Here is a 144,179-nt window from a genome sequence, read left to right as displayed (position 1 = left end):
TCCACTCTGACAGTGCGGAGCCCACCTGGGATTCTCTCTCTCCCCCTCTTTCCCATCCTCCACTTGTTCTTTCTCTCTCTCTCAAAATAAATAAACATTTTTTTTTAAAGTGCCTACAACAACCGTTCCAATGACTTTGGAATAGCGTCAAATAGCTGGAGAAAAGGAGAAAGGAAACCAAGAGATACTGAGCAATTGATATGCTTCAGAACTGGCTTTGAAGCCAAACACCTCAACCCTCACTCATTAGCTGTGGAACTTTGGGCAAGTCCCTCAACCTCTCTGAGCCTCAGGAACAATGTAAGCCCCGACTTCATTGTGTTTTTGTGAACATAAGAAATAACAATGTGTATGAAACACCTAGAATAGTGCCCACCATGGAATGGGCCCCCACAAAGTGGTGGGCATTGTTGCCGTTATTATCGGTGTCGTTCACGTAGCGCGCCGGGGAGAAGGGCCATGTTTTACACGTGAGGAAATCACGGCTCAGAGAGGTTAGATAATTTGCCCAAAGTTGCACAGGCAGTAAATAGTGGAACTTGTACTTGACTCCTGGTTTGTCTGACGTACCCCCTCCCCATCCCGCCCCATGGCAACTGATAAAAAGGAAGACAAAATCCTTGCTTCATCTATGCTTAATCCACGCTTCCTTCATAGATAATACATTTTCCAGGAACCTAACTCATTAGCACATACTTATATAGTTTCTACAGCTCTGAGGCCTCCGCAGGCCTCAGTGAAAACCTGACTTATATTTGGGGATCCTGGGAAATGGGTCCCAGGAAGCCAAAATAAGTAGAGCAATGGAGACTGCATGGTTGCAAATGGATAAAAATAGCATTTGAGACGATGGTTTGGAGAGAGAGGGGTCAGTTATTTGGCAAGTGACTACAGAGCATCTCTGAAGACTGGTAAAGCTTCTGTGCACACGGCCATGTTGCCTCCTTCAGCAAGCTTACTGTCCTTCTGGGACCTCTCTTCCTCCTTCTTTCTTGCTTCCCAGCTCAGAGCCTAGGTTTTGTTGAGGACAGTCTAACTCTAACAATGGATTGTGTTTGGCCTCAAGCAATCCGGACAACCCATTCTCCTTTGCCAGTGATAGGCCATGGATGGGTGTGTGTCCCAGTTTTAGCCAGGAGATGTAAGCAAATGTCTGCAGGAAACTCCTAGGCTCTCTTGCTCTGGCAAGAGGGGGTATGTGAGAAGAACCCTTCTTGGTTCCTGCTTGGTATGCTGGGTATGAAGATGTGATGCCTGGAGCCACAGAAGCTGTCCTGCAGTCATGAGGGGAGACATTGCTGATACATTGAGAATGGCAGATCAGGAAGAAAGAATGAGCCTAAGTTCTCAGTGACATCATTAAACTGCTGTGCCAATCCTGGAACCACTTGTTTCCATATACCTTGCTCTGTCAGTAAACTAAAGGTTTTTGTTGCCTTCCCATTGCTAGTTGGCATTTCTATTACCAGACCAATAAAATGAGACTACCCCGGAATGGGACCAGGCTATGTGTGTTTTAAATATTCCCAAATCACCCTAATAAGGTTAGGGTTCAGAACCACTTTTCTATCCCCTGAAAAGCTTAAGCATCGTGAGACGTGTTCCAGCTATTCCGAAGAGGAAAAGACTTCTTTCTGGGTGGATTAGCAGTGAAAACATTTGGGAGAAGGTAGCATTTGGTCTGACCTGGGTGGGATGGGTAGGATCTGAGCCTATGAGGATAAAAGAAAATGGTACCCGAGGGAGCAAAGCCCTGAGGAGCACAGGCTGCATATGGGGATGCTCAAGTAGCTCATCTTGGCTGCATCACAAGGCATGAAAAGTAGGCGATGAGGCTGGAGAGATGGTTTGGGACTGGACTGGGTATTGGGTGGTGGTTTAATGCCATGCTAAGGACTTGGCGCCCAAGACTGAGCTAGTTGCTAGAGATGATGAAAGAGAAGTTTAAGACCCAGGCTGGTCCCTGAAATGTTTCCAGAGTAGTGGGGATGTCAAGGGTTACTCGTGAAACTCTCGGGAAAACAAATGTGCCATATATAATTAAGCTCTCCAGGTGCCAGCACAGACAGAAATAGCTTTAGGATGTCAGAGTCGGGAGAGAATGGCGTGGGGTAGAACAGGATCGCGAAGCTGTAGGATGCTAGAGGCGGGTGGATACCTATTGGCACAGTGTCTCACTTTCTAAATGATACTGGAATGCTGTCTATGCCACTCCTGGGAAATGAGCCCTTGGACTCTGTCTAACCTCTTCTGGCACAAAGACTTCACTGGTTGGAATCTATTATGAGACAGTTTCAATGATCATCCAGTTTTTTATTACATCATACCAGAATCAATCTTTTTAAAGCTTTAGCCCACTGACCCTCGTTTTACTCTACTAGTCTAGGGTGAGATGAGTTGAATTACTGGTTCTACTACTCTGTAATGTTAATGCATTCAGCCCCTTCCCACAGTCTCGTAGTGAATAAAGTATATTTTCCTGACCCTTGACTTTGAGATGGCTTGATTCGAGCAATTGGGATGTTGGTGGATGTAATGCCAGCAGAGGCTCTTAATGTGTGTGTCCATTTGGGAAAGCACTTTTGTACTCTTCAATCACGATGAGGAAAATATTCCCAGGGGCACCTACTGATTTCCAAAGAAAAAGAAACACATGGGACGAAACTGACCCAAACCATGACCTTGATCCAAGCACAGCAGAGACCTCATCGGATCAGACAAAGTCCAGCTTACCTGTAGAGCTGCAAGAAGTAAACAGATGTGGTTAATAAGCACTCATGTGGCAACGGCTGACTAAGACATACAGCGACAAAGAACAGGTTTGCTCCCTTCACACCAGAATGCTCTTCAAATAGATGGAGGTCACTATTATTCCCCCCCCAAATATTATCATTTTGTTCTCATATATCCCAGTGCCGATAACCATTTCTTGTGTGGCGTGCGTTCCAAACCTTCCTGAATGTAATTGCTCACTCTTTCACCCAGAACTGAGCACACGGTACTCCAGACGTAATGTGCTCCTTGCAGAACCTATTAGGATTATCACTGCCCTTCAACTGAAAATAATACTTTATTACCACACATAAAATTGCTTTAAATAAAAAAAACCTAAAAACTTCTGTTGTTGGATCATATGGAGCTTTGGGTTGATTAACCCTCTGACCTTTTCTGAGTCAATCACTGTCAGTCTGGCTCTCTGAACCTATACTTACACAGTTGACGTTTTTTTTTGGATGTATTTAATATACAGATTCTATTACTCTTAAATTGTATATGGCTGTTCCTGACCTAACAACCTGGCCTGTCAATACAATTTGAATCCTTATTCTGTTATCAAACATATCAACTGTTCCTTTCCTACTTAGGCCATCCATAAATTTGGTAAGTATGCCTGCTATGTCCTCCTCCAAATCATCACAAGAACAAATATTAAACACAACAGTGGTAAAAACAAGAACCTAATGGCATATCTCTAGAGACTTCCAGGATGAACATGAATAGGTTGGTTGAAATTGAGTAACAAATCCCTTTTCAACTATATCGTCATCCTGTCTGTGTTTTGACATGTTGTCCACAAGAATATTATGAGTGACATGGCCTTGCTTATAACAGTATATATCAGTGAAGTAACTTTATCAAAAATGGAAATTGGTTGGAACAGCAGGATCTGCTCTTGGAGAACTGATAAGGGGTCTTAGTAATTATTTCTTTCTTTTCTGTGTGCTTATCAACATTGTTTAATAATTTGTACCATCTAACTGTCAGGAAGCAACATTGGAATAATATCTCCAGTCTGGCGAATGTATCTTTAAAAATTTTTATGAAATTTATCATTGATGAGTAGTGTAATTTGGTACAATGTAATCTATGATGATGTGTCTTATCAGGACACTTCCCCTGGACTTGACCCCGTCTTTCTCACTGTCTTGCAGACCAGAGGCATTGTGCACCACACCAAATCCAACCTGGCCTTGCCAGCAGTTGGATAGCCCCAACCTAGACATGTACTGCTCTTATATGAAGCCAGGCTCCTACAGCTTGTGCTGTGTTACACATGCTGAGCTACCCCTTCGGCAGTAGCTCCAGATTCAGGACTATCAGGCATTTCCTCTCCCCACCCCCCACATTATGCACATCCCATCTCCCGCCCTAGGACCTTCCTATTGTCATTAAAGTGCAAGACCACCATGACCACCATGACCACCATGACCCCCACTAGGCACTTTCTTTCCTCCTTGCAGAGGGATGGTGTGGAGACAAGGCAGCTTCCCATGGCCTCCAAGAAGACATCCAGTAAGACAAAGCAATCATCTTGACAGGAAGTAATGCACTTCCCTGTATGACTTCTCTCCTTTGCTGCCTCCTAAGTTTTTGCCACAACCTTTGCTTTCTAGGTTAGCCAAGGCTCTCAGCCCCCTGCCTGTGTCCCCTTAGCACTAACTTCCTCTATCTGCTGACGACTTCCTACCACCAGCACTTTCTCCTGCATCTCAGCCTACACGTAGGGAAGGCTGGATGCACTGGAGAACCGATGCCCCAGAGGGCAGAGGATAAACCCTTCTGATTCCTCCCTCTTTGGGTGGGACGACTCTGAAACACATTCTACCCTGTGTCTCAGAGGTCCCCCGTGGGACTGAGCCCCAGATGCCTGCAGTGCTAACCACTGACCTGTGTCTTATTGATTCCCTTTCCCTCCTTGTCTCATTTCCTCACTCCTGTTCTGGTGCTTCTTGGAATCACCTCCCAAATAAATGATTTCCACTGAAATCCTTGACTCTGGATCTGCTTCTTGGGAGACCCAACCTGAGGCACTAGGATACCTGAGACCTTCTCCCATGATAAGAACCCCTTCCCTATCAAGGTCTCCCATTCTGATGGAAGAGTGACAAGGGTGTGCACTAGCCAGATAGGTCTTTATTTTTTTCCTATATTCTTGTACGCTATTTCTAAGTAAAATTTAAAGACGTAAATCATCAATGTTAACAGAATAGTGTGTCACCAGAGTGTTGCAGCTTGTTATCTGCATCATTATGTTAGTAGATCTCACTTTTGCATTTCATTTCTGTCAAAATGTTATTTCAATGATTTGAATAGGTAATAAATGGGAACATGGTAAAAAAAATATATGTTCAGAAGGATGGATAGTGAAAGCAAGTCTCTCTCCCCCATCTTAAGTCTACTCATCTGTTACTAGTTTCTTATGCATCTTTCCAGAAACGTTCTATGCATTAACAGTCACACACACTCACGTTCATGCACACATGCTCACGTTCGTGCACACACGCTCACACACAGGTACACATGCCTAACTTCCTATAGGACAGGTGGAATCCTGCACTGTACACTATGGATTCTTCTGAATGTTGCTTTCTCATGTGAGAGTAAATCTTGGTGGTCATCTCGTGTCAGTAAACCCAGACTTGCCCTATTCCTTTAATAGTGGGGCTAGTTTTCCAGTGTATGTATCAGTTTCAATGCCTTTTAAGTAATCTTACTCCTTTAACATCACCTAGACCCTAACATGATCTAAAACCTTGAAATAACTCTTTTATTTGCTCACAATTCTACAATCTAAACTGGGCCCACCTGGGTAATACTTCTGGTCTTGCCTGTGGTTGTCCCTGTGGATGCGTCCAGCTTGGCAGGTGGATTTGGGGCTGGGATGGCTGGGTCCCTTGCTGTCATTCCATGCCATTTCAGGGTCTCTCTCTTTCCTCAAGAGCTCTCATGGCCTCTCTACATGGTCACTCCAGCAGGGGAGGGAGACTGGGCTTTTTATGTGGCTCTTCAGGGCTCTGGAAGCTGTCAGCCTTCTTAATGCTTAGGCCAGAAACTGGCCTGTCTTCACCTCTGCTGCATTCTATTGGTTGGACCACATCATGGACCCAGCCATGATTCAAGGACAAGGGACTTCACAAGGGTGCAGACATAGGGAAATGTGGTTCATTGGGGGGTCACAAATCTGAAACTACAAGGGACTTCAGGGGAAACTAACTAGTTAGGGGATCAGGGATCCCAACAGATGTACATCCCTTTGATGGGATTTGTGACATTTTGTTTGAAAATGTGATTATAATTTTTAACAATGGCAGCACATCCGTAATTCACATCATGGAATTGTAAGAGGATTTAGAGAGATCACCCGAAACTTCTCCTTCATTTGGCCAATGAAAGATCCGAAAATCTGAAAGGTTAACTAACAGTCAAAAGAATGACAGCATTTCCCTGACTCGTGGTCCCTGAGCCAGCCCCAATTCTTTATCCCCCTCCTTATCTTTCATGCCCTCCATGAAGTTCCCCTCTGTAGGCTTCTGCCCATTCAGTCCCTGGTTTAACAAACATGTATTGAGTACCTGCTATGTTCTGGGCACTGTTCCAGAAGGTCATTAGTTCAGAGATGTAGTAATTCTAGCCCAACGTAAGTGGTGTGCTGGAGCTGGCTCGAACCATCACATGAGACCTGCTTGTGCGCATCTTCAACAACTGGTTTGGTGACATCATGTTGGTAGCTTGAAATTGGCCGTGCTGAGAATATCTGTAGCACAAAACTTGAGAAACACTACAATTCAGGACTTTTTTTTCTCCCCAAAGAGTTGCTTGTTAAACATTTACCAGCACACCCTGGATTTAGTCTTAAACCACATTCTCTTTTAGGCTAAGAGGGGTTTCTTTACCACAGTCCATGCTGACCTACAGGTCTCTGTCTTGTCATTCACTGATTCACCCAATCAGTAAATATTAATTGATCAACTACCATGTTATAGGCCCTGCATCAAGAAGGTGACCTCTGCTCTTTACCAGATAATTGTCTGCAGGCAGGAAAGTGGGCCTGGTGTTGCTAGATTTGCTTTAGTAACAGAACTTGGTAATCCAGATTTATACATAGCATTGCCAAAATTTTGAATGTAAGCAACAAATTGCAAAAATTTACAACTTGTGTCTGGGCCAAATTAAGCATGTCTTTAGGTTATATTTGTTAGGAGGGCCACTAGCCTATAACTTCTATTCTTTTATTATTATTATTATTATTATTATTATTAATTATTTTATTTTAGAGTGAGAGAGAGAGCACACGAGTGGGTGAGGGGGCAGAGGGAGAGAGAGAATCTTAAGCAGGCTTCACACTCAGTATGGAGCCCAACGTAGGGCTTGATCCCACGACCCAGAGATCATGATCTGAGTCGAAATCAAGAGTCAGTTGCTCAACCAAATGAACCACCCAAGTGACCCTGCAACCTCTATTCTAATCCTCACAAAAGTGTGTGACATCAAGGCCCTAGGCTCTCCACCCCGCCATGCCCAATGGTCTCGCTGCAGTTAAACCACCTGGAAATCCAGGCATATGGAGGGCACTCCGCCCTCTCCCCTGTGTTTAAAACAAGATCCTTTGCTTACAGGTCTGTGTGGCTGCCAACTAATAACCATTTCTTCAGGTTCACGTTTCACTCTCTACTCAGCTACACTGGCCGCCTTTTAGATGTTTGAAGAGCCCATGCTGCCTTCTACCACAGGGCCTTTGTACCTGCTGTCTCCTCCTCCTGGAACACTGCACTTTCGCTTCAACACAAAGACTATTTTCTCAAGGAATCTCTGTTCTTCTAGACAAGCTCAAGTCCCTATAATTTATCTACCATTATGACCAGAGTTTGATCTTTTGTAGCATTGTGATGGCCACAAGAATGCACTTCTTAGATCTTTTTGTGGAGGGGAGTCTAATTGACTGATAACCCCAGCTGCTCTGCCCTGACCACCACCCCTCTGCTGGGGCCGTACTTCCCAAGGGCTGCCCCTAGCCCATCACTGAGCATGGCAAGAACTCTCAGGCAGGTCTGTTCTTCAGAACATGAGACTCTTCTGATGGGTAACTTTGGCGTGGCCTGGATTCCCTGGGAACCACCCCACAGAGCAAGACCACTGTCTCTCTCCACCCCAGACCTGCTTCACCATCTGAAGACTGGCTCCCCCAGTCTTCTCCAGCCTCGTCCCTATTCTCACTCACAAATAAATCTCCTGCATGTTTAGTCCTGTCCTACTGGCTGCTTCTTGAGGGACCTAAACTAGTGTAAGCATCTATTATGGGGATAAATTTAGATTTGTAAGTGCAATTACTTGATGCTTGCTTACCTCCCAGACTCAACTGTGAAAGCAAGGGTTAGTTCAGAGATATGTTTGTCTTTGGCTGACTGTTAAATCCCAGCCCTTCCCACAGGGCCTGGCACACAGTGGGTATTCAGTAAACACTTGCCAATTTGACAAAATAATGAAACCATTGAAAATACAGTGAGTGTTGAAAAGTAAAGGTCTGGTTAAATGTAACATATGCTTGCCCTAACTATAGGCTGTACTGATTTCAACACAGAAACTGGAATTGGGGAGTGTCCCCTGGAGAATAAGTTAAATAAACATAAGACAAATTCAGCTAGTCCAAGTAGTTCGTGCGGTGATTTCAGAATGTCGAATGGGATGGCATTTCGATGTACTTACTGAAGGAACCTCTGCTTTCTCTCCAAGGCATGATAGTTTGGTAATGGAGAACACACTAGAAGAGTCAATTCAAATACTGTCCAAGATGGACAACCTCAGAAGTGGCACACAATGACAGCAGTGACAAAGGACTTTTCAGAGCTGACTAGCTTGAAATCTACAATGACCTGGCTTAGCATCTTTGGCAAGTCACTTTCTCTCTCCAGATTTTGATGTTCCCATCTGTACCATGAGGGGGTGGCGTTGGGGGCCCTGAAGCATTTCTAGCTTGGGCAAACTCTGGATTCTAAGTGGAGTGGACAGACATCTACCAAAGTGCCCGGTACTTAGGAGGCTTTCAATAAATCTTGCTTGAATGCATTAATGAAAACATGAATGGAGGATACCTCCTCTCTCCCCTGGGTACACAAGGTTTGGAGGCCCCAATCTGTGCTAGCAGGGGAGGCAGGAAGCAGCTGTTTACCTTTGAGGGAGCGGCTGGGTGATGTGCCTGTGCAAACAGCCATTTACCCAGGTGTCAAGAGGAGGGACAGAGAGAGAACACACATTTATTCCTTTCCTCGTGGTAATGATCCAGAAACCCCAACCTGCCTCTCTGCATTTTTCCAGGCAGTGCTGGAGTGGGGGCCTGTTGTTTTCTGACCAGGCTTGGGGCCAAGCAAGACTCCCTCCCTTGTTATTCCCACTTGTACTCCAAGTCACTCCCTTCCCAGTAACTGTCCGGGGTAAATATCAGCACCCAAAGTTATCTTATTATTGGACGTTGTTTTCTGCTTGCTGTCTGTATCCTCTCACTGGAATAGAAACACCTTGAGAGTAGGTCATTTGTCTTGTTCATTGCCTTATCTCCATAGCTGGAGGGGTGTCTTGGACGTGGTGGGCCTGCTCAATAAGTAGATGTTGACTGACTGATGGACAGGTGAGCTGTGCCCCAAGCCTGGTCTTGTGACATCACCAGCCTGGAATTACCACCACTAACGTCACCTCGTTGGGTACGTCAGCATCCTTGAGTCAATCATGGCAGTCATTCTCATAGTGTCTGTCTTACCTCCTACTCGTTCTTACTCAGTGTATTTCTCTAATTGAGGTCTCCTCTGTAATTTAAATAAATGTATCTAAACTCTACATTGTATGTCATGACTATAAATGGAAACCAATATCACTTCCCATAAGGAGAAAGTAATCATAAATATGAGGACAATGGTCATAAACCTTAGTGCCAAGGGGATGGCGAATGGAACACTATTTCAACGTGTTTCATCCTTTGTAAAACTAGGCATTGTATTGTATGCATTTACCAACCTTATTTTGATACAGGGTCCATAGGCTTCATCAAACCTTGTAAGGAGTTTATGTCCTCTTCCTTAAGAGCCATGGAGAAGACATACCAAGGTGCAGTCTGCCAATGGTCCAAGTTTGAGGTCTTTCCTTTTCTAAAAAGGAAAATCCAGTCATGGTAGGATGGTGTGAAAGACATGTTAGCACTGAGCTGAGACCCTCCATGACGTAAGAAGGACTAAAAGAAGACAGAAAGGGAAAGGGCTTTTTAAGTGTAATTTAGTGTCTGGGTGCCACATTAAGTCATCTTAGTTTCCTTGGGTGAAGGTAGGGTCTTCAGAAATATCAATTAAATTGCACAAAATTATTTAGGTTTAAATTTAATCGCACACAAATTATTTAGGGTTAAATTCCAAACCCATTATTTTGGATTAATTTATCAGTTCATATCACTAAATATTTGTTGTATGACTATGACTATTATTGACAAAGCTGTGCAATAAGTTCACGTACTAAAGAGCTTCTGAGTAATTGGCAAAAAATGGCTATGTAATCATGATATCAATATATATATCTATATCTATATAGATATATATATGATAAAATTTAATTTCTCCCATGGTAGGTGAATCCCAAGACGCCATAAGATTGATGAGAATATAACTTAGTCCAGTGTTGGATGGCGGGGCTGAGAAAGGATTCCTAAACTTTGAGCCAAATCCTAAAGGATAGGCCCTCTGTCTATTATTCAAAATTGCCTGGTCATGAGAACTCTCCCTGGGACTTGTTAAAATAAAGATTCCTGGACTCTATTTCAGACCAGCTAGACCAGAATCTCCGGTAGAAGGACCCGGAAATCTTAAAAAAAAAAAAAAAGTACCCCAGGTGATTCTTATCATTAGACAAATTTGGAAGCCAATGTGCTACCTAAGTCAGTGGCTTGCAGAGTTGCCTGTGCATTGGTAGCCTGTCAACATATAGATACTGGGCTTATCTAATCAGATTCTCTGATTACAATGTCATGGCCATTTTAAGATGCTCCTAAGATAACTTTTGTGCTCACCATATCTTGAGAATCACTGAGCCTGGTTGGAGATGGGTGGTGTAGAGGTTAGGGTGTGGATAATGAATATCCCAGGCAGAGGGTAGAGCGTAAATAAATACTACCTGGTGTAGTATTTGGGAATCTACAAGTACCAGAGCACAAAGAGAGATCACAGTAAGAGATGCCGTGGCAAGGAACTCGGAATTTCTCCTATAGGTCAGCGCTTCTCACTGATAGATGTGTGTATGTGGTTGGAGATGCACCCATCAGAATCACCTTTAGAACCCGATAAGATGAAGTGTTAGAAGCAGAAGTCTATGAAGTAAGAAGAGCACTAGGATATTTTGTTCTGGTAACTCCTCTAGCTTTAGAGTGAATTTTAAAAATTATTGAAAAAGGTGCGTGGCTGGCTCAGTTGGTAAAGCATGTGACTCTTGATCTCAGGGTTACATGTTTGAGCCTCATATTGGGTATAGAAACAACTTAAAAATAAAAAATTCTTGAAGTATAGCATGCTTGCAGAAAAATGCAGGAATATAAATTTAAAGCTTGACAAATTAACACAAAGTCAATACCCAACCACCAGCCAGATGACGAGGTAGAATGCTACCATCAACTCAGATGCTCCACTTGTTTTCCCTACCAGTTGTTACCTTGCTTCATCCCCGAAGTTAACCACTGTTCTCGCGTCTAACATCATAGGTTAGTTTTCTTTACTTTTTGAGCTTAATATAAATGGAATCATGCAGTATAAACTTCTTTGGGTCTGGATTTTTCCATTCCACATCATGTTTGTGAAACTTGTCTCTGATGTTACACGTAGAAGTACTTTATATTTTCATTTTTGTATAGTATCTCAATTTACAAATATACAATACTTTGTCTATTCCATTGTTTCCAAATGCTGGCAATTATAAATAATGCTACTATGGACATTCTTGGATATAATCTTTGGTGTACGTATGTGTTCATTTCTGGTGGGAATATATCTCTGAGTGGTATTCCTGGATGATAGGGCATGTGCATATCCAATTCTCTATGCACTGTCAATGAGTTTTAAAGTGTTTTTTACCAGTTGACAATTCTACCAGCAGTGTGAGAGTTGTGCTTGCTCCATATCCTCATCTCACTTGGCATTAACAGTCTTTCTTAGTCTTTCTTTCAGCTATTCTGCTAAAATACAGTGGTAGATACTTGTAGCTTTATTGTGCATTTCCCCAGTGACTAATAAACTTAAACACTTTTCTATGTGTTTATTGGCCATTTGGGTACCCACTTTGTGAAGTTCCTGTTTAAATTGTTAGCCCATTTTCTATTATTTTCCTTATCTATTTGTAGGAATTTATATATATTCTGGATATGACTTTTTTAGCATTTCTAGTTCATTTTTCACTCTGTGATTTGCTTTCCCACTCTCGTAAGGATGTCTTCTAATGAAGATCAATGTCTTCATTTTAATGAAGTCTAAAGTATCAATGTTTTCTTTTATAGTGTTTATTTATGTCATGTTAAGAAAGCCTACCCCCAAGACACAAGACATGTCCTACATTATATTCTGAAAGCTTAAAAAAATTTTTTTAATATTTATTTACGGGGGGGAGGGGAGAGAAAATGAACAGAGGAGGAGCAGAGACAGAGTGAGACACAGAATCCAAAGCAGGCTCCAGGCTCTGAGCTGTCAGCACAGAGCCTGACATGGGGCTGAATTCATGGATCTTGAGATCATGACCTGAGCCGAAGTTGGACGCTTAACCAACTGAGCCACCTAGGAGCCCCAGCGAGTCTATTTTTTAAGGTATTAATCATGGATATTTTAAAACCCAAGTCTAATAAGTTCAGTATCTGGACACCCCTTAAGTGTTCCTCTTTCAATTATTTTTTTAATCATGTAGTTTTGTCTCCTAAGATGGCTGCTAGTTTAGAATTAGATGCCAGATGTCATAAGTTGACCTTTGAACAATGGAGGGGTCGGGGTGCTAACCCCATGCAGTCAAAACTCCATGTATAACTTTGATTCTCCCAAATGTAACTACTAAACAGCCTACTACTGACCAGGGGCATTACCAATAACATAAAGTCAATCAATGCATATTTTTATGTTATATATACTCTATACTGTATTCTTACAATAAAGTAAGCTACAGAAAAGAAAATGTTATTAAGAAAATACATTTACATTGTACTGTATTTATTGAAAAAAAAATCCACAGATAAGTGGATCCATACAGTTCAAACCTTTGTTGTTCAAGGGTCAACTGTGTATATATAAAATTAAGATCACTTGAGACTCTGGGTAACTTTATTCTTTTACAAAGAAGATTTGCTTTTACCTCTAGTAATCAGGGTAGAGACAAATCACCTAATCCTATCAGAGATTGAGTTTATTCAAAACTGGACTTCAAAGAAAATTTTACCTCTTCGGAAAAAACAAAACAAAACAAAACTGGACTTCATTCTTTGTGAGGGTTGGTTTATTCTGATTCACTGCCATTTCTTTACTGGGCTCTAAATTCCCATTTTCCCCCTTAGTCTGGTAAGACTGCCAGAAGCATTGCTCAGCTTCTCTGTCCTCAGCCACTGCTTGTGAACCAGATAATAGTCTTTGGGGGAAATAGGATGAATGTTGAGCTCACTGTTTGGTATTTGCCTTTTCTCAAGAATCTTAGCCCCTTAAGTCCTCGTAGTCTTGGTAGCCCTTTCATGCCTTCAAACCTAATCAAATATTTTGTCTGGCTTTTCTAGTTGTCCTTGGCTGATGAATTGGTATACAGCAAATAGGTCTACCATTACAAGCCCTAAGATATCTTGTTACATAGGAAAATAAATTTAAGAAGAATACATATGTGGAGTGCCTAGGTGGCTCAGTCAGATAAGCATCCAACTCTTGATTTCCGTTCAGGTCATGATCTCACAGTTCATGGGATCAAGCCCTGCATCAGGCTCCATGCTGACAGTGTAGAGTCCACTTGGGATTCTCTCTCTTCTTCTCTCTCTGCCCTTCCTCTGCTCATGCTGTCTCTTTCACTCTCAAAATAAATAAACATTAAAAAAAAGAAGAATATGTAGGTGATCCTATATTCATTAAAATAAAAATATTGATAAGTTGTTAGAACAGAATGCATAGGAATATCATCTGAAAAAGGAGTAGTCACATATTTACATTGGTTACATATTATGCAGTATTTCATTTTCCATACTACACATATTTATGATGATTGGACTTCAGTTTTCAGTGGGATATATTCATATATAAGAGGAAAATAATAAGGTCTTTTCAAAAAATTAAAGAAATAGAAATGGCATAATAGATAAAGTAGCTGGAAAGTGAGCTTGTCTTTATGTTTGTTTCCTAATTTAGGAAAGCTGGGCTTACAGAATATCCACCTATATATAGAGAGAGCATGGTTAGACTTATGCTGTATTTTACCAACTTTCCCCTTGGTAAGCTTCATTATGGAGGGGCTTTTTAGTTAAGGGATTTTCCAGGTTGATGAGTTACCTGTGGGAACCTGACATTACTTACTGGGCCTTGTTATCCATTTGATCTGCAAATAAAAGGGAGACCAAAATTATAGGAGCCCTCCAACTTTAGGAAAACATTTACTTAACCAAACTAACTTTAGCACATAACTAATTAAAAAGGAATTTCTTCTCGGGAAGAGAAGATACACACTTACAGAGTGCTACAATTTATAAAAGGACTCAATTTGAAAACTCCATCCCATTGTTTTGCCAGCGAATACTGGACTCCAAATTTGGGAGTTAATACTAAGCTAAGCTAATTTTCGTCCTATTCATTCTACCCAGTCTTTCATGATCATTTTGAGTCTGAATTTTGTCTCCAACTATATGAAACGACACTTCCATCATTTTATCAGTTGAAAGTTCAGTAGGCAGGCCTCCATGTCCTAATCTAAGTTAGTTATTAAAATGTTGGGGGAAAAAATCGGAATCAAGGGTGGAATAAAGCAAGAGTTTACTTAAGGCTTCTCTGCAGCTTGTCGATAATAAATCAACACCCCTTGGGCATGATTGTCCCATCTACTTCAAATCCACCTGATACAGTATAAAGTTATCCATATTTCCTTCATTCCACTAGGACTGCCAGTTATTTCATTCCTATTCAAATCCTCTCCTTGGTGAACTAACTTAGTCACAGCCCCTAAGAGCCAGCCCTTATGTACCTGGCCACATTAGATTGGACTAAGGGTGAACTAACTGAGCCAAACAAATTTTCTATCTCAAGAGCTTGGTAAAGACTTGATAAGGGAGTAGATCTTAAAAGTTCTCATCATGCGAAAAAACATTACGTGAGGGGATGGATGGCAAGTAAACCTATCGTGGTAACCATTCTGCAATATACACATAGATCAAGTGATTATATTGTACGCTTTACACAACTTATACAATGTTGTATGCCAATTACATCTAAATAAAACTGGGAGAAAATGAAGAGAAATATATGACCTGAAGTCTGAGTCTGCTGGCTGTAGGAGCTAAACAGGAGGGTCATGTGATTTAGGGTCTGGGGCCACCATCACGGGGTTACCATGATGGGCCATGTGTAAGCAGAAGAGTAGGGGCTGATCTGTAGGGAGAAAGAAAGAACCAAAACATACATGCTGAGAGAAACAGAAATTTGAAACCAGAAAGAAGGAAAAAGATGAAGAGAGTAGCTGTCTGTTGGCTTCCCAGTTCCCATGAGGTGTCTAACTTTATAACCTGTACTTTGATTCTGTGAGTTTTTCTGTAGTTTTAAAATTAACTCCTTTTTTGGCTTGAGTGAGTGGTGCAACTTTGTTCCCTCCAAAAGTCATATGCTGAAGCCCTAACCCTCAGTACCTCACAATGTGACTGTGTTTGGAGACAGGGCCTTTTAACAGGCATTGAAGTTAAAATGAGGCATTGGGGGTGGGTCCTAACCCAATCTGACTGATGTCCTTCAGAAAAGACATTAGGCTGGAGAGAGAGACCAAGGATGAATGAGGCCACCGGAGAGTGGTCATCTGCAAGCCAAAGAAGGAGGTCTTGGGGAAACAAAACCTGCCAGCACCCTGATCTGGGGCTTCTACCTTCCAGAACTGTGAGAAAATATATTTCTGGTGTTTAAGCACCCTGCCTGTGATATACTTATTGCATGGAAGTCCTGGTGAACTACTACAGCAAGTTCAAGTGAGTTTCAGGGCTTTTAATTGTATGAACAGAAGACTTAGACTTAATTGGATCCAAGGATAAGAATATGTATTATTTCCCATCACTAGAAACCAGGAGGAAAAGAGCTCCGGGGTTGGTTACTTCAGAGATTCATGACATTGTCAAGGATCTATGTTCTTTGCATGTTTCCGCTTCACCATTCTCATGTCGGTATGTCAGCTCTGACCTGAGGCTGGATCCCCTCATGTTGACAAGATAGATGCAACATTGCCAGACATGATATTGCCTAGAAGAAAAAATTATTGTGTCTTTTTGAATGTTTGTTTTTAACAGCAAGGAAACCTTTCTCAGAAGCCCTGCTACACTCTTGTTTATGTCTCATGGGCCCAAAAAGCATAACAGCCAATGAAAATGGGTCTGTCATGATAGCATCCATCCTGAATGAATATGGCCCCGTGGAGGATGGTGGGACCTACATAAAATGGAGGTAGGGTTGCACAAGGAGAAGGGAGAATGAATTTGGAGTAGGTAGCCAACAGTGTCTTCCAGGTTTCTTTTACCAAGATTTCCTAGACAGCAATTATATGCACAAGATTATCACGGAAAATTTTGACAGATGTGTGGCTGAAAGAGAGATCCTTTTTTTAATGTCGCTCAAATGGCTAAAGGTCTCATGTCACATGGCTTAAATTAGAGCTATAAGGCAGTAAAATCATAGACATCCAGGTCAGATTATGGGGACCTTGAATGTTAGGGGGAGGGAAGAATATGAAATTGAAAAATATATAGTAAAATCTTAATCTAATAGGAGGCAAAGATATTTCAGGAAGATTGATCCACCACTGATTTCGGAAAACAATTCACAGGTAGATTAACTAAACAGCATACAGAGACCAGACTCCATTTTGGATTCATTCGCTTTCCTTCCACCAATGTCTACTGAGCCTATGCCATGTGGCAGGCCCTATACTCAGCCACAGAAATCACGGGATGAGCAAAACAGATATGGTGCCTTTCCGTGTGTGCCATTTCAAGTGAGGGGGAACTGTATTGACCAGGGTGGGCTAGGCTGCAGTAACTAGGCAACGCTGCTATCTCATGGCTCAACACCATGGAGATAGATCTTTGCTCATGTACATTCTGAGGCTTGAATGGCCCTCCTCTGTCTTCTACCTGTGGCATCTGGACTGCCTGGCCACCAAGCACACCACAGCAGGGCAAGAGAGGTGCATGGAGAAGATGTAGGAAGAGTACCAGCTTTTAGTTGTCTCAGCCTTGAAGAGACACACACGTCTGCTGGGGGTCCACTGCCCAGAACTGGCCATGTGACCGCTCACCTACTGGCAGGACAGGTTGGGGAATCCATGGCGGAGGCCGGGGAGCAGCACGTGGACATTTAGTACACAGCAACTGTCTCTGCCACAGGATTTTATAATAAATACCTCAGGTAAAGACTTGTTTCTTCTTCATCCGCTTATGAAGTTGTACTAAACAAGGGGTGGTTATAGAAACATCATTTTAATGACAACTTCTGCTTGAGGAGAAAAAGATTCATATTAACCTCGCTCTCAGACAGTGGGTATTAGGAAGAGACGGGGAGTAACAGGTCAGTAGTAAAGCAAGGTGACACTTTTATTTTTTTGCCCTGCAGTGATGCAGTGGAAAGAAGAGACCTCAATTTGCATCTCCGCTCCTATGTGCCACTTTTGTGTCCTTAAGCAAGTCATTTAACCCCTGTTTGCCCACTTCTTCAACTAAAAAAGAAGGGGAATTACAATCTCCCTCAGAGAGATGTCATGAGGATTAAAATTTAAAAAATATACATATGCAAATGCAAATGTCTACATTGTGCCTCAACGGGCACAGGGTATAAACTCGTAAACTGTGAATGAATCTGCTGTAGATGAGTTAAGGCAAACTTGAGATCAGAGCACGCAGCCATGTTTTTCATGTCATTCTCCCTCAAATCTAACTCGGCTGCCTGGCCCTCAAGACTCCATGGTGCTTCCGGTCTCCTGCCATCTGTTCCCTGGGCAACTTCCCGGCGTCTCATCTCACCAACCCCTTCTCTTCCACACTCACTCGCTGCTCCCGCTGAACAATTTTACTAGTTTTCAGACTTTCACTAAGTCTCTCAAAAACACCCAACACAATGACAACAAAACCTCTTCCCGGGTCACTGACCACCTTATTGGAAAATACAGGCCATTCCCTGCCAGGGGGATCATCCTTTCTGTCCCATTGGCATCAGGCTTGGCCATCTCACTGGCTTTGACCAGTGTCACGGGTGGGAGCGATGCGAGCAGACACTTGGGAACACCATGGCATGCTTTCACGATCTCTTTTGCCTCTGCCACAAGACAGCCTCAGTCCTGAGATGAAAGTGTGGAGCAGGGTGGCAGCTGGCTCTTGGTAGGCAGAAATGTGGGTGACCAACAGCCCTTTGTGCTGGTAGCCTACTAACGTATTAGGGGGTGTTTGCTACAGTAGCATAATCAGTCCAAGAAGCGGCCAATATGACCTCATATCCCCACCACCCATATGACCTCTTCTCTTTCGTTAACTGTGTTGGAAACCTCTCTTCCCCTAGGGTACTTTTCCATCCCCCTTGCCTCCCCTAAATGCTTTTTACTTTGAAATGTCTTCACTAGGAAGCTTCCCCTGATCATCCTGATCGTAAATGATCTCTCCTTTCTCTACGCAACATCCTAACATGTTATCTGGGATACCTGTAAATAAATGTTTGCTGACTCCATCAAGGAAGGAATGCTTCTCCCATGACATGAGGAGAAAATTTCATTATTATAATACTTTCCCCGTGTCTTAAAATCTTCAGGGTAGACATTGGTCACACTTTTTCTTTTTACATTTCTGGAACCCTAGCGCCACATACTTACAAAGGTAGAGGAAGAATCTGTTGAACAATAACTGACAGGAGTTTCAGTTTTGGGTAGGATGGAGGGATCACAGGCTGAAAGCAGCTATAATACTTGGGACTTCAAGCACAACAGTGGAAACTCGTTTGGTGGTGTTTCCAGATTACGAGAGCTTAATCTTTCAGGGCAACAATAGCTGACAAGTGGCTTCGGACTGCAGAATGGGTTTCTTTAGACCAATTAAATGCAAAAACCGCTTTCTCTGGGCCTGAGAATTGGCCATTCCCAGAGATGTTAACCAGAAGGTTGGACCTTTAATGGTCATAATTTTGTTGTTGTGTGGGTATGTGAATGACCAACAAGACTTTGTAGTAATCTCTCCAGATTTCTGGCTGCAGCATCCCCAGTGAAAGGTGGGGAGGGACACATGATGAAAGACCCCAGGGGATCAGAAGGAAAAGAAAAGGTGAGGAGAGTTGGCCAATCCTGGTCAGGGTAGTGTTTGCATGGCAGTCTGCATACCTCGTGACACTGGCTTCATTTTCCAGCGAAAACGGTATCTTTTGAAGAACAGTAGAGAGTCCTTCTTGAGCAACCAGTCACATATTCCTGGGGAAAAAGAAAAGAGTTGAAGACATGGCGGCACTGGACAGGTAGGACAACAAATGAACAACCTGAGGAGAAAAAAACCAGTTACCTGTAGATTTTAATTTAAGGACGAGAAGGATCCAGGACACTCGTGGAATGTGTTGTGGATGAAGGAAGGAGGAATCCCAAAGGAGAAAAAGAAGGCAGTAGGTGGTAGCAGAGGCCAGCCTTAGGACCAGCCACGCAAGTTATGAGGGTGTCCCTTGTTACTAGTGATTCTACCTGAAGATGTTTCAGTCCGCCACCATCATGGTTTTCATGTCCTGCCCGCCCTGGGTTTCTGCACTGTGTGGGCTGAGGTGAGCTGGGGGACCAGAGGGGGAATGAGAGTACGACTTTTCAGTGCACAACTCAGGTCATGATCCCAGGGGCATGGAATTGAGCCGTGCATGGAGCTGAGCATTCGAGCCCTGCATCGGGCTCCTTGCTGAGAGTAGAGCCTGCTTGAGATTCTTTCTCTTTCTCCCTCTGCCCCTCTCCCCCGCTCTCTGTCTCTCTCTTGAATACATAAGTTAATTTTTTAAAAAGGCATTTTTTGGGGGCACCTGGGTGGCTCAGTTGGTTGAACGTCCGACTTCCGCCCAGGTCATGATCTCACATTTCATGAGTTCCAGCCCCGCGTCGGGCTCTGTGCTGACAGCTCGGAGCCTGGAGCCTGCTTTGGATTCTGTGTCTCCCTCTCTCTCTGCCCCTCCCCTACTCTCACTTCGTCTCACTCTCAAAAATAAATAAATGTAAAAAAAAATGTAAAAAAAAAAAAAAGACATTTTTCAATTCCCAAAGCTCTAGTTCAAAATTTTAAATATTTTCCTTTTCTTCAACAAGTTGTTGACATAGGACACACTGAGTAGATAAAACTAAATGATTTTACAGCTGGCTTTAAAAAGACAAACTCTTTTGCTAACTAGCCTTACTTCTTTAAACATGCTTTTAAAAAAAAAAAGTACAAATCCTCTGACCTAACTTGTAAAACATTTAATATTTTGGATATGCGGCTTTAATGACCATCTAAAAGTCAGGCCGGCTGGACAATGGGGAGCTGCTGGAGTATTATTCATCCTTCACAAAGCCACGAGGTGGCTCTTTCTCCTGGGTCAAGAGGTCAAGCTCCACAGCATTAATTTCGCTGAGTTTCTTTGTTATAAAGAACCAACAAGGTCATTTATTTTCATTTTCTTGTTTCTAATTGCGTGCATGTACTCCCAAGGATGAACTCCATAAACAGGTGGTGGGAATGCTGGGGAGAAAGCTCGAAACTGTTCCAGAAAAGAGGGCATGTCCCACTCTGGCGAAACAGTTTGATGAGTTAGAGATTTCGTCACTGCAGGATACGCACCTGTGCTATTACTCGAAAAGCAAACACTCATCTGTTTGGCACGCACAGATCTATGTAAATTAGGGGAGATTATTTTGCTGCTAGTCCTTGGCTGTTTTGTGATCAAATGCAATTGTTTCTCATTTCTTAAGAAACAGAATCTCTATTAGACTCCGTTCTCCCCCCAGTTATTTTGACCATTTCATTCTTTTCTGAGGTTATTAATAATAACATGCCCTATGAATTAGGCCTAGAAACAAGGGGTGCCTATCAAAGAAAGGATGTCATCAGAGGCTCCAACTATGAGCAATACGTATGAGTGATGGTATACAGACCTGTCATGAAAAGGTTTAATTAATATCTGCTTAATAATTTTCTCTCCTTAATGCTTCTTTAGCTGCCCCTTGGTGAAGAATAAAAAATGGACACCCCCACCCCCCACCCATCCCTAAGAGAGTCCTGACCCTCAGCTTTCATTGTTTGGCAGTGGTTTTTGTGGGCAACACTGCAGGGCCCCTCCTGCTGGGAAAACTCTGAGCTTCCTGATTTTTCACTCCTGTAAAAACCTCCTCCCCCATCACTACCTTTGTCTCTTTGGGGGGAAAAAAAAGGGTTTTCACTTGAGCAAAATAAAAACTACCCCGTATTTGTTTCTGGAGTGTAATTATAAACTTCATTGTACATTCTTCCTGGCTTTGATGCTTATCTTGAAGAGTTCAGTGAAAATAAATTGTTTTTATGAAAGCAGAGAAACCATTTGATAAACACGCTGTCTCTGAAAATTGTTCCTGCAAAAGAGGTCATTCTTTCGCTTCAAAAGAAATAGAACATATTTCAGAAAACAGGCAGGACAACAGTTTAGGATTTCTGTGAATACAGGATATTTTTTTTTAAGGCAGGGTGTAAACACACTGAAAATTACACACCTTCTGATTGTGTAGAGTGTATTGGTTTTTAAAATAGCTTTATTGAAGAGCTACTTAGGTCACAAGCAAATACTTGCTGCATTTCATGTTTCTGGGAATGAATTCTCAGCTCAGTACTTTTTTGCTACCAGGGGTTTGGGGGGTGAGCATTCCATAATTACTATGTATCTGTCAAAACCTATGGGTGTATCTATTCTTAGTAAAAGTAATAGTCAACTGAGAAAATGATTGGTTTTTCTAAAGTGGTTCTTATGCCTGGTAGTACAGAGACCAATATGGCCAAACTTGGTTGTAGTAATGTGAGTAGCAACCTCATGCATGCATATATATATATATGCATATATATGTATATATATATATAGAGAGAGAGAGAGAGACAGAGAGAGAGACAGAGAGAGAGAGAGAGAGAGAGAGTTTCTCAATTTGCTCGTTTCTGTATTTTTTGACCTAAGTAAAAATATCAAAATAGTTCTTATTTCCAGACCTGAAAAGTTTGGATTCACTGAAAACTGAAGCTAACAATGACAATGCATGGGGATTCCACCCGCCCCACTATAGTTCCTGTGTGTAACTCTCTCCTGGTAATTAGTTTTAGAGCCTGCCCTGAAGATGTGTATTGAGGGTCCAATGCTTCCTCTATACCATGTGTACATTCACTGTTATGAAAGCCTTGGTAGGTCTTGACTTGATTTTGTCTGCAGGTGATTTAAAATATGAATGTAAGTGTTGATTCTCTGACATGAAACTCCAAATTTCATGGAGATGAGTTATACAGATACTAAGAATCCATGCTGGATAGAAATGCTATGCTTTATGACATGAAGCCAGATTCAGACATAAAACCAAATATAAAATGTTTTACCAATATGATACATTAGCTGTTACTATGGGAATAGGATGAGAAGAAACTCGAGTAGTTCTGGCTTTGTTAATTTCCATTTGGAGCTGCTGTTAATTTGGCTACATTACATATTGCAAACAAGGATCATAATATTTGGATAGGGCTTTTCATGACCAAAACTCAAGAAAATTACACTGTATATAATGTTTAGTGGTATCCTCACCTCATCTGGGCAAGCAATTCACAGAGAGGTTAAATTACTGTTCACAGATTCCGAAAAGCTGGCGTCTCAGTAAGTAAAGATCTTTGGGTATAAAGTTCAGCAGGTTTAATGCAGTCCTCATGGGAACTTTCTTAATGTGGAGACAGATAAAGTAGAGAAATAAAGTTTTTGAGTTCTTTCAAGATGTAAGATAGTTTTCTCATCATGCTTTCTCTGCTTTCATAAAAACAATCTATTTCCACCAAATTCTTCAAGATAAGCTTGTTTATCCTCCTCACCCCGCCCCCATTTTTTAAAAGAGATTCTTGGACGATACCTACTGTTCAATTGGAAACATCAAGCTAATAAGACTGACAGTTTTGACCCAAATCATACAGAAACCCGACAGGGATTTTCTTATGCCTAGAAGTTGAATTTTGGCTGTATAACTGATGCTTGTCCTGCCCTCCTAAATCAGTAACTGTTAGCACTGTTCAGCATAAATTCAAAGCATGTTTAAGATACGTTCTTGGAGAAGTTTCTTCAAACTCAAGGCTAACCTAGTACAAAGGAAACCTTTGTGGCATTTCAGAAACAAATGCTGACAGCCTGAAAAAGGTGACACCCTTAAGAATGACAAATAGCATGGCAGTCACAATGGCATTAACGTTTTTAAAAGCCTCATTCTAACGTTTTTAATGGATGCGTTTCAAATCCACTGGAACCCTTAAAATTAGATGGTATTCTGAATGCAATGGGGAGTTCACTCAGATGGGCTCGAAGTGAAACAACATATAATTCTAGTTGTGTTGCGTGCAAGAGGTCCAAAACAGCAGGGCGCAGAAGACCCCCCTCCCTCCCGCACCCTCAGGTAGTGTGTTCTTATTCACGTGATAGGTCTTGGGTTCCCTCTTCCCGAATCTTCCCTTAACCTGGTTCCCTGGGAATGCTTTTCCACTATTCAAACATCTTTCCCCCCTTTCCCTTTCTCCCTCTCACTTTCCTTGCTTAAATGGATATTAATTTATTGCAAACCACCTAAGCACCAAGCAAGGTCCAAGGGGCTGGGGACACAGCAGTGATCCAGCTCCGGCTCCGCAGAGGCATGTCCTACACCCACCCCTGAGCTTTCTTTTACAAATAACCAAGAAGGCGCAGAGCCTGGCATCCCTCCCACCGTATGTGAATTTATCAGATTGCTTTTCTCCATAGCAGTGGTCGTTGTGACAGGACAGGATCTCCAGGCCAGGTGAGTGGATGGGACAGGGCATGTGTACATGTTTGCATATGGAAATGTGCGTGTGTGTGTGTGGAGTGTGATGGGTCCAAATCATAGCCTCCTTTGATTTCCACGTGCGTCATCCGGGGATCCTGTCTCTCATTCACAAGTGCCTAAAACAGTGCCTGGCACAGAGTAGGCAAGCAAAATATAGCTGCTGAGTGTCTGGAGACTGTGGGCAAAACCTTGAGGTCGGCAGCCGTCCCGAATGACCTGTTTCTGCGCTAGCGATATTTTTCATTCTAAATGCCTCAACATACATATCTTCAGACTCCTCAGTTTCTCCGCCCCCCCCCCCCCCCCACCGGCCACTCTTTAATAGAGATCTACCCTCGGAAATCAGCTACCTAAATCATCATCATAATAAAATAGTGACTGATGAATATTGTTTCCTTCTCCAAGGCATTTGCATCTTAACAGGGAGGGGGATTTTATAAGGAAAGCCAAGGGCCAAGAGGTGGTATTGGATATGACCCAGCATTCCTAACTCCTGGGAGCCTCCTGGGAGAAGGTTCTCGCTTCACTTTGTAGTGTGTACAGCTCAGGGCTCCATGCAATTCATCAGCCCACATGCAATTCCCATTCTGGCAGCTAGTGGGGTTTCCACTGTGAATATTTGTATTCTTGATGCTCAAGGTCTGATTACAACTTCAGGTTTAGTCTCTGTGTAACTTTGATTATACTTTCCTTCATCCTGTGTAATCAAGCTCAGATTGCTCCAGAGGCACAACAGAACGGGCACAAGGTGAGAAATGGGAGCGTGCAAAGAAACACTCGGCTTCCTAGCCTTTGGGGCTCCTGTTAACAACTACCTGGGAGAAAATAATTTTTTTTGGTACCTCAGATCAGCAAGCTGCTCCTCTCCTGCGGCCAGATGCTGCACTATCCGCCATTGTTAAATACTAATAGTGAAACTTAAAAGATGTTCTCTTGCGAGACAACAGGTGGCCACTGCAACCTCCCGCTCTGATTGGTGGAAAGGCCACAGGCGCCCAGTGGCCCAGAGAAAGGGCCTCCACTTCTGCGTTTCAAGAACCTGCTCAATGGGGTGTTGTCCTGATAATATCTCCGCTCGCTGCCAATTTGTGCAACCCGCTGGGCCATTAGGGAGCGCCGCTGGGTTGTCAACGTTAAATGGAGACCCGGGAGAGAGGACCTAAGCTTTTTCGAGGGGGGGGGGGGGAATTGGAGTCAACCCAGGGACAATGTGAGCGGTTGTTCCTCTCCTGAATACACACCGCTCTCACGGGCAGTATCCAAACACACGTTTCAGCTAAGAGCAAATACACAAACTTTCACCTAATTGACGTTTATTTTTCCTGCTTGGTTCCAGAAAGATAATATTGGGTGAAGGTACATATACAGGTGTCACCAGGCCGGAGTGCCTGATTTGGAGAACAGAAGAAATGAAAAGCAACCCATCTGATGTTTGTCTGAAAAAAAGTTCAGGCCCTGGTCCGGCCAAGTGTGCTCAGGGGAGGAAAGTGTTAGCGAGTGTCCGCTAAAATATTTGAAAATTTCTCCCTTCCGGTTGCAGCAGCAACTAGATAACCAAATTGGGGGGGGGGGGTGGTGGCACATCTCACCGCCTCTCCCTAACGTTCTCATCTAGCAATAAAGTCACTTCCCTTCGCCAAGGCTGAGGGCCAAACTCTCAAATTAACCCAAAGCAGTAAAGGGGGGGGGGGGATAGGAAGGAGGGAGGGAGAGGGAGAGAGAGATAGCTTAAAGAAAGAGAAAGAAAGAAAGAGGAGGTGGGTGAGTGCAGTCTGAGGAAGTTAATCACCCAGAACCTTTTAGGAAAATGGGGACATTTTCTCTCCGAGAGCAGTGAATGATCCGCCTAGATCCAGTTACTCAAATGCCTTTCGAATACAAACAAGAGCAAAGGAAATACGAAGAGAACCAACACGAGGCTTAACCCGGGAAGCTTCAAGTCTGCCTACCTGTGAAAGGTCAGGCCCCAACACCCCTTCTGGAAAATACCACAGGTGTACATAGATGGGGTCCCGGCTCCCGGCTCCCAGGAGGCCCTCCTGCAGGTTAGCTGCCAGGATAGGTGCCTCCAAGCAGAGGACATTCGTGCGGGAAGAAGAGTAGGGTAGACGGGACGGAGGACCCGCACCACGAGGGACTAATGGGGGGAGGGGGGCGAGGGAAGGAAGCCCATGGAACGAGAGGTGGCCAGGGAGCGCACGGCTTGGGGATGCCGGTGGCAGGAGCCGGGGGCCAAGGGAAGCGGGGCTCGGAGAGGGGGTTGGGAGGGCCACACCGCGCCCCGCGGGCTGGCGGCGGGCCGGCCGAAGCGGCGGAGTCGAGGAGGGGAGCGAGGAGCGCTCCGAGGCATCGGGGACAAAGAGGACCGGAGAGGGAAGGGGGGCGAGGTGGGGAGAAGAGGGGCCCCGGGGAGGGGGAGGCCGCGGCGCGCGCGACGGGCACCGCCGGAGCTGCGCGAGGCGCGGGGTGAGCCGCGAGGGGCCGCGCGGGGCAGGGGCCGCGGCGGGGCGGGGTCGGCGCGCCCGGGGGCGGTCCGGGCCGAGGAGCGCACCGGCGGGGCGGGCGGCGCGCCAGCTGCCCGCGGTGGGAGGGGCGGAGCGGCGGCGGCGCGGGGAGGGGACCGGCGGCGAAGGCAGGAGGGGGAGAAGGAGGGGAGGGGCCGGGCCCCTTGTCTCCGCGGCTCCTCTCCTCAGTCCGCCCGGGGAGGAGGAGGAGGAGCGGGGCCAGCGCCGCCGCCGCCGCCGTCCCAGCCTCGCCCCGCGCACCTGAACTCGCCGCGCCGCCCGGGCCCCCGCGCCGCGCCCCGGGCGCCCGGCCCGCGCGCAGCGCTGCCTCGGTGCCCCGGCGGGGCGCGTCCCCCGGGCCGCCTCCCGCTCTCCCGCGGCTCGCGTGGCCGCGCCTTTGTGTGCGGCGGCCGCGGCTCCCGGGCTCCTCGGGCTCCGGTCGCGGCGCCCCTCCGGCCCCGAGCCCCGCGCGCCGCCCCCGGGCAACCCCGGCCGGGCGCCCCCGACGGTGGATCTAGCGGCTTCGAGGAGGCGGGCACCGGCCCCGGCGAGCCCTAGCCCCGGCCCCTGGCCCCGGGCCCGGCTCCGGCATGGATGTGAGATTCTACCCCGCGGCGGCCGGGGACCCCGCCGGCCTGGACTTCGCGCAGTGTCTGGGGTACTACGGCTACAGCAAGGTGACCGGGCCGGGGCCGGGGGGCGGCGGGGCGGGGGCCACCTCCCCATCCCGGGCGCGCCCCGCGCTCCAGCTCCCCTCGCGCTGCACTTTTCTCTCCCCTCTCCACTCCTTTCCCTTTGCGCCCTCGTCTCTGTCCAACTCTCTCTCTCTCTCTACTCTTTCTGCCCCCTTCCCACCCTCCTTTTTGTCCCTCTGCCGGCGCTCCACTCTCTCTCCCCCCACCCCCCTCCAACCCCGCCGACTCTCCTTTGCCTTCCCAAAGAAACCAAGAGCGGCCCAAGGACTGAAAGGGGGGGGGGGGACACGCTTGTGATTCTTTGTTGTTATTAGTAAACACGATAGCAGCGCCCCGGAGTTGGGGGGGGACAACGCCGGAGTCAAGTGATCTCGTGGTCCGACGACCTCGCCGCCCTCACCCCCCACCCCCCAAGCCCCTCTTACCTTCCCCGCGCACTAGAGAGCTGGACCCAGGGCAGCTCGGGGAAGGAAAGGAACAAACTTTTGAGCGTGCCCTGGATTGAACGGAGGTGGGGGGGCCGCGAAGTGTTGGGACCCCCGCAGGTGGCCTTTGCTGCCCTCTCGCTGGGGCGCTTTGACCGCGGAACGGAGATGCCGGGCCCCTCCCTGGTTAGCGCAAGTGGCTTCTCATCTTTCATTTTTTTGGGAGGGGTAAGTTTTGCATTTCGGGGAGATCAGGCTTGGAGACCTCCACACCACGCCCTGGGTCACCCTACCTCCCGCCCCCCCCGCCCCACTCCCCGGTCCCCCCCCCCCCCGGTCCCCCGCGCCAACTTTGAGGACGCAGCGTTTCAGGTGGGCGAAGGTGGGTCTCAGAAGGGCAGCTGCGCAGCTCGGACCGGCGAGTCGGTGCGGGAGTCACAGCCCTTGGGCCTGGGTGGCGCGGTCTCCCGTTCTCGGTGTTTCCTGAAGCCCCCAGGGCCAAGCTTTGGAGGAAATATCACCCCGAGGGCGATGTTCGGAGACCGAGCAGTGCTCTGGATGGCCTGTGCCTTTTGAATGTGGTTTTTCTTTCTCCTTCCCCCTGCTCCTCCCTCCTCCCCCCTCCCCCTTTCTTTCAAATCGTAGTTTGTTTATGATTGCTTGGATAACAGAGGAGGAAATAAGGAGCCGCCGAAAGAAAGGTGCTATACAAAACTAATGAATAAATAACAGGAAGAGAAGGAATTGTATCAAGAGTGAGGAACAGTTTGCTGTGCCCCGTGGCTGATGGAGGCTCCTGTTCCTTTCTATTTGTTTATACTCCGTTCCCAACTCCAGTGCTGAAGTTTGTGAAAGACCATTGGGGTCTCTCTGCCTCACCCTTGTGTCCTCCTCGTCCAGCCCCGCGCCTGGCACCGCGGGCCTCCCCACGAGTATAGAACGAAGGGACATTATTCAGTGTGCTTTAACCCTTTGGTGGTGTTGGGGGGGGGGGTCGTTCATGGTCTCCAAATTCCAAGAGTGGTACGTTGAGCATTGAAAGGGAAGCAAGAAAAGGCCTATCGCGGTAGCAGGGTTAAGGTTTTACTTTCTGTCCTCGGTTTTGGACTTACTCAGGTTATTAAATGCTTTAAAAAGTCCCCCTTGTATGCTCAGTGAGGGACTTAGGCAGCCTAATTAAGTATGTCGTGTTTCTGAGAATCCACCTAATTGTTCCGGCGGGGTGTTATTTATCTCCTTACAACTTAGCCTGTGTATGCAAGCCTTGGATAACTGGGCATGCTCTTATTTTTGGAAGCCATTACCTTGCTTAATGTAACTTCTTTCTCTGATTTAAGATCAGCAACACTCGAATGACACCAAAATAGAAACCTTTTGTACTAATCCAGTCACTGCAATGCGTGGCAAATCTCTCTGTTCACTGAGATCCCAAGGGTACTTCAAGGGACCAGAGGAAATTGTGGGTGTTTTGTGTGTGTGTCTTTTTTTTTTTTTTTTTTTTTTTTTTTTTGAGAAAAGCTATTTTGAGTCCATTTAAACTGAGTAGTTACTTCAGGGAGAGCATAGAAAGCTTGAAAATCAACATTATTTATTGAGATGCTTGTTCAACTTCGGGAGGAGGATGCAAGTTGGTTTGCTATCATTTGTTCTTAATGCAGTTTTTTGCCTGAAATAACCTGGTTTCTTAGTAAATCAGCAATCTGGTGGTCATAAGTGCTGTGTGTACCCGATTTGCGAAAGTTAGACACAGCGCTCCATATTGGTAGAAATCAAATTGTACTTATTTTAAGGGATGTTTGCATTTAATTCCTTGCAGATAAAAATACAAGAATCTTTAATTTGAGCCCCAATACTTTATTTTCCTACTCTTAATTTCAGCAGTGAAAAACCCAGTTTTATTCCCTGTAATTTTTCTTTATAGGGAGAATGTAGTAGAAGACGATGTATTAACTTTATGGGTATAAAGCAGCAAGTGCTAATTAAGGGTTTATAGCATTTTGTTTCACAGCTAACTTGTGTGTCTGAGTGGTGCTATTCAATATAGGTCTATATTGAAAATGTAAAAACTAGCATACAAAGACCTACATTTATTTAACTTGGAAATACCTGCATTTATTAATCTCTTAAGACTTAACTTTTGCTGCCGTGTATTATCATTCTGGGTGGGAAATGATGAGTTTGAAAGAAGGCATGTTTCTGCCCTTTCTTGTTTTAACGACCATCTGGGAAACTTTAGAAGAAATACAGAACCCTTTGCTCCAGGCTTAACAAGTGAAAAGTTAGCCCTTATCTTTAAATTTATTTACAAACCGTGAATAATAGGGGTTCATTCATTTCTGTCTTTAACAAACGACCAGAGAGTCCTTTGTATAAATTATATGTGTGTGTATTATCTTTACATTCTGTGAGTATATGGATCCTTTTTAAATGTCAGCGCTCAGAAAGTGTACTGTCTACGGAGAATGGATGAAAGAGTTTTGAGGGTTCAAAAGTCCTTGCAAGTAAGAGAATAACTTCAAATAAAATATAGCCAGGATCATTAAAATCAGTTAATAATTCATGAACCAGCCACTGATGTATAAACTTACAGTCATCTCTGTTTTCTAAGGGCTAATTTCCATTTTAATTTCAAGTGGAAAATCTACTGTTTGAACATTTCTTTTTCTGATGTGGCCAACAAATGAAACTAACACCTACATTTTTTAAAGGGGGAGGGGCCTTATGTTGCTCAAGCGAATTAGCGACCCATTGTCTGTGTATCTAGAATTTTTCTTTTCCTGGGTTCAGTTTGTCTTTTCACCAGCAAGCAGGTAATATGCAGCATATCAGTTGGCATGTCATTAGAAGTCTGCCACCCCGAAATAAACTATTATATTTTAGGTGGGCGTGCACAAGGTGAAATCACACAGTGGGTTAATAACGAACTTGGACCAAACTCAATATTTCATAGCTTTTTCTGCATATTCTTAGGTGTTTTTTTGTTGTTTTTTTGTTTTTTACCAGCCCCCAGTCCTTGCAAAATCTGGCTATTGACTTCTTATCCTATGCAGAATAGTCTTTTGTTGTTTTTACTCCATCAGTCCCAAACCTTGCTTTGTAATTACTATATGTGTTATTGATCATTCTGCTTAATTAAGACATTCTGATGTGAGTGTTTTCACTACACCTCCTTGGATTGGCCTCTACCTTGGCTAGCATGAAGAGTTAGAAGACCTGAAGGGTAGTTTGTCATTTGTCTATCTTCTTCGAGACCATGGTTCAAATTGAGAATACATTGAGAGGAGGATTTGATTGCAGCTCTCCTTAAATTGATACTTTGCACTGGCGTGAGAACTAATGATTTCATTTTAGGGCCTGCTGTATGGGGGTGTTGAATTTTGAGAGCAGGTTGAGAGATTTTTTTCTTTAAACATATTATTTATTGTCAAGTTGGCTAATATATAGTGTATATAGTATGCTCTTGGTTTGGGGGGGTAGACTCCTATGATTCCTCACTTACATACATACAACACCCAGTGCTCATCCCAACAGATGTTCTCCTCAATGCCCATCACCCATTTTCTCCTCTCCCCTTCCTCCAAGTTGAGGGATTTCCATGTGAGGTCTTCAAGCAAGATAATGGGGCGCCTGGGTGGCTCGGTTGGGTGTCTGACTTTGGCTCAGGTCGTGATCTTGCAGTCTGTGGGTTCGAACCCCACATCAGGCTCTGTGCTGACAGCTCAGAGCCTGCAGCCTGCTTCAGATTCTGTGTCTCCTCTCTGCCCCTCCCCCACTCACTCACACACTCGCGCGCGCGCTCTCTCTCACAAATATAATAAAGGTTAAAAAATTTTAAAAAAAGATATTGAAGTCACATTGTGAAAGAGATGTAAAGTTTTTCTAAGAACCTTGGACAAGGGGTCATAAACTCAAAATGCTCCTTGGGACAGCCAGTTTAACCTACAGAAGATAGGGTTTGTGGTCAGGTGGAGAGCACGCCCCATGTAAAGGGGTAGCCTTGTTCAGCATTTGTGGATTGTTGCCATGCCAACATCTGGGCCCAGTGTCTCCACATTTTGCAGTTATTTTTCCAAGAGAATGATAATCTGAGTTTTTATGTAAGATATCTTGAATTCTAAATGGTGGCAGCAAATTCACATATTACTGAAATCCTTATGTGGGACCCTTAAAACATGCCTGTGGCTTGTGTACTGCTTCTTTGCAGTTTTTGTCTTAGATACACTCATATGCAGATGAGGTTCAAAAATCAATTTTTAATAAGTCATTTATGGTTTATGGTCAACTATGCAAACAGGTTGGACAGTTCCACTCTCCTGTTCGATCATGTGGACAATTCAGCCGAGTGAGTACAAGAAGTAGAATCTGGGGCGCCTGGGTGGCTCAGTCGGTTAAGCGTCCGACTTCGGCTCAGGTCACGATCTCGCGGTATGTGAGTTCGAGCCCCGTGTCGGGCTCTGTGCTGACTGCTCAGAGCCTGGAGCCTGTTTCAGATTCTGTGTCTCCCTCTCTCTCTGACCCTCCCCCGTTCATGCTCTGTCTCTCTCTGTCTCAAAAATAAATAAACGTTGAAAAAAAAAATTTAAAAAAAAAAAAAGAAAAAAATAAAAAAAAAAGAAGTAGAATCTAACCACTTTCATGTACTTCTAATTGAATAGTTTGAATTCTATCATTCATTCATTTTAGGTCTCAAGGCAACGGAACAGTTCTAGATCAGGGGCTGGCAGACGGTGGCCCACATGTCACATCTGCCTGTTCTTGTTTGGTTTGTGAGTTAAGAATGGTTTTTATGTTTTTATTATTTTTTTTAATTATTATTATTTTTTTTAATGTTTATTTCTGAGACAGAGACAGAGCATGAGGTGGGGAGGGGCAGAGAGAGAGGGAGACAGAATCTGAAGCAGGCTCCAGGCTCTGAGCTGTCAGCACAGAGCCCGACGTGGGGCTCAAACTCACGGACCGCGAGATCGTGACCTGAGCCGAAGTCGGACGCTCAACCGACTGAGCCACCCAGGCGCCCCAAGAATGGTTTTTATGTTTTTAAATGGCAGAAAAATCCAAAGAAATATTTCATGACTGAAACTTACATGACATTCACATTTGTGTCCATAAATAAAGTTGCAGAACTGGCAGCCCGACTCACTTGTTGACATATTGTCTATGGCTGCTTGAGTGCGTCCGTGTCCAGGTTGAGTAGTTGTAACGTGTAGTATGGTCCCTTTACAGAAACAGTTTGCTGATCCCTGTTCTAGATAATCAGAGCACTTGATGGTACCAGGGTCTTCCTTTGTCCCAAGACTTGGCAGTAGAAGGAAGACGTAGTTAACAAGATGGTATAACTGGAGAGATTACCATTTCAGAGAATGTTTCTCTGAATGTTTCTAAAACAGTGGGAGTTTAGCCTTGGCTATACTCTAGTCCTAGCTGGTGGGAGGAAGCTTGTGAAAGATACTCCAGGTCACCCTTACCTCAGACCAGTTCAAGAAGAATCTTTGGGGATGGGAACCAGGTAGCAGTGTTTTTAAAGCTCCCTAGATGATTCCAGTGTGCAGCCATGGCTGAAAACTTTGTTTTAGGCTAGGGATCCTCCTTTGGAGTAAGTAACCCGGAGGGGCAGTAGTAGAACCGGGTAAAGAAGTTTGTGATTGCTATAAAGTATGTAAGACTTACGACAGATGATTGGTTCTAGGTTGACACTCAGGGCCCTTTCAGAACCCTGGTGGGTCCTAAGCACTGCTGACCTGGCTCCCCTCCACATCATATCAGACGTGAAAATGCTGCACCCACGTCCTGCATTTTATGTTCTATGATGTATTAATATATCATGGCTGAGTTGCTGCTGATTAGTTGACTTATGTTTGCGTTTTGTCAGCATCTGTTAGTTTTAATTTTGTAGTGTGTGTGTGTGTTGTGTGGCCAATTAATTTTTTTCCTCACCTTTTAAACATTTTTGTGTGCCCTTGAGAAGCTTATACTTCTAGGTAACCAGTCGTTGGTGACTAATGGATAAAATAGTCCAGCTGACACTAATTGAAGTCCATAAACTTACCATTTTGACACCCCACACAGTGGAATGTTGATGAAAACCCTGTGCTCCGTAGAGACTGATACACAGTAAGCCAAAGAAAATTAATTTTAGTTGTTTTAGATGAAGTCAAGGGAGGTATGTGGCCACGACATTCAAAGTATGTGTAGCTGTTGTAAGAACTATCTGTTTTGGGTCACAAGCTGTCAGGGGGATGCTGAATCCACTTGTCCACTTGAGGACTTGCTTTACCTCATTTGAGCCAATATTTTAAAAAATTCAGTAGCTGTCTGTATCTAAAAATCTTTGCAATATAAATCTGGATTTTCAGCCCTTCCTCCCTTCCTTCCTTCCTTTCCTTCTTTCTTTTAAGAAACAATAAATTTGGCAATCTTGGACCTGTTCCCTTGCAAGGCAACATGTTCCTCTCCCCGCTCTAACTTCCTCATATTCTGCCCTTGGTATTCCTCTCAAGTCCCAGGAGGCTTTGAGTTTGAAAACTTCAAGAAGAGATGAAGTTAAACAAGCGACCAATGTGATGCTCAAACCCTAGTGAAGTGAGGTTGCTGTCACTGGAAAAATATTCCTTATGGTATGTAGGGTAGTAGGTGAATGGAGACAGGTAATCTGTGATCATATTATTATAAGCAGTGTTTCTCAAGCTTCAGCATGCACAAGAATCAACTTCAAGAGCTTTTTGTAATACAGACTCTTGGGCTTAGCCCTAGAGATTCTGAATTCTGGGGTCTAGGCTAGGGCTCCCACATGATGCTGATGCACTGTGAGTAGCACAGCACAAAGGGCCTTCCAGTGGTAAGGTAAGGAGTTTGTTCTTTTTAAGAGTTTGTTGGTCACAATGCATTGGGCTACAGGTAACAGAACACCCAACAAGCAGTGGCATAAAGCATAAGGATGTTCGTTTACTTACAAAGAAGTCATTAGTTAGGTGGTCTCGGGCTAGTTTGGATGAAGGCAATCATGTCTTTAAGAACCCTCTTTTCTTTTTATTCTGCCATTCCTGAAGTTTTAGCAGTCTCCTCAAGGTCACAAGTTGGCTGCTGTAGCTCCAGACATCACATCTTCACATGATCACATGTAAAATGGGAAGCAAGGTAGTGGTGGGGATGGGAGTGATAGCAAAAGTTCTTCTGTACCTCTCTTAATAAGAAGGGATAAGAACTTTTCCAATAGTTCCATTGCACTCTTGTTTATTGATCAGAAATGGATCGCATGCCCACCCTAAGCCAGTCATTAACAAAAAAGAAGGAGATTACCGTGATCGGCTTAGATCAGTCCCATGTCATCTGGTGGGGGCCAGGCACATTGTCACATGAGCATAGATGATCTTTTATACTCTATTAGCAAGGAAGAAGGCCATTGGAAAGACAGTCGGCTTTACTGCTGAGCATACTGTGAGGACTTTGGAGCGGGCCAGTGGTGTGGTTGGAGTTGTAAGTTGTGAAGAAGTATCTGACCTTTTGACTAGATCACTGTAGGGCCTGACAAGAGGTAGGGGGACCAGGGAGGATGCCACTGCCCAATCGAGATAAAGGTGTGTTAGGATTTGAACTGAGGTGATGTGAACGTGGATGGGAAAGAGAGGAGGGCACTGAACAGAGCATCTCTCACTTAGAAGGGAGGGAGAGGAGGCAGAGGTGACTCAGAGTGTTCGAACTTGGGCCTGGGACAAATGGTAGGTAGGACCTTGAGCAGAGGCAAAGAGGTCAGAGGAGAAGCTGGTTTCGAAGGAAAGGTAGAGCTGATATTGGATATTTTGGCGGAATAGTCCCACAGAGATATCAAGTAGGCACTTGGCACCAATGCCCTGGAATTCAAGAGAGAGCTCAGGAGGGCCAAGGGACCCAACTGGGGGCGGGGGGTCTTCCCGTGTGCAATGGAGCCGTAGAAATGAAACTGCCTGCTCCCAGAGCGGGGAGACAGGACTTGCTAGGACACATCCTTGGTTTGAGGTTTCGTTGGTGTGGTGTTTGCAGACTCACCTCCCCAGGCAGCCAGGCAGTGTTTCAGGAAGTAACGTGTGGAACTCAGAAGACTTGGAAATCCGCTGTACCATGAACGTGGTGTAAAGGAGTACGTGCGCTCATGTCCATGTGCGCGTGCGTGCATCTGTGTGCGCGTGCACGTATGCTCGTGCTTCTGTGCGCAGGCACACATGCATGCATGATGGTTTGTCCTTTCGGTCTTAGGAGTTGTTTGGAAAGAAACATTTTTAAATGGTTGCCTATTAAGGGGCGGGGGGGGAGGATGACATAAAATTTATAGTAACGTAATTTAAAACCGTACGAGCCATATGAATGAAACCGTTTCACGTTTTTTTCTTCATGTAAGAGGTGCAATTTCAGGTTGGATTTTATGACGTGTGAGTGAAGTTGTGAGTATCTTGGAGAATCTGTTTAGATTGTGCTTAATATGGAAGGACAGGATTTTTGCTGAGTATTCTTACAAATAAAATGTATTTGAAGGTGGGTTGAGCTCTTAAAAAAAAAAAAAAAAAACAACCCACAAAACCGTGTTTAAAATGGAAGTAGAGGCTGGTACTCAAGGTCTGCACGAGCTTCTGATCGGTTATATCTTCACTCCTTGTAGCACCTTATTTTCTTTTCTTTGTTTCCTGGGTTTGTATCCTTAATCCCTTCCTCAGGGAGGCCATGTTCTCTTAACTATGTCCTATGCTTGTGTAAAGCACATCGAGCCATTGGAAAATGGCCCTTCTTGTATGACTAACGTTCTGTCTTTAATCGTAATTTGATTTTACTTCGTTTATAAAAGAATAATTTGAATGTCTTGATAATCCAGAAGTTAAACAAACTGGCCGATACCAAGAAGTATTTGGATTTCACTCTAAATACCTATTTGAATGATATGGATTCCTTCTTTTGGAGAAGACACATTTTAACCTGGGCCTTTCTATTCCAAATGTTGGAAGGTGAATGTGGCCTTTTCTACATTAACTGATTTGGTTATACGGAAGAATTATATTAAATGTGATGGAGGTGAGTTTTTTAATATTTCAAATTGATGGGATGTCAGTGACTGTGCCATATTGTGAAAATTTGCAGCAATATTCCATCCAATTTGTAATGAGCAAGGGATTTGACATACTGTAGAATAATAACAAGTTTTACATTTTCTTTTAAAAATCATCTTGGTACCGGAAGTAGAAGTCCCTAATGTTGACCACCTAGAAAACTTTTCTGGAGTGTGTATGATTGGTTGTAAGTTGATTTTCTTAAAAAAGAAAAAAAAAGGTGGGTTAAACTTTACCAGAAATATTGGACACTTAAGCATACTGTGTGGATCTGTCTTGCTTCTCCTTTATGCCTGTGTGTCTTTAATGAGAAACTCAACCCTTATTATTTGGCTTTTATATAAATTCCAGTAAAAAATGTTTAATGGAAAAGCAGTTAAAACTGCTGTATTAGCGAAAATGCTTTTGATTGCAAATGGGCAAAAGTCCTTAAACTGAATCAAGTGGAAAAGGGATAGTGAGTTTTGTCTCCGGCATAGTCGGGCCCGGAGTTTCAAGGGATGTTATCAACACTTCCTTACATTTATTTGCCCTGCTCTCATCAGTGTGGCTTTCCTGTCTGTCTCCACTCAGGTGGTGGGAAGGTGTCCGGCAGGAGCTGCAGGGCACATCCGCGCGGCTCAGCCTCCCCAAGAGGGACAGAGTCTCTTTCCTCCTTGTTCCAGAAACTTCTCTGGGTTGTTGGACAGACGTGGGTCCTCTGTGCAGGCCCAAAGCCACATACCCATCTCAGGAGCAGGGGTGGGTACTGCTGTTGCCATGGAAACCAGGTGGGCTGGTGGGCTGGAGCGGTGCTTCCCCAGAGGGAGAGCACAGTGCCGATCTCACCGGGTGGGGGAAGTGACGGTGGGTAGGAGAAAAAGTCTGCTGAAACGCTAAAGGAAATGAAGCCTGCCAATTTTGTAGATTTCTGAAGACTTGGAGTTGTCCGTGCTTATTATTATTCTTTGTGGAAACCAGAAATAGCCTGTGCTTATTGAGGAGATAGGAGATACAATAGTTATATATGAGAGGTAATAACTATCGTTTATTAAGTACTACTTGTTAGGGGCTGATGTCAGATGTGGTCCACCTTCAAGAAACCTCTACTTTGGTAGGGGAGCAGCTGTGTACACATGAGCATTCGTGAAATGTGTGTGTGTGTGTGTGTGCACGCACGTGTGTGTGTGTATGTGAGAGAGAGAGAGAGAGGGAGGAAGACTATTTGTGTACCTAAGGGAGAAACTCTAGGAGGCAAAAGTGCTCCAGGAGCAGATTGGACGAGAGCAATGGTTTCTGAGGCAGCGTGTGGTCAAGTACAAGAGCTCCCAGAGGCTGTCAGGCTTGGAATGGACAAGTAGGAAAAATGGGATGTTAGACAGGCGAGGGCAGGAGAAGGCGTTCCAGGCAGTGCTTCTGCATGAGCGTGACACCCCAGGAAAGGTTCCCCTGGAGGCCTGTGCAGGATGGTCCCATTGACAATGTAGGGGGACGAGTTCGCATCTGTGTGGGAATTTTCTTCTGGTGGGGGATACGGGTGTGGAGGCCCTAGGGTGTCCAGTGAAAGATCTGAGGTTTTACCCAGCAGATACTAGTAAAGTTTGTGTGCATGGATGTGTGCGTGGGTATATACATTTGCGTGTGCGTTTATGGACGTGTTTCCGTGTGTGTGCGCGTGCACACCAGTTAGCGGATGTGCGTGTGTGTGCGTAGGGGAGACTGAATGGAGGAGAGGAGGGTAATGAGAAGATGTTTTGCAGACTCCACCTGAGAATGTTTGAAGGAGAGATTAAAGGGGCACAGAGAGAGAGAGTGATGTAATGATGGGCGGGATGAGTGGTCAGTTGGCCTTGGAATAAAGGCTGTAGATAGAGGGGGATTAGCCTTGAAAGCTGGGTAACCCTTTCTCTGAGTTAATGGGGCAGAAAGAAAAGATGGCTGAAGATTCAGATACACATTTTAGTGAAATGGTGTGGGAGGGAGGGAGACAGAGACAGAGCAAGAAGGAGGGAAGGAAGCAGGGAGAAAGGGAGATGAGAATGTGGAGGAGGAAGGGGTGGGGAAGTGGACTGATAGGCCCACGATCCATCACTGTTTGTTTCTACCTCGCTTCTTGCCATTACCCCCCTCCTCTTGACTTTGTGTGTCTTACCCACAGGAGTGTGGCCTGACCACTTAAAAATATCTGAATATCTCAAATCTCTACCCGCCCCCCCATTCCTCCAGTCACTGTCTCATTACTTTATTCATAGCCTGTATCCCTGTTGGAAAATTTTTAAAAGTTTATTTATTGATTTTGAGAGAGAGAGCATGAGGGGGGAAGGACAGAGAGAGGAAGAGAGAGAGAGAAACCCAAGCAGGCTCTGTGCCCCCAAGCAGGCTCAGTGGGGAGCCCCATGTGGGTTTCGATTCTGCAAACTGTGAGATCATGACCTGAGTTGAAATCGAGAGTCAGCTGCTTGTTAAGCAGCAACTGAGCCATCCAGGCACCCCCCTATTTGAATTTTTTGTTTATTCATTTATTTATGTATTTTCAGATTACTTCTTTCCACGAGTATCCAAAACTCCGTGAAGGTAGGGACATTTGATGACCACTACGCCTGGCTTCTAGAACAGTGCTTGAGCACATAAGAGAAAATGCAATAAAGAGCAAACTAGAGATGAGTAAGAATATTGTTGAGTAGATCTGGTTCTAGTTTAATCTGAATAAACCCATGTTGGACCTGTTGTGTGCCAGATACTTGGAGGCAATGAGAATGCGACGGTGACGAGTCAGCTGTCCAGTTCTTAAGGAGCTGGCCTGTGGTTGTAATGATGATCCCTGTTAGATGTTTTTAAGTTTAAATTTTATTTTAAGTTTTTGGATTTCATGTATTTCATGCACTGCCGGCAGGGAACGGAGCGATGGGTGGTAGGGATGAGGTAGTGAATCTTGTTCAGGCAGGAATAAGAGAAGAGGGGTGGAGAGAAGGGGAATTTGAAATGACTGTTTTCAATCCAAGTATCCAGGCTGGTCAAGGAAGGTCAAATGGTCAAGGACAGGGAGACTCCGGTGAAAGGCAAAGAAGAGTATGTTACTTAGCGTTGGCCAGCAGGAAAAAATAACTTGAGTAGCAGTGGCGTAAATGAGGTGGATGTTCGTCTCTCTTTTCTCTAATGAACTCTAGAGGTAAGTAGTCTAGAGCTGTTACTGGGGCTTTGCAGACAACTGGGAGCCAAGCTACCTCCAACTTTCTTGTAGCCGTTGGCTCTTCAGGCTAGAACTCCAGTCATCATCCCTGGTCCAACCAGGAGGAAGGTGGTCAAGGGAAAAGGGAGGTTTTCAGGACCTGCCATGTGACACTTGCTTATTTCTCACTGGCCAGGACTGAGACGCATGGCCACATCTATGACTTTAAGGTGTCTAGGAAGTGCAATCTATATTGTGGTTTGCAGTGTGCCCAGCTATGTATTCCATTGCTGTGGAAGAAGGGGATGAGTGGATAGGCAGGAACAATATATGTGTTTTAGCAGGTGCATGGGAGTGAATGATGGGCGAGGTCCAAGAAACCCTCTGGGATATTTTCATGTTTGAGGTTTTTGCATACTGATTACAGCACTCCATTTTGGTAAACCTTATTCAGTATTTTAGTTTTCATTGCTCTTTGGAAGGTCCCTTTTTGGTGATGCACTGTGATCAGATAACTTTTCAATCCTTTCTTCATTTGGGGGGGTTTATTTGGGGCATGCTTAAAAATCCCCGGTGAGGGGCGCCTGGGTGGCGCAGTCGGTTAAGCGTCCGACTTCAGCCAGGTCACGATCTCGCGGTCCGTGAGTTCGAGCCCCGCTTCAGGCTCTGGGCGGATGGCTCGGAGCCTGGAGCCTGTTTCCGATTCTGTGTCTCCCTCTCTCTCTGCCCCTCCCCCGTTCATGCTCTGTCTCTCTCTGTCCCAAAAATAAATAAAAATGTTGAAAAAAAATTAAAAAAAAAATCCCCAGTGATTTATGTTCATCTTTGCAGGCACTGCAAACCTGTATGTCCTGACTTTAATTGATTACCTATATTTCAGGCCCAAATTTCTCTTCTTTTTTGAAATACCTCTTGAATTTTTATACTGCCATTTCTCAAGTCCTGACTGTTGGTAACAAAAGTTTTGAGTACAGGTCAATCTTCAGTCAATGTTTTTAAACTAGATTTTTTTTTTAACTGATATTTTTCTTTCTTGATCAAACCCAGCTTACCTCTGACTCCTCATATCCCTGCATCCACTGGACCTCCTTCCCTACAAACATGAAGGTCTTTATGCTCTTTCCTCCTCATTTCCTCCACTGGCCCATCTTGTTAGCCCTTGACTGTTCTACAGCCTTGGCTACAAGGACATGTCTGCTGTCCTGGGCACCACCAACCCCCTCAGCCCCCTTCCCTTTTGCTGTGTGTGTTGTATCAGACTTCAGGATATGGCATTTCTCAACTTGAGGGTAACTGAACCCTATGAATGCTGTCGGAGAATACTTGGGCCTTTGGTGTGTCATCTTTTTGTTTATCTGTTGATTCTCTTGGACCTTCTTCACAATGGACAGTCCAGGACTTGTCCAGCAGCAGTTCAGCCAACCCTACCCTCATTCTTGGAAGGTAACTCTGATCTTTCAGTTTATGAGGAACGTTGATAATTTGCTGTCCTCCCTTGTCTGGAAACCAGTTCTCTCATTTTTCCAGACCCAGGGGAGAGCAGTTCTTTGGGACAAATCCTTCCAAAGGTGCTTGTCCCTTTCTGACTGCTCTGTATTCTTGGTTTTACAGACAGCTTCCTGATTTGTTCCTTTCTACCTTCCTATGTGCCCACGTATCTTCTGACCCCCACCACGGATTTTCCAGTCTTTAGCTTGTCAAGTGCCACCTCCCTTGTGACAGCTTTTGCTAAGACCTCATTCCATCCACATTAGGATACGGTTCATATTTTTTGTCTAACTCCATTTTTTCCCCTTAGATAAATGTGAAATGAAGACCACCACAAATGAAAAATCCTATCACTTCCCTTACATAGAAGAAAATCCTGAAAATAAACACAAGGGGAGTAAACACTATTACCAAAAGCGCACTGGAGACCTTGCTTACCTAAGGCTTTGCCCTGTGTTTGTTCAAAGGGATATTTGCAAGTGTGAGGAAGGTGTTGAAGACCCCTTAGCACCAAACTGAGACTTTGTCTTTGATTTTATTTGGGGTGGGAGGAGGGCTTGAAAGGGAATTCAAAACAGGAGGACTTTCTCAAGATGTAATGAAAGGCTCTTTGGGTTTGTTGTCTTGGTATCTTCTCCTATGTGGGTGCAAGTCCATTGGGCATCTGGATACAATACAGATCTGCAGGGCTGGGGTGAGCCTGAGAATTGGCATTGCTCACATGTTCCCAGGGCACGCTGCTGGCCGCTGGCTGCTGACCACACTCAGAATTGTAGAGTCTGAGAGAAAGGACTGCCTATGTTCACATGTTTGCCTGACTCTGCGGACCCCTGTTATAACACCTCTCTGAACAGTTCCTCAAACAAGAAATCTTGACCTGGGGTTCCATGTCTTTCCCACCCAGGCTGTCCTCAGCACTCTGCAAGTTACTTCCCTCCTTCGTTATATTACCAAAACTATCTTTCCACTTTTCCCCAGGGAGCTCCGCCTTGCCAGATTGGACTCCATTCATTGTCATGCAAGAATATGAAGTGTCTGCTTAGGCCAGATACTGCCCTAAACCCTGGGGTTACGCTTTGCTGATGACTCCTTGAACTCATCTATTTTTACCCTATCCCTGTTTCTCTAACCTCCAGTGTCCCTGGTTCTCTAATATATCTAATATCATCCCTGCTTCTGATTGCTTTTGCTCTCTCATCTTGTCCACTCTCCCGCCTCTTCCTGGCACTGGGGCTATCCTCCCAAAGCTTGGTTTCTTACTCCTTTGCCTCTGTATTCTTTTCACTTTGTGTGTGGATCTTGTTTTCTGCCTTCAGCTGTTCCCTCTCTGGTACTGTTTGTATCAGTTATCTATTGCTGTGTAACAAACTAAGTTTTGAGGCTTAAAACAAACAGAAACCACATTTCCCTGGTTCTGCAAGTCCACAATGTAGGCTGGGTTCCCTTCTGTGTTTGCAGTCAACTGCAGGTTTGACTTAGCTTCTGGACGTTGGCTAGCTCTATCAGGGACCCCTCATTTCTCCTGCACAGACTCCCTCTTCCACCACGCTGAGGCATATGCAAGAGCTGTCCTGGTGGCAGCATTCCGAGGGGGTACACTAGGGCCCTTGAGCCCAGGTGCAGACCTGTCACACTGTTTCTTCTACCCCATTCTACTGCCCCAAGCAAGTCTCAAGGCCAGCCCAGATTCAAGGGGAAAGGAAAGAATACATTCCATTTCTTCCAGAGAGGAGCTTCAACAATCACACTACAAAGGGGCACAGATACAAGAAGGTGGGAAGAATCGCCTTCCTTTTTGCAGTTTCCCCCAAGGCCCCAAGTCCTCACCCCTACCTTGATCTGCACCTCTCACTTTCTAGATGGTGGGCAGCTCTGTGCAGGAGGTTAACCCCTTCCTGGTCTGCTGTCAGTTCAAGTCCAAAATGAGCCCTATGGCAACCTGCTTTCCTTCGACATCCAAAGCTCATCTTCAGGTTCTTGCCATTTTTCTCAGTGCCCCCGTGATTTCCAGGTACGAAAAATTAATTTCTAGGGGTGCTTGGGTGGCTCTGTTGGTTAAGCATCCGACTTCGGCTCAGGTCGTGATCTCACGATTCGTGAGTTCAAGCCCCGCGTCAGGCTCTGCGCTGACAAAGCTCTGTCCTTGAAAAATGAATAAACATTAAAAAAAATTAATTTCGATTACTTGTCCCCTTTCATTCCCTTAGTGCAGTGAGTCTTTTTATTGGTTTTATTTTGCCTTCTAATGATCTCTTTTGTGTCTGTCTTCCTTCTTCCATGGATCCCGGTTTAAGCTTCTGCTGGAACCACGGGGTCCTCACTGACTCTCTGTACTCTGGATTTCTTGTATCTCCACTTGAATCTATGCCCCAATTCTGCTTTAATCCTTAGGAGGATGTCAGTCTAAGCTATCATTCCCCTTCCAAAAACACCCCCAGTTGCTTGTCTTTGTTCATGGCAGTGCTTTCTCAGACTTTACCACCTTCATTTAGGCCATATCTATTCACCATTGATATTACTCTTTATTTCAATTTTTTTACATTACTCATTTTGAAATTTATACCACTGTTGCCTAAGGCAACCTTGTATGGCTCACAATATATGAAAATTACCCATATAATAAATGCATAACTATTAAGATTTTATAAATTTAGTTATATATGAATTAAATTAGCCCAGCATGCATAATATTGAGAGAATTGGCCTACAGGATAAGTTGCAGTGTCTCCAATTTGACATTGAGGACCCTTCATATCTAATACTAAAGTCACCGCATTAAGGAAAAATGAAATTCTTTAGAAAAAAGCTAGTGAATTTTCTTAAATTTTAGAGTTCTGCTCAAGGTCATTGTAATGGTTATAGATCAGCACCACAAAGTAGGATTGTCTGCCTTAATATTTTCGCATAGTGCTAAACATATTAGTTGTTTTGAAAATATTAATTTGAAGTAGTTATTTTCCCTGCCCCTCAAAGCCCAATTGTTCAAAATAAATGACTTTCTTTGTGGCCTAATAGCCTTGCTCTGTCTTCATTAATTTATCAAATGTCCTCTTCAATCTTGGCTTTGGCTTAACAGGTTTCTAACTACCAGTGGGCTAAAATCGTATACTACATATTCCCTTTTTGTATAGCTTATCTCAACTTTAGATTCCTAGAAAACACTGTAGTTATGATATATACTGCTTTGATAATCTGGATTTCTCTTTGTAATTAGGCACTTGGAAAATACTGGCACTTAAGCAGGTGTATAATGGTGGGTTACAGTTACCATTCCCCTCCCTCCACATTTCTTGTCTACGTGGGAGACACTTGTGGAAGGTTCAAGGCAGAAACCAAGGGAAGTCCGAGTTCAGTTAAAGGAAATTCTGATAGACTAATAAGAAAAGTACAAATAGTGACAACAGAAGACAAGAAGAGTGACAATGGATGAGAACGATCTAGAAGATTCTTACGTAAGGGTGAGAGACAAAACAGTATCAGTATGCTTGATTATGGTTGCTTAACTAAAATTTCCGAATGTGACATAACCCATATAGGTTAGAATTCAGCTCTCTGGGAAATTTTTTTCTGATGATACATATTGCCATCATACTTAATGGCTGGCACAGAATTTTTGTCCTTTGGTTTCTCATAGCAGAAATTATAGTCTTGACGTCTGCTGCTCAGTCCTTATTAAAGGCTTTGTCGTAAGAAATAATATATTTATGGACAATGGCCTGAAGAAGATTCAGTGCTTCCATTCATCCAGACGACCTGATCTGATGGGAAGCTTCTGCCAGACTCAGAGCCGAATGCTCGGGGTGGCGCTCTTGCCTTCACTGGGTCCCTTCGCACTTGCCTTCACTGGGTCTCTCACATCTATGGGATTGGCACATTCACTTTGCATTGAGGGGAATTATGAGTAATAGTTTTGTGTACATCCTTTCTTCGGGTTCTGTTTAGATACAGACTCTTACATAGCACAGTGTCCGTTTGTATGACACTTTACCAGAAAGTCATCTTAGGTTACTATATCAGGAAGAGCTGCAAAAAAAAAAAAAAAAAAAAATCAGTTTTATCTTATAGGTATTACTAATCTTGCCCTTCTCATTTCTTTCTTGGCATTAGGGTCCGTGAAACCAACATGTAACTAACCACAGTAATACGTGCATTCCTGTGCTCTGACCATCTTGGCTTTATAGCTCTCTTAATTTTATTTTTCCTTTGTGTTCTTATAAGTGTTACCCCTCCTTTTAGAATCAAATATACTTTTAAAAAGTCACCCCCGATTCTTTTATGGAGAAAAGCAGGTTGTGAATAAATACTTAAAGTACTTACAAGTGCGATGAATATGTTTGTATAGTGTCAAGGATACTTTGCTTATCTTTCTACAAGAGAAATTTCCACTTAAAAAAATTGAAGTCTACTTGTGCCAATATTATAAAGCTAAAAAACTTAACACTTCCTCTTTTGGTCTTTAAGGATGAATGTAATTCTCAATTTATAGCACTTCCTTGAATTTGTTTCTTATAGGATATTTCCCCTGGCATTATGTTATCTGCTAAAATGATGAAACTAGACAAATTGCTACACCTCCTGAGCCTTTAAATTAATGTGTGAGCTCTCTTATTATTTAAAAAGTATTAATTCCTGGGGCGCCTGGGTGGCTCAGTCGGTTGAGCGTCCGACTTCTGCTCTGGTCGTGATCTTGCGGTTTGTGAGTTCAAGCCCCGCATCGGGCTCTGTGCTGACAGCTCAGAGCTTGGAGCCTGCTTCCGATTCTGTGTCTCCCTCTCTCTCTGCCCTTCCCCTGTTCACGCTCTGTCTCTCAATAATAAATAAACATTAAAACAATTAAAATAAAAAGTACTAATTCCTGAAAGTTCGCATCGCACCATAATCAACATCTGTCTTAAGGTGCAGAGTAAGATGCTGAGACCCAGCTAAGATTACCCTGTCATCGGGGGTCCATTGGAGCAGTCATCAAGTGTTGACTGGTCCACACACGCATCCCATGATCCATGAGTTGACTTCCCAGTGGTCGGAAAGAAGTTTCTGCACTCTCACCCAAGGCATTTGTCCTTTGAGAAAGCACCGCTGACTTGGCCTGGGGAAGCCTGCCTAGTGCTTTGTGAGCCCTGCTCAAATTAAGAGAAGCAGTTAACATCTTGTAAAACCGGCCACCCTCTTAGATTGCTTTCAGGTGACTCATGGCAATGCAAATACGCTTCACCATTGTCCTGGGGTCACTGTTGTGTTTAATCAGCTTCCTGAAAAGTGGAAAATTTTATTTGGTAGCTTTGGAAAGCAGCCTGATTCATTCCTGCTTAGGTTGTTGTTGGTTTTGTTTACCTGAGGTTAGGCCCAAGAGGGCCTTTGGATTTCGATGACTTCACATATCTAGCGGTTGGCAGGCTGGCAGAGGGGGAGCACAGAAGCCTAGTTTGACCCAGTTTCCACCACTTACTTACTGGCTCTGTGATCTCCAGCATGTTCTGAACCTCTCAGTGTCTTCATCTCTTAAATGGGCATTTTACTCTGTTGGGTGTTAGATAAACAGTGGTGAATGAAACAGAGAAAGTCCCACCCCATCACATGTAGATTCTGGGGAGTTACAAACCCAGATAGGGGATATTATCCCTACGTAATAGGGTGTATTATGTAATAGGGATATTACCCCTATGTAATAGGGTGTATTCCCCTATGTGTGTAATAAATACACTTACCATGCGGAGAATCGTAACAGTGTTTACAATATAGAATTGTAAATACCGACTGTAAGTCTCTATATGAAGTGCTTCATTAATGTTAGCCATAGTCACCATTATTATTGTAAGATGCTATTATTCTCCTAAGATCGGGTAAATTTCTTAACATATGGATAGATTGCTGAACATAGACCTTTGGAAGAAGAATCTTGCCTCAGAACTCTTTGGAGGACTTTTCACTTTGAGCATTGATAGGCAGACCCTCTGTTCTTTGCTTAATGTGTAACTTGAGCAAGATTTCTCAGCTTCAGCACTTTGCCGTGGGGGCTTTCCTGGGATTGGGGTATGTTCAGTTGCACCCCTGGCCTCCGCCCACCAGATGCCAATAACACCCACAGCAATAACAACCAAACATGTCTCTAGACACTGCCAGTGGTTTCTGGGGGCCAAAATCGCCCCTGCTTGAGAACTACTGAGCTTGAGGAATATCGGGGAAAACTTTCTGGTTTTGTCATTTAGAGAGTGCTAACTGGGATGAGTTACTCCTTTGTTACAAAGGGCATCTGTCTAAATATAGGTCAGTTATATCTCTAGGGCCCAGTGAAGCTAAAAGGAGCCGCCATCACTGTGTGTTTCTCAGAACAGCTAAGAAGGCCAGCGTCCAGGGAAGGAGGCTCCAGGACCCAGTATGCAAATCGACACCTGTCCTGGCACACCTGCCAACGGGTTTCTTTCGTTTTCCTTCTCTCGCTTTCTGTGTGGGAATCTCTCTGGCTTATTAACAGTGTCTTGAATCTTTAAAGCTGTGTGATATACAGCATTAAGAGGAGAAAGTCTGTGTTTATTAGAGGGAATAATGGACCATAAACTGGGGTATGGGCTCCTTTAGGGCTCACTTGTGTCTCTAGGTGCTTAAGTAAGTCAGCCACAAAACTGTTTGGGATGAATTACAAAAACACCCATGACCAGCTGGTGACTAGTTCTGTGCGATGATTGTCTTAGAATAACAGATAGTACTTGGATGTCAAGAATTTCAGCTTCTCATCCTATTTCTTTTAATTTGGGGGCACACTCCGGTTGATTATTCCATATGGTTGGCCAATCCTGGATTATATGCTACTAAGTTTTTATTTTTTTTTAAGTCTTGAGTCACATGAACCCTAAGCAAGTCTTTTCTTCATTTCTTCCTCAAATATTTATGGAATGGCTACTGTGTGTGGTGTGGCATGCATAGAAGTTTAAGAGAGAGCTTTGCCCTTTAAGCTGGCTGCCAGAGAGGAATGACCATATCTGTTTGCACGGTCTTCAGTGCCTCACACTGTGCCTGGCGTGTAGGAAATTTTCAACATGTAACTAATAGTAAGATTTTTATGCTAATATTCAGTGTCCCTTGCCTGCCTAATGGTTTCCTAGGCTGACCTACTTTACAAATTTTTTGAACCACTGGCAGGATGTCTTAAGGAAACTGTAGCGATATGTTTGAAAAGACAGATCCCAAAGAACATGTATTAGTCGTGGTCCAGCATTTCCCAGGCAGTAAACCGCAAAGCCTACCTGGTTGATCTTTCCCAAAGCAGTTGTCACCATGACCCCTTCCCTTTCTACCATGCCTGGTATTCCTAAAGGAAAGGGGGAGCGCCCGCAGACAACAATGTCCCCTCTCTGGCTGTGATCAGAGTTTTATTGTCAGGAAATCCCCCTTTTCAGGGACTTCATTGTCCGCATCCTCTGGCCAGCCAGCTCCCATCCCCCCATCCCCCGCGGGCCCCCCCCCCCCCCCGACGATTTCAAGGCTTTATGGAAATGAAAAGTTGCTCTTCTTCACAAAAAAGATTGGAGGAGATAAAGTGATTAACACTTATTTTGTTCGGGAATCCATCCGAGGTACCATCCTTGAACACTCATTTGGCTTGTTGGAAGGGTAATCTCTTTCAGAAACATTGGACAGAATTGACCAATTCATTATGTATGTAAGTCTGCTTAAGAATGTTTAATTCAGTGAGCCCTCATCTCCTGGCTTCGTAATCTCCTGCCTTGGCTATTCTGTTCTCTTTGAGTTTCTGCAACTCATTTCTCCCCTGATTATTGAATCTTTCCCTGGACATTCCAGGCTCGGTAGAATCTCAATGAATAGATTTATGGGGGGAAAAATTCCATACTCTTTTAGATGGTTGTCGATGACTGAATTGTTCTGGGGTAATTAAATTTGGGGAACTACAAATGTAGGCAAAAAGTATGAGAGAATGCTTCAGCCAACGGGAATGTTGGAGAATGTTTTAGAGGTAGTGGGAAAATTTTATAAAAAGTAGCTATGTGGGGCCTCATGGACAGTTTCTGTAGAGCCAAGTCTGGATCTAAATGTAAACAAATCAGCATATATTCCTTTATCACAGACCAATATTTTTGCTATTGAAAGGTAGACACAAATATTTCACATAATTTCATGGGTATCTTTCAGTGGGATATATTACAGATTTTTATTTATTTATTTTTTAAGTTTGTTTATTTTGAGAGAGAGGGAGAGCACGAGTGGGGCAGGGGCAGAGAGAGAGAGAGAGGGAGAGAGAGACTTCCAAACAGGCTCCACACTGTCAGTGTGGAGCCGGAGGCAAGGCTCAAACTCACGAACCGTGAGATCATGAGCTGAGTCGAAATCAAGAGTTGGACACTTAATTGACTGAACCACCCAGGCACCCCATATTACACATTTTTAAAGTTTCTCTTCCTTTTGGGTTTACCTGGTAGGTACATATCGCAGTATTACTGCCTTATCCCTAACAGAGAAGAAGAGAATGGGTAAAATATAAAAATAGGGGAAAACGTTGTTAGGATGTGTGTGTGTGTGCATGTGTGTGTGCATGTGTGTGTGCATGTGTGTGCTTGCTCAAGCACCTGCACTCCTGGGATTCACGTGGACTTCCCAGCAGCGGGGAGAAGAGCAAAGGCTGAAAAGAGATCCTTCTTTTGGTTGCTGCCTTTGTAATTCATGCTCCCACTATCTCTGATAGCAAAGAAGCAATGAGATAAATTCATAAATGCTTGACAGTAGCCGCTGATTTCAAATTAGTGTTTGCCCCTCTAGGTGTAGCTGATAAAGTTACTGATGGCAGGATGCATGCTTCTTAGCAAGTGGTCAGGATGCCTGAAGTAGAATTTGATTTATTATTTTATTTTGTATGTGCTCTACTGTCTTAGTAATTTAGGTAGGCACTCTGGGTTCCAGATAAGTTTTCTTTCCTTTTCTTTTTTTTTTTTTTTTTGCAGTAGGATGGCTTCAGGGAAAAGAACAAAAGAAAAAGAGAAGGAAGAAACAACCCCAGGAATGTATTCAAGTGTATTACATCATACCCTATGGATAGCCCCTCCCCAGCCATCAACCACTGCATTCATCGGAAAGATTCTCCAGTCACTTTATCTGCTGCATCTACTGTATTTACAGTATGTGCAGTGGGATGCACAGAACCACTCCCAGTCAGGTCCTGTGGTTTTATTTTTTAAAAAACCAACCCCAAAAATAAAAAAAACCCCAACAACCTCTCTCTCCCCCTTCCCCACAGATATCTCTCTCCCCCTCCCCCTCAGATATTCTACAGGACAAAGTAGAATTTTTCTTTTATAATTATCACCTCACCCCCTCTAAAGAAACCGTTTTAGGGAATTTTACCTCAGCGGAAGAAAGAACATCGGGGTGGGCGTGCCAGCAGCATCATGCAGGGCATGGGGTCAGCAAAAGGCGGAAAGGGGGGGGGCGGTTCTCAGAGAGGAGATCCAGGAAGGAGCGTTGAGCCCAGATTTTGGACGGTCTTGGGCTGCCATGCTTCAGAGTTTGGGTTTTATCTTTCAGGTACTTTTTAGCACAATGGGCATCAAGGGACATGCTTAGATTTCTGTTTTGGAAGACAGGAAGTGGGGTGAGGAGCCCAGGGGGAAGAGGAGGAGAGGACGGAGTGGCTGTGTTCCTGTCCCAGGAGCCAAGCCCCTTCAGCCCTCTATGGAAGGAGGAAGGGCCTGGAAGCCTCCATTCCCTTTATGTCTTGTGCAGCGAATGCCGACGTCTTCTGAAATCTCATTAGGAGACTTTGTGATCATGCACACGTACCCGTGGTGATTTGAAATCATTTGCATTTACTGCTCCATACATGTAAATCATAGTAATTTTAGGAAGAAAAAAAAATTGCAAACATCTAAAAAATTCATTTGAATTCATTTCACAAATTCCATCTTTAATATTCCCTTTTCTTTCAGGCAATCTAATGTCCTACCAGATTTAAAAAAAAAAATGAAATAGACCACTTTTAGGCCCTTTTGCATTCAGCGAGTTATTAAATTTCACATCTTCCTGGGTTTATTTTTTTCTGATGCCATAGTTCAAGATAATGTTTTTTTAATACTACATGCAGAATTCCAGAGATTCATAATAGCTTATGACATCTTAATGTCCACAGTGACATTCCACTGGTCATATCCAACTGTGATAAACAGCTCTATACTCCATAAAGTCGACAGTCACTAAGCAAAATGCAGAAAGAGGCAAACAGTCCCTCAATCTTATGAATAATGTTACAGATCTTGAATGTTAATTTTGAAGAAAACACATACTTAAATTTAAAGTTTATGCCTTCAATTCATAGTCCTTTTCTTCTTCTAGGGAAAAAAAATATCAAGCAGCTATACTTTAAATGAATTTAATGAACTGCAAAGACTGACATTTTCACTATAAAAGTCACACTTCATTTAATGAGTAGTTAAATATTGATGCTATATTAAAATACAGGCAGAATAAAAATGGCACAATGGATTTCAAAATAGGAATTCAGGGTTCTTTTATGTTGAAAATTTCATGAACGGAAAAAAAAAAGTACCGTTCATCAGAATGTCTTCATAAACACAAATATTCCAGTGAAATTGCAGAGTAGCCTGTGGTACATAAATCCCGGGGGAGGAGCTGAGGTCAGTCTTTCATTTCAACTACCTCATTCTGTGTCAATCTTTGTTGCTTAAAGACCCTATGATGTTAAATGTGGTTCCTGTTTTTGATGGGAAGAATGCTGAAATTCTAGAAGGGGTAGAATCTACCTTCCTTGAACTGATTTGGATATGAAGAAAAGACAACTGTATGTTGAGGAATATTCTAGAAAAGTAAGCTAGCTACTGTCACTCCTATTACTCCTCTGGTCAGAGCTCTCCAGTGGTTTGGTTTCATTCACCAAGTCAAGGTCCACATGGAGGCTTGCACAGCCCTAACTTGGTGACCGCCATGATATCCTTGACCATGACATTTCTTCCAGGCAAGGCTCACTCTTGCTCTTGCCACACATTAGCCTCCTTGTTACCACTTGAAACTCTAGGCACATCCCCTACCTCAGGGTCTTTAGTTTACCTCTCTCTGCCCCAAACCTTCCTCTTCAGATATTTCCATGTCTCCCCTCCTCATCTTCTCAGGGTCTTTTCTCTGGGACGCCTTTTATGACCACCCTGTCCAAAATTGAACCCTCTCTCCTCCCCCCTGATATTCTCCACCCCACTTCCCTCCTTCATTTTTCTCCAAGTACTTGGTCTTAAAACATACTCTGCATTGATTTTATCTCTTCCATGTTGGACATAACTTTGTGAGGAGAGAGATCTTTGTCTCTTTTCTTTGTTGCTTTATCCCTCTTGCCCAGAATTGTGCCTGCCATTGAAGAAGCATTGAGGCATTGTTTGTGGAATGCACAGATGAATGAAGGAAAGTGTTTTGGGGGGCAAAAGTGGGATTTGCAAAGGATATGTTCCCCATGAGAGTTGGGAATGGAGACCGGCATGCCAGGACACCTGGAATATAGATCTGGTAACCATATGCATGGACAAGGTGAATGCTGTGTTCTGGGTTTCTTGGGACTTTCCCAGTTTTAGCATGAAAGACCCATACCCTGGGAACCCTTTCGGTCTTGGGCAGGCTGGCATAGTTGGTCACCATATGCACAGAGAATATACCGTAAAATGTTAGAGTTTGCAGGAGGACAGGGGTTGTAGACACTGGGAAGATGATACATGAGTGTTTCTCATCTGCTTGTGTATGTAGCGAACAGGAGGACACAGGCCCCTCTGAGGGCAGTGGTTGCGACTCTGGCCAACAGTAGCTCTGGGGAATTGGAGGCCAGCATTTCCTGTGCTCCTGACTTCTTAAGGGGAAGATATTTTGATTCTGTGATAGTTTTTAATTTGTAAATGTTGTCAACCAATCTGGAACCGGCTAAGGATTACATATGGCCCGGGGGCTGTCAGTTGGCTACCTCTGCTGAGGTAGACCCAGACTTCGTTTCATTAGGCAAGAGGGCCTGTGAATCTTAACTGTTAAGTGGTTGGGGCGCCTGGGTGGTTCAGTCAGTTAAGCGTCCACCTCTTGGTTTGGGCCCAGGTCCAAGTGGTTGGGGCGCCTGGGTGGTTCAGTCGGTTAAGCGTCCACCTCTTGGTTTGGGCCCAGGTCCTGGTGTCACAGTTCCTGAGATCGAAGCCCGCATTGGGCTCTGTGCTGACAGTGTGGAGCCTGCTTGGGATTCCCTCTTCCCTCACTCTGTGCCCCTACACTGCTCACTCACTCTCTCTCAAAAAATAAACTTAAAAAAAATCTTAAGTGGTAAATGAACATAGTTATTAAATATCTGTATTGTTTGGAGAAAATAAATGTCAATATTAGCTGTAGATAAAGGTTTTATGTAGCTTCCATGGAAGAATAATACTATTTGTAGAATATTTCCAGGATCTGTTCTGAGCACTGTTATGTGTGTTAGTAAATTCAATCCTCCGCAACTCTGAGGCAAGTTCTATTAAGTCTCAATCTACAGATAAGGAAATAGAGGCTTGGCTAAATTAAATAACTCGTTCAAGGTCATAGGCTAGGTAGGAGGTGCTAGATCTGGGATTTAAACCCAACGGTTCCAGGGCCTGTGCTTCCCCCCCTACCCTCCTCCTTGCGTCTCAAATTATAATGAGCATCTGAATCCCCTGGAGGGCTTGTTAAACTCCGGAGTGCTGGGTCCCACACTCAAAAGTTTTTGATTCAGTTGGTCTGGGGTGGGGAGCAAGAATTTGCATTTCTAACGGGTTCCCAGATGATGCTGATGCTGTTGTCCTGGGATCTCAACTTGAGTACTGCTGCTCTGAACCATGCAGAGGCCTCTGAAGAGACCGGGGACCGTTGGACAGAATATACTGGCGTCCACTGGAGCTGTGCACACACACTTGTTCTCACACTTTGGTGCACACTTTGGTGCTTAACAGTGTCTTCTGCACAGGCAGCCATAGACAAAGGCAGAACATATTTACCAGACACCAGATGGGTTTTATGTGAAATGAAGCACTTCCTGGACCCACGTGGTCTGACGCATGGGTATACTGAATACTGGAGGCCTCTGTGTGTTTCCAAACGTCTAAAAAAGAAGGTCAGGCTGGCCGGGGTCATGAGCAACCATTGGGATGCGTTGGTGTAGGGGAAGAGGAAGCTAGGTGGTATGAGTTACTACCATTGGTAGTATGTGGTTTGATTTTTAGCTACACTGACGTGTCATTTAACCATATTGAATTACATACAAAGTGTTTTCTTTCCATTTCCCTTCCAGTCTCTCTTATTACATCAATGAGAAAAATCTCCGTTTGGTGCCAGTATGTCTTTAACACCTAACACTTGCTAATCTCTTTTTTTCAACAGAGAGATTGAGAGACTGAGAGAGATGAAAGGGAGAGAAGGAGGGAGGATGAAGGGAGAGAGAGACAAAAAAAAAAAAAGGAGGAAGAGAACACAGGACTTAGTTACAAAACCCTTCTGTTGCCAGTAGTTTGGTAGAATGAAATAGATTATTTTACTTTTATTGTATGTCTTTTGGTGATTATGTTCTATTTATGGCAAAGAATACTGTTTTTTTTTCCACTTAGGATGTGACGTTTCTTTTCTGTTAATAAAAAACACAATTGTTTTTTATTCAAATGGCTGAGTTGAGAAATAATAAATTCCAAAATTCTAAAAGTTCTGGGAAACAAAGTTTGTAAAAAATTAAGTTTATGGCAACATGTTTGCAGCAAAACTGCAGCTGAACTCACGTGAGACTGTTTTTGTTCTGTATTTATATCCCTTTGTGTGAATACTGAGACATTTTGCTGCAGAAATATTTGTGGGTTATGGGGTGCTGCCTCAGACCACAAGAGGTATTGTATAATACATAGAATATGCCCCACATCACTTTTCTAAATCTTAAAAACTCTCAACTGTAAAACACATTCTGGCCCCAAGGTTTTGGATAAAGAAGAATGTGGATCTGCTTTAAATTTTTTTTTAATTTTTTTATGCTTTATTTTATATTTGAGAGAGAGAGACAGAAAGAGAGAGTGAGCAGAGGAGGTACAGAGAGATAGACACAGAATCCGAAGCAGGCTCCAGGCTCTGAGCTGTCAGCGCAGAGCCCTATGTGGGGCTTGAACTCACAGACTGCAAGGTCATGACCTGAGCCGAAGTCGGACGCCCAACCAGCTGAGCCACCCAGGTGCCCCTGCTTTAATTTTTTTAAAAATATTTTATTTATTTTTGAGAGAGAGAGAGAGCATGAGCAGGGGAAGGGCAGAGAGAGAGGGAGACACAGAATCTGAAGCAGGCTCTAGGCTCTGAGCTGTCAGCACAGAGCCTGACATGGGGCATGAACCCATGAACCTTGAGATCATGACCTGAGCCAAAATCAGATGCTCAACCAGCTGAACCCCCCCAGGCACCCCTGCTTTAAATGGCAAATACATAAAAGTAATGTATGAATACTGATATTTGGCAGACACTGATCTAAGGTGAAGAGCTATAATTTGCGGTGAATATATTAACATGAATGGAACAAACATGACATCTGATAGAGTACTCAGCTGTTGCTTGCTATAAACAATTGGTAGTGTTTGCATCTCTGTTAGAAGATAACTGTCTTCTGAGTAAGGTAAGGTGCTAGTCCTGCTGCTAAAGCTGATCTTAAAATAAAAGCTTTTCAGGGGAAATTATAGTATAAAAAATTACCCTACTTTCATAGGAAAACTGAAGACATTCAACCAAGAGGCAGTTTTTAAGTAGATTTAGAGGTACTATCTCAAGATTTTTTTTTAATACACTGATTACTCCTGTGGACCTACTTTTTATGTTTGGATTTTATATACCAATACGTTATACAATTGGGTATATCTGACATGTGGTATCTACATCTATATTTCAGTTTCCATTGGCCATTTTACTACTTCTTACTTGGTAAGAAGTGCTGTTGGGTGTTTAAGCCCATCTTCTCACCAGAGAAGAAAAATGACTGATTGCCCAGCCATCTCTTCCTTTCTTCTTTTGCTCAGCGAGGATTCACCTCTTTCACCTAAGGCGATCGAGCAGAGGCACAGAAGAGGCAGAAGTGATAGAGAGGAAAGACTCAGAAGCTCCCAGAAGATATAGGGAGGGGTGATTGCCTGGCTCAGGGAGCAGAGCATGTTGACATGAACTTTGGTTACCTGATAACCACCTATCTGATAGTGAGACCTAATCTTCTGGTAAGGTTGGCTAATGGATCCTGGTGGGCCAAGTGGCAGTGTGTTTTATCAGTTTGTGTGATGAATGAACTAGCCCTTGCATTTCTAGTTTCAAGAAGATGAAAGTGATCGGGAGTAACAAGGTATAAATTTCAATAAAACATGTGGGAGCTAATGTCAATTTCGTGAGCTTTAAGCAGTTTGTAGCCTCCAAAATATTTGTAGATAACTCAAGACAGCTTAGCCCATCCATCTGCCGAGGAAGGACATTCGGTGCTAGAAGAGGTTGGTTTTACATGCCTTGAGTGGTACTGTTTCCCTTTGATCTTCTTGGCTGTAGTTGTCCTCACTGCTAGGAAGGATTTCCTGATAACTGACATTCTGCCCTTCTGTACCTTCTTCCTGCTCCTAAATCCAGGCTCATCAGTCATTGTCCTTTGTGTTTACACTCAAGTGTAAAGTTTGGTAGAAAAAAGATGAAATGATTTACTCAACCACAGAATATTAATGACCATAGAAATATGATTCAAATCAGAAACATCCTACCATGGAAGAGGATGTTTGGAAAAGCAGTTCATTGCTCATTATGCTTGAAATCTCTGAGAAATATATCAAGTAAAGTAGCTGTTCCTTTAATTTATATTATTCAGGCAAACACTAAGCATCCTAAATTACTATAAGGTACTCTTCATCTCTGTGCCATATAGTATTGCCACGGTTGCCTTTTACCAGAGTAAATGTGGATATTTAAGAAATATGTTGCTGACAATTCTTGTAAATATTAGAATTCTATGTGGGAATATTGATATTAAAGCTGTATTAGGACTGATACCATTAGCAGCAATATAGAGAAGATGTTTTATTAAATACTAATTTCATATGTTATTTAACAAGTAGCCGGCTTTGAACACATTAATCTCTCTTTTTAATTCAAGGTTGATGGTCTGGGTCTTACATATTGTATCCCTGAATAGGCCATTCAATAACTATGCAAAATATCTATTTCTCCCATGGGTATTTGTGCTTTGATATATTCTGATCCTTATTAAATTTAAACAGGATCAAATTTATACAGCTCTGGCAGAGATTTATTAAAATACACTGAATGGACAGCTTGTGGGAGTGCAGTGTACTGTAATAACATATGCCTTTTACCAGAGAATAGTAATTATTGAGAATCAAATAAATCTGTAGGAGGTTAAGTATATATGGAAAAGATATCAATTGCAGATCTTCAAAACTAGCCTGAAATATTATTTGAAGATGTGTTACTGTGCAAAATAATGAACCTCATCCTTTTAGACTCTAAATATTTAGCAATATTTGAAATGCAGGCTTTTAGGGCTGTTGTAAATTCCAAAAGCAGGGGGTGGGGTGGGGACTCGGAATTATCAGAGGGGTTACACGTGTTTAGCATACTCCATCTGTAGAGGCACCTGCTTTTTACTTTGCCCTACTTTTTATTAAATAAAATTGAAAGCACATGTATTATACAGTTTGTAAAAAACTATTTTTTTGGAAGCAGAAATCTGTGTCTCCTTTACTTGGGGGTTTGAAAGAGGGATCACAGATGGATGAAATACAAGTGTTTTCAGACTCTTAGTTTATATTCTTCAAATATAATGATATGTTTTGTTACTTTTGGGTTTTCCTGCATACTTTCAAAGTGGTCTTGGTGTGTTCACTCTGATTGAAGAGATCACGGTATTCCCCAATTTGTTAGTTTTTGTGATGTGATGGCACTGTAGAGAACAGTTAGGTTTTCAAGTACTTAACTTGTACATAAGACACATGTAGCCTCTCTGTTCTTCCAGAGCTCCCCGTGGCTCTAATATTTTATCCTTCATAAATTATTTAATTATGATATATTAGTCATTATTAGTGCTTTTCTCTTCTCTTCTCTATTTATAGACACTCTTGGGGGCCGGGGCAGGGCACCTCCAAGGAGAAGGGAGTTATCAGTGGGGGCAAGAAGAGATTTTGCCATAACAAACCTGGCTTACCACTACATCTTTCTCCTTCCAGTATTTGAATTTATTTCTCTGCCTGGCTCTTACTAGTGTAGGGGCAGAGGCACAGGTATATTACAGTGAGCCATTCTCTTTCCTGGTCAAAATAATTATGAGCATTGAGACTAGACTGAAGTGTCTGGAAACCAAGAGAATCTTTGAGGGCTGGGTATCTAGAGAAAGTGAGTTAAGATCTGGAAATCCCCCCAATTCTGCCCTAAATTACAGTGAATATTATTAAGGGATAGTTAGGACAGGGGGTGGGAAGTCTGTTTTCTGCTCTGTATTATGGTGTCTAACTTAATTTTTGTACTTATTATCCCTTAACATACAGTGTGTGTGTGTGTGTGTGTGTGTGTGTGTGTGTGTGTGTCTGGTTTTCTAGGAGAAGACTATTTACTTTATACATACTTTGTAGCATACGTTGGGTCATAGTATTTGTGTGTACATGGTGTTCTAGATAGGTACACCATAGAAATTATTCTTAGGAGGCATCAGGGTATGGGATTTTGCGGGGGGGAGTGGAATTCAGATATATTGAGATATAATTTACGCATGATAAAATTTGCCAATTTTAAGTGTGTAGTTTGATAAATTCTGATAGAGTTGTGAACAACCACCACCGTAATCATAGAACATTTCTGTCACCTCAAAAAGTTTCCTGTGTCCCTTTGTGCAATTTACCCCCAACCACTCATCTGCTCTCTGTCTACATGGTGTTTGTGATAAACACTGATGTGTAAACCAACTGAATTAAGTCAGTAAGTATATAAATGTTTAAATATATCTATATTGGTGAACCTTTATGGCTTAGCATATGTTTTGTTTCTTCAGTCTCTTGCTACTTTTGGTAATGTTGAGTCATTATCAGAAAGAAGGAATGTCCGAAATTTTAGTGAAAAGTTTATATCAATTATAGCAAAAAGATTTTTAAATGTCCCAAATTGTTTGTCTCTTGGAAAATAAGTATAATTGTCTCCATTTCCAGCCTTTCTTTTTCATTGTTGCTGATGAATGAGATAGATTTTTCTAAAAGCGTGTAAGTGATGCCTTCAGTTCCCTTTCTCTTGCAATTATAAATTTTCATTTTTATATTTTTATATGGGAAAAATATTATAATTTTTCTTGTATAGTGTGTTGTACAGGGCTATGTGGATCTAGTTCCTGAAATTTGAAAACTGATAAAAATGTTAAATGAGATGTTGTTATTTTAATCTAAATGTGTTAGTGTTAATTGATTGGCCGATTTTTGTAACTGTTAAATCCATGACCATGTTACATAGCTGTGTGAAATTTGAAAGTTATTTTACATTTGAGATCATCTGCAATACTGAGTCTGGACCAGATGAACTCAGGTGCTGCTTTCAGTCCTGAAATTCTTTGAGGGTTTTTTCCCCCCACATACATGTGTGTGCTGGATTAGTGTTTGTGTGTATAGAGGTGTGTATATACAGACCCCCCGCTCCCCGTGCACATACGTGAATAATAAATGAGAAAGAAAAGAGAAAAACCCAAAGCATTGTACTGTTGGTATTTTAGAGTTATTGGTTTAGAAGATTGATTATAAAAATAACCAAAATAGTTTAAAACCATTCTAGATGTTGACTGTGTCAATGAGAAAATGAAGAAAATGGAAAGCTAACTACTATCGTTTGCTATAGATAGTCTTACTACCAAAAAGAAGGAAGTTACAAGGGCAAAAAGCTTAAGCTAGTCTTCTTTTACCTCCTTCAAATTGAATGTAACATGATCACTAGCTTCATGAATACCAAGCTCTTAAATCCTTTGCAGTAACAAGGGCATGTTTTAGTGTTGTCAGAACTTTTGTTTGCACCTGGTGTTACACTTGATCACTGAATAATTGAGTGATAATGACTGTTATTTTTAAACTGAAGTATAACATCAGGGGAGGATGAGAAACACATAACGCCCAACTTCCCAAGGGGAGTAGGGGAAATATTTATAAGTACAGCATGATAGAAGTGTTGAAAGTACATGCAGCCAGCAATGCAAACTAAGAGCAGAAGTCAGGGGATGATTTGTTCTGCAGCTCAAAAAATCAGATTATTTTCTTTATGTCATAAAGACGGAAAATCAAACTGAAAAATCTAGTAGAATCTGGACACCAGTGAACTGGAATTAGGAAACAATCCTATCTAACCAAACACCATTATTCAGGACCAAGGACAGGGACACAGGCACGCCTCTCCCCACTTAAAAGTTTTTTTTTTTTAAATAAACTTCAAAGCTATGCTTTTAAGTTATCTATTTGCTTCATTTATTTATCCAGCAATATCTAGTGAGTATCTACTGTGTGACCAAACAAGACAAAACTCTGCCTTCATGGGACTGCATTATCTTGTGTCCCTTTATGAAAGTTTGTTCTTTTCTAAGATTGTATATGCACATTCTCTTTTTCTGGGGCTTGGCTCTTCCAAGTAATTCGTATCCCCCATATTAATACCTGTTCTTAGATTCTCAATCTACTTGCCTTCTTCCAGCATACGTATCCTCTTAATCGGCTTTTAGAGTCTTCTGTTTCCTGCTCTATTGAGCTTGCTAGAACCGTTCTTAACCTCAGCCTTTACAACCATACTGTGAAAATGGTACCTGTTTCCCCTTCTTTTAAATGACTTCTCCAAACGTGAGTGACACATGCTATGAGTAGTTTAGGGGTTAAGTATCAGTCGGGGATCTTGCTGAAGACCAGTCATGCGGAGTTAAATTAGAAAGGACTGGCTCTTTGATTTATGGTTGCAATGATACCCAGAAACACAAAAGAAGACATAAAGTGTTTCATTAATATATATATATTTATTTAGGTCCCAATCATTTGGAATTTGTTAAGTTTGTATATCTGAGAGGCAATCTGATATGGCAGAAAAACACCTTAATTTGGAGCCTAAAAACCTTCTGTTTGACTCCCACAGTTTCCACTTATTGGCTTTGTGCCTTCGTTAACATTACTTAATATCTTCGAACCATGATTTCTTCAGAAGTAAGGAGATTGTAATATCCACCTCAGTTCCATTGCAAGGTTTAATGTATGTAAAGTATCTAGAAAAATACATGTAAATTCCCTGCCCTTCTTCTAACTAGTTTTAGTGGATCAAGTAAGTAGCGAGCTTATTTTGAAAGTTCTGCATTTTAGATTTTTCAATTTTAGATTGGCCTTTCCATTGCAGTTCTAGGGTACTCTCCTTTTACTAAGTAGAGTTAGCTTTAGAACTAGGGAAGAAGCAATACAGAAGAAAACTGTGTCCCTTTCATTTTGGGAAGGAACTAACATTTACTGAACCCTTATAGGATCCTAGGTACTCTGCTAGGAGCTTTGCATATATTATCCTATTTTAACTACAAGAGAAATTGTTTTCAGTGTATTTTCAATTTCTGTCTCATCTAGGCTTCTGTGATTTTCACTCATGCCTTTACTCCTGCAACAGCTCCAGTTATGTGCATGTTTGGGAAATATGTGCGTGGTCCTAGATATTTCTGTACATTGAGCATACAAAGAGGAGATGGTTATTTATCATCCTGTAGCAAATATACTATAAATCTCCAGTTATCATAACACAGAATGTCGGTAGGACACAGGTAACATTGTGTGTGATACACACACACACACACACACATCTAATTGCTTGGAAGTTTACTGGTAATGATGGCTGTCAGTGGGCATGAGTGAAAATGGAGGACCAGTTGCTTTTTCTACAGCTTATGTCCCTACCAGTGTTTATTGAGTAAGGCTGTGATTTATTCAACCTTTTGTATTGGTGTCTCCACCTCTATTTTCTTAAGCCCCTAGAAGAATCAGTTGCTGTCTATATGTATTATAGCCATTCTTTCCTTTTGATCCACTGCTGTTGTACCCAACATGGTATTATGTACCTACATAGTGTTTGGAATTGCAAAAAGAAAATTGATCAACTTTTGGATGTTAAGAGTGGTATTATTTATTCTTTTTGCTTACCTTGCTTATATTATGTTCTTTAGTGCCTTCCTTCCGGTCCTTCTGAGCTCAAGTCATAATATTCACTGGCATTCACTTTGCTGAAGCCATCTTAGTTTCCCTGCTTTACTTGCTTGCTTTTTTCTCTCTTCCCTTCCCTTCCCCTCCCCCTGCCCTCTCCCCTCCTTTCCCTTCCTTTCCCCTTTGCTTCCCTCCCCTCTCTCAGGCACATTCATTCTTAACTCAGGGCTTTTATACTGTTTCTTTCTTCTGCAAGGAATTCTTTCCCCAGCTCTTGGTTAAGGCTGTCTCCTTGTTGTATATGTCTCAGCTCAAAGTGTCACCTCCTCCAGGGAGCCTTTCCTATTCCCCTTTCAAAAGTATCCTTCTACCAACTCAGTTTAAGTAATATAATCTTGCTGTATTTCCTTCCTCTGCAGTTCTTATCGATTGTCCTCTGTCTCTGCCTGTCACCACTTGTCAGGCTCAGGGACCTTGTTCTCTTTTGTTGCCATCCACATCTTCAGCACATGATAGCACCTGGCATATGTTGTATAAATGGGCATACTGAGCAGTAAATATGCTCTGGGTAAATAGAAAACAGAGAGGTTCATGTTGGTTGGAATATCCCTGGAGTAAAGTTCTGGATTACAAAACATTTGGAATTGGAATCACTTTGAGGAGGTTGACCACAGTCTGTCAGCTGTGTAGTGTTTCCTTCTAGAACCTTCCTGGCACTTTAGCAACTGTTTCTGAGGCAAATTTTTATCTCTTTGATTCAGTCAGAAGAGAATCAATTGGAGCTAATATTTATGTTTTCCAGAATGAGTCCTGATTTCTGCAATGTGGTAATAGAAAAATATCTTATTCTTTTCATGGTCAAACTGTCTTAAAGATGAACCAACAAATACAGTCAAACAGATAGACGCCACAGGGATTGTCACTTTAAACACACTATTTCACATTTGATCCTCTCGTTTTCTCTGAGAGGGAGGCAGGGCAGGCATTAACGGTTTTGTAAACTGGGAAATAGGCAAAGTGGTGTTTGAACCTGGAATATCTGATTCCACGTTTGTTTCTCCTCTGTGCTCTGCTGCCTCCCTCAGGAGTTCTGTGTTTATCCAGTTAGTTACTGTGTTGCTTGCTTTTAAGGATTCTTTGAAATGATAAAGTCAAATGGGATTTTATACTGAAGAATTTATTTTTAAGTACACTAAATTGTTTCTTTGATGCTTATTTATTTATTGAGAGAGGATGTGTGTGAGCAGGAGAGGCGCAGAGAGAGAGAATCCTAAGCAGGCTCTGCACTGTCAGCACGGAGCCCGAAGTGGGGCTCGATCTCATGACCCGAGCCAAAACCAAACGTCGGACGCTCAACCAACTGAGCCACCTAGGCGCCCCAAGTACACTAAATTTTTAAGTCACGAGAGTATGGGTTAAGAGTTCTCAAACTTCCTGACTTTTTAAAGATCAGTCTTTCAACTGTTGCTGGGATCCTTCATGTTTTCTCAGAATATATCTTACTTTTCTGGAAGTATTTGGGTTAGAGTTCTCGTATTCGTTCTTTTGTACAAACACAACATAATGAAAAATGCAGGTCTATACTTTGTAAAGAAACAAATGCTTTATAGAAGAAACAACATTCCAAATCTCTCACTCCTTCATCACCAATTGAAATTTATTTATTTATTTATTTATTTTAATTTTTTTTTCAACGTTTATTTTATTTTTGGGACAGAGAGAGACAGAGCATGAACGGGGGAGGGGCAGAGAGAGAGGGAGACACAGAATCGGAAACAGGCTCCAGGCTCTGAGCCATCAGCCCAGAGCCCGACGCGGGGCTCGAACTCACGGGCCGCGAGATCGTGACCTGGCTGAAGTCGGACGCTTAACCGACTGCGCCACCCAGGCACCCCTGAAATTTATTTTAAAATACTTTCTTATCCTCACTCTTCTTTTGTATTACAAATAACCTTTTTGGTATACTTTACATTAACTTTTCTATTTTAGTACCCTGAAATCAGAGCTTTTAGAAGATGCACTTGTTCTGTTTAATTATACTCCATATTCTTACACTGCTTCTCAAATGGTCACAGGGTGACCTGTGGGGCTTCCTCCTTGACCCTGTCTGCATCACCCCCAGGCATTCCTGAAAGCATTTTTGTTTTCTGAGAACCACAAGAAGTTCCAGTCAGTCTTGATTTTCTTCTGTTCCAACACTTGGAATCCGCTATTCTCCAAGGAGCTCTGATTCTTTTTAGTAGAGAATAGTATTAGAGTCCAGAGTTTGGCTACTGTTCCACTCAAGTGCTTCTGGAAGGAAGAAATGACTTCTCCATTAGGTCATTTTAAGGAGAGAGCTGAAAAGATAATTTTTTGTTAAGGTCACGAGTTCAAATAGCTATTTTCAATTTAAAGCCAGCATTATAAAGCCATTTTTATTTTCTTCTAATATAAATGTTTTTATATATGTTTCTGCTCAGCATACCTACGTTAGATCTTTATGGACACAAACATCTTAAGATTATCTAAGGTTGTCATAACAGAAAGGGGAAAGACAAGTAAAAAAGAACCTTGCATTTTATCTTGTAAGTGGCATCTTTTTTTTTTTTTTTTAACCAAGGCTTGTATCTTTGTTCTTTCTCTTGGAAATGCAAGTATGTTTTTTGAGGCACAGAGGAGGAGGAGGTGGGTTTCCAGGGATTGGAGGAATATAGCGGATTTTGTACTTAGAAGCTCCTTCCTCACTGTAACTAATTGCAAGTATCTCTGGTTTCTGGGAGGGGAGAACGGAGGGGTCCTTTTAGATCTGGAAATACCCTGACTCACCGTTATGGCACGAGCTTGGGAACCATCTGTGGACCTTAGACTTTGGACTTGTCAATTCACATTTAAAGGTTAATTATATTAATAGAACTGCTGCTATCAATCATTATGTTCAGCGTGTAACGATATGGTATATGCTAAAAATCTGTTTGTTTGACGAGTACCCAGCAGGTACTGTTTCTGTGTATCTAAGTATTATGCGTGCTGTGTGTGCCCACGTATACACACATACACATGCACATTAGGCCACACCGCATCATCTGGAGGAATCGTGCGTGGGTGTGTGTGATTGGCAAGTGTGAAATTGAATTTAATATGAGATTCTCTGTCTTAGGTAAAATATTTGAAAGAACGTTGATAGCATAAAGCTGTCGAGCTTTGGGAAAAAATGGCTTCTGTGTTTTGGGAGCAAGAGATCTGAATGTTAAAATTGCATTTAGCTGGCAAAACACTTTCAGGACTAAGTGAAGAATTTGGCTTTAGTGGGAAAACTTTAATTTGCCTATAACATGAAGTACAAGTTATTAATTGCACCAAAGATAACACACTAATTAAAAGGTTCATGTATAGTTGTCAGAGGTTAGCAGTGCACACTGACAGACTAGGAATAGAAACTAATTATATTATGTTCTCTAAACGGAGTATTTTTACCCACTAATGTAAGATACCTTATTATAGTGCTGGGTTTTTTTTTTTTTTTCTTAGCTTGGAAAGAAATCGTTTAGATGTTCTTTGTAATAAAACTGCAATGATAAGCATTCAAACCAATGATGAGGCTATATAAATAGCTTCCCTTGCAACGTTGGCTTCAAGCATAGTTATAGAGATAATTCTGAGTAAACATTTATTCATACTTGCAGCTCAGAAGAAAGATACACTAAGTGGAACTTTCCTGAACTTGGTGGTCCCGGGTTGAAGGAACGTCACAGCAACCAGGATTTTTGGCCGTACCCTAAACGCTTCTTTTTTGAATTCTCTCATCAGTAACAATCATCTTTTGATGGTTAGGATGCCACAGATTTGGGCTTGTCCGCTCTTGGGTTGCATTTTAAGCCTCTGAATTGTTACATATGTGATCTATACGTGTATATAGAACTACCCATGTGGACTTAAATAATGAAATGCATTTTATACATAAAAGTACACTTAATGAGAACATTTAGAGAATAATAAAATGACCACCTGTTTACCCAACACCCAACTGAATTGGAAGTTGTCAGGGATTTTGAAGCCCCCTAAGGGGTCCTTTTCTGTTGCAGCTTCCCCCATCCCCACCCCCAGAGGTGGTCACCCTCGTGAATTTTACATTTCTCATTCCCTTGTTTTTCCTGATGGTTTTACCAGACGCCTAGTGATCCCTCAACTATATACTGTCTGGGTTTGCCTACTTCTCATCTCTGTAGCAGTACAGTTGTAACGTGCCTCTTCTTCTGTGACTTGCCATGTCCCCCTCAATATTACTATTGTCACACTCTTATTTGATGCACCTGGCTGCACTTCTTTGGTTTTCACTGCTCTGTAGGATTCCCTTGTATGAAGATACCACTACTGTGAGTGGACACTTGGTTTGTCCTGAACATCCTGCCATTAGGAACAAACGTCCCTGCAAACATGCGAGTGTCCGTACCCCAGTGCAACATTCAGGAGTCCCTTTCATCTGTTTACCGAGGGGTAGAGCTTCTGGGCTTTCAGGTAGGGTCACTGGCTTGAGTAGGTCATGGTGAACTGTTTTCCAGAGTGGCTGTGCTAGTCTGCACTCCCACCCAGAACCCATCGGTGCTAGACATCTTGTCCAAATCAGTCGCCATAATAACGTTTCCAGATATTTGTGGGCTTGCTTATTTCTCTAATTAAATCAAAGGGAAACTTCTTATATAATGGAAACCTAGAGGAGTTCTGCTTTCATGGCATGTTTCTTTGCTCACAGTGCTTCGTTAAAAGCGCTCAATATTTTTGATCAAATATTTAACGTGTTCTGTAACCAACCTGAAACTTACTCACAATGTTGCTGTAGGTACGCAAACGCCATAGCTTGGTTGGGACATAGTTGAATCATTGGATTGACTTTCACTCTTTCCTGGGCTTTTCTTCTGCCATGCAGCATGATTAGAAGTCATTATTTTCAAATAATATAACCTAGATACCAAAAGAAAAGAGGGAAAGTGAAGATAGTGTTAGCCCTCATAAAGTGTAATTAAGATCATAGATAAACTGTGAAAAGTCTGATGTATTTCATTTCTTAGGGTATGACTTCTAGACTTCAGTACTGCTTCTGGACGAACTCATCTCTTGGGTTATCGGTGGCATTCCTTTGCTCCATTAACATGGACATACTGAGTGTATATCATTTTCCTTAAAAATGGTCTTTGGCATCATATTATCGTCACTATTTCTTTTCCTGGTTTGTGGTTTCTTTTGCTTACTACAGTATGTGCAAACAATTGAGCATAAATGTTGAAATGAAGACGTCAGTGACTTCTGAAAGATTCACTTTCCTGACTTTTATCACAGAAGCTCCCTGATGGTGAAGAAGGTAGAGAACTCATATTCTTCAAAGTCACTCAGCTTCTTGCAGCAACTCTTTAAAGTTCTTTGTTTTATTTTTTTAATGCAGATTTTGCACTCTTTTATGTAGTGTCTCTGTGTTTGCTATAATACACAAGTCATGCTTCCTTTTCTTTCCACACTCTGTATTTTTTTTTAATTTTTTTTAATGTTTATGTATTTTTGAGAGAGAGACACAGAGTGTGATCAGGGGAGGGGCAGAGAGAGAGGGAGACACAGAATCCAAAGCAGGCTCCAGGCTCCGAGCTGTCAGCACAGAGCCCGACCCGGGGCTCGAACCCACGAGTTGCGAGATCATAACCTGAGTGAGCCAAAGTCAGACACTTAACGGATAGAGCCACCCAGGCGCCCCATCTCCCCACTCTTTGAGTAAAATGGATTCTTTGGGAAACCATCACCTTCAGTCCGCAACTCTGAAAATGTTTCGTATGCATCCCAGGTGTCTGTGTGCCACGGTAGTGGGATGCCTCACACCACACATTTTAACAATAAAGATGAGTGTTTGGGACTCATCCCCTTGAGGGTCAGTGACCACTTTTTTTTTTATTTAAAAACATTTTTTTTAATGTTTATTTATTTTTGAGATAGAGACACAGAGTGTGAGCAGGAGAGGATCAGAGAAAGCGGGAGACACAGAATCCGAAGCAGGCTCCAGGCTATGAGCTGTCAGCACAGAGCCTGACACGGGACTCGAACTCACAAACTGTGAGATCATGACCTGAGCCGAAGTTGGCCGCCCAACCGACTGCGCCACCCAGGCACCCTGAGTGACCACTTTTTTTTGGAAGCTTTGAACACTGAGCAGAAATCACATCTCTCTGGGTGACTCTTAACTAGGACTCCCAGCTACTTAGTCTCCATGATAACCTTTGACACAAACAATACTACATTATAAATGGTAACACGTCATAGATGAAGTAGATTTAGAAGGACATTCTAAAGAAAGGCAGAGTTCTAAGGAGGAGAGTGTTAAGATGTGATTTAGTTATGTTTTTGAATCTTTGCAATGATTGTAAATAGCATCTCATTATTGACGGCCTCTCCAGCCACCCCTCTCCCCCGTCCCAATAAGAGTCTTCTTTCTGGTACCTCGTCCTTAGCTTCTAAAGGGTCCTCGTTACTTTATGAACCTGACCAATACGCTTATGGTAATGAGCATCTTATGGTAGGTGGCTGGCCACACCACGAGCCTGTGGTTGTACCACTGTCCAGAAACCCTCCTTCAAAGGAAGAGCTACGAATTCATGAAGCCCTCGAGCTGTATACAGCAGCCACTTTATAAAGCCTCTAATCTGCCTACCGTCCAGGTTGATACATTACTTGTGTGGGTTGGGTTGAAATGAAGGCACTGATGGCTCTGTGTTTTGAATTCTTATCTGGGAGAGGTTGTTCACTTTCTTGTTCTAGCCTCTTTCTTCACCTTGGACTTGGGGAAAACGTTCCTCTTTATCTGTTCTGTTTGTTCTTGTCTTTTGGCAGCTAGACCTTTGGGTGCATGGGTATTAGAGCTTGAGCACGCAAGAAGTACTTTATGCATTGTTTTTAGCATGAGAAGTTTGAAGTACACCGCTCCCAAAGTTCTTGGATGTAAATAAAATACGCTGAGAGTTTAGTACTAAGCCCCTTCTCCTATGGTATTTGTAATTTTGACTAGAAGTATCAATTCAGGGCTAAGTTAGTAAAATTTATCATTGAGGTTTCAGAGAGGGTTAGATACAAACTGAGACCTTCCTGGGGATTCTGAATTTTTATTGTGATATAAAGTTATTAGCTCGTTGAATATGTTTTTGACTGTTTTGCCTTCTCCAGAAGGAACTTGGGGCTTATCCATGAAGCCATTCTTTGGACGCCAAGGCAGTTAGTGATTTTTTGTGGCAAAATCCAGTCATCAGCTTCATGAAAACCCAATCTTGTTGTATTGTCTAGCATAATCTGTAATTATTCCCATGCTTCCAAATTATCAATCAATTTGTTTAATGCTTAGTTTGGAGACCCTGGCATTCAGAACTTATTGTAGCTAAGGAAACAAGCAAATAAGTAATCCCTCTGAAGCAATAGATTAGCCAGATGACTATTGTTGGAAAGATTAATACAATCAGAACTTTTGGTGGCATCTATTAATCATTATACCTTACCCGCATTGACTAAAATGGCTACTGTCATTTTAGCGGTAAGATTCAGAGATTCCTATCTGGGCCTTTTCTTTCCCATATATTGCCCTCCTTACCTGATCTTCACTGTCCTGTTTCTTCAAAGGTTTTACGTCTTTTAGTACATCACCAGGGACTGCTGTTCTCTTGGACTGCTCTCATCTCCTCTTCCCATTTCCCTAGATCGAGACCCTCGCCTTGCCTTTCTGTCTTTCATGCCTGATTCCCCGCTTGGCCATCTCGGGAGACGTTTATTCCCTTTATTCTCCTTTATTCCCTCGCTGAAGCAAACCACATCTCTTCCCTTCTGCAGATCTCCCCTGGGCCTTGAAGTATTGGCATGTGAGCAAGAGAGAGAGTAGAGCTAAGTGGGCCCTCCAGCTCACGTGTGTCTACGGGGCCCATGGGCACATAGACCTTTGCTCATGCGCCCCATTTTAGAACGTGAGCTTCTTAAGGGAAGGTGCTTTTTCATTGTTTCCCAACAATAAAAATTATTGCACAACTCGGTTGGCCTACGCTGCCCTCATGTTCAATTTTGCTAGAAGAAACTACTTACCCTGTATTTTCCCGACCTGTTATTTGTTAACTATCTCATCTCATGCTGTAGTGAATAGGAAAGTGGTGATTCTGTTGGGGAACAAATACCAGCATATGACCACTTGATTTGAAAAACCAACAAAGCCGACTTTGGAGCGATGGGTAATTGTTGGGCACGTCTGTTCTTGGAGTATCGTTTTGGGCTGTTCCACTGAACACAACCTTTGGTTCAAGTCCTGTTGTACAACAGCAGCTCTTTTCATTTACTTTTTATGTTTTCTTCGGGAGTGCGGGAAAAACAAATTGTATAGAATTTTCTCTAGAAAACCTATCGATGCAGTTTACACATTAACTATTATTTTCTGTTGCCTTTCTCTTCTGTAAAACATTAGGAGTTTCAACTTTTATTTTAATTTGGAAACTAAGGCCAGAATTAGCCCCCTCCCTCCATGCTTTTACTGTTTTCATTTGCTTGTTCTTTGCATCTGAGTACATCCCTGCTTAGTTATGTTGGCATTAGGCTGGGTGTTTTTTAATGTAATCAGAGATAAGTTAGAAGAAAATTGATAGCAGTAGTTGTGATAGGGCAAGTGGTGGGGTTATGCTTTGCACACCTTCGCTTGTCTGGTCCTCGCTGTGAATGACACAAAGTCAGGATGGTCATCGTCTCGATTTCCTAAGTGAGGACACTGGCACTTTGAGATGGTTGGTCGCTAGCCTGGATTCACATAGCTCATGTGGAACCTTGCCCTTTGACGTCATAGTCCAGAGTTCTTTTTTCATCCTGCATTTTCCTACTTTCCGAATTTTTTTAATGAACAAACATAAGTTTTGTGATGTAAAGAGCCCGGTAAACATTAATCTTTAAAAGAAACTAAGTAGCTACAAATAATGGCTTAAACCATGGGTCAGCCAACTAGGGCTCATGGGCTAGTTTGCCTGTTTTTGTCAATAAAGTTTTATTGGAATGCAGCGTGCTCATTCATCCATGTCTTCTGTGGTTGCTTTCATGCTACATCAGGCAGAATGGAGGGCTCACAGAGCCTAAAATGTTAATATTGACGACCTGGTCCTTTAAGAAAAGGTTTGCCAGTGCTATTTAAAGTAATATGAAAAAATGCATTGTTATTTTTATTAGTAGTATTAGTATTTTACCAGCAAGCCACTGTTTTACTTAATGTAAGAAACAATATTGTTTGACAGTGTTTTCAAATTCCCAGAAACTGAGTTACTAAGATTAGTCTTCTGTAGGGTATCATGGAACTCTTCAGTTAGTTTCTCAAAAAAATGTTTTTTTGCAATGATTGTAAAATATTTCCTCCGCTCTTAGTTTTGTTAAAAAACCACATTTGAGAGCTCTTTGGAAAGTTCTTCATTTTGACTACAGTGCAATTAATTTATTTGGTCAAACTTCAATACTAAAGATTTTCTTAGAAACCTCACTGCTTTTCATTAAACATGGCAGCATGGATCTGAGAATTGTTTCCTTTTCTTGAAGATCCGTTCTTGTAGGTTTGACTTGCATCGTATTTATTGCTGCTTATCTTACTGGAAACCGGCTTTCTGGCTAATGTATAAGGGACAACATTTTAGAAATAAGAATTAAGCCTGAAGCATGGAAGAGTGGGGCTTTTTCCACCAATGTTAGATTTTTTTTTTCCTCCTAGTTTTTACTGTGAAATCTTGTTCCTGAATGATTGTCCCTTTTTATTTTTGTGCTCCTGGTACTGCACATGGACTGGCAAACAGTGGGCACTCAAGAGATGCTTAATTTTTTGTCCTATTGGAGGGTAGGAAGGAACTTTCAGGAAGAAATGGAGTTGCAGTGTCTCAGGATACCATGTAGTGACAAACCACCTGGGAGATGGTTTCCTCCTCTCCCTTATTGATATGGCCCAAATTTTATTTGGTGGGTATTGAAATGACAGTCAAGTGCAATATTCTCCTTCCATTTTCTGTTACTTCCTTCTGCAAGTAATTGTAGGATTTCAGTTGAGAAGAGTCCATTCTACCCCAGGAAGGAAAGCTGAGGGAGCCTTAGCTGGTGGCATGATTGTTTCTTACAGATTATTCCAAATAGGTGAGGTTGTCAAAAGGACTCTGTTTAGATTAGTGGCTTGGGGCAGTGGTTTCCTCAATATGGTACCCAGAGCGCAGGGAGTGATCTTTATGACTGGAGAAAATATTAGTAATTCTGTATTTTCAAATATTACAATACTTGATATTTTGAAATATGCATAATTTGTCAGATGATAGCAGTTGTGTATAGAATTTATAAACAGATCGGCATATGTTGGGGGTGGATGCCCATTTTTTAGAGAGACCATACAGTGACTCACAAGAGTGTGTACTGTGGAGCCCACGTGTCTGCATCACCATGTAAGGCGCTCAATGTGTTCTTCTGTAGAATGGTTATAAAGACAGTACCTGTCTCCTAGGTGGTTGTGACAAATTAATGAGTTACCACATGGACGGGGCTTTGGACTGTGTTTGGCACGATGGCAGGTAATAATAAATAGCTATTATTATTATTTATATGAGTGTCTTTAGTAGAGGCATGTGATAAAGATAACTGGAGACTACTCATTTAGAATTTAAGATGTCAGAATCCAACCGTTCTTAGTTTGAGCGCAGATTTTCTTTGTGTGTGATTGTAGACAGGTTACTTAACCTCTCTGAGCTTTGAGCTCTGAGCCTTAGCTACAAATGAGAATAGCCATGATGATAATGATGATAATAATCATAATAATAATGCCATATTTCATTGACTAAGGCACACATTTTTTTTCACATTGTAACATGTCTTCAGTTGGGGTTTTTTCTCATAACAACGGTGTCTTAGATTTTGTGAAATACGATAGTTCTACCTCCTAAGATAGTGGTAAAGGATAAATTAGGTAATGGGAGGTGATTAGCACAATGCCTAGTGTACAGAAGGGGCTCAGCAAATACTGTTATTGAGACACATTGGCACGTGGATTATTCTAAAAGGGAAGCGTGAAAGCAAAATGCAGTGGCAGGGCGTGGAGGGTTTTGGAAATCAGCCCTTGATATCTAGTAGGAGCGTAACTGTCAGCCATCACAACTCTTGGAAAGGCTTCTGTGGTGCCCTGCTTGAGAAAGTTGGCAGCATTTAAATGTTCCTGAACTCTTTGTGAAGCAATCCAGCGTGGTACCGTTGGTTCGTGCTGATCAGTGCTGCTGAGGCAGGACCAATACCGGTCAGTTAGCTGGCAGTTTGTTGATGACAGGGCTGCGTCAGGACTTCGTGGCCTGTGCTGAGCGGGTGATGTGCATGGGATGTACCTGTTTTACTTACATAATCCTCGGTTTTTGTTCTCGTTGTAGTGCCGTCTCCTCCAATAACAGATGTTTAAACACGCAAAGGGAGTATGGAGATACGGGATAAAATTTGATGTGATGTGGCTTCCCTCGCCAGCTGAATGTTAGCAAGTTGTTTCTCTTAGGTCTCTTAAATGTAGCAGAATCTCTTGTATTGGGAGAAGGAAACCATGTCCTGCAAACCCTTCTGCAGTTCTAGAAAGCCCTGTCTTTGCAGAGGTGGAATACTTGTGGCCTACATGAACGTATCCTTTCTTAAGCCAGAAGCCACAATTCACAGTTGTCACTTTGGAGCCAGTGTGACTCTTGTGTTTAAGTCAAAGATTGATGCTTGCCATGGTTTCCACTTGTCTTAGACATCTCATACACCCTCAGAAACTGAGAAAGAACTGACTTGGGAAGAGCTTTTGTGAAGGGCCTTCCATCTTTACCTCGTACCTGGGGGGATGCTGGGATGTCGTCCAGCAGCTTCTCTGCTCATGACCTCTACCTGCCCAGGCAGGTCTGCATTTGAAGCGCTAGGGAAAGTGTAATTTCAGCTTGGTAAGACCTCAGGTGCAGGTGTGCATATCCTGACATGGGTCTTGGATCCTTCCAAGACTGTGAGGGAGGAGATTGGTTTAGAAATCATCACGAGGTGTATGCCCTTTTTATTTAGGGTGGAGGACAGGGAGAGAAGAGGGGCCTTTGACCAGAATCCTTCAGGCAGTTTTGTTTCATCATTCTGTTTATGGTGGATTTTTGGAATCCGCCTGGTCCCAACGATCTGGTTCCAGGAGTGATGGATCCTTCATACTTACCGTAGCATTCTGTCATTTATGGCTGTCTTTGAATCAGAAAGCGGTGCATTAATACTACCCTCGAACATGGCTTAGCTAACGCTGTGAGTCTTTGGAGCACATGCCGTAAAGGAAAACGAAAGGAATACCTCTCAGATAATTCACAAGGACTGGGCTTTGGATGTCATTCGATGTAAATGCCGCCTGGCTTCGTATGAGCAGGTGCCCGCATTGCTAAGACTGGTGAGGGAGCACCTAATTCCCTTCTTGCCTACTGGCTTTCTAATTTTTCCCCTGTGATCAGAGTTATAAAACCTAATTTCCAGGGGGTCTTGTGAATCATATTAGTAGCTTTGTGTTATAATAGCAATTTTCTATTGCATCGGTATTCATTTTCACTATTACGGAATAATCAAATCAGCACCTCTCTTATTATGCCGTTGAAATAGAAAATAATGGGCCTGTAATGTAAAACTGCTAATGTGATGAAACCCGCTCATTGTGTTAGGGTAAGAATGCCCTCCTTTCTTGTTCCAGCTCACTTGAAACTGTGATTGAGGAAGGAAATGGGAGGCATTTCTACATCTGTGATAAGGCCCGCATATATCCTTCATTTGAATACCTAATTGTCTCCCCCCCCCCCCCCGGCTCAGGGGGTGCTCGTCAGCCCCCTCGGAGGCCTCCCCTGCCACCCTGGCGGTGCTCTGGCGAGCAGGGGGCTGCACGGACCTGTCTTGCACCGTGGTTTCCCTTTTAATCATAAGTAACGTTTGATGTCTCTTTGCATCCAGAGGAATTGTTCGCACCCTCTTTCATGCTCATTGAGGGCCTTCTTCTGGGTTTAAAAAAAAAAAAATGAAGAGCACATTTAGGCTACATTGTTAGAAAGTACAACAAGCCCCCCAAAGGTTCTGATTTGACAGGGATGTTGGGAGGCAGGTCAAGTGACTGCCTAATGAAGATGAATGAAGAAAATTGCTGGTACCAGGATCACGCGGGGGCTCCAGCCCAGGTTGTTGAAAGTGTGATGGAATCTCATCGCTCCATTTATCAGTGTCATATTTGGGCTAAAAGTGAGCAGTATTGTTCTCATTTCTCCCAGATGGATAGGTCAACTTTAATATTTATTGCTCTTGTAGAACATTTGTTTGATGTATTTCCATTAGCTAGGCAATAATAGAAAAGCAGTGGAGAGAAACATAAAACAGTTCCCTTCCTATTCAGTTGAAATACAGCATACACTAATGTGTAGCTACGGCTTGAAGTGCCATTGATTTCCCCCCTTTTGGTTGATGACATGATTGTATATATTAAAGATTCCCATGAAAATAATGGGGAGGCAGCATGAATGTAATATATATTGAGAGCAGCTGGCGGGGTATAAATTGTGTTGTCTTTTGATTTTCACGATTTGGCCATATAATTGGTGAGTTTCTCTTGGCTATATATTAAATTCTTAGCCCACTATCATCTTTTAGGATTGGGAATAATGTGCAATAGATCGCATCATCCTCCGGGTTCTACGGCGAATCTCAATAAGGCCAGAATTTTCTTCACATTACAGAGCAAATTGTTTTCGGTCACTGAATTATGTTGATTTTTTCTTTATATCTTTGTAGGAGAAAACCACCCTTGGTATAAAAAGTATTTCCCCATATGTTTTGAATATATTAAAGATAAGACCCTGAACACTCCAAAGAATTGGCTCTGCAAGGACATCTACCTCCGAATTCATTAGCTGATGTTCACAGTTTGCAGGAATCCGAACGTTGGGATATTATTTTATACTGTGGAGCAAACCCAGCTCTTTGTGAGGAAGGTGTTGTCTTAAGTGCAAAGCAAACATCCTAGCCGTATGTTTCTATAATTTAAATTAATTTGGTACAGTCCTACTGTTAATCTTTAGTGACTTGTTGATTGGCATTTTGCAGACATATTTCTGGAAGGCTCCCAATACCATTTTCTGCAGCCTTTCTGGCAGTAGCAAAGAGCAACATTTCCACAAATTGGAATCTTGTACAGCACTGGGAAGCGAGCCAAGATTTAAATTAGACAATAACCTCTGCTCTGTATATAGCTTCTATACTTCAGCTGTAGGCAGAGTGATTTGTTAATACAGTCAGCCCTGTAGCATATAATAGACTGATATATGAGTCACTCCTTGGCAATGTGTGTTTCTTAAATTTATATAGATTGAACAACTGGTTGGTAATGTACTTGGTTACAGTTGTACAAACAATAACTATTAGCAGGGCTGAGACAGGCCTGGAAATGCTGCACGGGGCTGGTGTTTGCGAGGATGCTGACGTATTGCCGAATTTCAGAATAATTCCCCTTTGGAGGCTAAGGGAGACTCTATTTCATAAACATGAGTGTGCTTTTTTAGCAAAGTAGCAATAAAAGTTTTATGTTACAGTTTTCTGTTTCTCATTTTCTATTTGTTTAAAATTGAATTGGGGAACCTAATTTGCTTCAAAAATTAAACTTAACATCAGTCTGTGTGGGGCAGGATAATTTGGTGGCAAGGGTTTGTGTGTTTGTGCCTGTGTGTGTGTGTGTGTGTGTGTGTGTGTGTGTGTGTGTTTAGTATTCGCCATTTCTTTTAAAAGAACATTGGTAGAAATACAGATTTTCCATTCCCTACCCCCCCCCCCAGGTTAGATTGTGGCTGGCGTTAATGTTCATAGGTTGAAAGAGATCTTTCTGAACAACAAAGATCTTTTCTTAAGGGAAAAGCTTGTGCTCCAAGTTCAGTTCATGTTTATTTAAAAGATTAAAATCATTAGACCAGATCTCACTTTTTTGTCCCAAAGAAAATTGATTTTGCTCCCCCATAAAAGTGGGATCTGAAAGAGGATATTCAGGAATACGCAAATAGAGGCGATGTCGAAATCTGTTTGTGCAGCTGAACAAAGCAATTCTGTTTTTACCGCTGAACATTTACTCAGCCTTGGTGTGAAGATGTCTGAACGGAATCGTCACCTGTCTGTAGAGAGCACTTCTTTTGTAAGGCAAAGGAGATCGTTTTGATCCGAGATGTTTTAATGTCTTTTTTTTTTTTAACGTATGCCAGCTCGAGCATTTATAAAATAACACACCCTATAAATATTGAACAATACAAAGACATCTCTCAAAACAGTTTATAGTATGTTGCATGTGCTTGGTGGCAGCCAGGCAGTAGTTAGTGGCAAATGATATGCCAATCAAAAATTATTATTGCGAGTGTAACCTGGTATAATGCGGTATCTTATCTGGAAGTGTCAACTTGATATAAGCCAACTCTTTGTCTTTTAAAGTTAAGCTCTTGTTTGCCCTCAGTTAATTCTGTTTCCCAAAGGCTCATTTGAATTGCATAAAGGATAATCTACTTGACAGTTTTATACATTTAAACAATCTTGATTATATGGTATTTTACATGTTTTTTTAAGCTCCCAGTTACTATTTTATGTAGGCTTTTAAGTCTTCAGTTAAAAAAGAATGAGAAAAAAACCTCAGAGGTAGGATACTGTACTCGTTTGTGAGCAGCGTTTAGTGAAACTGGATAGAGCACCTCTTTTCACCAGCCCGTGGCTCATGATGGTGATATCTGACCGTTGTTGATGATGGGGTGGGGGTTGTTGTCGAAGTTTCTCAGGGCAAAATTCTAGTGAGAATAAATGGAAGAGAATGTAATACTCAAGTTTCACTATATCGAAATGGAGACTGATGGATAATCTTCTGCCCTCTCCCCGTCCCCCATGATGATTTAGAGAGTTTCTAGATGAATTTTGGGAGAAATTTTAGGATCCAGTGCCTTGCTGGAAGAATCTAGAGATCGTAGATGTGCCAGCTGGGCTCTGGAAGGACAGGGGTGTGTATAAACACTGTGATGATTGTGAAAACACGCCATCTGGCAACAGACAGGCTGCCTTCAGATCCTGTGTGCAACACATGTGCGTGTACCGTGTGACTTTTGAACAAGCCACTAAACTTCTCTGAGAATCCGCTGCATCTGTAGCCGGGAGAGGTAGTGATACTTTCCCCACAGGGCTGTGGTCAAGGCGGTGTCCTGAAACTTGCCAATAAATGTCACTGTCCGTACGGTCTCCCCCTTAGATGTTTTAGAGCTAGCAAGGTCTGGAAACGCTGATTCAGAGTGCTAGACATGGTACCTAACCTTCCTATCACTGCCAAATTATTTGATAATTATTAGCGAAAAGTCACATGGCCATTCTTCACGTCTCCAACAAATCTTCTCTTCAAATTTGTCTCCGGTGCATTTTGAAGAGAAGTACGGCCTCAGGGAATTGCATTTTGAGGACTAGGAAGACCTCACCCCCTTTTCCAGAAGCACTTTCTCAAGTCTTGACTCGTTGGAAGCCCATATGATTGACATCCTCAAGGTACAGGGGCTTCCTTCACGTCTCTTACCGGCTGATGGACAACAGTCCTGTAAGGCCAACTTCAGTATTATCTCCATTCCGTAGACGAGGAAGTAGGAGCTCAGAGGATTTAAGGAACTTGGGAAGAGCTGGTCTACCTAGCTGGTGGGTGGGGTTTGAACCGATGTCTCCCAGACTGCAAACCTGTGTCCTTTTCAACCACAGCAATAGGCACCATTCCTATTTCTAGGAAGTCTTCATGGAGGATTTATTAACCACCCCTCCTTGTAAGGTACTAAGGACAGTGTGGTCATAAATAAGCTAATTAGACCCTGTTGGCCAGTTGACATAAACTCTTGCACCCACTGGCGTGTGACCCAGGTGGATGGTTTGTCCCAGGGAATCAAGCCAACTAAAAATAACCTCTTCTCCCCTCCAGTTATCCTGTGATCAGGCTGGCAGAAACTTTGCATCTGAGGTTAAGTACTGAATAAATATTTGCCAAGGGAGGGATCGAAAGACTGATCTAACCCGATGCAAGTGAATGGCAATGTAAACAATATATGTGTCCAGAGGATGATTTTTGCTAGAAGTTTTTATTAGAGAGATGAATTTGGTCAAAAACTTGAATGACATGAAGGACACAGGATCATCTAAGTAATGTAGAAGCATTGGGATGGCCCCAGAAGATATGAGAAGTGGGAGTAAACAGGAGACGGCCGCCCAGTGAGAATAGCCCAGTGGCTATAACATATAGATCCCAAATGGATAGTGAGTACACATAATAGAGGCGTATTTCTCGTTCACCTGTACAGTTCAAGGTTGGTCTGGTTGGCGGTAAACCCAGGCTGATGGAGGCTCTGCTGTCTTCCTTTAAGTGCCAACAACCAGCTGGGAGAGAAAGTGGGGAAGCCACCCTTGCTTCTCAACTGCTTTGGCCCAGAAGTGACGCACATCCTTTCTGCTCACACTGCGACGGCAACAGCATGCAAGGGAGCCAGTCCCACGGCCTCACCAAAATGCGAGGGGCTTGCCAGTAACTCTACCTGATGGAGCGAGGAGCCCGACTTTCAGAAAATAATTAGCTGCAGCCGCCACAAATGACAAGCAGATTTGTTTGCCAGTATTAGAGGATTCTTTGGGGAGTTGGAAGAAGAGATTGTAAAATTCTTCCCAAACCTGTGGATGGAAAGGTTATAGGGGAGTTTTGGATTATCAGTCAGAAGCTGTCTGCACTCCTAAGATAGAAAATTCAAGCCTTTCAGTATTGGTGGAGATAAATGTTTAAAGAGCACGTGCCTGCAAGGGAGAGGCAGAAACACTGGAAAAGCATCTGAAGTATTGACATTGAATAGAGGAAGTGTGGCAGTGACAAGAGATGTCTAGATAATTATGTGTTTAAATGGATGGGAGTTTGGGAGATAGTTACTGCCTTTCTTCCAAATTAAGGGAAGGACTTTGTAAGACAGGTGGGGTTTCTAGAGGAGGAAGCAAAGGTGCTGAGTGTTTGGAGGAGAAGGCATGCTGTGCCAACAAGGCACAGTTATGAAGAAGATTCTCTGAGACGGACCGGGATGAAAATAAAACAATTGAGGATGTTTCCTTGGGAGGAAAAGAGGGGTTGAGAAGGACAAAGAGAGTATTTGGGGTTGTCAAACATTTGTAACCAATTGTTTCTCTTTATTCCTGCCAGGAAGTAATTCTCTTCAGATGATATTTAGTATAAAATGTTGCTTATTGCTTTTCATCACCCTGTGGTTTATTTATACGTTTATTTTTTGACGCCTCCTGGGAACTCGCCATTACTACATTTATTTTATGGTCCAATTTATGGATACGCTGAACCTGTAAAGATTGTAGAGCTCACTATTCCAAAGAGCCGGTTTCTGAGAGGAAGCCGGTCGATGTGCATGTGGGGTCGTATGTGAGAGGCAGGGTGTGTCCAGGGTTAAATACTTCTTAATGTTAAAAAAAATAAAAGTAAAAAAATAAAAACTCTTGAGGGGAGCCTGGGTGGCTGAGTAGGTTAAGCGTCCGACTTCGGCTCAGGTCATGATCTCACGGTTCGTGGGTTCGAGCCCCGCTTCGGCCTCTGTGCTGAACGCTTGCTCAGAGCCTGGAGCCTGCTTTAGATTCTGTGTCTCCTCCTCTCTCTGCCCCTCCTCCACTCGTGCTCTGTCTCACTCTGTCTCTCAAAAATAAATAAATGTAAAAAAAAAATTTTTTTTAAATATTTCTTAACATTTCCTTAACATGTATTTCTCCCCTGCACATTATTCTGCGCGAGTTGTTGGGATTACGGCTGCTGAGTTCCTGTCCCCTTTGCCTCGGTGACAAGTCACTGGCTTCCGTCCCCTTTTCCTTTGCAAGACAGGAGTCCGTCCTGTGCAGGTGTGAGTATTTGACGAAGCACAGAGAAGCTCGGTTCTGTCCACTTGTTCTGTGTTCAGTGAAAGTACAAAGTACATATTTGTTTCGCTTGTAAGTATAAAGGGGAAAAACCCACCTGTTTTGCCTTCAGAAAAATTCTTTTGATCTGACTGTTCTCAGAACGAAGGCTGGGGTGAGCTTTTTTTTCCAGTTGGGTTGTCTGATCTACCTCGCGCCTCTCACGAAAACAAAATTGAGAGTTGAAAGACTCCACTCTTGAGGAAAAAGAAAAAAATGAAGATGCTTTTCATCATTCTGCAAATCAGACGCAAGGATACGGCCTTTTATTTTTCTTGTCATACCCGATAACACCTGGTCACGTTTGGAGCCCCGACTCAGTTGGGAAGGGGAAGAGCGACTTAATTTTGATTGGCCATCTGTCTTCGGTCCCAGACACAGGATATGAAAATTCAGCTCCTCAGGAGTGTTCTACATAAAAGGAAAAGGAATGCATTCTGGGTTTTGGTAGCTTTGAAGGTGACTGGCGTTAACAGCTCCCTTAAAAAAGTTTCGGAACATGGCCAGAATAATTTGATAACCAAAATTCGTGGGCCAGATCCATTTCGGGAAATGGCTCTTATGTATACAGCCAGGAACAACTGAGGGAGTAATATTTCAAGGGCAGCCTTTACCGTGTCCAGGGGGCCTATCAGAGCCGCTCAGATGGGAGTCTCTCAAAAGCTGAACTTCCTCTTGCTCCCGGCGACGTGGCATACAGCCCCGAGCGCAGCTTGGCATATGGCCGTGGGCGTCTCCTTTCACGAGAGACGAGAAGCAGTCACAAAAGTTGTTAGGGGACGTCGAAACATACTGGCGCGTCATCGGCTTTTTGCCGTGAAACCCCAACCGAAGTGCTTGCGCTGGAGTTTCCGCTCTTTAAGGATGAAGATTATACCGTTAATGACCTCACGGGGGCATTTGTTCATTTATGCGGGAAATATGTATGTGGCACCTACCACGTTCCACCCGGTGTGCCCAGGATTCGGAACAGAGCACTGAGCAAAAGGGGAAGCAGTTCATTGTGACATTTACAGCCAAGGGGGGAGGGGCAGGTATGTCAGGCAAATACTCGTCCGAATACGTGTAAAACCTTAACTGTGAGGCTCGAACGACATCTGACGGGGGCACGTACTTAACGTTCAGGACGTTTGAGCCCTTGTTATTGTAAGTGTTACGTCGTTAAGTCCCACAGTGGTGACACACCCAAACAAAAAACCACGGTCCCCACTTATTTGACACAAATGTGAGGCTTTAGCTGTGCAAGGAGATGATGGGTCTCATAGAGGGGCTCACACACTAACCAGGGGAATGGACAAACAGACACAGTGCGAAAAACAGCCCCGGGCATCTCAGCAGCAAGACCTGTCACCACTGGGTAGTAAGAGGTAAGGGCACTGGCGGGAGAGGGACTGGCAGAACCGAGAAGTGAAGGATCATGGGAGTCGAGGGGGTAAGGTTGACAGGGGGCGAGGGGAAGGGAAGAGGCTGTACAGATAAGGTGATGGCCATTTGTGAATGGCTTTTCTCCCCCTACTGAGGAAAAGAGCTTGAAATCAGTAAGCTGCGGGCAGCCTTTGAAGGATTTTAAGCCCCACAAGGATACGCATGATCAGATTTCCATTTTGGAAGACTAACCTTACTGAGAACTAATTATGTGAATTATGCTATGCCCATGCCGTGACATACCCTGTAACTATTAAAAATCACATCTTAGGGGCACCTGGGTGGCTCAGTTGGTTAAGCATCCGACTTCGGCTCTGGTCGTGATCTCACAGTGCGTGGGTTTGAGCCCCGCATCAGGCTCTGTGCTGCCAGCACAGAGCCCGCTTCAGATCTCCTGTGCCCCCCCCCCCATCCCGCCCCTCCCTGGTTTGCACTCTGTCTCTCTCAAAACAAATAAACTTAAAATAAAAATCACATCTTAGAGGGTAACAGTAAGGAAAATGGTTGGGAAACATCTTTAAGCTTAAAAAGTGTTAGACACTTTGGTCCCAATTTTACTTTCAAGATTACACTATACATTGTGGAGAGGAAAGACAAGATAGGAAGTCATTATGTGAACATACTGAACGGTCGGTCATATTGGGCAGGGGTGAGAAATGCCTTTTCTGATAGTCCTACTCTTCAGTATTATCCGCTGTTTTACAATGTAGTAAAAATGTTGTTTGGGAGATGAATTGAAAGAACGGTAACTCCAGACATGGATTAGAAGGAATCACATCTGGACTGGAATCTGAGGGCTGGGTGGCACTGGCATTGGCATTGCCATTAGAAGAACAACGCGAAAGATGTGTGTGTCACTGCCCGCTTGATGGCTGAATGACCTTTTGTGGAAGATGACAGAGGGGATCAAGGGCGATGTTTTGGATGGGAAGTTTAGTTAGTGGTAGGTTACTTGAGGCAAACACGTCTGTGATTTGTAAAGAAGATCTCTGCGTTGGGTTTGTTGAATTTGAGTTGTTGGTAAGACACCCATGGTGAGATTCAGAAGGAGTTGGAAAATTGCAACTCAGTACAACGACTGATATTTAGACTGGAGGGCTGGTGGTGGTTGACACATCGGACGTGATGAATTATCAGAGCATGTGTTAAGAAGAAACTGAGAAATCTTCAGGGGGCTAAGAAAACTGTCTGAGAGTAACTAGTTCCAAATGAAAACACTCTTTCATAAAAGGAATGGTTGAAAAAGAGGAGGAAAAGCGATCATTTGAGACCGAGAGATTGTGGGGAAGTGTCCATGGGATTGGGTAATTAGGAGTCCACGGTGTACTTAATGACAAGCAGTTCATTAAATGGAGGAAGACGGATTGCAGGAGGGTTAGGGGTGAATGAAAGATCAAGGTGTGGAGCTGGGTTAGGGGCAATGGGGGAAGGAAGTGATGCTACTTTGAGAGGGACTCAGTGGTTTTCCCCGCACCCCTGGGGATGAACAGGGTTGGAACATTTTTGTAAACTGAGGGAGGAAGCAGCGGGGTGGGAAAAGCTGAAGAACCCAATGAGAGGTGACTTCATGGAGCCATGTCTAGATGGGGGTGGGATTTAGAGTAGCTGTGGAAGAACACAAAAGAAGGAAAAGGATGATTTAAGGTGCTGGTGTGGGGGTGACAGTTGAAGAATTCAACTGATAGCCTCTGTATTTCTCAGTGAGGGACAGAGTTCTTTAGAGGAGGATGGGACAGAATGCTGGAGGTGGGGGAAGGGAGGGGGAGGAGAAGAGGGTGGGGGAGGGGAAAGAAGGAGGGAGGAGAGAATTTGGTAGAGCTGCTCTAGGAAATGAATAGGAAGAGTTACAAGGGATTGCTGAGTGCTCACAGGGGCTCTGCTGAGATCAGAAACCTAATAATAAAGAGATAGATCATGCCTGTTGGGACATACATATTATTGGTGCTCTTGTCTCCAAGGCTTATTTTAATCCTTGTATACGTGTGTGTGTGTGTGTGTGTCTATTTATATATTCCATAATGAAGGCTCAGTGTACCTTTGTTGAATAAATGAGTCAACTGTAGATTTGCAGACCATTTGGGGTGGGGAGGGAGTCTATTTCCTGGAACCCAAGTAATATAATGTTAAGACTTGAATCCTTTTTCCTTGTTATGTTTTACTTCTATGACCTTTGTTTTCTTTGTCTTCAGTTGGTATTTCCTCTTCCGCTAAAAAAAAAAAAAAAAAAAAAAAAAGTTCATGGAGAATGCAGAGATACATCCAAACACTTACTTGGGTCCCTTCTGCTGATAAAGCATTGTATGTAGTTAGTCCTACAAGTGTCCTCTGGGACAAGATGGTTCTTGCCCCTTAAGAAGCTTCCAGTGTGTGGGAGATGTGGGGGGGGGGGGCACGAAGCATAGGAAGAATCCCTTATTATCAGCACATGCTGAGTGCCATAAAAGAGGTGGAAAGGAAGGGCTTTGAAGATTCTAAAGGAGACAGCAACTCTGGTGGCCCAAGCTGAGGAGGGTTTCTGCAGGAGGAGGTGTTTGCATTGCATCCTGATGAATGCATGGAATTTCAGCTGGAGGCCCCTAGCTGCAGGCAAGGGTGTGTTGCACTGGGGGTGGGAAGAAGCATTTCAGATGGGGACTGGAGCTTGAGGGAGCTTGAAGTCTGGAGAACGTGGGGTATGTTCAAGATGGAAAATACATACCAGGAGGCCACCTAAATAGAAAGTATAGTCCGTTAGTTACTCAAATTTGGGGATGTGGAAGTTTCTCTTCTTATTTAATAGAGCTGACAGGACAGCAGTTGAAAGGGGAAAGAGTCAGTGTGGATGAATTTCATTCTTTAGACACATCAGAATGGAGGGGGCGGGTAGAATTCACTTTTCACTATTAATCATTATTACTTTTTTTTTTTTTTTTGCTTTTAGACTTTATTTCCATATTTTCTTCATCGTTAAGTTTTTGGTTCTTAAAAACCGTAGACTTGTAGGCATTCACCTGGCTTCGCAGAGGGTTTAAAAAGTACCCCAACATCAACAATCACCAAAACAACTTGTTTTGTGAGGAATGAATGGTTTCAGATTTTATTAGAAATTTCCTCAAATGTTCACATTTACTATTTCCTGCATTAACGTGAACTGCAAAATCTAGTCTGACTCTTGTATTTTACAACGGATATTGAGGAGACACGTGGCAGTGGCAGTTTCCGGCTTACAAACGGGGTGTCCCAGAGACTGAGACGGTGCTTTTAATCCTGTTTCTTCTAGTGGATGTCAGTTTCTTCTGAACACATTGTGGAAGTTCCTCCAACTTAAAGTCAATAAAACTGGAGACGAGAGGTATTTCTTGCTTAATAATACACGGATGTTTAATTTTGAATTGGTTAGTATTAAGTCTCGAGGTAGGAGTCAACCTGTAATACCTTTTAACATATGACCCTTCCCTAGCAGTGAAAGAGTACTGGGAAAGCTCGTCTTTGTCCCTTTTGCACCACTCATGATGAAGGGGATGGCATTTGATTTTTTTCCTTTTTTGTCATCTATGACTCAGCTGCTCCAGTGACCCCTGATAATCCAGGCAACGGGGAGGGATGTGAGGTAGCCGTGTGAGCACAGGGTGGCCCTGTGCTTACCACCACTGGAAGCCAACCAGTTTCCGGAACGTACAGTGCTTACAGATCATAGACAAGCAAGGCCATTCCACTAATCCCAAAAGGTAGATCTCTGCTTTATTGTAAGAAAATCTCTTTTGCCCATTTGTTCCAAGGAATTTTCCTTTACAGACATTTTTTTAGACTCTTGTCTATCTATTGAGGATAACTTATATGCTTAAGGGCATAATGCTTACTATCTCTTCTCCCATAATAAATCAGGATCATATGATGGGTATTCACATTTTCTTTATAAAGTTGACCCTTGAACAATGTGAGTTTGAACTGTGTGGGTCCAGTTTTATGTGAATTTGGGGCATAAATACAGTACAGAATTATAAATGTCTTTTCCTTATGATTTTCTCTTTCTAAACTACTTTGTTTTTTAAAAGTTTATTTATTAGAGAGAGAGCACGCGAACGTGAGTGGGGGAGGGGGAGAAAGGGAGAGGGAGAATCCAAAGCAGGCTTCTTGCTGTCAGCGCAGAGCCCCCACACGGGGCTTGATGTCACGAGCCATGAGATCATGACCTGAGCTGAACAAGAGTCGGAGGCTTAACCAGCTGAGCCACCCAGATGCCCGGACTTCCTTATGATTTTCTTTCTTTTTTTTTTTTTAACGTTTATTTATTTTTGAGACACAGAGAGAGCATGAACGGGGAAGGGTCAGAGAGAGGGAGACACAGAATCTGAAACAGGCTCCAGGCTCTGAGCTGTCAGCACAGAGCCCGACGCGGGGCTCGAACTCACGGACTGTGAGATCGTGACCTGAGCCGAAGTCGTTCGCTCAACCGACCGAGCCACCCAGGAGCCCCCCTTATGATTTTCTTAATAACATTTTCTTTTCTCCAGCTTGCTATGTATGTTAAGAATACAGTATATGATACATATAACATACAAAATATGTATTAATTGACTGTTGTCGGTAAGCCTGCTGGTCAACTGTAGGCTGTCATGAGTTAAGTTTTGGGGAATCAAAATTATATGGGGCTTTTCAACTGCACAGCAGTCGGTGCCCCTAACCCCCACATCATTCAGGCATCACCTGTATGTGTGACTCACCCTTAGCCACAGCATGACCTCTTGGCCCCTCCATTTTGTCTCCTCCCACCAAAACTGGAGTGAGTATTTGAGTTTCTTTTGGATATGGTTCCATGATGTTGCATAGAGGTCTGTCTTGTCTTCGCAAGTCCTGGAGGGCCTTGGGGCCTGTCCCTCCCTGCGTTTCCGCTCTGTGCTTTTTGTGAATGGCAAAGTGTCTTGGTGTCACTAAAACAAACAGATCACACTTCAAGTTTTTCAGTATTTAATATTACTCATCCCTCTCTTCTTCCTGAAGTCTTCTCCTAACGTCAGGAAGACCACCCTCTCTAAGCTGCTTCTACAACCCTTGTCACTTTCACAGGCTCCTTTGCTGGATCTATATCTGGGTCATTAAATACTCAAGTTCCTCAGGGTTCTGCCCTAGACCTCCTCTTGCCCCACTCCAGATAGTCTCTCTCCCCGGTCTCATTCATGTTCATGGCTTCGTTAAACATCTGCACGTACAAAATCTCTACTCCACACTGTTCCCATAAACTACAGACATCTCTTGGTGCCTCAATCCCAGCACATTGAGAATGCACCCATGATTCAGCCCTCCTTCCCTCAAGACTGATTCTTGCCTGCTGACTCGCATCCAGTTATGGAAGCTCCAAACCTAGCTGTCTTCCCTGATAGCCCCTTCTCGCTCTCGCCTCTCAACTCATCAAGTCCTCCAGGGTCAAAATCCTGGGACTCCATCCACTTCTTCACTTTCCTCATTACCTCCTTAGTTCATACTACCATCATATCTCACCTGCTCTGTTGCAGTATTTTCCTGGCTGGTCAGCCAGCACGCATTCTAATCCATCCCACACCCTGTGTCTTTCTCAGTGGCATACTTCACAGGTGACATTTCACTCGATACTTTTTTTTTTAATTTTTAAAAATATTTATTTATTTTTGAGAGAGAGAGCGAGAGAGAGAGGGCAAGCAGGGGAGGGGCAGAGAGAGAGAGAGAGAGAGGGAGACACGGAATCCGAAGCAGGCTCCAGGCTCTGAGCTCTCAGCACAGAGCCCGATGCGGGGCTCAAACTCAGGAACTGGGAGATCATGATCTGAGCCGAAGTCAGACGCTCAACTGACTGAGCCACCCAGGCGCCCCTTCACTCTATATTTGTATAATCGTTAGGTTGTTTTTTTATTTCTCTGCTCAGGGTTGTGTGCTCCATAAAGGCAGGGACTTTTTTGGCTGTGTGCTATTTTGACTACTTCAGCAAACTGCTTGGCAGCATAGATGTTATCAGAATATATTTGTTGTTAGAAGGAGTAAATGAATGAACAGTAAAAATTGATTATTGCTTTTTTTTTCAGGATTTTAATACACTTACGTGCTTTATGCTGATAGAGACTAGGGAACTCCTTTCTGGGCAGTTCCATTGTAAATGTATTTTTTTTTTCTGATTACAGAACTAGTAGGTACTAATTTTAGAACGCGCACAAAAATAAAAGAAGAAAAATTCCATAACAATGTATATAGTTTCGAATCATGGTGTTTACACCATGGCCATTTTCCTATGTCATTAAAACCACTTCACAACTGTTTCAAATAAAATCAATAAATTTGAGACATATCACCTTTCTAGAATGTTTACATCTGACGCAGTTAAACTCCTAGGAAGACCTTGCCCAGTGAATGAAGTTTCTCTCCACTACTGGAGTCCATAAGGTTTGATGAACATTAGGCACTTGGGATGAGCACTGGGTGTTGCATGTAAGCAATGAATCACAAGAATCTATCCCCAAAACCAAGAGCACACTGTATACTGTATATTAGCCAACTTGACAAGAAACTATATTAAGTAAATCAAATCAAATCAAATAAATAAAATATATTACACTGTGTTTAGTGTCAAAGATACCTTTTCTACTTCATTACTCCTGCTACTTGGTAAAACTCCATATCTTATCCAGACCTTCCATCATGAACATCTCTCGAGAGCAGGATGATAATTCCTTGGTCACTCTTTGTCAGAAAGCAATACTATATCTAGTTCCAGATTGGACCGCATAAAGCATCAACGTCAGGTTCTGCCGCTAGAAATTAAATCTCATCTCTTTGGTAAAGTTACTTTTCTTGTATTAAAAACTGTCAGGACCAACTTTAAAAGACTTTTGGCCAGTGTACATCCATAAACCTGTGAGGGTTGGTTCCTTTTTATTTTTAGCTCATTTTCGAAAGGCACGCGAGGGGAGTTTGTAATTGTTCGATGCTGGAACGAGATGAGCACTTGGTATTTTCTCGGGCTCTTATGGTCAATGCCAAGAGCTTTGACTTAATATTACCTATTTCCTGTTATCTCTGGAGGGTGTATTTTCCCATTGGGGAAATCTGATCTTTTACGTCGAGTTTTCTTCTACATGTACTTTTTTTTTTTTTTTTTTTTTTAACCAGTTGTTCTTTAGGCTATTATCTTTATCACCTGAAGAATGTTATTAAAACATAAGAGTTAAACAGTTTGGGCAGTAAGCATGGTCTTTCCTGTGAGCACTTATTTTTGGTATGGAGTGTTTGCACAGCCCGTTGGGGAAGGGAGCCGCTTATGGCCAGTACCAGATGGACATCCCTCATGGAATCTGTTACTTATCCCAGGGGGCCCTATTAGACGGGGTTTGTTTTCAGTATTAATCTTGATATGAAAGCAGCTGCAGTTCTTTTTAAAAAAAGATCATACCTCTAACTTATTTTTATGATGGCCAAAGAAATTTATAGATAGGCTTTATAGATGGTTCGTACTTTTTCCCTCAGTTATTAACCAGCGCCGTGAAATGTGGAGCGATTTTTCCTTTGTGCCATATATATTCTTCCACTAGTAGCAATGAGGGAAAAAAAAAAAACAACAAAACACATCCCTTTCTAGGAATAAATGGAGTCAGGATTGGTTGGTCATGTGTGCACTTTGTAGAAGTCCTTGTAAAATGGTGCTAACATTTTATTTTAAAGCTAAGCACTTTGTCCTTTTGTAAAAAAAAGTCCCTAAGCAAAAATGTCCTCCCCAGATAGGTTGCATTTGTAACTGTGGCATATTGAGAAGGTTGGTCAGTATTTAGATAGTATTCATGTACTGTCTTTAGCTTAAAACGCAGCCCCACTAATATCCTTTTACGATTGTTTTAAGATTTTTGCATCTGCTTTATCTCCTTTTTGGTCACTTTTGCCTTTACAACTCGATACGGTTTTCCTTCATATAGTCGAGTTACTCCTCTGGAACAGGATTGGACTTTTGCTGAAGTGGGTAAAATTTGATATATGATTTGAGAAGAGCTGCTTACACATTGCTGTATAATCACATCTTTTTAAATTCACGCAAGGCAATGTTAAGGTAATCTTGAATGTGTTAGTATACAACGACTTTTTGGGATTCCAAGAATAAAATGCCTCTTTTATATAGGAATACTTGAATTCATGGTTATTTTATGTAAAATGCTAAAATAACTTTGACATCTTGACTGAATTAACATTGACATCTTGACTGAATTCCATTTTTTGTCTTCAAGATGAAAGCCAATGGCCCCTCCTTTGAAGGGATTTTATTTTATGGTTATGTGTAAGAAATCATTAGCCTCCTAACCAAAAGTAATTAAAATACAAGTCTGGGGTGGGGGGGAACCTCTCTTTTTTAAAGTAAACATGTTACGAAATCTGAAATTACAGATTTCGGAAGAGCTGGTGGGGAGGAATGTAATTTTGCTTTCTCTTGCTCCAGACCTTATCAGAAGTGGGATTTAGGGTCTTGTGTGAGCCCCTTCCCAGTACAAGATTTTAGATTAAAAAACAAACATAACTGGTAAGATAGAGACAACTAATGAAAGCCGTATGATCACCCATCTGGTAAAAAGTTGTCCCTACAGAATTCAGGCAATCATAAAAGCACACAAAGATGTACGTAATCAAGATATTCTTGCAGCGTGAGCAAAAGCTCCCTGCCACTGTGCTGTAAAACACTAGGCCTGACATGTTTCAATCGCCAGAACAGCGCTGGTGGCTTCTTATGTTATCATCCTTATCAAGTATCTGAGGCTTGCTCTTAAACTTTTGGAAGTGATGGATGGTGAATTCGTAGACATTAATCCTGTTGGATTCAAATGATTGCATTTTATATATGTTTGGAATCGTCTTATCACTGATGGTTTTTGAGTGACGTACTTGAAGTATTCGGTCTATCAAGTATGATCGAGACTGGAAAATAAACACATTAAGTCACAATTCTTCAGGAAGAATTTATTAGAGGTTTGTTGCTCTCTTTTTAAATGTTAGCCTTAGAATAACATCTTACACTATTTCTGTTTCTCCATTTATTTGCGGCAGGAAAAAGAAAAAAAAAAAAGCAACTGAGCATTTATGTAAATGGAAAGCTTCCTAGCTGACAACCAACTATTTGATACATATTTGAAACACATTTAAGATAATCCTTGGTTGCAGTCAATAATCTTATAAGTAGGTCTATCCAAAGTCAGCATAATGCCCACTTGAAGAAAGAACACTGATTGTGTTTGGATAGCGCAGAAGCAGTAATCCTGTAGTATTTATTTTTAAAACACTTCAAATATCTTTTGTTTATGCTTAATGTATGGATTGATCTATATCAGGGTTTCTCAGTCTTGGTACTATTGACATTTTGGACAGGATAATTCTTTATTGGGGGCGTTGCTCTGTGTACTGTTGGATGTTTAGCAACATCTCTGGCTTTTACCCACTAGATGCCAGAAGCATCCCCTAGTCTGTCATCTCCAGACATCATCAAATGTCCCCTGGGGGGCAAAATTGCCTGTGGCTGAGAATCTTGTCTGTATATCTTGATGCTTTACCTGCACATCTACATCTATAGCTTTGTCGGCCTCTCTGTATTAGCTATTTGTCTTAGGCACCTGGACAGGATATAGTTGAAGAGCACTACGTTTTATACTTTACAGATGAAGGAATGGAAGACCGATAATGGGAAGCCATCGATGATTTGAAGGAATTCATAACAAATCATAATTGGAGGGACTGATTGAAATTACAGAGCATCGTGAGTTTTACCCCTGGTGAAGAGAGTTTAGTTATTGAACTCAAGAAATGCTGTGATTGTTTAAAACATTTTCACTTAAAAATCCTGCAGGATATTTGGCCACTTTTACATTTGAAATTTCATATAGTTGTGTAAGAAGGGAAGCCCAGGAGACTTACTAAGGGTATTCGGTATAAATAGGTCACATCATTAGAGACCTTAAAGTTTGTTTTCAGTGGAAAGTCTCTGAGGTCCTTAGTCATTTGGTTGCAGCATGAGCTACAGAATCTGGAAGTACGAGGAAAATAACTCCCCGATTTTATCTTCTATGACTTCCCATTTCTGTTTTGTTTTAGGCCGTGCAGTACTTTGGGGGTCCATAACCATTCGGGGTTCGCCCGAATGCAATGTGGACTGAATCACGTGCACAGAAAAAGAAATAGCTCAGTTACACGTTTTTCAAACCACGCTGAAGCTGCCAGTTGGAAGTACCCCTGAGCCTGATCCTGGGGCACTGTCTTAGCAGTTGGGTACCTACTGTGTGCCAGGATATGGTGCCGCGGTGGCCAGTGAGGCTTTTATAGCCCCTGCCCTTGAGGGAGATGGACTGGGAAGTAGGTCACTTTAGCGCCATGCTGCGTGACACACAGACTGCCTTGGAGCTTGGAGGCGAACCCCGTGCAGCCGGAGGTGGGCAAGGTGGTGCCGAGAAGCACTTTTCCAAGGTGTTATTTTCTGACCACCCTTGCAGATGATACCTACTGTGCGTCTCCATGGCTCTACCTACTATAAACAAATTCCCACTGAAGTGCCCCTAACAGATGAGAGCTAAGTTGTTCTTCCTCCCAGGAATATTAGAATTTATCAGGAGACACAACCCTTTCTACACCCAAGGGATGTACCACTGGTGATGGAAATCTGCACACGAACGTCAAAACTTTTGGGGACGGGGAAGGGTTCTTTCCGGTTCTAACACTGACATCAAAGAACGTAGCCGCCTTTTTCCATCCAGACCAATAACTATTAGCTATCATTTCAGTGATTTTCAAGACACCAAAGCAGACCAAGTACGTCTATCTCTTTTACAAGTTGCTGTCACTGTATAAAAGATGCCCACAGTTTGCCGAAAACGACAGAAAACACACAGAATAGACGTTATTCGTACTATCTGGAAATTATGCTCTGAATCTTCTGTTCTGCTTATTGTTGGCTGATCGTCCTTCACTTTTGTGTTTTCTCTCTCCTCCACCTACAAACATGTCGTGAGTCTCCTTTTATCCATACAGCATGTTGGAGCTAAACTTCTCCAGAGTGTCGTCTGTAAACCTCTCCAAAGTATAGTCTGTACTTGCTGGCCCTGGCTCCTGTTTCAACCCTCCCTCTGTCCTCTGCCAAGAAGGCTTGTAGCCCAGTGTCCTGGTCAGCCAGGCCCACTTTTATGACAGGGCTTTGCCCAAGTAGTTTTCTCTGCCAGAATGCTCTTGTCTCACAGGCAAGCTCCTCTCCTACACACCCCTCAAGACCCCACTTGAATGGCTCCTTTTCTTTGAAATCTTCCGCTGACGTTTCATGGGGAGTGCTTTGCATATATCCATACTGTAGCACCTGTCAAAATTCCTACCTTTTGAGAGTGAGGCTCCTCACTCTCAATTCCTGACATTTACCAAGTGCCTCTTCCATGCAAGACCATTTGCTCTCCCTCCTCACACAGCCCAGCCCCGACAGAGCTCTATTCTTTCATCCTTAGAAATGAAGAACAGAAACTCAGAGTGGTAACACGAAGCAGCTCGCAAGTGTGATAGAGCTGGGATTTGCACTTGGATCGCTCTGGCTCGTTCCTTCCCTCCCCCATTCAACAAATATTTACCGAGCACCTACATATCACAGGCCACCGACTGTCCCAGGGTCAGAGGAAACGGCATGGAGCCAGACATTAAGCAGAAACCTGCATAGAGTAAGGAGAGAGGGGAGAGCAGTCGGGGTCCGGAGGATGGCAGGGGCAGAGGCCCAGAGAGTGAGGAGTAGTCAGGGCAGTGTGCTTGGGGCTTAGTGGGCAGGAGCGGCCCTCTGAGGAGGGAGTTTGGAAAAGCCATGAGCAGCCAGATCATCTGGGAACTTGGATTTTACTCGAAATAACATTGAGAAGTCACTGGAGTTCTTCAAGTAGTAAAACTCTCTCCCTCTGCCGATATAAGCCACAACAGTCTGTAAAACAGATAACGCGTGGTCTGCTTTGTTTTCTTAAAGACTCATTGAAATGTTACCTAGCCATTAGTACAGATAGAAAAGGTGGCTTCTTAGGTACAACGCTGTTTAGTCCTCAAAACCCCCAGGATGAGGCAAAATGCTGTTCTTATTCCCATATCGTAGATTGGGGCGGGGGGAGGGGAGGGACTTAAGCGCACAGAGGCTCAGTAGCTTGTGCACAGTTAACATGGCTAGCAAGGGGATCAGCTGGGGTTTGAACGGGCCCTTAAGACAAGTTAGGCAACTTGTCTGCCATCCCGCAGCTAGTGTGGCAGGATTGGAGTTCAGAGCCGTTTAGTTTGACTCGAGATGAAGCGTTCTCTGTATCCGCTCCTCCCTCTGCCCAGTCTGGACGCCTGCAACCCCATGCCAACCTTGACGTGTTCTTAACCGGTCTTGCTTCCGGTTTTTCCCAGAACTGACCGTGTCCACCCCGGACTCTCCATGTGCTCAGGTGTGGGTTTTGCATCCCTCTCTGCTTCTTCCCTCCAACAAAATCCTTCGCAGACCTTCCGATGTAGTACATTTCAAAATGCTTAGACTGGCCCTCAGGGCTCTGCAGAGCCTGGCTGCCGACCATCTCCCCTAGCTTACCTCCCCTTCTCTCAATACCTGGTGCCTCCCTGCAACCAGACTGGTCTCTGCTCTGCTTCTTTGAACGCAGCCTATGCACACTTTGCAGCCTCGCGCACTCCCTTCTCTCTGCATGGGACGTCCCCTCCTCCTGCCCCCTTCTGTGGTTCCACACTTGTTCCTCAGGGTGGCCATTCCCTTTTGTTCCTCTTCTGAAAGTACGTATCATTGGTCAGCGTCACTCCCGGACTTAGCCCTTAGGCTGAGAGATGTTTTTGCCCCATCACCCTAACTGGGTTTGTCATCCCTTAAAAGCAACAGTCGGATCTCCTACTTCTTGACATCTTTGGAAAGTTAGATATATTCCCCAAACACATCCTGCTAGTTGGTATCCAGTAGGTGCTGGGTTCAGTGTCAGTGAGGCTTTTGGGAGAAAGGGGAGAGCTGAGAGAATTACACAAAACGTGTGGCCACTTAACAGCAGGTGCATTACCACTGGCTTCTTTTCATTGGTTGTGTGCTGAAGACCTGTTGGGTCTTTCTTTTCCCATCCTCTCACTATTGGTGATGCTTGCTTGCTGGGCTAGTCTCGAAGATTGCTCCATTTTTGTGAAAAAGAAAACTTGATTTGGGAAGCTTAGTGTCTTCTCCTCTGCTTCTATTTGTTTTTCTGATATTAAACAAGTGCAGTTGGGTTTGAGAGGGTGTTGTGTTTTTTTTTTCCTTGCCACCTCTAACTAGTCCAGATGGTTATGCAATTTACAGACTCAGATGCATCCAGATCATGAAAATCCAAAGGCCTCCATGTTTGAGTAGAGTCCATATGTTGAGGCATTGTTTTTTCCTTGTGTGGGTCCCTGGAACTTGTTGAGAAATCTAAAACCTGTATTCTAGAAGTCTAGAACCTTTATTCCCTCCTTGGTCCAACTTAGGACGTTTCTGTCTTCCCTTCTGCTCATGAGGGTGGGAGGGGGGCTGATGGTCCCCTCATGGGTGTTTACATTTTCCCGTAAGTGAGGAAGGTAAGAAGAGATTGGAAATAATTGAGCCAAGCATTTATTGCTTTAAACAAAACAGCTTGTGCTACATCAGCATTTCAATAAGATCATCTTCAGATGTATGGAAAGCTTTATTTTAAAAAAAATTTTTTTCTACATTAGTCCAAGATGAACTAGACTAGTAGTTTTCAAATATTAGCACGTTCTAGAATTCCCGAGAAGCTGGTTTAAAAAAAACGCAGAATTTTAGGGCCCCACTGGCTAGAGATTCTGATACAGTAAACTCTGGGGAATTAGGTAATCTGCATTTTTTTTAAACAGGCATCTGGTTAATTGGTAGTCCCTAGCACCGCACTTTGAGAAACTCTGACCTAACCTTTGAAGCAAAAATTTCTTAAAAACAGAATATTTTAAATTAGAAAAAAAAATCAACTGTCAGATTTAATACTCAGACTCTTGGTCCCTTGATGTTAGATTATTGGCTTTCCCTTCTCCGGGCTTTTTGCCTGCAGGCCAGAATCAGCCTCGTCCACTGCAGTGCATTTTCAAACACCAAGGCACCCACCCTTAACACTCCAGCCACACCCACCCAGGCCTCTGTGTCTTTTTGATAAAAGGACTAGTGCATTTTTCTAGAACGAAGCTTTTTTTTTTTCAAGCTAAGTGTCTCTAACATTTGAAATATTAATTTTATTAGAATACGTGATTCTTCCCTTCACCCCTTCTTTCCAATAGGTGTGGTTTGTGCAGGAACGTTTGGTGATGGATGCTTGGTTTCTCCTTTTTTGCTTGAATTTCAAGTGCTTATCTGGTGCCCTGCTTGGCTTGGAGAACAGTTCTGCGTACCAGCATTTCACATCTAGAAATTAATTTATTTGCTCATGCATTCAACACAGATTTGTTGAACACTTACTATTTATCAAACTCTCCTTGGCACTGGGACATCAGCGTAAACAGTAGACAACACGTACTTATCCTCATTAAATTTACATTCTAGGTCGGGGTGGGGGGGAGAAGACAGTAAATATGTTACGCTGAAAAGCATTATGAGAACAATCAAGGCAGGGAAGGGGACTAGAAAGTGCTGGAGGAGAAAGAGGGCTGCAAAGAAATCTTAGAGGGTAGTCAGAAGATGACCTTTGAGAAAAGACTCAAGAGGGAAGTGAGGCTCAGTGGTTCAGTCAGTTGAGAGTCCGACTTGATTTTGGCTCAGGTCATGATCTCAAGGTTCGAAAGTTTGAGCCCCGTGTTGGGCTCTGCCTTGGGCTCTGCGTGGGCAGCAAGGAGCCTGGTTGGGATCCTCTCTCGCCCTCTGTCTCTCTCTGCCCCTCCCCTGCTCACATGCTTGGGAGCTCGTGTGTGCGCGCGCGCTCTCTCTCTCTCTCAAAATAAATAAACATCTTAAAAAGAGAGAGAGAGAAGGAAGTGAGCAAGAGCCTTGAGGGCATTGCAAGGAAAGAGCCAGTACAAAGGCCCTGAGGTAGGAATGTGTCTGGGGTATTGGAGCAACAACAGGGAAGCCAGCAGAGTTAGAGGAGGAGAAGCAAGGGGGAGAACATTGGCCAAGGGTCAGAGAAGAAATGGGGGGCCGTTATGAGGTCTTGGCTTCTTCTCTGAGGGAACAGGGAGCCATTGGAAAGTTCTACGCAGAGGAGGGGTATGACCGGACTTAGGTTTTCAAGGTCTCTCTTTGGTTCTGTGCTGAGAATAGACTGGTGGACATTGTGGTAGGACCAGCGAGACTTGCCAGGAGGGGGAGCATTGACCCCAGGAGGGGATGGGTGGCTTGAGCCTGGGTGAATCCAGTGGAGGGAGTGACCAGCAGTCAGTTGTGTGTGTAACTGGAAAGAGGAGCCAACAGAATCTCTGATGATTTGATGGCGGAAGGAGAAAGAGTGGATTCAAAGATGATTTTTGGCCTGAGTCACTGGAACTGAGTCATCTCCCCATCAAAGGAGATGGGGAAGGCTGTGGGTGGAGCAGATTTGGGGAGAAGATGAGGAATTCAGTTTTGTGCATGTGATTGGGATGCCTATTGAGATCCACATGCAAATGTAGGCAGTTGGGTATGTGAGTCTGGTGCTCAGGAGATAATTATCTAGGAGTTTTTAGCATATGGAAAGGCAAATAATATTTTTGAAAGTTTATTTTCTTGCAAAAATCTTGCTTTATATTTGAACCTATTAATATATATATGTGAATTTATATATGTGTGTGTATAATTATACATATATGTGAACATAATCCTCTCTTTGTGTATACATAATTAGCGGATGTGTGTGTGTGTGTGTGTGTGTGTGTGTGTGTGTGTACGTACTCTCCTGCTAATTACACATCTTAGTCCATTGTTTGCAGTTTCTGTTTCCAGACTGCTGTTGAACCCGTAGCCTTTGGTATGGACTGTCCGTATTCACTACGTCATTGTTCGTTCATGATGTGGTGTGCCAGATCCACCCCTGATAATCTCCAGTATTTATTGTCACTTGCCATATCTGGCTTGTGTTCACTCTTTGGGGCTCTATATCTCGAAACAGATTCCCACTGCCGGAGATGGTTAAACCTTGATTGTCTTTGGTAAGTTCTTTTCCACGGGGTAGCGAACAGAGCCTTTGAGATCAAGTGTGCGAACTTTGAGGCACTGCCTTCTCATCATGTGACCGTACTTTGGCGCACTTGGTCCGTGATGGCGCAGTTCATCTGTGTAAGCAACTTGACAGATGTCCTTACTGAGGCATCAAATTGGATGGTGTCTGCTAACAAATCTAATGGGAACAAAGGAAAGAGAATTCGAAGGATTATCTTTTTTTTTAAGGATTAAATTGGTGCCATTTAGCTGTTTGGTACCCTGTAGTTAATGCAGCTTTATTAGAAGCCTACACAATTCTTCACATGGGTGTCAAAATAATTTTAGTGAAAATCATGTTGGGTGGACTGATCAAGCCGAAGTATCCGTCTTGTGATTACAGATGGGTTTTGTCTGGGCTGCTCTACTTTCTTCCAAGCCTTTTGCTGGACAAGCGAGAATTAACAATCTCCATTAATTTACTTTGGCACTTCACACGGGTAGACAGGCCATGAACACGATGGTCTTTAATAAATTTTTTTTAGGAATCCTGCAATGCTCCTTTTTAATTGATGTCCTTCACAAATTGTATTTGCCGAAGCTATAATTATCCATCAAGCCGCAAAAGCAAATCTACCTCCAGGTACAACGAAGATGTGCTTTTGTGAAATTATTAAGATACAGAAGTTCGACATGCAGAGTAATTCCGTCCTGCTTTATAATTATATCTTGGGGGATTATATCTTTGGGGATCACATCTATTAGAGCCTATCAAAGTGGAAAGGGCCGATCATCACCAGTGTACTTCATAAATGCCCCTGCCTCGCAGTGACCATTCCCCCAATGTGTAAGCTCTTTGAAACACTTGGAATTGGCCTGTTTCTTAAGAAAGAAGCATTAAGGAATGTTTTTACGTGCTCTCCGTCGTCGGTAACTCTGTTTCACCTGACGTTCCTTCAGTTGATTTGAAATATGTTGCTTTGACTCCTGAAATCACGGTAAATAATCTTAGTGTGGCTGCACTGGGGGATCGTCAAAGGAACATCAGTGGAGAGCTACCACCTAGAAAACTTGGAAGTCGGCCAAATTACGAAAGCCCAGAATGAGTAATTTAGAAATTCTTATTTAGGTGATTCATAAAAGGCGTAAACTTTACCATGGTGCAAAATGAGGATGTTAGCTTCTTGTAAGAAGTGTTTGGGAAAAGTAAAAGAATATTGTCAATAAGGGGTTTGGAACAAGGTTTCCCACAGTGTTCCCGCAGACTGTTGTGGGGGAAACCAAAAGAGGTGTCCCATGGCAAATGTGGGGGGAAAGGGGAGGTTTGCTGTCTCCCACTCAAAGAAAACTGTGAGCTGCGTCCAGGTAGGAACGTTGTCATCTTTCTCACCGTTTTGTTGCCAGAGCCTAACGCAGTGCCTTGCACACAGTAGGCACATAAATAAGTGTTTGCTGTGAATGAATGAGCTGCAGGACTTCTCGGAACGTTTGCCTGGTGTCGTGGGCACAGGGACTCATAAAAGAGGGGCGGTAGTCTGCAGCCCTTCTCAAACTTATGGGCTTTGCAACTCTGCAACTCTTTTCTTTTAAAAAAATTTTTTTAATGTTTATTTATTTTTGAGAGACAGAACACAAGCAGGGGAGGGACAGAGAGAGAGGGAGACACGGAATCCAAAGCAGGTTCCAGGCTCCAAGCTGTCAGCACAGAGCCCGACGCAGGGCTCGAACCCACAAACTGTGAGATCATGACCTGAGCTGAAGTCAAGAGGCTTAACCGACTGAGCCACCCAGGCGCCCCTGCAACTCTTTTCTTAAGGAGCATTCTGCTAGACTTAGGTATCTGGAAACACCTCCTGGGAGACTGTAGCCTTGAGTGAGAGGATAAAAACCAAGTTCTAACATTGAATTCATCACTGAGTGAAATATTCAAGGTTCCGTGCCTATTGAAATGTTAAGAGGGGTACCAGACTCCAGTATTTACCTCTATGATTTGGGGCATGGATCCCTTGAAGCCTCAGTCTATTTATCTATAAAATAGGGATAATTTCCTTTTTTCTAACTTGTTCTTGGGAAAATAAATTACATTTAGTCCTGCTTGGGAGAGTTAAATGAAATAATGTATGTAGAAGGCCTCTCAGGGTAATTAGAATGTGATCAACCTTTCTCCCCCTCCCTCTCTCTTCAGCAAGTGTTGGAGTGCTTCTAATATGCCTGGCATTGGTGCCAGTTTGTGGGGAGACAGCAGTGAACACAGTGAAGGCCCTTTCCCTCGTGGACCTAGGGATTTTTTTGTAATATATTCTGTTTACCGATGTCACTGTCTCTTCGAACGTAAAGTAAATTTAATTGTACACAATTCAGTTAAAGCTAATTGTTCTGAGGTCATTATATTAGAGATCTGCCCCCAAAGGATCACTTTTTCTCTCAGAATCAGATCTGTTCTTACACAAAATGAGTAAAGCAGGATTCATAGGTCACATTTTAAAATAAAGCAAATTAAATTAAGCTAGTGTTACCAGATAAGGTAAATCAAATGGAAAGTGGCATTCCTGTCATCCTGATCAATTTAACGACGCTGTAGGGTGGCCAAATTTAGCAAGTAAAAATATGCAATAGTGGGGTATAGTTGAATCACAGGTAGAGAATACTTTTTTTTAGTATAAGTATATCCCAAATTGTGCATGGGACATACTTACACTTTGAAAGTCGTGTATTTGAAAGCCAGATTTAACTGGGCAGCCTGTATTTTATCCAGCCACCCTACCACGCTCAAGCAGGGACCCAGCCACCTGTGCAAGAGAAAGACCCTTCCCTGCACAAGTCAGTATCTGAGGCCATATTTGTAGGGGAGATACGTTACCCCCGGTGGAACAGCAACGCTTGCTTCTATTTGAAATGATTTATAACTGTTCCCGCCCAATGGCCAAGTGTTTCCAAATTAAAAGCCATTAATTAAGGCCTGCTATAGATACAAAAGATATGCAAGGAGTGCTTTGTAATTCCAGCTCAGTACTTCAGGTGAGAGCTTTTCAAATTACGTGGACCACTGGAGCCACCTGCTTGACTAAACGCAGCGCGGCCGTCGCGTGGCTCGTCAGCACACCGCGGTGCCAGCGTCGTTGCTGATTTTTCTCATTTCTCCAGGGCAAATACTAATTAATGGATACAATTCACAGCTGATTAGCTGTAGTTTCTTCAGTAATTACATTCGCATACTAACTGTTCAGAAGAGGATTTCTAACCCAGTTCTTACTTTACTCTAAGCTTAATTTGTTTTTTGAATTGTTTAGGCCCTTAGTTTAATAGCCATTTTATTTTTCTTTGTTGTTTTAGGTGCTATTAGGTAATAAGTGAGTTTAATCTTAAAAAAATACTCTCTGATAATGAGCTGCTTTCCTTAAATGGGTTTCTAATGCCCCAACAACACGTACATTTAAATAACGTTAAAGCTGGGTGGCAGGCTTGGGGCCGCTTGCGGGAGGCATGGAGTGAGTGCCTGGAAGGCACATGGTGACCGAAGTCCTCATAAACATCCAAAAAGCATAGTCAGAACGGAGGCCCCGCGATTTGATTCTAGGATCATTAATTCATCAAAAATTCCCAGACAGAAACCTGTGCTTTTGCTTGCACGCATTGAATGTCGTAGGAAAATGGGGGGAAATGTGTCTGTGTATGTGGGCGGGAGGTGCAGGTGCGTGCGCACCCGCCCACGCAGGTACCTTTTTTCACTTTAAAATGATTTTAAAACCGTTTTATCGAGGTATGATGGCCATACCACAAGCGGTACCTATTTAACGTCTATGCACCTTGATGGGTTTGGACGTAAGTATGTGTTGGCGAAACCATCCCCACACGTTTTGGATATCCCGTGCCTTCAGAGAAACTAGGTACGGGTCTCTCTTAAGTGCTAACAAATACATCTTTCAGAAATCCTTATAAAGATGTTTATCCAAATGAATCTGAAGCTCATTGTGTGAGTGTGTATTTAGGAGTCGTTTTAGAGGGTGGGATTTTGCTTCCGGAGACCACAACAGCACTCTGGAACCATTAGAGCCTTCTGTGTAAATCCTGCTTAGTGCTTGGATCCCTGACATGGTAAAGTGTAGCATGTCAGTTGGGCTTCTGTGCACGAATCCTACAGGTTCAGAGTCAGGGGCCGAGAGCCCCCTAGAAATAAGTGTTGGTGGGTTTACTACGAGGAGAATTAGGTGGATCTTCCATATCTATGTGTCTATATTTATTCTCTACATTTATCTATCTGTGTATCTGTATTTCTTTTCTCTCTCTCTCCCTCTCTCCTGGGGGAAGTTATGCCTTTTACTTAATTTTTAAATGTTTTGTAAAGTCTATTTATTTTGAGAGAGAGAGCAGGGAAGGAGCAGAGAGAAGGAAAGCCGGAATCCCAAGCAGGCTCTGCACGGTCAACATACAGCCCCACGCGGGGCTCGAACTCACAAACTGTGAGATCATGCTCTGAGCTGAGATCAGGAGTCAGACATTTAACTGATTGAGCCACCCAGGCCCCCTGCCTCTTAGTTTAAATAATTGACTAGCTCTATTTACATGAGAGAATGGATGTATACATTTCACCCTTTGCAGACCAAACCTTTATGTTACTTGATGCACTGAAGGAAAGAAACAGTACACGTTACAAAAAGAAGGGCATTCTTTTACCACTTCATAAAATCGTGAAAATAATATAGCCCCAGATAATTATGTTCACAGAGCCTTTCCATATTGCCAGACTGATAACAGAATGTTTAAAGCAACAAAACGCGCCTCCTTATACCATCTGAACCTGAAAATACATTTCTGGCAAAATCCAAGTTTTACATTTTGATAACAGGTCTCTAGCAGTAAAGAGCTTACGTCTGAAATGCTGATACAGTCTTATTTGTGATGGTATGAATGGGCTATTGTGTTAGGGAATTAAATAAAAATTGCTGTGTTCATAGGATTCCGTTTATATTTTAAACCTCTTTGCACTTAATGTTACATCGAGAGATTAAATATCACTGTTTTCAACAGCTCTGATGGATACAGATATCGTTTTCAACTCCGTTTGGAGATTTGAAAAATATTCTTTAGTCTTATTATTTATTTATATTCATGCCACACCCCATTCGCTAGAAAATAGAATTTGAGTCCTGGGAATTGGATTCTATTCCCTTTAATTCACATCTTAACCTACTCACACTCGTGACATCTGTTCTTGAAAAGTGAGCTATGAAATCTCAACATGCTGTAAAAATGTGTCAAGGTGGTTTTCTTGGAAACTTTTCCTTCTCCTCTCTCACAAATGCCAGTTCAGTAAACAACACCCACTAGTGACCGGGCGGCCAAAGGTTCGTCGTGGTCTCCCTTCGCTGTTAGTCTTGATGAGAATCAACCCCGTTTCCCAGAATTCTCAAGTTAGCTTGACTCTGTGCTTTATTTTCTGAGGGAAGCAGCCAGACTACATGTAGCCCAAAACCTGTCACAGTTCACATTTGGTCCGGGTGAAACTACTCTTTTAATTCGTGACACTAGCATTCTTTACAAATCCCATCTGAGTTTTAAGCACACCACCGGGATTCTTGATCTGTCTGCATATTAACGTAAAGCAATCTGTTTTCTTTCAGTTTGGAAACAACAATAACTACATGAACATGGCTGAGACCAACAGTGCTTTCTTTGCAGCCAGTGAGGTAGGTGTCTGTCTTCATGCGTCCGTTCACGTTTCGTGTGTTATTTGGATCATTTAAAAGGCTGGAAGGGAAAAGCAGAGTATCAAATTTATCTCTCTTATGTGGTGCAAGGTAACGACTTTGGAGGAGAAAAACCTTTTGGAAAAGAAAATGACCTGACAAGACTGTCACTTATCCGGAGGCTGTTAGGAACGTTAGTAATTCACACACATCTCTTGATGAAAAGAAATGTACATGCCAACAAAAGTAAATATGTAAGACAGCACATAAAATCTGTCTCTCCAAATTGGCAGCTAAGCAAATAAGTGGTTATTTTGAAAACTAGGGGGTGGAAGAGACTTTTAATAGAAAGTACTTCAATTCCACAAAGCTCTGGGGATAATTTCATTAAGTTGCCATGGTTTGGGAAATGATGTGGGGGAATATAGTATTATAGTTTCTTGGGTCTTCAGTGGGAGTGATGTGAAGGGAGTGTTTCGTTTTCTTGTTAGATCCCCACGGACCATTACAGTACCTGGCACATAGTAGGTGTTCAATCAATACAGAGAGATGGATGAGTGAAAGGGCACGCTCCAGGACTTGGTCATAGCAGGGAAGACTGGCTGATGGCTCTGGGTTTGTCTACAGCTTTACTGGTACAAATGGAAAAAAAACAAAAAACAAAAACATCTTCTCGTTGCTGTTTTTACTGCATTCCCTACTCACTGACCGAGGGCTGCTGTCTGAGCTCATTGGCCTGCCCGTCCAGAAAAACCTCCATCTTGATTAGATCAAGGAAACGGTTTCCTCACAAGTGGCGAACGGTGCGATCTAAGATGCTAGAACAAGAACAAGCAGGTGAAATTGGTCCAAATGGCACATTCCCTCTTGCGGTCCCCGTAATAAAAAGTCTTCATTTTCCAAGTACGTTCACATATAGGAAACCGAACTAGCCTGACCCCAGAGGATGGAAATCATAATGGCTTTGTAAATGATCTTGGTACAGGGAAGCAAGTGGTATGAAAGAAATGAAGTTTGCAAAATTATTAGAGAAAATGGGGAAGCGAGGATTAAGGGTATTCCTAGATTAATCATTTCTGCAGTGGCCATCATCTGTCTAACCAAGAAGACCGCCTACATAAGGGATATTGTCTGGCACTGGCTGCTGTGTTGTTTGTGATAATGAACACAAACCCCATCTGTAAGGACAACATGATGTTTCATTCTGTAGGATTTTTTCCCTACATTTGAATCAAACATTGATGAAAGCTCTACTGCCAGCAGCTGTTCAGAGACAATTTAATTCCAGCTGTGATAATTCACCGTGTCAGACATTGGCTGTTATATGTTGATACAACAGTTCTCCAGATTTGCATTTTTATCAAAAGGAACAAATGTTTTGAACATTTCAGTACAGATGGTATTTAACCATGTACATACTATTTTAACATGTTCAAGGTAAACACTGAAAAGCCAGTATCCGTAAAAAGTAATCACTATAGACTCCGAACGACTAACCTGATAGCGGTCAGATGGAGGAGTCACAAAAGTCAGTGTCTTTTTTGTTGGTACTGGTGCCAGACGTGGTTATTTTTATAATCTCGGATTTTTCCGGTGTTTGGGGTTACTCTTTTCTCTAAGGAATGCTTAACTTTACCTCTCTTTTAAAAGTGGTTTAACATTTTAGCATTTTCTTGGTGATTTATTATCATGTCACTTTATTAGGTTATGCTACAGCAATATACTCAATTCTAACTTAAAATTAATTTGTTTTTGAAAAAATTATACCATAGGGACACATTATTCGTAAGACACCTCTCTGTTCCTTAACGAAAATAAAAGTGAAAGCCTCCTTAATTTTGACCGCCTAGCATAAGACGTGCTTTATGTTAGAGTTTTTAAGAGCTAATCTTACGCCACGATTTCACTGTACATCTTGAACAAAAAATAAAGCCCAAGTAAATGTTAATGCGCCACATTACAGCATGTGCCTAATTTCCCGATCATTGCGTTAAAAGTAAATTTATTTGGTTTTTTAACATTTTAATGAGTGCAAACTAATTCAGGAAGACTTTAGGTTTGAATGCTGTGAAGTCGAAATTGTGCCTGAAACCAATTCCCTTCACATAGATATTGCCCTGTAGATAACGCCACAGGGACTGGGATACTCTGAGTTGGAAATTCACACATTTGCTTTATGTTTTCTGTCTGTGTCATGATTACCCTGACCATTTTTAAAGTACTTTAAATATTTATTGAAATAATATTTCAAGTGTTAATTACAGTGGTAATGAAAACAGCCAAATGCCACATATCAAGAATGAGTGTTTATCCGTATTGTTAATGTGATATGTTAGATTTCATTAAGCAGTAATGGGGTAGCAAATGAGTCACAAATTACAGTTGCATCTGTTACTAGACCACATTAGTGCCAAAATAACGGCAAATGCAGCCATAGGGTTACGTTCATTAGCCAACCACGTTTGTGGCCAATCCATCCCTTTGTGTTTGGGAACTCAGGGTACCACAGTAAGAAATTGACGTCTTTTGGAGGGCCAGTATTAGAAGAAATATGTCAGAGAATCTAATACTTCATTCTAGCTTTCAGACAGGTTTTTGTGCTATAATGTTTTTGCATATGTCGAATCTGCTGAGAACCTCAAGATGTTCACCTGTCCCACCGTAGACTCCCATAGTTTGTGACCTCTTTATTTCTGGTGAGATACAATTAACAGTGGACAGGTTCTATATGCACAGAATGGTTTTTTTTTTCCTTCAGTTTGTTTCTATTTTCTCTCAAGTGGTTATTATGTTATCATCGATAGTTCGAAGAATGATGGTTTTCCATTCTTAATTAGTTCTCTTAACCGATTACAGCAGATCCAAATTAACTTGCACCGGTTAATTCTTCAAAAAATGGTACTAATAATGAACTATAACTTTGATCCTTTGAGCTAGAAAGAATATCTGACCCCTTCACCCTACCCAAAAGAATATCCTAGACCTTGACTACTGCCCCCCGCCCCCCCACCAATCTAAGTTCTATTTTAAGAAAGGTGGTTGGTGTAATAGAACATGGAAGCCCTCATTTACATCAAAAGGCCCCGTTTTAAAACACTGTCTTTAAGGATCTAAGGTCCTTATTTACTTAGGTCTTGAGAGATAACACTCGCTTACGTAAATGAGCCAGTACAGTTAGTACATGTATATCAGTGTATCTCTGTGCTCATTCTATAGATAGTCTTCCAGACTTGAAGACTCCTAAAAATGTTCTGATAGATACACATTAAAATCATCATAAAAGCGAATAAGTCCCCCTTATTATTTTAACTCTCCTTTTTATTTTATTTAAAATAAAAGCATTGGGACCTTTTAATATATGCTCTGATAATCCTTATGTAAAATTTTGTATTCTGAACTGTAACAGTTTCCATAGAAGCGTTCTCGGCACTTGGGAATATACCCATAAGGAACTTTAAAAAGCAAACCACCAATTTCATATTACTTGTTTTATATGTTGTGGCAGAAAGTAAACATGTGTAATGTTCACTCCTGGATTAATGTTGTGTGTGTGCACCACAAAATCGTCAGCATTTTATGAAGCATGTGGATAATGTAAGCGGTTTGAGCTGTTTCGCTAACATATCAATAAAGTGGCAATTTGTTATATAGCCAAATCTAATGTCTCTGATGCTCCAACTAACAACAAAGACAGATGTTGCTAATTAAGTACGCATTAAAAAACTGTTAATACTGATACTCCATTAAAACCATATGATAATGAGACTTAAATCTTTAATCAGAATGATCAGCAAAACTTTATATATGGAAATCTGTGTTTAAGATGTTTTCATTTGAGAAATAAATATTTGGCCTAGCTATGCCGTGTTTTCATGCAAAATCTTTCTTCTTCCCTCCAAGGAGAAATAAGATATCGGAATAGAATATGAAGATGTCTGTGTTTTGTTTCCTTTTAGCAGACATTTCATACGCCAAGCCTCGGGGATGAGGAGTTTGAAATCCCCCCTATCACGCCTCCTCCAGAATCAGACCCTGCCCTGGGCATGCCCGATGTTCTTCTACCCTTTCAAGGCCTCAGCGATCCGTTGCCTTCCCAGGGAAGTGAATTCACACCCCAGTTTCCCCCTCAAAGCCTGGATCTTCCTTCCATAACAATCTCAAGAAATCTCGTGGAACAAGATGGCGTGCTTCATAGCAGTGGGTTGCATATGGTAGGCACTACATTTATTGCTTGAAAGTGGTTGTTTTTTTTTTTAATCATTGCACTTCTCATGGTAAAGACCAGGAGTCTATGTTCTGAAACGTGCTCCGCCTATCTACTGATGGACGTGAGGACTGTTCTTCCTAGTGCCATTTCAGTGCAGGGACAAGAGGGTTATGGGTTGGTTCATGATCACCTAAAGGAGGATGACCCAGCAAGATCCTTCCGATTTGAAATGATTTTCAACAAGTCTGATTCGTTGGCTTGGAATTAGCCAATCTTTCCTTGGCTTTGGTTTACCACAGAGATGTCCTCGAGTTAGAAGTTTGCCCAGGAGAGATTTGAGAAATGGAGGCCCTTATCTGGTGCCAAGGTCTTTTGCATTTGTTGGATTGTGACATGATGTTTATTATGGTACATGTTCTGTTCCTACCTCAAATGAAATCTCAAACTGTGATACGGAGAAAGGGAAGAAGAATAATTTCTTATAACCAGCAGAGGAAAATATAGAGTGAGTTATTGTGTGAAATATACCTAATTGTGTTATTTATTGTCATAAACACGGAATAAGGCACTCCAGAGAGCCAAGATCACTAATGCAATAATTTTGGTTCCATTTTTCTTAGTGTGCAATTATAGTCAGCAATCGCCAGAGTAAATCTGCTTAAGTATTTTAAACTCTTCTGCTGGGATTTTTTTTTTTTCCCCATCATAGCGTATAATACATTTGTGTCGATCTAGGTGAGGTACTAAGCAGACATTTTAAAACAAGATTAATAGTTTATAGGGCTTTTTTTTTTTTAACCCTGATAAAATGAAACAGATGTGTTGGTATAACAAAAAACAAATCCTATTGCTTGTTTACATATTTCTCTGCACATTAGGACCACGCCAATGATGTTTATTGGTTTCATTGTTAATTCCCCAGATAACAACAGATGATTGCAAAGTATGTAGTAGATTAGCGGTGTGAAGATTCAGCGTGCTCTCTGAAATGTAAGATTGCTTTCCCAAATAGGATTGACGCAACATAATTTTCTTTTGCCTGTGATCTCTTGTGTTTGAGCTGAACATCGGGTTTTTAGTTTTCCTTTTTTGTCAGAAAAGAGGCAGCAAGCAGTCAGGAAGTGGTCATTAAGTATTCATAAATGTTCCTCACCCTCACAAATAATTGTTTCCTGTGGACTTCCTTACGTTTTTGTCCCTTTGACACTGGAATGGAGGGTTCTTGTCCTCTGTTCCTCTACAGTCAGGCTTGCAGTGCGGTGCCTGGAAAGTCATAAAAATAAAAAAGGATGTTTAGTCACCAAGGGAGTTTACCAGGGCTCACCATTATTCATAGATGCTCAGCAAGGCCGATGGAAGTTGCAGAAATAGTTAAAAGACCATATAATGCGTGCTAAAATGTGTATTTTATTAAATTGGTAAATATTTATTAATAATATAAGAATCTGCCTTTGAATTAAACATCTGATGAATTACCTTGCCTTAAAGCTATAAAACTGTTATTGCTGCTATAAAAAAGTGTAAAGGAGGCATTTTGACTATGAAATTTCATTTCATGGTCAATTGAATTTACTATATTGGAAAGAACTAAAGATGGAATCATAAAATAATTATGATATTCACATACACTTAAAGAACAATGCTTTCACGGACTGGCCTTGGGAGAGAGGACTCAATTTTTAATGCTTCTTTTGTAATGTATTGCTAATCACTAAAGCAGTTGAATTATTTCATTGATTTTTAAGGGTATAAGTACTTTAGCTAAGTGCATGCTGTTGTCATGGTATTTACATGGACCTCATCACATTTATTGGTGCCTTTCTGAAGTTTCGCTGAACCTGAGTGATATTTATTTTGGCTTGAAACAAACTAATCTTGTTGAAAATTCTAGTAGAATTTCACCTTGAAGAAATGTCATGGGATTTTAAATCACAAATGTTGGAAAAAATAAAATGTACTTGGACAGAATTATGATGAATACAACGTGTCGTTGGCTTTGTTCTATGTACTACCTGACATGTTCACCTATAAACTTGAATTCAGAATCGCCAGAGGCATGGTTAAAAATAGGCTATGTCAAGGTTCTTCTATATCTCCCTCCGGGTACCGAGTTGGCTGGCTACATCATAATACTCCACAGCAGCTCCTCAGAGATTTCCCTTCGGAAGGTCACCAGAAAAATAATAAATAATACTTTATACATCATGCATTCGGCTTCCCAGTGTGCAGTGGATATTTCATACCTTATGCAAGTAAGAAGTTTTATTATCCAAATGAATATGGCTGTCTGTTAAGGTTTGCTGTGGTGAATTAAGACTCTCATAGAAGAAGAAAAGCCAGCTTGTTTATGTTGTATCGAACCAGCTTTTCTTCAGAGCTTCATTGGTTTTCCTTTAGAAAGACTGACAGTTTTGTCACATTACTGATTAGCTGCATTTTTGTTGGCAACAAGCACGACGTGTTTATCTTCCTTAAATTTATGCCATCATATTTAAAAACAGAAAGCAGGAACAAAAAGGAGGGATTAAAAAGAGCCCAATGATTAGCATTCACATTTCAAAATATGCAAATAATGCCCTCGTAGTCAGAAGCAAATTGTTGAAAAATTGAATGTCGATGCGTTTGTGAGTTCAAAGAACAACCTTGATTTGCTTGTGGCGGATGTGTATATTTTCAAACAGGATGTGGTCGGCAAGGCAAAGCCAGCAGTGTATTTTGGTTAGAAAAATCTTTACCTCTAAGCATTATTGTCAGTTCAGATGATCATCTGGAAATTATTTTAATCTACAAAAGATTGCAATTCTAAAAATCTACAACGTGCGCTCCAAAGGGTTGGCTGGTTTTTTTTTTTTTTTTTAACACCTCTCTATAATCTGCCCAGCCTGCTGAGTAGCATTGACATCAGTAGTACATCAATTTCAGAAAGTGGATTATTTTTACTAGACAGCTATTGTGACATATTGGGTCAGTCATAAATGAAAGATATTCATGCAAGCATGCAATACTTGTAATGAAGTCTCACTCTGACCTTCTGTATGATTGATTCTGTAATTTAGTTTTCTCAGGCAGTGCCTGAAATGAAATGAAATCATGTTGAACAAGTTTTGAATACCCACAGTGCACCAGGAGAAGAAAAATCTGCAGCCCTAGAGGCTTGAGAGAGAGCAGCTGAACGATTTATCTCTGTGCTATTATAGCCTTTGCCAGCGTTCAACATTTCTTTTTTTTTTTTTTTTTTTTTTTTTCTTATTTGGCTTAAGTACTTAATTCTGCAGGTAGCTGTAAATGGGAAAATAAAATGCTGTTCAGATTTAAAATGACAGGACAGGAGTATGTGCAGGGGACTGATAAAATATCTTGAATAGAACTGACCTTTCATGTAGCTGAAAGTTACTGGGGGATTCATCCTCATAATTACCATATAGATTATTTTTATTTCTTTCCTGCAATGAAACATTTCAGAGAGCAGTAGTGCTGATTGAATGAAAATTGAACTTGTTAACATTCTTTTCAGCTTAGCCTGTTGTACATAACAGAAGGTTAGCTTTGATGAATTTCAGAATTCTCTTTGATATCCAAGAAACAGACAGTAAAATAATTGTCTCTGGTCTGATATTTTGTATGCCCCCCAAAAGAGAATTTATAAAACACACTGATAATTCACATACTTTTTCTTCATACATTATATTTCATGTTTAGAGGACTGACATTTTCAGTTTGATATTGCTTTGGATTTCATTGTGATACCACATGTTTATAGAAAACGCTACTCTGGTCGCTCTGGTAATATCAAACGTAGCGTGAGGGACCAGAAGAGGACGGAAGTAAGGGAGGTGTATTTGAGTACGGGAGTCTCTGTACCTAGTAAGGAAAAAGAAAAAGAGAGATAAACGTCCTATGGAAGAAACGCATGCCCAGAAGAAAATTAAAAGCTTTTAAAATATTCATAAGACTCTGAGGTCACCCTCTATACACAGATGCCACTTTTGACCAGAGAAATGGGAATACAGCAAAATAGCACATCTAAAATTACCAGGCTTATTTTCCAAGTTTTGCTTTTTCACGCCATCATTTGTTGTGGCTCCAGTTTCGAAGGTGAATTATTTTTGTTTTTACGAAATGACTTTCATGCCGTTTTTATACTTTAAAAAAATCTTACATTTAGAGAAATAGACTTTCAATTAATACATTGTTTTAGCAATGTTGCCTAATGTGTTACAGATAAAACAGTTATTTCATTGGTCATTAATGTGTTTAATGCGTGGAACGTTCTATTAAAACAAGCCCTTATTATTGTTATGAACATGCTCATTGCCATTGTCAATAGGGTCTGCAGAGCTGCATTCCACAGGATTGCCTTGTAGCCACTGGAGGGACCAACAGTCTCTCATACAAATTGAATGATGACTTCGTTTAGATTTATTTTTGGTCAAGTGATGGTCCAAAAGCATTCTTATTCTAAGTTAACACTGGAAAAGGCACAGCTTACCTAAGCAAAACACTCGCTTTGAGTGGAACTAATTCAAGTCCAGATTGTAGAATTGAAACGGTGTGAACCTTTAACAGATATTTGCTGAGACCTACTAAGTGCCATATATTGTTCTTAACCGTTAGAGACGAGACTGATTACGCTATTTATAAAGTTGTTTTCTTGGCTACCAGTGTCTGTTCCATATAATACAAAAACCACAGAGTCTGATGACCTTTTTACAGATGTTTGTCATCCAAAGTCACTTTCCAAAAAAATTTTTTAAATGTTTTTATTTATTTTTGAGACAGAGAGAGAGAGAGAGAGAGAGACCGAACACAAGCAGGGGAGGAGCAGAGAGAGAGGGAGACACAGACTCTGAAGCAGGCTCCAGGCTCTGAGCTGTCAGCACAGAGCCTGATGCAGGGCTTGAACCCACAAACCGTGAGATCATGAGCTAAGCCGAAGTCAGTGCTTAACCGAATAGGCCACCCAGGCAGGTGCCCCCAAAGTCACTTTTAATTTAGCTGTTACTACACCTTGGCAATTGTCTGCCAAAAATACACAGGCCGCAGACATTTTTTATGGGCTGCCTTTCTTTGTCGAGCAAATAGCCTTGTACCATACACCGCTTAAAATAAATATTCTTTGTTCTTCTTGGCCTGTAAATACTCACTGACCCTGAACGTACGTGTGCTGTCTTTAAGGTCAAGTTAACGTTAGGCTCATCTATTAAAAGAGGAGCGTGTTCCAAACTTTTCCGCTAAACCTGCTTAGCTTGTGTGCAGTATGACACATGGTCACGTGTTTGATTTATAACATGCAAGAAAAAGCATCGTTAGAAAGTTATACTGTGATTTATTTCTCCCTATCTTGGCTTTAGCATGTCTAATCTATAGCTACCAACTATACTGTGGTATTGCCAGTAACTCCCAGTGGGTCAGGGACAGTAGAGACACCATTTTCCATCCCTCAGATTCCCGAATAAAACTGGCTTGAGGACTCCAGTGTTTTTTCAGAGGGATGGGTGTTACTTTCCATGCCACTGCCCCATCCTTTTATTCATGGCACCTGTCGCCCTTTGACACGGTTTCCGTTGCTTGTTCACATCCTGTCCCCTCCTCCTGCCTGTGTGAAGTGGGCAGAACAGGGTCTGGGCTGGAATACAATTCCAGGCTCTCAGTAAATATTTTATTCGTCGGGTATATGCACGAATGAGAGAACGACGAAGGAATACGTATTTGCTGTGAAGAGAATACCTTGACCACTAAATAAAAAAGTGGAGGAGGGGGGGTTAAAGTTCCAAACAGCTGTGAACACGGAATCCCCCTTGAAACTTTCCATTTAGACCCGAATAAAATAAGCAGGGAGCTGAGTCCTTGGTAAAACAAAGGAGTTACAGGGTATATCGCTGAAATACCATTAAGTGTTTTATGGTAAACTCTTGGAAATTTTGTTTTGCTAAGAAACTATTAATTAGCTCTCGGGAAGACCGTGTTTCACAAAACACTCATGTGTAGGTATGTTTGATTACAACCCTGAGAGTAGCTATTAAGTAAAAATTATCTATTTTGGTGAAGTTCAAGTTTGTGGTGTTGAAGGTCTGTAATTATCATTGGTATGCATTTGTCACACCTGTGTTTGTTTCAGGGTTCACTGGGGTTCCGAATAGACTAGCTTTGCACGGCCGCTGCCTGCTGTTCACTTGGAAACAAAGTTTTAACATTGCAATAGACGTAACTTAAGTAATGGAGCATAAAATTACCGGGCCTGAATTTCATATTTGTAGTTCTCTGATCTTTATTAATATGAAGCAATTTTTATTACTGATAATTGTTTAATTGCTCCATTTCTCAAGAAATATTGATTGAAAAAAAAAACACCACAGTGAAAAATGTTATTTAGTCACACTCGCTAATATATTTGGGTTATTTGCTTCTTAATTAGATGCTATCCTCTCTTATGAAAACCTAACATTGGATCGTTACAGAGAATATTTATTTGCATGGAAGGTGCGTATCAGATGTTTCAAAGTCCTTTATGATAAAATCAACCCAGACAGAAGTCAGCACCACTGTCGTGAGTAAAAGGAAATAAAACAGTAATAATGTGTGGTTTTAAAAATAAGGAATCAGTTTGAAAGCCTCTATCTTCCATTTGCACAAGAAACCAAAACCCAACGCTAGAGGATGTGTAATTACATAGTACTGAGCGGGCAGCAAGAGATAGTATAATAAATACCAGGACTGAGGGGGAAAAGAGTCCCTGTTCAGGCACCAAGATGTCATAGAGGCCCAGACCCTTGCTCCAGACCTGATAGAATGAGTGAAGACAGATTTTAATATGTAGAGGAGGGAGAGTTTTGTTGGCTGAGAAAGTCTGAACAAACTGGTCATTTCCCGCCCCCACACCCCCACCCAGAATCCCCACATATCTTTATATGAAGTATGGCGGGGGGTTGGGGCGGGCGGTAATATCCCGTTGTGATTCATACAGGGAGGACATTTTTCACCTTGCCAGCCTCCTTCAGTCTTGATTAAGTCTAGGAGAAAGTCTCGGTTTGGGACTAATAAGTCTTTCACCCCTCTTTTATCTTTCTAAATAAGAGAAAGCAAGGCTCACAGCCTTAGGCAGGCCCCATACCTTGACCGTAAAGGTGTTGTTTCCTTTCCTTGGTATTTATTTGGCAGTCCATTGATGCGGGTGTCCCCGGTTTTTAATTTATGCTAGTGATCCAAAGTTTCCTTTTTATTTAACCTAAAACTATTCAGATTTTAACAGGTCACTCAAATGGTTAATGTTCAGTAATAGACTAGATTTCAGGCAATTTAAGAAAATGAGGGACCACCACCAGAAATCTCCGTTCCTTGGTTTCCTGTTAAAAAGAAAAAAAAAGACAAGACAAAGAGGCTCTTTTATCAGGTGGAGAGAGGAGCCAGTCTCAGCTGAGCACTCCCCACACCAAGACCTACACAGGCCATGAAAGCTTTGTTGAACTGTACTTCTAGGCAAATAGAAGACCCTGCACGTCCTGTTATTTTGTGAAGTCCATGGCCTGTCCATTCAGAAAGAATTGGGTACTCTTCAAAATGTAGGAAATGTAGGTTAAAGTGTTAGGGTATATAGTTATATTTATGTTATAGATATAACATAATTGTCCCCCACTGATTTCAATGGGTTGCCCATGAAGTGCAATCAGTTACTATCTATTGGAATAAATAATCCCCCTAGATAGATACAAAGCCTTTAAATTTATCACGACATCCTTCTACACTACGAATAAAATCCAGACTTCCTAGGATCGACTACAAGACTTGTCACGTTGTGGCCATTCCTTGCCTCTACAGCTTCAATGCCAGTCTTGCTTTTCCTGGCCCAGTGACACTGGCCCCTCCTTTCCTTCCTCATGCACCAGGCCTTTGCACGTATTCTGCTCTGCCTTGGATGCTCTTCCCTCTTTTCTAGCTTAGTAGCTTCTATTCTCCCTTTATACCTCAGCCCTAGTGGGTCACCTCCTCAGGAAGCCTTCCCTGATTACCCCCACCCTTTGCACCATCTGGCTCATTGCCACGTCCCAGTCCACTGAATGTCACTCTTCACCCTGCCTACCCTGTTCCCATCTGTACTGGCATCCTTTCCATTTCTCAAGCAAGCGAAGCTCTCTCCCACCTCAGACTTTGCACATGCTGTTCCCTCTGCCTGGAACATGATTCCTGTACCCTTCTTTCCCAGGAAAGGTATCTGCTCACATGTCCTCACCAAGACCTCACCTTTCGTACTGACCCATCAAACGTAAACCCTATTCTTGTGCCAACTTTTTTTCTTTAACCTACTTATGTTCCTCACAGTATTTATCGCAGTTTGTGTCTTGTTTATGCAAATGTTTTCTATTCTTACCAGCAAAACATAGGCTGCGGACACTCCCTCCACACCCAAGATGATGTTTTCCATTATATTTGTCTAATGAAGCAGTTCTCAAATGAGCGGGATTTTGCCCACCAGGGGACATTCGCCAATGTCTAGAGACATTTTGGCTGTCACAACCAGATTGGGGAGTGGAGGCTCCTGACACCTAGTGTGCAGAAGCCAGAGATGCTTCTAAGTCGTCTACAATGCACGGGAGACCCCTCCCCCAACAAAGAATCATCCAGACCACAGTGTCAGTCCTGCCGAGGTTGGGAAACTCTTATCTAATAACATCAGAGATCAGAGTGAGACGAAGAAGAGAGAATGAGTTTTTCCCAAAGGATGAACTGTTTTAAGAAATGATACACGTGAACCCTGCAATTGTGAAAGCTACCAGCCTTCAGTTCTTATGTGGGATATAATCGTGGCAATCTCTTATAACCCGCTAGTTGCTTTGCCTTTCAGTGATCATTGGTAAGGCTTTAGGACTTAATTTTAGGGGCACCTGGGTAGCTCAGTCGGTTAAGCGTCTGACTCTTGATTTCAGCTCAGGTCATGATCTCACGGACCATGAGTTCAAGCCCCACCTGGGGCTCTGCGCAGACAGTGTGGAGCCTGGCTGGGATTCTCTCTCCCTCCCTCTGCCTCTCCCCTACTTGCTTCCTCTCACTCTCAAAATACATCTTTTAAAAAAATCTTGTAAAGACTTAATTTTAGTAAGTGAGAGGTAATGATTTTCAAAAATGCATTAATTTCTTAGGGCTGTATCTGTGGTTATACATTTCTTTATTGTGTCGTGACTACTGGGAGAAATTGCAAGCTATTTTTGAGGAGTATATATGAATTATTCTTGCCTACACTTTGTCAGAGTATATTTATTAGTCCATTCTAAATCATGTTTAATTTGGGTAATGCTTAAAAGAATCAGATGCTAGCTTTCTAGTTTTCAAGGATTTGAGCATTGGTATATTGGTTTCTCTGGCCTGGCACATAGCAGGTGCTTAATAAATACCTTTAAACTGAACTGACATCTTTCTTTTTTTAAGTGGGAGTCCTAAGATCAAAGGAAGTATCTTTCAAAGGGTACCTTTTTTTTTTATGGAAAATGATTGGAGCTGCTAAGAATCAACAAGTTCCCCAAGGCAGTTGTTAATAATTGGTGGCCCTAAAGGAACTTGAATTTCCAAAGAGACACTTTCACTACTAATCTTCTTGTTCTGTAATAGTCATGCATAGAAAGTTATTATGGCATAATTGTGGACCATGGCAAATGCTAGCACATTTTGATGCATCAGTTATGTGGTTCAGGGGTTACTGGAAAATATGTTAGAGGACCTTGGTGCATTGTCCTATGGGAGATAAGAAAAATGGCGCCAGCATGTTTGGGGGTCTGAAGGCTATGTGGATGGCTCGAAGCTTTGGCAAGGCCTGGGCCCCACCACCAGTATGTTTCAGGAGTAGTTTTCTCTCTGTCCCCAAGGTAGAAATTTCTTGTTATTTCTCTCTCTCCCTCTCTCTTTCTTAAGTGAAATGTTACGAGCACTCTCAATTTATAAAATAAATGAATATAGACTGCTTTCATTAAAAGGGGGGTGATGGCAGTAGAGAGCCTGGGGCCCCATTCATTTCTTTCTGTCAACACATGTCGCCACTGTTGGGCCATGGCTCCCGAGAGCGCTGTTTTCCCATCAAGCTAGCTCAGTGACACTGCAGGTGGAATTTAGAAAGAGCTGATGAAGCCAAGAAAACTTACTTCTTGGCCTTCTGTTTGACCAGGAGCTCCATTTGAAAGGCAGTAGGTGTGGGATAAGTCAATCAAATACCTGTATGTGCTGAATTTCATAGGCATTGGAGCAAAGCAAGTTCTCTGTTAATGAGAAAGTTGTGTAAATCAGATCATCATATTTCATGGTCACGCCAGTTAGCTGATTTATTATTTTACAGTCAGAATTGAGATACACAATTTAAATGTAATCTGGAAGTTCCTTGTAAATACTGAAAACATCTAGATTTAAATAAGTCTGAAAGGACTATTAAAGTGCATTCTGAAAGACCTATATGGAGAGTAGAATTAAAAATAAGATCGCTTGGGATGCCAGGGTAGCTCAGTTGGTTAAGTGTCCAATTCTTGATTTCAGCTCAGGTCATGATCTCACAGTTTGTGGGAATGAGTTCTATGTTGGGCTCTGGACTGACTGTACAGAGCCTCCTTGGGATTCTGTCTCTCCCTCTCTCTGCCCCTACCCTGCTCACGCTGTCTCTCAAAATAAAAAAATAAACTTGAAAAAAAAGAATAAGATGGGGCATCTGGGTGGCTCAGTCGGTTAAGTGTCTGACTTTTGGTTTGGGCTCAGGTCATGACCTCGTGGTTTGTGGGTTCGAGCCCCACGTGGGGCTCCACGCTGACAGTGCGAAATCTCTCTCTCTCTAGCCCCCCTCTCTGCCCCTCCCCTACTCACGTGTGTTCTGTCTTTCAAAATAAACAATAAACTTTAAACAAAGTTACAAATCAATAAATAAATAAAAATGTTTTAAATGAAAAGAGTAAGATCACTCAGTTGTCACTAGCTGGAGGGTAGAAGCGACATAAGCAAGCAATGGTGGAAATTGAGAAGAGCATGGGAGAGCCGGTAGACAGCTCAAATTTTTTAGGAGGAATGGCTAAATGAGTGGTAGGACGCCAATCAATAAAAACAAATTAGGACACACCGACACTGTAAAATCCACTTTTGTGATACACGTCTGCAGAGGGACACCTGCCAGTAAGTGGAATGTAATATTTCAGGGACAGCGGAAGAGGGTGTCAGTATTGTCAGTGAGACCAGGAGGAGTGGGATTGTTCTGGTACCTGTGACACGTTTCTCCAGGATTCCCCAGCAGTTTAGGAACTCAGAAAGTATTAAGAAATGGGAAGCTTATACATTTCAGATGAAACCCTAGCACTTAGCTCTACTGTTTAAACTACTCATAGATCTTTTTAGCTTTTCCTCACTAGTGTGTTTTTTTCATTCATTTTGTTTTGTGTTTTTATAAATGGAAACGTTTAAGATGCTCTTCTCTTCACCCTTCCAGTTCTTTCTCTTATAATGTGACCATTGTTAAAAGTTTAGATACTTCTTAAAAAAAAAAAGAGGGGACTATACACTATAATTATTTTACAACTTGATTTTTCAATTTCTTTTTTTTTTTTAATTTTTTTTGTTAACATTTATTCATCTTTGAGACAGAAAGAGAGAGAGAGAGAGAGTGGGTGGAGGAGGAGCAGAGAGAGAGGGAGACACAGAATCTGAAGCAGGCTCCAGGCTCTGAGCTGTCAGCACAGAGCCCGATGCGGGACCCGAACTCACTGGCTGCAAGATCATGACCTGAGCCAAAGTCGGAAGTCGGATGCTTAACTGACTGAGCCACCCAGGCACCCCATCTTTTTCAATTTCTATATCTTGGATATCCCTCTAGGTCAGTGGTTCTCAGATGGGAGAATTTTGCCCCTCGAGAGATAATGTCTGGAGGTATTTTTGATGGTCGTGACTGGTCAGGAGAAGGAGAAGTTGCTTCTGGTATCTAGAAGAGACCAGGGTTGCTATAAACATCCTACAGTGCAAAGGACAGCCTCACAACAAAGAATTATCTGCTCCAAAATGTCAATAGAGCCAAGATTGGAAACCCCATTCTAAGTCAATACACATAAATCTAATTCATTATTTTACAAAGCTTCGTAATACTTATAGGATGCTGGATCATCGTTCATTCAACTAGTTTCCTATTGATATTTGCGGCTTCTTATTTAGTGATGTTTATGTATTTGATATTTAGAAACGAAACGCTCCTATTTGGGTATTTGCAACTCATTTGTTTCTTCAAAGAGCAAAAGTATGGGGCGCCTGGGTGGCGCAGTCGGTTAAGCGTCCGACTTCAGCCAGGTCACGATCTCGCGGCCCGTGAGTTCGAGCCCCGCGTCGGGCTCTGGGCTGATGGCTCAGAGCCTGGAGCCTGTTTCCGATTCTGTGTCTCCCTCTCTCTCTGCCCCTCCCCCGTTCATGCTCTGTCTCTCTCTGGCCCAAAAATAAATAAACGTTGAAAAAAAAATTAAAAAAAAAAAAAAGAGCAAAAGTAAGTCTTCTCAGAGAGACTCAAAAGAGGAACAGTTAAGAATTCATAGGCTTCTGTATAAAATTAGATTCCGGGTCACTGTGAGTCGAGAGAAATTTGGTTTTGGTAAAAATCACAGACTCACACTAAATGACAAGTCTTCAAGTAAGTTGTTTAAAAGCAGGTCTTCATTTTTTGATTCTTCAAACTTAAAAAAAGAAACAGCAGCAACAACCCTAAAGCCTTTTAAATGACTGCCCACAACAGAAGGGCTCCTCTTGAAGTCACTGGAGTAACTTTCAGAGAAGCTACTTCTGATGATCTCTGCTTCCTCCTCATATGTATTTTTAAAAATCCATTAGTATCTTAAATCATGGCGGGTTGAACGAAAGGTTTCAGAAGAAGAAAGTGATATCCAGTCCTAGAGATGTTGAATGACTTCCAGATGCCATTGACAATGGAATTCAGACTCGGAATGGCCCTCTGGTTAACCACAGAGGGTTTTATAGAAAGGGTGCCCTGAAGCAAACAGATGTTGGCTCTGTGCCTCCCTAAGCCCCTCCTCTCTGCTTGTCAAATGCATTCCTGGAAGGGTCAAGTGAAGACCAGATTCTCCCGCCCTTGTGGAGCTGGGTCTACGGGAATGGTACCAGAAGTATGTGTGAGAATGTTGGAAGACCCACCTGGTAAGCTGGGAAGGAGTAAAACCCCTGCTTCAACCCTTTCCTTCTTGCCTGTTTCCTCAATAAGAAGCCTGAGTTGGACGTTTATCCTTCTTTGCCAATAGGCTTTTATTATTATTTTTTAAAGCCATTTAGTGACAGTTCTAGAGTGAAATAGACTAGGCTGGATGATTTGGTCTTAGTGCTTTTGACCCTTCAACTTGGAGGCAAGAGTCCTTCTAGTTAATGAATGAATAGGGACCATCATCCCGGAATAGGTCAGACCTGTCTAAGGAACTGCTAACATTTTCAGCTTGTTGACATTTGGGAAAACGGAGAGCTCACCTCCTCGTTGTCTGTTGCCTTTTTAGGACCAGAGCCACACGCAAGTGCCCCAGTACCGTCAGGATCACTCCTTGATCATGAGGTCCATTGTCCACATGACTGATGCTGCTCGCTCTGGGATCATGCCTCCCACTCAGCTCACCACCATCAACCAGTCTCAGCTCAGCGCCCAGTTGGGGTTAAATTTGGGAGGCGCCAATATGCCTCACACGTCTCCTTCACCTCCAGCGAGCAAATCAGCGACACCCTCCCCTTCCAGCTCCATCAATGAAGAGGATGCTGATGAATCCAACAGAGTAAGTTGACTGCCTTAGTGTGTCACATACCCAAGAATTTCGAATCATCTCATGCTGTGTCTTTGAATTTCATTCATGGTAGTTCCTGCCTTCTCTTCGTGGATTTGGCTAGCATTTAACTTTATGATGGTTCGATTTTTTTCCCCCTCTTTTACTTATTCATTTTTTTTTTTTTTTTGTGAAAAGTATATTCTGCTGGAAATTGGGAGATCTGGCTTCTCCCACTGATTGTAAGGCATCGAACATGTCACTTAACTCATGTAGGCATGATTTTCCCGGTCTGCAGAAGGGAAGGCTTATACTAGATTCCCCAGGAATTCTATACTAAAGTGCTCTGGTTCTAAGTTAATGTCCATGTGGATAAGTTTCATCCAGTTAGTTGGCTGAGCCACTGTCACATTGGGGAACCTTGCACCTTGGATGATGTTTATCACTTAGTAAGTTCTAATTGTTGCACATCTCTGCTTTTGTCATGGAGAGTGATGCTCAAATATGCATGGGTTGAAATAAAAACTTAGTTGCAGGTGGAACTTTTATAAATGCCTAGAAAGGTATTCTGTTTCATTAAAGTCACTTGTCCAAGATACACAATTACTCATTCTTTATTCATTATGTGTTGTAAACCTACTCTGTGCTTTGCCTTGTACTTGGTTCTGGTGACATAAAGATTTATAAGAGAATTACTACCTCTGGGGCTCCCCACTGGGGACGAAAAGCAATGCTTAAAACTAGCTCCAGATGTGATTAGTGGTATAATTGATGTATCTGGTGTGCTAAGATTGTAATCGATTCTGCTTGGGAGAGTGATTTGAGGAAGACTTTATTGAGAAGGTGATATTTGAATTAGGTCTAAGAGGATACATAAAAGTTTGTGAGGCAGAAGAGAGAGGCCAGCATTCTGGTCGAAGGAGCAATGGAAGTACATGTCAATTTATGAGTGTCGTGAACAGTTTGATATGGGGAGGAAAGACATAGGAATTGAAGAAAGCAGTAGCTGAAATGTGGAAGCCTTTCTCCTGCAGGTCGTTGAGAGCTGATTAATGATTTGCATAGAGGAATAGCAGAAGCAACTTTATGCTTTAGAAAGATGGCTTTGGCTGTATACAGAATGCGTTACAAAGGGAGGGACGGGAGGAAAGGAAACTAATCAGAAGATCTTTTTGTCATGAAGTGTTTCCTTTTAGCAAAGGAAGGAATGGACAGGAGGTACTAGATCCGTGAGACATATAAGAGGGAGAATCATAAAGTTTTGGTGATCCGCTGGGGTTTGAAGGAATAAAAGATAAATGGGGTTTTAATACGAGAGTTAGCATGGATATCGGCAAATGAGAGAATCAGCCCAGAGAAAGAAGAATGTTACTTTTTCTCCCATGGAGAAGATGAGAGTTTGGCAGGGTATGGGTTGAATTTGATGCACCCACATTTGAGCTAGAACTCAGTTCATTGGAGGGAGAACGACCGATTTGGGGACCATCACACGTAGATAGGAAGACGTGGAAGTAATCAGGATTTCTCAGAGTGCATAAGGAGCCCTGAGCATCATTTATTTTTATTTTTAAGTAGCAAATGGAAAAAGAAGAGCTAGAGAAGGTAGAGAGTGATGAAGGAAGAGGGAAGCGAGGTTAGAATCTATTGCAGGGATTTAAAGGAGGGTTCGATCTGTCCTGACATCTTAGCACCCCACTGGATATGTTAGCACCCTACTGGACACAGATTGGGTGCATGGATGACCAGTCTCTGCTCACACTCAAAAGAACTTTCGTAAGGTGACGTGAGAAACAGGGATGTGAATAAGGCATGGCTAGGTTACAACTGGCCATAACACAATTCAGATGGATTCCTTTCATTTCACTCACATTTCCACTGATCTGATACTCACTTTTGTACCACACTGAAATTGTCATGGCTAAGGAGAACCTTATCTGTGACTCCTAGCTTACTCCATTTTAAGCAAGAGTCTAGGTTTCGTGTAAAGGCAAGGAATCCAATTTGTTCTCCTTTAAGCAACTGAGCCGAGAAAGAAAGATTAAAATTATCATTGATTGTGTCTCTTTTGAGGAAAACTGTTTCCCCACCTTTCCCAACCCTCTTCAGTCAATCACATGCAGGTTCCTGTAGGAGAATTAATTCTAAGATTTTATTTAAACTGCAAGATTCTGCATTTCAGGTTTATTCTTAAAAGGTAATGATGTTTAGGGCACGTCATGGTTATCCAAGGAAGATATCAAAGGTTGTCAACATTTGAATGCTACTTTACAGGAAGGGAGATTGAGCTCTTTGGGAAAGGTTGCCCTGGAAATCACTTTCACCTTGCCACTGGTCAGGGCATTATTGCTGCAAACTGTGCCAGGTTTTCTTCCAAGAAACAAATATAGTTGTTGGACTCAATTAGAAAAATCTGTGGTATATGTATATATTTTTTTCCTTGGGGCCAAAGCAGTATTTTTTCACTGAAGGAAAACTTGGCTCCCACTGAAGCTCTAACCGAAAGGCATCTGACAGGCTTACGATAAGTTCAGATTCATTAACTAGAATTAAACAAGTCGCATTGATTCTGAGAATTTAAAAAAGAAAAAAGATTCTTGAAAATTATTGCATTCATTGTGGGAGTTATGAAAGATGGCATTTTGGAGAAGAGGTGAGATGTGGCTTACCAGCCTCTGAAGTGGGTAACTACTTGTATGAAGTATGGATGTTGTTACCACTCAAGTAGCATGTGTAATAGCCCCACCGAGAAGTGGACTTGTGATACCCCAACACATTGAGGGTCCAGAGCGCTCAGAAACAAGGCACTAATCAGTTTCCTCCCTGAGAATTTCAGTAATTGGATTACGTTCCAAATGACTGTCATGCAGAAAGTAATGATACTCTCGGAAAATTTGAATTTAGGATTCAAGACTCAAGGCCATTAAAAGCCAATCTGTCAGCAACTTGAGTCTATCTCTGTTGATCTTCCCCACGACTGGCTTTTAAAACTGGTCTTGTCAAACATTTCAGCATTCTTGGTGAAGTTAACGGCAAAATGATCTTCAGTATAGTCCTATTATAATCTAGGGGGATGAAACAAGGCTGATGTATCTTTTCTCCTGCTTCTCTGATAAGGATATTTTACGATCACTGACGTTAGATAATGGTAGTAGCAGGTGACTCTGGAGCTCTTTGGTATATCAATGTAGGGAGCTATATCCATGTCATGTCTGTGGTTTTGATCTCAGAGAGTTTGTATGAGAAGTATGTGTAAAGTATTTACTGTCTCTATGGCAGGATTCTTCTGGGCAGAGTTAGTCACCATATATCATAACTCTTTTCTTATCAGTCTTCTTTGTAGCCTGGGTGATTTTAAGTATCATTTATTGCCCTCATACTGGTTTTTAGTTCAGTGAAGAATACCAATTTCCTTTCTATCTCCAGTTAAAGGACTTTTGACATTTTTTTATGTTTCTTATTATCCTATTCTTCAGAAAGTTTTAATTGCTTAAAGAAATAAAGACGACCTTTCTTTTATTGTGCAAGCTTAGGGATTGTAGCTACTTTCCACTGGCGTTTCTGGAGACCCATTAGCCAAGTAACATTCTGGTAAGATAAAACTTGAAGCTTCAAAAAATCGATTCAGACTGATCATATATATGGCAGGTGACTATGGCAAGGGACCTCATTTCAAATATCTGAATATGATCCACGTCCTGAATTATTATTTAGATTTACTTCTAAGACCTCTGAAAATGTAAAATATTTTATGCGTACACATGTAATGCACACACACATACACACACACACATATGCACACACTTCATTGCCTGGTATAATGTTCTGTTTTTCATTACTCATAATTGCTATTTAGAGCATATGTTGTGAATGTATTGAAGATACTTCTGGGTCTCATTAATCAATGTTCTAAATGCTAATCTCTGCTGTCCGGTTAACTCTAAGAAAACTTACCCCTCCCCTGCTTTTGCCGGTGATTCATCCGTTGATGAATCTGCTTAACAAAACCTTAAAAGAACAGTTGTGGATCTGGTTAGGTCTTGCTGCCTTCTCTGCGAGTACATTCTAGGCACTGAATTTTCTTCCTGCTTTGCAGGCCATTGGAGAGAAAAGAGCTGCTCCAGATTCTGGCAAGAAGCCCAAGACTCCAAAGAAAAAGAAAAAGAAAGATCCCAATGAGCCCCAGAAGCCAGTGTCAGCATATGCCCTGTTTTTCAGAGACACACAGGCCGCAATTAAAGGTCAAAACCCCAATGCAACCTTTGGAGAGGTCTCGAAAATCGTTGCGTCTATGTGGGACAGCCTTGGAGAAGAACAAAAGCAGGTGAGGCAGAGATCCATCGTGACCATAAAATCAAGAAGTTACCAGAGTACTTCTTACATCTTCTCTGAGTGAATGTTCGCTTAATACGACTGTTTCCTATGAAGGCCTTTCTAAGCTGTGGAATTTAGAGACGCAGTTGTGTAAATCTAAGCTGCTCCCCAGGTATATGGATTTCTCGGTCCCCCTTAAGGGTTCATGTTGGGAACCCATTCAGTGGAGAAATGGGGGAAATTCACGCAATATCCTGCAAGCATAAACTTTTGATGATCATCGTTTCACGTTAGATAATGTGGTATTTGCCCCCTTGGTTCAGAAAGGGCACTACAAACCGATCAGGACCATCCCGCTTGCCTTTTCTCTGATCATCTTCCCGAACCTTTGTGCGGTCCCGGTGGGTTTCCAAACTTTGAAGCCGCCTCTGCGAGTCTCAGTACTGTCCCCGGGCATTCAAAATTTTATTCCAAGTTCATTTGAAAGCTTGGCTGTATGAGATGTATTGAGAGATTACCAAGCCAGTGGGAGATACTTCCTTTGGGGCCTCACCTTCTATGCTTCCCTTGAGGCTCCTCCACACAAAGGGGAGTTTCATGCACCTCGCATGAAACTCCAGTGACCATTAATGGGATTTCACGTTATGTGTGCTCAGATGACCAGACCTCCCTTGGGAATAAAATGGAATAACCATTTCGGGAATGAGGAGTGCCAAGGCCTCGAGTTTTCTTTTACGAATCATGACCTCATTCCTACTCGCTGGTTACTCTGGGATGGTGCAGCTATAGAATTTGCCCATTTGCGGTGAGCTTATTGTTGTATGTGGCGCACTGATTTTCTGTCCCAGAAATGTAATCCTCAGGGACTGCCAAAGCTGCTGCGTCTTTTACCTCTGGAGAAAAAGGCAGTTGCACTTGGGTCTAACACACTACCGTCAGATACTGTTAAGAAAAGGAAGAGCAAATCATGGGATTTGTTTATGTAACTCGTTGGCCTCACTAATGGAAATTTACCACCTTTTAACTAATTCTGCGTTGTTTTTTGTTTTTTTCCTTCAGAAGAAAACTGTGCTAGTTCCATCTTTTTCTCTTACGTCTTCGCACACCGTACCTACCTGTTGTTGGTGGTATTTTTTTTTTAATATATGAAATTTATTGTCAAATTGGTTTCCATACAACACCCAATGCTCATCCCAAAAGATGCCCTCTTCAATGCCCATCACCCACCCTTCTCTCCTTCCCAGCCCCCCATCAACCCTCAGTTTGTTCTCAGTTTTTAAGACTCTCTTATGCTTTGGCTCTCTCCCACTCTAACCTCATTTTTTTTTCCCTTCCCCTCCCCCATGGGTTTCTGCTAAGTTTCTCAGGATCCACGTAAGAGTGAAACCATATGGTATCTGTCTTTCTCTGTATGGCTTATTTCACTTAGCATCACACTCTCCAGTTCCATCCATTTTAATCTTCTTACTTGGTGCAGGTTAGACGTGTGTCAGGGCGAGAGAAGACACTGATGGAGAAACTCGTGATTTCCTGTAATTTGAACGATGGGTAGCAAATTTTGCTCTTTTTGCTATACCCCATCCGCTGCCTTAATGCGAGGCCCTCAGCTGGCTTTCTCAAGGCATCTAGGCCACAACCTGAAATCTTTCTTTCTCATTTATCATCGTAAACATCCAAATTGTGCTCCTGTGAGGATGGCAGGGTTTTGTTTTCGTGTGTGTGTGTGTGTGTGTGTGTGTGTGTGTGTTTTCACGTTTAAAAACCAAAGCCACCGAAACCAGCTTTCTCTGTGAGTTACGTTGTGACCCAATTTGTGCAGCCGTTCTTTTATGGCTGAGAATTTGTAGGCTAACGGTGATGCTAATTGTGTCTTTTAATAGGTTTATAAAAGGAAAACGGAAGCTGCCAAAAAAGAATACCTGAAGGCCTTGGCTGCGTACAGGGCCAGCCTCGTTTCTAAGGTAAACCCGTGCAGGAACGGCCAGTCTCTGAGTTACAGTGTCGAAAACAGCCCAGTGCACTGAACACATACAGGCAGCTCCCCTTAACAGTTGGCAAAAAAAAAAAAAAAAAAAAAAGGCGTCTTGAACAATTCATTAGCTTATTTGTTCCCATTGGAGATTACCTCAATGATGGTATGAAAAATAGGAGTTCAGTTAAACCGCTGCATCTCCATTGTTTCCAGAAGCTTCACTTTATGTGTGTTGAGACTGTTTAACAAAACACAAAAATTAAAGACCGATCTCGAATAGCCTCTCATTTTTGCTTTTTGTCAGGGACTGGGATTGGTGTCCATGTCCTCCATTTAAACTGGGCGGTATTTTGGCCAGGCGGTTTGGGACATCCTATCATAAATTCTCGAGTGCTTCTGTTATTGTCCTAGGGGATGTTGCAATTTGACCAAACTGTCCCACATCATATACATAAATAAACCTCACGACTTTTTAAAATAAAATTAGGCTCCAAATACTTAAAAAAAAAAAAAAGGACATGTATATGTATTTTACATAGAGGAGCAAATGGGCCCTGATGTATTATAAAATGCACCAGTATCCCAAAGCAAATGTCAGTCTGGATTATTATTACCTTGATCCAAAAGGAGTGTGAGCTATTACGTTATATTTTAACATTTAATTAACCTTGTCTTTAGCCTCTCAAGAATTTTGAGAGGCTTTGGGGAGAATAATTTGAACTAATGTTTTTGCTCTTGATATATTTCGTCTGGCAATCAGGGATTCATTTCCATTGTCATGCTTGTTGCCAGAAGTACCACACGAGGCTGCAGGGCATGGTGGGTGTTGTTGGCAAAGCCATTTCAAAAGGGGCTACTTCCGGGGCACCTGGGTGGCTCAGTCGGTTAAGGGTCCAGCTCTTGGGTTTCGCTCAGGTGATGATCTTGAGGTTCGTGAGTTCGAGCCCCGTGTCAGGCTGCAGAGCCTGCCTGGGATTCTCTCTCCTCGTCTCTCTCTGCCCCTCCCCTGCTGGCTCGCTTTTTCTCTCTCTCTCAAAATAAACTTTAAAAAAAATTTAAAAAGGGCTTCATTCCTTTTTTCTCTTCTTCCCCTGAGTTGTTTCTTCTTTATATTAAGATCCACCAGCAGCAGCAGCTCAAATCAGATCAAGAGGGGTCCCCCTTGTTTAGCCATCCGCTGTTAGGACAACTTCCGCGTCATTAGAAAGAGAATACAAACATTCACAAGGTCAATAGTGAGACCTTTTTCTGAGACACTGGAAGACACACATTAAAAGACGTACCAGTTCTGGACTCAGATTTGCCTACTGGCAGAACACAGCTGAATGTGTAGGCTACTGATGTTAAGAATGGAGGTATAGTTGGCTAATTAGATAGAGTGACCCGGCTAGAGGAGCAGTGCACATGTACTTCCTAAGTGGATCATTTATTCATTCATTTACCCAGAAGCAGGCATAGGTGATCTTTGTGTATTAGAGCATGAATAATTGACCACACATGGATTTCAGCCAAGAGGCAGTATCTCCAAAGACATCCAGAAAATAGCAACCATGATTGGGCTCATCGAGTCTGTGACTGATGTGGAAGGGATACCATAAAAGTTATACATCGGGGACTAGAGTCACGATTCAGAAGTATGTCAGAATAAAGCTTAGTGAGTCCCCCAGACCAACAGGATGGAATTTAAAAAGAATAAATATAAAGCAGTGTTTGTTTGGGGTATTTTGGGTTTTTGTTTTTGTTTTTGTTTTTCACTAAGTTAGTGCAGTTTGAGAGCATCCTTAATTTATATTCAGAATCCTGGCAGGTACCTAAAATAGTCCGTGAAGTAGAAGTTCAGAATAATTTCAGTCCGAACCAAAAGTGTAAAATAGCTTCTAATGTGATGATCTCACAGGAAATAGTATCTAATTGTACAGCATGGTGATTAGACCACATCTGAAGTATCAGTTCCATTTTGGAATCCACAATTTAAAGGGGCGTGGTAACCAACCAACAAAAGTTAATAGAAGCTTAATATTAAAACACAGGGAGTAAACCTGGCAGGCAAGCAAGAACTCTTTCCACTCGCCCACCCATTTCTCTTCACCAGTACGGTGGTGTCTTAAAGGCACACTGGTGTGATTGGCCAGGGGTCTAAATATAGACTTCCCTTGCAGTTTCATTCTTAAGACTAGCTGGGTGATTTTTAAATATTAGAATATATAAGAATTGTTTTCCTGTTTATATGTAGAACACTGTGTGTATTCTACCTTATGGGTGATTTCATAGTTTTTTAAAGATGATTAATGAGTCTTTGCAGGCTTCTTCTTACCTGAGGACTTTAGAACGTGAACCTCCAGTAGGCATGTAACCCACCAAGCTTCCGTAAAAAATCGGAGAGCTGTCCACCCATAGCTGGTGTTTCGCCATGATGATGTGTTCAAACGTAATCCATCAACAATGGCCTCTCCTCCATTGAGTGACTGTCAACATAAGATCACCACTCATAAGATCCTTCTACTCGTAGAGTTTATAAATGGGAGTAATAAAAAGCTGGAAGTAAACATTCAGTATCATTGAAGAGTGGATGCCAGCTTGATGCCTCCAAGGTGCTCCCACTCTCCCCTTCCCAAAACACCTAATTTTGTGAAGAACAAGAGAAGAAAATAGCCAGTAAGAGCGATCACTTCAGTCACGGTTACATTAGTAAAAGAATTTATCTTTGTGGAGGTGATTACGTATTTTTAGTGCAAAATGTAATAGCCTCTCTCCGTGTTGAGCCTCAGATCAGATCAGTTGTTTATCTTATGACAGATTATTCAGACACCCGAGTGTTGAACGTTCTCCCCTGACCTAGGACTCCTGTGATAAATTCTGGAAATCTTTGAAGATATTGGGTAAACTAAAACATCTCTTAAGCCATAAAATACTTGCATTTAGTATCTCTAAGGAATTCAGCGACAGTCCTCCTATATTCAAGTGAGCATTGTCATACACTGCCTAGAAGTGTAGAGCTTTGACATTTTCTAGTAGTAGTTTTCTGGTAATAATTGTTAATTAATAAAAAATAGCTAACATTTACTAAAGGCGTCCCCTGTGCCACACGCTATTGTAAATGCTTGACAACATAGGAATTAATTTAATTCTCACAACCTCTACTTAAGGTAAATACCATAACACCCCGTTTTATAGGTAAGGAAACTGAGGAACAGGTGGGTGAATTAACTTGCCCAGAGTCATGAAGCTGCCAAGTAGTGGGGCACAATTTGAACTCCCCGGCAGTCTATTGTCTTTTCAGTATGAGTCATAGTGATGAGGGCTAGCTCAGGCTTCACTGCTGGAAGTGTTGTTTCTTGAACATGTGTATCAGTTATCTTTTGCTACCTTGTGCTGTGTAACACCCAGCCACAAAGCCCAGTGACTTGAAAAGACAAGCATGTGTCTCAGAGGGCGCCAGTGAACTGGCTGGTTCTTCAATCTAGGCCTGACTCGTCAGGATCCACAGTCCTGCTCATTGGTCTGCAGTCCGCATGGGGGTTGGACCTGGCTGGGGCTTGTTCTCGGACAAGGCAGTTGGCCGACTGGCTGGCTTTTGAGTGGTGACTGGGCCCTGTGCCCCTTGTCAGGCACATGGTGATGGCAGCTGCCTAGGAGGGTACAAGGCCAGCCCGATTCAAGGGGTAAGGAATTTCACTCTACCTTGGGGGGGGGGGGGGGGAGGAGCTGAAAAGTCAAAGGACAGGAAAATGGAGTCCAGAGAAGAAAAATGGTGGTCATGTTTTTTTTAATCAATTTACAATACTTAAAAAAAACAGCTGAATATTTTAAATACTTGGGTATTTTAATATCTGGGGATTTTCTCCCCCCAAATGCAGGCTGCTGCCGAATCCGCAGAAGCCCAGACCATTCGCTCCGTCCAGCAGACCCTGGCGTCCACCAATCTGACATCCTCGCTCCTTCTCAACCCTCCGCTGTCGCAGCACGGGACCGTATCAGCCTCACCTCAGACTCTCCAGCAGTCGCTCCCCAGGTCCATCGCCCCCAAACCCCTAACCATGAGACTCCCCATGAACCAGATCGTCACGTCGGTCACCATCGCCGCCAACATGCCCTCGAACATTGGGGCCCCGCTGATAAGCTCCATGGGGACGACCCTGGTGGGCTCGGCGTCCTCCGCCCAGGGGAGCCCTTCCGTGCAAACCCAGCAGCAGCACCTGCAGAGGCAGCAGCAGCAGCTCCAGCAGCACCAAATGCAGCAGCAGCTCCAGCAGCAGATGCAGCAGCAGCATTTCCAGCACCACCTGCAGCAGCACCTGCAGCAGCAGCAGCAGCACCTGCAGCAGCAGCTCAGCCAGCAGCAGCTGCAGCAGCAGCTCCAGCAGCAGCTCCAGCTGCAGCAGCTGCAGCAGCACATGCAGCACCCGCCTCAGCCCTCTCCTCGGCAGCCCTCCCCGGTCACCTCCCAGATGACGTCCCCCATCCCCGCCATCGGGAGCCCGCAGCCAGCCTCTCAGCAGCACCAGTCACAGATACAGTCCCAGCCACAGACTCCGGTGTTGTCCCAGGTCAGTATTTTCTGAAGGCGCCCGCGGCAGGCGCGCCCGGCTTGGCGCACGCGCGCGCGGAGGCGAGTGGCGGAGGAGGGTAACCCGAACGCGGCCGAAGCTTGTAAGTTGCGGTCGGTTATGCAGAAACGTGTCACAGATCACATGGTCCTCTCAAGTGTCTATTAGATAGGCAATAAGAACACAGTGTAGCCGAGTATCACCTTCTAGCTGACTGTAAATCACTTTGTTTTTAAACAAGAAAAGCTGTGCTCTTTTATGTGATGCCTTTTTTATTTATTCAGGCTATACCTACAATATGTGAATCAAACCGTTTAATGAATCCTGGGACGTACTGAGGACTCTAAACTGGCCTCTCTGAGTCATAGAAAACGGCCTTATTTCTCCAGAAGTGAATAAACCGCACTTCCAGGCTATTTGAACTTCCGGAGCCCTAAAAATAAAAAGCACAGTGGTAATTACCTGACATAGGAAGATCCAGTTTCATACAAACATTTGTATGACGTGAATAGTTGATGGCATTTTTTTGTCATGAAAAAAAAAATAATGTAAATCACAGACTTTTGCCAAAGCTCTTATTTTTTTTTCCTAAATCTCTCCAGAAAAAAAAAAAAATACAAGTGATTAGATTCAATTATTGACTTATTTCCACTTTTTTAACCCATGACTTCTCCAAATCAAACCACAGTATATGTTGTAACGATATCTATGGCCACTGTTAGCCCATTATGTTCATCCCAATTAGAAGAAAAGAATGTGAATATTATATTCTGTGTTTTGAGTGACAAGTTTCGAAAATAAAAACACTGTATTTTTAAAAGGGAAATGCACTTAAATGAAAACAGTTATTACAAAAGTTAAGATTTAAAAAAAAATGCAAGAGTTTTTATTATGATGTAATACCGGTAGAATATTTAAAAGGCGCACCACATCTGAATAATCAATGTAAATATTTTCTTTCAAAGTTGTAAGTTTTCATATCATGTGTTGTAAAGTTTTCATACATGAGGCTTTAACGTAAACACTGGTGACATAAACCATTCATTGCTACGTTGCTTATTGTGTTTTTATGCTGTTTTATACTTTTTTATGAGTTATGATAGCAGCGATTAAGTTGTTTGTATTTTGCTTAACTAAAACAAAAAATGCTTTTATCTTGCTATAGAATAAACACATTTCAGTAAAAACTGTGGACTGTATTTTGATGCAACAACCAGGAAAATGTTCACTTTTCAAATAAAATGATATGTCAAATTTCACTTTCGGTTCCTTGAATACGTATGCGATGGGAAAACAGGCCACATACCAACTTTTCTTGAGCCAACGCATCATACTCTGTTTGCAGTCGGAAATAGGATGCTCAGTGCCGAGAATTCGGGTTGCGTGGCCCACACCCAGGACCTCTTAAAAAATGGAAACTATTTTTTTTAACGATCCTTTTGTTAAGATGCAAGGGACAGGTAAGTATAGAGGAAAAAGCAATTGTCTTGTCTTTGGGGCCAGAACTTGCCGGCAGTGTGTTGGTACTGCTGGTAAGAGGGATGGCGAATGCTGATTCTTAAGCCAAAATCATTATTTCAGTGCTCATTTCTTCCCCCCTTTTCTTGCTCTGTAGTGGCTCCTCTTTGAGAACAGTGTGACCACTATCCCCAGTTGTCTTGCATGATTAATTACAGCATCTGTCCTGTCAGAAGCTATAATGAAGAGGTCTTGATAAAAATTGCAAATTACCACTGGCAACAGTCTTAAACTGTTTATGATAAAATGAAAATTAAAAACAGCAAGTGTCAGCCCTGACCAGAATCCTAATCTGGAAAACATGAGGGTGTGAGCAGGGTGTCCGTAGCTCCCGTGCACAAGACATTCAGACATAATGGAATATGGATTCCTCAAAGTTGTTGTTGTATTTTCAAAGAATATTTACTGTATGTTGTGGGCTATGAATAATGAATTCAGCTTTCAATATTTCATAGTCCTCTCATACTCTGTATTATGTACAAATATTGAACAGCAAGAGATTCTAATTATAAATTTATAGATTTCTTGCTGTAGAAAAATTTATGTCTAAATTGAAGCTTTTCATAAGATGTATTAGTTGACAGGTATCAGTGTTCAAACAGTCTTAGAATGATGCCTAATCACATCTACAAGGAGGCAATTGTGTTCCACAAAGAAATGATCTGCTTGCCTCGGACCCATCAGAAGGAGAGCTGATGGTAAGAGATTTTCTGTGAATTGAAACTAACATTACATAACAATAAGAACCATTTTATATTCTGTTGTGAAACCTTTAGACAAACGTCTTCAAAATTAATTGCTAAACTACATGTGACAGTAATTGTGTATTAGTTCTGTCATTGTCATTTTGAAAACCCATGAAGTATTGCTTGGGAAAAAAATGTCACTAGTGATAAGACTTAATTGCAAGCGAAGTCTGTTTTCAACTGTTTGCAGTTAGAAGCAGGTGTTGTAACATCTATTAAATGATTTTGTAAATCTTGGGTTTTATCACATTTGATTAAATGCTGCTAAGCCACTGACGGTCAATTTCAAGGCAAAAAAAAATAGCTTAATTACGACAGTTTAAGAAAATTAATCATCAGGCAAAACTGTATGTTTAAAATGTCAAAAGGCTTGAATCATGAAAAGAATTCTCCAACCTTGTCACCAGATTATTTTTCTCAGAATTCACTAAGGCATATTATGAATCAACGTGTATTTCAATGTATACATGTGACTGGTTCCTATTCCTGAGAAGTCAGTAAGTACTTGCTGTACTTTTGTTGTTGTTGTTGTTACAGGTCAGAAATAAATCAGGGTAATGAAAAATAGACATGAGAAATGTGGTATCTGATTAGTGGGATTTCTAAACGGTCTAACTGCCTTCCCTCTTAAGCGGTCTCGAGACGTGAAGGAGGCCCCTCCGCACCCCGCCCCCGCCTCTACCGCGCACACCTTTTCACTCCCCCTGCCCGGTGTGCGTTGTTTTGTTACTCTAGCTGAATACATTCCCTTTTTTTGCATTAACCTGTACTGCTGTATGATGGAGGAACATAAGGAGTTTTCATTTTTAGCTGACACGGGGGTCATTAGTTCCCAACTCAAAGAACAAAAGCTTAAATGCCTTCGTGCAGCATAATTTTTGCAATTTATTACCACCTGACGGAGGTTTGAAGGCGTTCTAGACAGATGGATTAATATCTCAAGCTTAAGTAGAACTCCTCTGCTGTGTCCATTCAGCGGGTTTCAGACATCTGAATGGTTTCTTTCCCGTAACTCACTTCATGGAGCATTTTTCAGCACTGGACTTCAATCTAACCTTTCCTTCCACCAACCCCCCCCCACCCCCTTTGTTTGGCTTTTGTTTTGCAACAGCTGTTATTATCGTTTTTGGTCAGCTGTGATTGCTGGAGGCAAAATAGGACCAGATGGTGTTTTGCTATGCATGAATGGCGAGTTAGAGGCGTTGAGATTGAATAGGCCAAGTTTGAATGGTGTCTGTATACCACCTGCCTGCCTGGGCTGTGGCACACACATCACAGTGGCAGGATCCGCCGCCGATCTACTAGAATCGGATGGGAAAGTGGGGCGCCGCGGTGGATTTTCCCCATATTTATTGATCTTCCATGCACTAACAGAATAATGCAGTGTACTGTCAATCTGAGTTAATTGGATATGACACAGCATGGGCGCGTAATCTATCACTCTAGAATTCTGGTTCGCTGTAAGGATTTCATTGCTCACGCAGACACACACACACATACACACACACACAGAGCAGAAATTAATGGGCTAAGTAGACACAAGTTTAAAAAAAAAACAAGTCTGTCTAAAATTATAGACTCACAAGTCTAAGGTTGAGGTTTTGGAAGGAGAAGACCTCAGGATTTGTGCCAGCTAATGATGCAAGGTAAAGAAGAGCCATGATTCTAGTATGTTTACAGAGCCCTCCTATTTGTCAGTTACCCATGAAGCAGTGCACATTTAGAAGAAATGTGCCTTGGTAGGAAAACCGCACAGATTCACAACCAGATTAGAATCCTCTTAGAAAATATTCCTTGATAGAATTTTCTTCTCACCCCCCTCAAATATAGTTAGTTTTGCTGACCATCTGAAGTAAACTTAGGGATAAACACTATCCCTGAATTTTAAAGTCCGTGAACGGCTTAACCCACCATGCTGCTTAGGATCCTACAGGTGTGATGGGTTTGTGTGTGCCAGTGTGTTGGAGGAAAAGCTTAACCACCCACGAAACATGGAGTTAGATATGCAGACAGGCAACTCCATTTGCCTACGGCCCTAATTACTTAAATTTACTTCTGCTACACGCAAAACACTGTGATGGGTCCCAAAGGAGATGGGAAAATAAACAAGGCCTTCTGTTTACTTTGTATATGTTTGAAATCTTCCATAGTAAAGGTTAAAAAAAAAAAAACAGATAATAAGCCATCTTCAACATCAGGAGCTTTTTTTTTTTTTTTTAATTAATTTTTTTTTTTATCGTGGTGGAGAAATGTACCCAGCAGACAGAATATGAACATGACAATAAGAGACAAAACAAACTAAACAAATTGTTCTGGGTGATTGTATTTTTGTTTTTTGGGGTTTTTTTTTTTTTTGGTACTCTAAGAAACTGAAAATTTATTTAGAAAGGGAAGAGATTGTAATTGGTTAGGGGCGTTAGGGAAGGCTGCATGGAATCATCGGTGTTTAAGATGTGCCTTGAGGGGCGCCTGGGTGGCGCAGTCGGTTGAGCGTCCGACTTCAGCCAGGTCATGATCTCGCGGTCCGTGAGTTCGAGCCCCGCGTCGGGCTCTGGGCTGATGGCTCAGAGCCTGGAGCCTGTTTCGGATTCTGTGTCTCCCTCTCTCTCTGCCCCTCCCCCGTTCATGCTCTGTCTCTCTCTGTCCCAAAAATGAATAAACGTTGAAAAAAAAAATTAAAAAAAAAATTTAAGATGTGCCTTGAAGTTTGGGTGGATTTCAGTGGGCCAGGATGGAAGTCCTATCCTGGTAGAAGGAGATGACTCCGGACAACAGGAAGCAGGGGAAAAGCCATTCATGTTGAAATCACAAGCACCATCAAAGCAGCAGTAGACAATATAGCAGACTGGCTACACAGTGCTTCTGGGGAGGCGAGCAGGAGAAAGTTCTAGAAAGGAAGTTAGAAGTTGGATTTGTAGAAGGTCTTGCAAGCCTGGTGAGGGACTTAAAAGGCACTGAAGTTGTCTAAATGAGGAAGGTATGATCAAGATTGATTAAATGCATGCAGGATTGTATCAACTGACTTTTGAGAACGTGGTACCCAGTTGGCTTTAAAGCAGAATGAAAATGGAACAGGATTCCCACTTGAACATATATCTCAAAATTTTAATTATTCACATACTAAATAAAGCTATAACTTCATGCTCTCTCACCTCACCCCACCCCTATCTCCCTGGTGCAAGAATACACCAATGACAGAGCCAAAGGAAGGCATTTTTGGCAACAACTGTAGAATAAGCCTTGTCCCTACATTAGCATCAAGAGGGAAATCATTTTTCTGTGTTTCTGCTGTGAAAAGAAAGCTATTTTCACCACTGGTAAAAAGTACCTCTCGGTGCTTGAACTCCAATGTGATGCATGATGAAAAGAAGCCCTTGCTTTGTGGCCGAGTAAAACCTCAGGCAGGCAGCACTGGGAGGGATGTTGCTTATGGTCTCAATTTCATTTCAAAGAAGAACCTTCACAGATAGAAAATGTGAATGTGGCTGTACACTTCTTAGCAGAGGAATAATGCTCTTTTGTAAAACATCTCATTATCCTGAGCATTTGTATAGTGCTCTGCACTTTTCAAAGCCGTTCCCTCGCTAGATAGGGCAGGTGTTAACCCCATGTAACAAATTAGGAAACTGAGGCACAGAGGGACTTGTCACATGTTCTAATATCTCTGCTTATAAGAGGCACGGTCAGAACTGGAATGGAAATATTCTCATTGTAGATCTGCTTTTTCATCGTTTTAATATTTATTTATTTTGAGAGGGGGTGAGAGGGAGGGTGCGCATGCATTCACGTGTAGGTGGGGGAGGGGCAGAAAGAGAGGGAGACAGAATCCCAAGCTGGCTCCACACTCTCAATGCAGAGCCCGACACGGAGCTCTATCCCACAAACCTTGAGATCATGACCTGAGCTGAAATCAAAAGAGTCTGGAGCTTAACCAACTGAGCCACCCAGGCACCCCCTTTTTTAGTGTTAATTTGTTTATTTTGTCATCTTCTGATATTTGTATATGAATGCTATGTTGAAGACATTTTTTATATCTGTTATATATCTGTATATAGACTAGGTAAGTGTGTGGATAGTAGATATAGCTAGATAATGGATGATGGATGATGATAGATAATAGATACATAGATAGCTACATAGATAAATGATAGACAGATGACAGAAATCCACCAATACAAAAAAGAATAAGTAACCCGCGTTTTCCTCATGGTTGGACAGTCTGTAAACCAGGGTGAATGCCACCTAGTCTGTGTTCTCCACGGAGCATAACGCCACATGGCAGTTTTTTTCAGTGTGAATACTTTCCAGTCTGATTGTTTTCTCTACCAAGGTCTCTCTGTAATTATTTTGTATTCAGGCAAACAGCTTTGACCTGTGGTGTTCGAGCGTTAGGGCTGGAGGCACCACAAAAGTGCCAAAGCATACTATCCCACTGCGTGTGTAAAAAGAGGGGGAAAAAATCGGGCTTTAAGGAGGATGGAGATGGATGAACATCAGGTAGATGTGGGTTGTTATGCATTATTTAAGGCATCCTGTGAATCCATATTGAGCATGGGAAATCAATGACTATATAGGGAGTGCATCTCCTTGGGGATTATGCAGTGCTGACCCTGCCTACTGCTTTGTGAGTTACCACTCCATTTCCAAGACTACAGCCCCCCCCCCACCCCGCCCCCTGGGCTAGGTGGGGTATGTTCTACCACAGTCCACCACTTGTTAAAGGAAATAACGGGGATGAGGACCTCTCTAAGCCTTTGTCCCTTATCTGCAAGAATTTATTATTGCCTTAACTTTAAACGAACAGAGCTCTAAAGCTATCTTTGCAAACAGTCACTTGGTAAGATTGAATAGAAATGAATGACAATTCCAACTTACTCACCCAGAAGACCAGGCATGAGCACTCTGGTGAATAAATATTTGGGGACTTTCATTTGCAAGGTGTTTGAGTGACTTACACGGAGTCAACAGAGTCACGGTTCTTTTGAGAGCCACATCTTAGGTTTATTTTCAGATTTTTGGTCTACCTTTTTCTTTCTGGTCAGTTTGCTTGCATCCAAGGGTCTGTTGTTACCGATAGGTACTTTTTGATAACAAAAAGATTCTTTTTGATAACATTCCTTGTTACCTGTCATCCCTCTGACACGGAGAGGGAGCCTTAATTTTCACTTTGTCACAATGAGTGAACACGATGCCATGTTCTAAACCTGCCTTAATTGGTAATTTGCAAATTTGATACAAGATCTTAGTCCAAATCATTCAGGCCTGCTGTTCTACCCTCGCCCTCTCTCTGCTCATTCTTAATCCTCTCCTCTGTAATTGCTATTGAGTATGTAGGATCCCAGGGGACAAATAATAGCATCTGAGGAAATTACCTACATGTAGTCCGACCTCGTGTGTGCTTTTTTGGATGCCAAATTAAGATATCCATCTTCGGATGTTTGGACAGTTACCTGGAAGGACTGGCACCATTTTCTCCATAATAACACTTTTATAAATTGTGTCCAAATGCTGGCATACCTAGCATGGGATTTTCTAATGATGTTCAGAATATTGTGGCCAACGAATGTCAGTACAGCTATATAGTTCTTTTCAAAGCAGAACATAATTCCATGGGGGAAATGCGCTATCCTTTTATGTGCAGAAAATAAAATCACTGTTGCTTATGCTATTTGGAGGTAGAAATTTCTTACCAAAAAAAAAAAAAAAAAGAAAAGTAAGTTTTCTCACAGTTTAAATCCTAAAATCTTAGTTAGCAAGGAGATTGGGACTATTATCAGGAAAATTTTTCAGGATTTAAATGTGCAAAGAAAAGGTGGCAATGATGTTTGCTTCTAGACTATCAAGGTCCCCAAAATGGGCTGCTTGGCCTCAATCAACTACGGGACAAAAGCAACCAGTCAAAGCAGATGACTCTTCAGAATGGGTGCAAATAATCCTTTTCGGATTGGGCTTACTTTCTGTGAAGAAATCTGTTTGTTTACTTCTAGGTTGTGCCTGAAGTTTGTTTATTGCTGAAGAACATTGTCATGGACAAAAATATGTGCTTTGTTTATATTTGGAACAAAATAGGAAGGTCAGACTCTTGAGAAGGTTAGGTAACCTTCTACAGAGGTTTCTATCCTTTGAACCAAACACTGTTCTAAGATCAGAGTCACGTTTCTTAAAGTTGTTTTCTGTAATTACTAAATATTTTTACGGGGTGAGGGGCCTCTTTGGGAGGAGACCTTCATTTGGGGATTTCTGGAGGAGAAACTGGTACCCCACGACCTCATAGCACTTCACCAAGGGAAATTCAGGAAGCACCAGTTGGCCAATTTCAAGTGCTTACATCACTGCCACACGTACGAGAAATGAACAGAACTCTGCAGAGCATATTAAGTGTACTCAGTGCTCCACCAATACTCTGACAAGTGTCAGCGGTCTGCACACAGGGGCCGTAAGTCCTGCAAAGAACCTGAGCTCACAGGTAAGTAGCCTGTGTGTCAACGAAACAGAACTCAGCCCAGGAAGGAGGTGATCGTTGAATTCCTGTCGTTTGGCAGGGGGGCCCCGGGCAACAGCCATGAAACTGCTTGGCCCCAGAACTAATAAGCTGCATTTTGTAAGCCTGTATTCTTCAAGCAACTAAGAGTTTTATGTTTGATACAGATGGTGTTTATATGGAGTATACGAGCTCAGCGTGAGAAGTAGTCATAAAACAGACTGGGGCTTGGTATAATTATTCACAATTACTATTGTATAATTGGATGCCGTAACTATTATATAAAAAATATTTTAAGAAGTAGACTCTGCTCATACTTTCATAATAGTTCTTAACAATAAGAGACATATGCTGTAAACATCGTAACATATTTTATGGTGTTTACAAACTTCTACAAGGTTTGGCAAAGTTGCAAATATAAAAAGGCCAGGTTCTCTCTCTTGCATTCTCAGGAGGACCAGTGGCCCTTGTCACTTCTGGTAGCAAGCCACCCGGGGACTTCGGGGGCCAACTGCTCTAGGCCACTCAAACGAATGGATAGTTGTGGCTAACAATATTTCAGCAGTTAAAAAAGAGGAAAAAAAATGGGTCTGTTCTGCGGAAATTACCAAGTTCTTCATTTTGGTTGTTTTTTTTTTTTTCCAAGCAAAGTTCTGTTATGCCACATTGTCACAACTGGTGCATCACATAATGCTTATTCTAATGTTTCTGGATGGAATTAGTGAATCTACAGACATCAGATCATTATACACATAAACGCTTATGTCTTCTAATAGGAAGAAAAGACGAGCCTATGTCCCTCTCACCCCCAAGCTACAAAACAGGCACGGAGAAAATTCATTAGCGTTTTAAGCGAAACTTCATTTCCTTTTAATTGCGTTTACAAAGCAGGTCTGTGTCCATGAGCACAGCAGCTCTTGCCGGGAACAGTAGAGCATGGGAAGTAAATTTCAGAACAAATGACTTCAATGGTAGTCTTGTTTTCCGATGCATGTGTAATGGACATTGAAATCCGTGCGGCTCTCCAGGTGCCCCCCTCACTCCTACTCATGGGTGGCATCCATCGCTGAACTTTTGCCTGATTCTTGAGAGTGATTAATGCACTTCGATGACTGGAGTCTTCAGTAGTATCAGGGGGTTTCCAATGTTCCTGCGTTACCGTCAAGAAGTGAGAGGCATCTCTTACCATCTGGACGCCTCTCTAATTTCCACGATACCTGATGCAGAGGAGTGAGGGCCAGGCTGGAGACTCTTACTCATATCAGCTCACCCCCTGTTGCTACAAGGATGGTGCCCTTGGGTATTTATCTGCCAGGCGACAACAAGCATGGCGTCTTCTGCCTTAGCAGTCAGGAAGAGTGAGGGTTAGCTCCCTTGTTATGTCGGAGGCCAATACTGAATGTTCCTAGCGTGGACTGTTTGAGGTATGGTTTCCAGAAGGACTGCTTCCCGTTGTCCTCCTTGGCCCTGAGGAGGGAGTCAGTGAAGAATGGCTTTGGTACCCTGCTGTATTATGCCTGAGTGTGCGGCCCCAGCCTTTCAGAGATTCTCAACTATGCTGCTGTTTCCTGTACCTGGAAGGTGGCCAAGAACGCTCCTGACTCGGTGAGAGCAGCAACATGTACAATGAACCCCAGGATCAGGTTCTCCCGCAAAAGAGAGTATGAATGCTTAGCGAGTGAGGATGCTTGGGATTTTGCCTACTTGGACCTACACTGGTACACCCTGTTTCTTTTTTTTTTTTTAATATAGATCATATAAACATGCATATGTATTTATGTACTGCTAAGCTTAACCAGTATATCACAACTGTTTCTTTTATTTGACGGTATGGAATCCCTTTTTTTGCCAACCCGGCTTAATTCTATGGTACAAGCAGCCCAAAGGGAC

General features: G+C 42.3%; 1 protein-coding gene and 1 long non-coding RNA gene across 5 annotated transcripts; one reads left to right on the top strand and one right to left on the bottom strand.

Moving 5' to 3' along the window:
- Window positions 1–16,026: 16,026 nt before the first annotated feature.
- Window positions 16,027–19,912, bottom strand: LOC122495178. Its single transcript, XR_006300358.1, has 2 exons — window positions 19,360–19,912; window positions 16,027–16,247 (listed from the first exon to the last, which is right to left on the bottom strand). It is a non-coding gene; the product is annotated as an uncharacterized LOC122495178 (long non-coding RNA).
- A 7,098-nt stretch (window positions 19,913–27,010) lies between these two features.
- TOX3 (TOX high mobility group box family member 3) lies at window positions 27,011–134,803 on the top strand. 4 transcript variants are annotated; one of them, XM_043599194.1, is made up of 8 exons: window positions 27,011–27,226; window positions 104,688–104,753; window positions 108,713–108,964; window positions 122,457–122,726; window positions 126,808–127,035; window positions 128,906–128,986; window positions 132,855–133,544; window positions 133,829–134,803. In XM_043599194.1, the coding sequence occupies exons 1-8, from the start codon at window positions 27,140–27,142 to the stop codon at window positions 133,880–133,882; spliced, it is 1,728 nt and encodes a 575-aa protein (XP_043455129.1). In that variant the 5' UTR covers window positions 27,011–27,139; the 3' UTR covers window positions 133,883–134,803. The 4 variants fall into 4 exon arrangements, with proteins under 4 accessions (XP_043455129.1, XP_043455131.1, XP_043455128.1 ...); XM_043599193.1 differs by having other exon boundaries at window positions 27,012–27,226; window positions 108,710–108,964; XM_043599196.1 differs by having other exon boundaries at window positions 132,855–134,803.
- The last annotated feature ends 9,376 nt before the right edge of the window (window positions 134,804–144,179 follow it).

Source organism: Prionailurus bengalensis, chromosome E2 (genome assembly GCF_016509475.1).
Source record: "Prionailurus bengalensis isolate Pbe53 chromosome E2, Fcat_Pben_1.1_paternal_pri, whole genome shotgun sequence".
In the NCBI taxonomy this organism is placed as follows: Eukaryota; Metazoa; Chordata; class Mammalia; order Carnivora; family Felidae; genus Prionailurus; species Prionailurus bengalensis.
Note: the sequence above shows the minus strand (reverse complement) of the source record. Positions and strands in the feature narration are given on the sequence as shown.

Coding starts and splice junctions, on each gene's coding strand:
- TOX3 (XM_043599193.1), top strand. CDS start 27,140: ATGGATGTGAGATTCTACCCCGCGGCGGCCGGGGACCCCGCCGGCCTG. Junction 128,987..132,854: donor GGGCCAGCCTCGTTTCTAAG/GTAAACCCGTGC, acceptor CCCCAAATGCAG/GCTGCTGCCGAATCCGCAGA. Junction 133,545..133,828: donor AGACTCCGGTGTTGTCCCAG/GTCAGTATTTTC, acceptor TTATTTATTCAG/GCTATACCTACAATATGTGA.